General features: G+C 34.2%; 1 protein-coding gene across 2 annotated transcripts; it reads left to right on the plus strand.

The window, feature by feature from the left end:
* The first annotated feature begins 17172 nt into the window (after positions 1-17172).
* Positions 17173-120892, plus strand: in (inturned planar cell polarity protein). Of its 2 annotated transcripts, XM_076464893.1 has the most exons (21): positions 17173-17496; positions 26534-27072; positions 32376-32461; positions 43139-43207; positions 49466-49591; positions 52621-52733; positions 56298-56387; positions 59015-59092; positions 74273-74435; positions 75484-75537; positions 80311-80373; positions 80736-80957; positions 89122-89171; positions 98762-98863; positions 99997-100187; positions 103705-103797; positions 108210-108373; positions 108686-108789; positions 110445-110634; positions 112922-113070; positions 120040-120892. In XM_076464893.1, the coding sequence occupies exons 1-21, from the start codon at positions 17348-17350 to the stop codon at positions 120149-120151; spliced, it is 2907 nt and encodes a 968-aa protein (XP_076321008.1). In that variant the 5' UTR covers positions 17173-17347; the 3' UTR covers positions 120152-120892. The 2 variants fall into 2 exon arrangements, with proteins under 2 accessions (XP_076321008.1, XP_076321009.1); XM_076464894.1 differs by lacking the exon at positions 98762-98863 and having other exon boundaries at positions 17175-17496.
* Positions 120893-121896: the final 1004 nt, after the last annotated feature.

Below are 121896 nucleotides of genomic sequence, written 5' to 3' on the forward strand. Positions count from 1 at the left end.
TTACTACTATATAACTCTACCTGTGATTGGCCAATTCTCAAAATAATGGAGGCGTATTCTTCTTAATATTATATCCAGTAGTAGTAGAAGTATTTAATAAGTAGATTAAATAATATGAGTGTGTTAGGCTAATAATTCTTCTACAGCAGGTGTTTGTGACTTGTTGGCGGTAAATGCAAAAATCAACGAACAGCGATCACTTCACTTGTTTTCAAACTAATATGTATATATTCGGAACTAGTTAAACACATGTACAACAAATTATCTTCACTGCAGAGTTCAGTTAGCAAGCCAAACTATCCCATTACTATCGCCAAACTATCCTAGTATAGTACACCTACTTTATCGTCGAGCTACCACGGCGGTATCCCATACTTTTAAATCGTCTGCTTTTTTCTCTCTCTTTATATTTCCGAGAATAGTCTATCTATTTGTCAAAGTCCACTAGAACTAGTTCAATCACCTTAGAATTCTTCTTAAAGAAATACATTACTCATCTTATTTCTTTCAACACCGCTAATCTCACTATCACACATCAATCGTTAGGCCTATACTAATCGTTAGGCTTTCTACTCCTACGACGATTAACTTTTTTTGGGAGGGGCTAATTCATTCATGTAACTTTACTTCTGTTATGTTCCGTCTTTGTCTGTCCTTCTGCTGTTTCCGCTCGTTTCACACTATATATTTATCGTCTGCTCGTCTTGTAGAAACCTGTATATTCTAAATATCAATGAATTATAAACACGGCGTTCAAATTGTACCCAATTACATAACTAAGCTTGCCATAATGTTTATTTAAAACATTGCTCTTAATTCTCCTGCAATGAAAAGCTAAGCAATTATGAAATATTCCCTCACAAAATAAATAAATTAATAATCTTTCACTATATAGATTTTTATATCATGACAACCATCTGCTACCAACTCTTAGGCTATTCTTGCCAGACTGAATAATGGGATTTGATGGTTACTCCTAAAACGAACCCACAGCCTCGAAATGCAAAGTACTTTTCTTTTTCGATAGTAAGAAGTGAACGACAGATCTAAAGTCCAGTACGCTAACCATTGGGCCACGCTCGGTCTTATCTACATGAGTCGCTCGCACAAGTGTATACAATTAAAAAAAACTGAGATGATTATTTTCACGTGTGCACATTAAAAATTATAGTGTGCGTGTTAAAAATAACACACACACACACACACACACACACATATATATATATATCAAAATATACTGAATATAACAGAATATACATAAGAATAGGTCTAAGAATTCATGGTTTACGTTTCGTTTCCGAAAAGTCGCACTTACTACTTTTGGGCCGTGAATACTATTCGATTAGAGTGGTCTAAGCGTTGCCAATGGATGCCCTGTTGCTTTCTTTCTAGTTTGCCAATTAAAAATTAAGGAGGGTTAGCGCTTTGTGACAGTGGCGGCGCCAGGGGGGCTTGGGGACTTGAGCCCCCCAAAATGAGCCAAGCCCTCATCAGCCCCCCCAATATTGTTACCTGCATATTTTCATAAAATGTGGAAAACACAATCGTCATTGTTGCTTAATAATTAACATCAAAGAGACATAGATCTGTAGAACTCAACGTCTTCATTAAGACGGAAGTATGTGTCATGCGTTCCATAGCAACGTACTGAATGCACTGAAACTCATGCACTGTATTGCCGCTCCCTGTGTAATGCCATTCTATCTTGAGATAGAACATGATGAAAGATAGTTAGCCTGATAGTGACCTTAGTTTTCCTCAGAGTGTATTAACTTCACATGGGATAATTCGTTTCTGCTATGTAAACTATGTCTTTATGTTATAGTTCTTTTGATTTGTAACTTTACTCTTAATAGTATATTAAATGTTCAATCTAAGCTAATCTTGATTTTCTTTATTATTATGTATTACCTTGGGTGGAATTTAGGTGAGCTTCTTCTTTTACATATACGCATATTTTCATAAACAGATTATTTCTAATTTGTAATAATGAATTATTAATCAGAGTATGAGTTTCCAATGAAAACTGCATTGAAAACGCAGTTCAAAATAGCACACCTTTCTGAAATGTGCCTTGGTATTTACATTATTATAATTTACCATCTATACTTCACATTGATGGCATTTTGGGAAGCCCCTCCACAGTTTACCTCAGCCCCCCTCAGCCGCCCCAACGAAAATATCCTGGCGCCGCCACTGCTTTGTGAGAATATCCAAAACACTCTTTCAGATGTATCAATAATTACCTGTCGAGCTTTCGAAAGTTTGTTTCAGATATTCGTGTGAAGCTACATAAGGGTTATCTGCGCTAATCCTCCTTAATTTTGAACTTATAGACTAAAGTTAGTAAACCGAAGAAATATACATAGTTACCAGTCTACAGTGAAGATATTTTATCTCATCCCTTTTGTCACCGGATCAGTTTGACTGTCTGACTTCTAACTAACACAACAGCTTTAGGATTAAGTCAAAATATAATGCTAAACGTCTAGGCTTGTTCATGATTTAACTTTAAATGTGCGTAGGCGTGTTACACAAAGAGGAAAATGGAAAAGAAATCCGTGTGAGTACGTGGATGTGTACTTGTAAACGTGCACGTGTGTGTAATAAAAAGAAAAATGGAAAAAACGAGCACGTTCTCCCTGGATATAGAATTTATACGGCGCTCCATTTTCCTATCCACTTCAACTACTAATTTGCTTCTTTATTAACAAAAGCATGGGTGCAGTGAGTTTAATTCTAGTGGTTAATTAAAAACACGATGTTAAGCAAATAAAAAGAATATGGACGGGAAGATGAGTTAATGACAGCATATATTCAGAGATAGGGAAGTTTGGAAAAATGGCACACTGATCGATACGTATGACTGACAGACAAAGAGGTTTATTTAGAGTATAAACACCATAACATGTGTTATATTCAAAGCTTAATGTTATCAATAGTGGGTCTTGTCTCTAAACATTCTTTACAAGATTTCGAAACTCTGACACAGTAACGGTTGTTTGTAAGAAGAAAGAGGTCGATTTCCGCATAATGAGCGAACCTGCTTTAGGAACAACACTATTCAAAATTTACCTTGTTTTTACGTATTACCATTCGTTTTTACACGATGAAAACCAGTTTATGCTGAAATAATGAAGTGAAATGACTCATTAGAAAACGCCAGTACAGCTTACTCTGTGTACCAGATGTCTTCTGAACCGTACTTGTCATGTTTCTCGATGTTACGGACCTTCGTCTTCGACCTTATCAGCAACAGACGACGGTGACAAATGACAGAGACAGTAATATGTGTTCTATAATGTTGAAGCAGTCAAGATCGACCCCTGAACCTGCACTGCTTTGCCCTGCCCACTAGATGGTTCTTTTCTGTTGTCTCGCGAACACGCAGGTATTTTTGTTGTCTGTTGTTTTCTTTATGAACACGAACATTTTGAGAAGGAAAACTAATCGACTTCCGCCTTATTCTTGAGGTAAGATTATTTTGACTTTCACTTTCAGCTATGAGAGGAAATTGGTTATTATAGTGTTTGTGACAGATGACAGTCGTTTCTTTCAACTAAATTCTAAGATATATTTTTTGTTTCTCATTATATTTGTGATAATATTGGTTATAATAATGACAAATTCTGTATAACTTTTGTCACGTAACTTTTGTCTTTATACAAGCATTTTCATTGTAAAAAGGGAACATTTATTTTCGACAGTTTTTGAAAATGACAGGGTTGTCATAAGTTTCGTACATAAGTTTACAATCAGAGTAGTAAATGTTCAATGAGGCGCATATAATTATGGAGGTAATTATAGGGTTACGTGTAAATAGTATTCTTTCACACTACTGTATGTGATTTTTATATTTGTTATTAGGATTTTGTCAATATAGTTTACTTATATCAGAAACTTCTGTAAGAAGCTTTGACGTTTCTCAAAATAAAATAATTAATATAACTAAATTCTATAGTCATTTATATAATAGTTACAACAGGCTTAATTAAGTAAAGGTATATATACATATATAACTTAGCGTTGGGATTGACGCCTTAAACGACACACTAGGTAGCTTTTTTATTTCCTTGAGACTATCAGTCTGTATGTGTGTGGGTGTTACCTTCATAATGAACAATATTTCCAGATATTATGCACAGATTGCGCAAACAAATATTTTTTGTTTGTTTTGTGTTTAATTATTAAGACCAAACTAAACAATGACTGTCTGTACTGTGCCAACCGCGAGTACCCAAACCCGAATAAAAAGCTGGTTTTGACGCTTATGGTGGGCACAGTGCAGACAGCCCATTGAGTGGCTTTGCGCTTAATAGCAGACAAAGGAACAAATACCGATCAGTAAATGGGTGACGCTACCGGTCGATTATAAGTTGAGAATTTATTATCATGTAGTCCTAACTCGCATTTATAAGTAAGCATATTAAAGTTGGCCATTATACTTAACGGGTTTTCACTGATCAGTAGTTAGGTAGCACTACTAGTCTCTTTATCAGTTGACAATTTGTCATTTACGTTTTCCAATCTCGTACAAATTAGTAACCGTATTAAACCCAGCCATGCAACGTAGTGAGGTTTACGATTAGTAAGTAGATGACTAAACCATCCAAATGGCCATAACAGCTACTGTTACGGAGAGACACAGATCGTTTCTCAGGTGAGGCCTAATTACTTCTTAGGTTTGTCTGCATGCTCGACATATCAGGAAAGTATTAGGTGATGAAAGACATCAATGCATTCATAGTAATACCAATCAAGCGACAACAAGATATCATAGTAATTTTCCCAGGATTCTACTGGCTACTAGCCAAATGACAGCTTTTTTCTTTTCTTTTCCGGCTACCATCCAAGTAAGGTGTCTGCTGATCTTGACCTTAACTGATCAGTAACCACGTTGACAACTAACGTAGAACTTAAGTCTCAGTAATGACGGTGCAAACGTAAAATCAATATCCAAATACGTAAGAAACAAGCCTATTGTATTTTTTTTTTTTTTTTGCGATACAGCGGTAAGTCTACAGATTTACAACACTAAAATCAGGGGCTCGATTCCTCTCGGTGGACTCAGCAGATAGCCCGATATGGCTTTGCTATAAAAGCACATACACATAATGCGCAGACTTTCTGATTATTTCTAAGGACTGATTATTATTACTAATAACAACGATACTAAAGCATATGTATACACACACAGACACAAATATATAATATATATATATAGATATATATATTTAAGCATTACGCTTTCTAAATCTATGCAAGCTCTCTGGGAGAGATGTATTAGATTTAGCTAGTCTTTGCAAACAGGTAATATAAAAATGTAGCACCTTTATTTTAATTTGAAAGAAGTGTAAAAAAAAGTCTATTTAATCGTATGTAATCCTGCCCCGAGAGAGACAAATTAAAGTCACGGGGACAGAACGTATTAAAATGTTTTACGCATCTGTAGTGTTTGTAACCAGGAATGTTTTTCAGCGCATTTCAGCCCCCTGGTGGGTTAGCGGTATGTTTCCCGACTTATAACGCTAAGATAAGGGTTTGATTCCACACAATGGACAGAGCACACATGGTCCATTGTGTATCTTTGTGCTAAAACGAATAAAAAAGTATGTCCCATTTGTTTGACGATAGCAGATGAAAAGACGTAGATCAAAAGTTCTAGGTATTCAAATTAAACAACAGTTAGTTGTTATGTACTTCTCTCTCTTTTCATAATCTTCATCGTGACAAAAAACTATCTGTAATTTCACACTTGATATTAGCTTGATAACAAAAATTACATTTTAAATAAAAATCTTCAAATATTATTAGGCCCGGCATGGTCAGGTGAGTTAAGGCATTCGACTCGTAATCTTAGGATCGCGGGTTCGAATCCCGGTCGCACCAAACATGCTCGCCCTTTCAGCCGTGGGGGCGTTATAATGTGACGGTCAATCTCCTAATTCGTTGGTAAAAGAGTAGCCCAAGAGTTGGCGGTGGGTGGTGATGTCTAGCTGCCTTCCCTCTTGTCTTACACTGCTAAATTAGGGACGGCTAGCACAGATAGCCCTCGAGTAGCTTTGTGCGAAATTCCAAAAACAAACAAACAAATAATCAAAGGTTATTTATCTGTTAAAAACAGAGACCTAGGCATTTATATATTTCACATTTACTCATTTTACTTATGTTATTCTTAAAGGGTGTGTGTTTTTGTTATAGCAAAGCCACATCAAGCTATCTGCTGTGTCCACCGAGGATTATCTGAACCTCTGATTTTACTGTTTCGTGTTGTAAATCCGTAATCTTACCGCTGTCCCAGCGGGGAGAGATTATAGGGCTTATAATTATTTGAAGTGAAGCATAAAGCTACACAATGGGCTATCTGTGCTCTGCCCACCATGGATATTGAAACACGGTTTCTAGCGCTGTCTACATATATACCGCTGTGCCATTTGGGACAAAGTTTATAAAAAGAAAAGAAAACAATTTTGAAATGGTGAATTAGAATAAACCTTTAAGGTTAATGACCCTTGACATCAAAGGCAGTGACTTCAGAACATAGTCTCTATCTTGAAATTAGTTACCTCAGACTACATTATTCACATTGAAGCTCGCGATCTCAGAACAAAACACTGACATTTAATCTAGTGAGTGATTTCATAATATAATATTAGCATAAAGTTAGTGAATTTAAAGCGCATCTTAAAGTAAAGTTAAAATTAGTAATTTTGAATATCATAATATAATTTTAACATTGAAGTTAGAAGATCTGTAATGCAACCTTGACATGAAACTGAGGTAAGTTTATATAACAACATTGACATTAAGGTAGTAATCCCATACAGCATGCGTTTGATATTAATATTTGGTGAATTTAAGGTACAGCTGTGTCATAACTTTAAGGTTACAAATCTACAGAATACAGCTTTGTTGTAATGCTAGTAATTCCTGTGCACAGTATTTATAAGGTTAAAAGATTTAGGGCAAAGCTTCCACATTGAACCTATGCCCCTAGAATGCAGCTTTAATGCAACAATGTTCACTTTAAGACAAGCAGCCATAGAGTGCAATTTTGATATTACGTTTAGTGACTACAGAATGCAAAGTTAAGAATATTCATCCCAAATCACAGCTTAACTAGAGACTTGACAGTTAATCATATCTAATAATTAGTCCAAAGTGACATTTTGGTGATACATAATTATCACAGAGTAATATATACGGACAATTACGTATTTAAGTTGAATTAACTTCTTCACAACAAAGAAAATAAGTAGCGGTCAATCTAATGAGGTATTTAAACTAAAAGTTGGTTCTTTTTAACTAGTTTTTTTTTGCCCTAAATGAACAGGTTTCACGAGAAACAGGTTGTTATTGTGTCTTTTGTTTCAGTATAAGCGTGATTCTGTGTCTTCTTTACAACTTATTACTTATAATACAGACTATACTACATACGCACACGTATGTTTTCTGGTTCCCCGATAAAAAAAAAAGAAGTTAAGTCTACGGGCTTACACCACTAAAAGCCGGGGCTCGATTTCTCGGGTTGGACACAATGATTTGTTTTGTTTGTTTGTTTTGATTTTCGCGCAAAGCTACTCGAGGGCTATCTGCGCTAGCCGTCCCTAATTTAGCAGTGTAAGACTAGAAGGAAGGCAGCTAGTCATCAAAACCCACCGCCAACTCTTGGGCTACTCTTTTATTAACGAATAGTGGGATAGACCGTCACTTTATAATGCCTCCACGGCTAAAAGGGCGAGCTTGTTTGGCGCTACAGGGATGCGAACTCGCGACCCTCGGATTACGAGTCGCACGCCTTAACCCACCTGGCCATGCCGGGCCCTAGACACAATGGATAGACCATTATGGCTTTGCTCAAAAACAAACCAATATTTCTGAAGTAAAATTGAGAAAAGTTATTAAAAATTGAGTTTCAAATTCATATTTTTTCTTTAAGTGTGTATATTCTCATTAACAGGAATACAACATGATATAAACATGTTTAAGTTTCAACTACGATTTCATTTAAAATCTTTATTTATTTTTCTTGGTTGCTTAATTTTCTTGGAAAATCCAAAGAGGTCAGTTTATGAATATAAATATATAGCTATCAGCTATTCATTGTGGTTTATAATGCGTGACTAAATCGTTCTGCCAACAACGTTAGAATGAAATGATAAGATAGCGTATTCTTTAAGCCTGAATGAACCATCTTTCGCGAAGTACAGAGGATATTGATGCTATTCGAGATTAATGACGAATAAGTTGAAGAAATGCCGATAACTTTAGCAATTCGCAACCGGCTGAGAATTCGTGTTTGTAAAAGTATTATAAAAAAGAGTGAATGAAAAAAGAAGTAGAGAACTGACAGAGAAAACGTAGATAAAAGTAGAATGGATGAAAGGTAAATTAAGCGTAAAAAATATAAAAAAAACATGAAACAGAAAAAATATAAATTAGAGAGTTAAAAATCAAATGAAGTTATACATAAATTAGAGGAGTTAAAAATCAAATGAAGTTATATATAAATCACAGGAGTTAAAAATCAAATGAAGTTATATATAAATCACAGGAGTTAAAAATCAAATGAAGTTATATATAAATCACAGGAGTTAAAAATCAAATGAAGTTATATATAAATCAGAAGAGTTAAAAATCAAATGAAGTTACATATATATTAATAAGTCAGAAGTTTTTAACTTAATGTTTACTTTTTAAGCACTTTGAATTTGAGTAAAAAAGCATTAAACCTGTTTAATAAGTTCTGTATAAATATTTTAAATACCAGTCTCTGTTTAATTTTTTATACTGGTAAACTGTGTTTTATCAAAAACTGATATTCGATCTATTTTTAGAAAAATATATTTTATCTGTTAATGCTAGAAATAAACGATCTTATAACACCAGAATGGCGTTTTTGTTTAATTAGACATTCGGCGTTTCGCTTTTCAGGAGCATTCACTAGAAGATAAACCGAAACTGACAGAACAAATGTTCAAAAATTATCTAAGCTACCTCAACTTGAATTCATCACTGATCGAAGCTTGAATTAAAATATATCCATCGCAGATACCAGTAATAACATTTGCAATCACATCATTGTCGAAACACTAAGGGTGCTACGCGTGGGTTAGTGGTTAGTGTGCTGACTGTTAATCGAAACGTCTAAGGCTCAAGTTGCGTTATGCCATTGGAAAAGCTCCTCCCTTTCGGCTATAGGAGAATTATAATAATAAAAGGACCAATTCCGCTGCGTAGTCAAGAATATTGGTAGTAAGTACTGAAATACTAAATTAGGAATGGTTGTTTCTTAATCTTGGGGCAGCTAAACCTAACCAGTTAGTTGATAAGGTGCTGTCTAGGTTGAAAATACCAAAAAAACTGAGTTATAGATCAGAAACATTTTTTTTAAAACCTGTTAGTATATTAACTGGGCTCAAAACGAAAACCGATGAAACCAATGTTGACTTATTTGTCTCTCACGAGGCAGTAGTGGGACTGCAAAAAATAAAGTTTTCTGTTGGTCATCAAGTCTGAATATTTTTTCCTCATACACACACAATAAATAAAAAAACTTAATTATTGACGTCATTGACCACTGCTGTCCTTTGTATTATTCCGATTACGTGAAGATCATAGTTAGCGGGTTAACTGATTAGCTAAAATACTACCAAAAAAATCAAGAAAAACGGTAGTACGGTTGTTGGTCATGATCTCATCATGTGTCATTGTGGAATGTTGGCCTCAGGGTAACAAGGACAAAGTTATGGATTTTAGACAAGACAAAGATCATGTTGGGTTTAGTCTACGGCTCTTTTCATGCGCTTTGTTATATTTGATCGGTATAGATTGGAGAATATAGATAAAGACTTTTGAGTTTGGACATGGAGAACCGGCTGTTACATTTCTTAGACAAAGATGAATGATAATCCTACGACAGCGAGGTCATACTGCAGTTGATAAGGATTGACAGGAGGCATAGAAACACATGGTGGCTTCCTAACTGTATTATTTCTATGATGAAGTTACCTTCATGACAGAAACTCTGAAAATAATTATATAAGTGCCAGGAATATAAATTTTCTTTATTGAGCTAATAATTTTAGGTGGTTGTTCAATCAACAACACATTTAAACGTGCTATAAAAGTAGAAGCTACTTTGTAAAGTTATCATTTGAAAATAAATATAATTAAAGGTAAGTTGGTCTAACTGAAGGAAGACAAACTAGTTAATAAAAATTAGAAATCACATACGCTATTTATCATTGTCTTGTTTAAGAATTAATAGTGGTATTTAAGACAGTTACTTTGATTTACTAGTAACTTGTAAATTAATACTGCTAAAACAAGTTTTGGGGGCTCAATTTTAACAGGCGGTTATTATATCAGAAGTACCGTTTCTTTCTCGTTGAACTCAAAGAAGGTACATAAATGGACTATCTATGCTGTACTCGCCACAGGTACCAAAAACATTACAAACCTTCAAACTTACCGTTAAACTACTGAAGATATCAAAAATACTTCAAAGTAAATATGATTTTCATTACAACTTTTATCTTTGCCTGTGATTTTTTTAATCAAAAGTTGTGATTTATGTTTCAGTGCACACAAAATGTAATCTGCTAATAAAATAGATTATAAATATTTTATCACGATAAATAATATATTGTGTTGTGGGTTAAGTTACTTCAGACGTCGATATTTCAGTCCAACAATTACTTAACCATCACATTAATGACGAGTTTAACGTCGTATACCTCAATGAACAAGACAAAAAAAAAAGAAAATTATATTGTAATGCCTATGTGAGTAGATGTGCTGTTATTATCACTCGAATAATTTACCAAATCATAGTATTATAATTTAAAATCGATTTTATGTGTAGAAATTGTCAATCAAAATAACTATTACTTCCCATTCAAGTTACGAAAAAGAAGGGGCCCGGCATGGAAGGCGTTCGACTCGTAATCCGAGGGTCGCGGGTTCGAATGCCGGTCGCACCAAACATGCTCGCCCTCCCGGCCGTGGGGGCGTTATAATGTTACGCTCAATCCCACTATTCATTGGTAAAGAGTAGCCCAAGAGTTGGAGGTGGGTGGTAATGACTAGCTGCCTTCCTTCTAGTCTTACACTGCAAAACTATGGACAGCTAGCGCGGATAGCCTTCGTGTAGCTTTGTACGAAATTCAAAACAAATCAAATCAATTATGTAAAATGAAACACGTGCATGTGTATAAATATAGTGCTTACATTAACAATACCTTGCCAATTTAGGACTTTATTTGATGTGAACAAAAAATATAAAATAATTACAATAAACAATATTTTTTCTTAATAAAAGCTAAATGGTAACTGTCATCATTACAGTATTAACAGTATAGAATGTTATGACACATGATACGTCATTGTATGAAAACTTTTAAAATATGTGATGTAAATCATTTTGGGCTATATAATATGTGAACAACGGAGAATCGAACTCCTGATTTTAGCGTTGCAAGTCAATAGACTTACCGATATTCTACCGAGAGATGCTTTCCAATATAATACAAGTCGTGTTTGCTGTGGCTACGAAGCTTATATGTAAGGTAATTTGTCAAGACGAAGTCAGTTTTCACTATTCTGTTCGTTGTTTTATCGATTTCTTATTTTTGTCATGTAGGATCGTTCACAAGAGTTTGGCCAATTTTTATCTAACATTTCAGCAGTAAAAATTTGTGATTTAAAGTGCAATCTTTTTCGTTTGTTTGTTTGTTTGTTTTTGAATTTCGTGCAAAGCTACTCGAGAACTATCTGCGCTAGCCGTCCTTAATTTAGCAGTGTAAGACTACCAGGCAGCTAGTCATTACCACCCACCTCCAACTCTTAGGCTACTCTTTACCAATGAATAGTGGGATTGAGCGTAACATTATAACGCCCCCACGGCCGGGAGGGCGAGCATGTTTGGTGCGACCGGCATTCGAACCCGCGACCCTCGGATTACGAGTCGAGTACCTTAACCACCTGGTCATGCCGGACAATTTTACATGTTTGTTTGTTTTTAGAATTTCGCACAAAGCTACTCGAGGGCTATCTGTGCTAGCCGTCCCTAATTTAGCAGTGTAAGGCTAGAGGGAAGGCAGCTAGACATCACCACCCACCGTCAACTCTTGGGCTACTCTTTTACCAACGAATAGTGGAATTGACAGTCACATTATAACGCCCGCACGGCTGAAAGGGCGAGCATGATTATGATTGGCACGACGGGGACTAACAAACACAAACCAAATAATTATTTAAACCCATATACAGTGTGTCAAATACCACTGTCTTTAAAATTTATTAAAGCAGTACGGGTACAAGAATACGAGATTTACCACGTCAGTTGGAAGTACCGACTGCTCGGTCACTGATGAAAGGCAACAATAATTTTTGTGAAAAGATACGTTACTACGATCTGTTATGGCTTCTTGGGCATTCCACAAATTCTCTCATTTGATATTTCTCTGTAGCTGAAGGATCTAGGCTTAATTGGAAGTTCTTCCAGTGACGTTAGGCTAAAGGTGGAGAGGAAGTGACAGAATGAAAATGAAAGTTTCTTAAGACTTTTGATAAATTCCACTCCAACGGAAATAATTTTTTATCTTATTTGTTAAAGTCTCCTTAGCTTCCTATAATTAGACTAGATAATATTTCTACCCGCTAGTAGCACAGCGGTATATCTGTAGACTTACAGCACTACGAACCGAGTCTCGATACTCGTGGTGGGCAGCGCACAGACAACCCACTGTGCAGCCTTGTGCTTAACTATGAGCAATCAAGTATTTCTGGGACTAGCTTTCTCACATATTTCTTTCCTTCTCTTGCTGGTTCGACAACTTGTTTGATGACAAAAGGCATTTTTATTAATTTTTGTGCACGAAGCTGACATATTAAAATGTCTTCTTTTCGCACTTTTTTACAGTTTTAAACGTGTAATAATAAACCGTAAGATATAAAGAAAAAGTTGTAATCAAACGTCTAAACTTCTAAACGTCTAGATCGGTTCTAACGGCAAAAACTCTTAATTTCACTATCAATAACCTGCATCTTCCCTCATTTTTGTGCTAGTATGATTAACCAGTTTTTGTTTAATTAAAATACAATGTTTCAACCTGAAAACTAATATAGTTTGGGAAAAATAAAACAATGAAACAAAACGTTTAATTTTGCATATTTTAATTAGCTGCTGTAATTTTGAATAGGTTGGAGAATATTTACATTGTTACAAATATCTCAGTTCCTATTTAAAACTCAGTAGCTTTCTGTATTTTGTTTATATATATATATATATATTTATCTTTCAATATATGTTTACTAAGGCATTAAAAACGAAGTTATATAAAAATGTGAATGAAACTGACAGTAAATTTCGTTGTTATATTAGTGCGACTATGATATACCTTTTTGTTTCATAAAATAAATCTATATTTATTAATTCATAAAGCAAATAATGTAAGCGAAAACGGCCCGTTATAGCCAAGTGGTTAAGGCACTCGACTCCCCCGTCACACCAAACGTGCTCAGCCTTTCAGCCGTGGGGTCGTTATAATGTTCGGTCAATCCCACGATTTGATGGTAAAAGAGTAGCCCAAGAATTGGTGGTGGGTGGTGATGACTAGCTGCCTTCCCTCTAGTCTTACATTGCTAAATTAGGAACAGCTAGCGCAGATAGCTCTTGTAAAGCTTTCAGCGAAATTCAAAACAAATCAATGTGAACGAAAACAACTTTTTGTGAGAATTCCTGTTTTTTTTATTCATTTTTGATTCCATATTTCTTTAACTTTATTTTTCGACAATACTTACAACAGTTATTTATTCAAAAGAGCTGTGATATATTTCAACAGCAGTGGTTTACATTTGAAACGGTTATTTGTACAAATAATTGCGAAACTTTAAACCAAGTCTGCCTTTTTTAATTTGTTTATTTTTTGGCAGGAGTACAACCCAGATGCCAGTGTTGTTAGGCAAGTCGATAATTTTCGCAAACAAGCCGCTATGGCTGCAGGGAGTAGTTATCGATTTCTAAGAGATGATTTTGATTCCGTCTCTACGATTCTCCGGTGTAGGTGAGTCAAGTTTCATACATGTTTCCAACACAGGTGGGAAGTTAAATTTGATGGGCCTGGCATGACCAAGCGTGTTAAGGCGTGCGACTCGTAATCTGAGGGTCACAGGTTCGCATCCCCGTCGCGTCAAACGTACTCGCCCTTTCAGCCGTGGGGGCGTTATAATGTGACGGTCAATCCCACTATTCGTTGGTAAAAGAGTAGCCCAAGAGTTGGCGGTGGGTGGTGATGACTAGCTGCCTTTCCTCTAGTCTTACACTGCTAAATTAGGGACGGCTAGTACAGATAGCCCTCGAGTAGCTTTGTGCGAAATTCAAAAAACAAACAAACTAGATTTGATCCAAAAACTTCTGTAGAGGTGAATACTTTCATGTTGTACACACTATTCCTCACTGGAAGTAAGCTACGTTAAATTCACGATTTTTAAACTTCAAGGAAGTCAAGATTATTCTTTGATTTTATTATTTAAAATAAGTGAAGCAACATTTATTTCAGAATATACTCAAAAATATCCGAGTAAAGACAGATTTTACCCATTAACACGATGCTCTAATGAAATCCAGAGAATCCAGTTTTGATCCATGGTTGTATGTTTAGCTGAATGGAGTCACTCAAAGTTATCTATTTTACTTATTTATTGGCACTGTTCTCTGACGAAATTAAAATCCGCCATTTATTAACAGTTAGCATGGAGATGATAAAAGCTCACTTTTTATTTATGTGTGTTGTACGAAGCTGCACAATAGGGTATCTGTGCCATGTATGTCCTGTGGAGATCGAACCCAGAATTTTTAAACTTTTCAATGAAGACAGTTTGAGTCAAATTTCGTTTATGATGTTCATTTTAATTAGTAAAGCTAATTTCTTCCAGATTTTTTAATGGGATTTAGTGAAAACATATTTATTTCATGCTTTTTATAATAAAATTTAGTGTTAAGTTTCTTCCACAATTTCTCAGTTGGTTAATTGAAGACATGATTCATTCATGGTTCTTTATTTGAAACAGGTGCCATTTTTTTGTAGTTTTCCAATAAATGTAAGTGATATCAAGTGTCTTCCAGAATTGTCCAAAATATTTAACTCGAAACAGGTTTTGTTTCCAAATGTCCAATGTAGCTAAATGAATTTCCTTTAATCTCCAAATGGATTATATTTTTAAATTTGTGTTTAGATTTTCCAGTAATAAAAATAATTTTTTGATCTTATAATGGAAATAACTGTAACCAAGTTTCCGTGATGACGAGAAAATGTTTCAACCTTCTTCGGTCATCGTCATTGTGAACCTGGCGATGATGAAGAAGGTTGAAATGCTATTCGCTGCTCTACATAGAGCTTTCTCTACCTATATCTGCCATTTTCACATATATATGTAACCAAGTTCATCCACAACCACCATTTAAAGTTTCATCCAACTTTTGTCTGAAGTGGGTTGACGTTTTTGTATTTTGTTTATGTATAATTCCATTCACAGTACTTTCTTTGATTTTATTTACAGTTTTAATTTTTAATGAAAAATGTCATATTTTTCTTTCGTTTTTCATTAAAGGTGAGTTACATCTCATATTCACCTTTTTTTTACTTGTCTATTTGTTGCATTGCAGCTCATTTATGCCATGTTTTAACAAACTGTCTTTAATAGAGCTCATCAACACTGAACTATGTTTACAATTTATAATGAAGTTACGGGAAGGCAGATTTTTCTGACATAAGATATAAATCTGGAAATTACATCGGGATATCCCACGCAACTTGTTCAACAGACATTTTTATATAAAATATCAGATTAAAATTTATAATATTGTATCAGCCTGAAAATAAAATTATATGCTTCATGATATTTTCTAAGTAGACAGTTGCAAACAAGTACTACAACTTTAACAGTATCGGTATTATTCAATAGTAGCGAAGAACCTGAGACTGAAGATCATCCAGGAACAGTTGAAGCAACAGTAACTGTTTTCTTTGTGAAAAGTTGTTATTTCAGTTATTATTGTTCCATAACTATGATTCATGACGGTTTTAAGGGTTTATTAATATCTATCTACTATTATTACTATGTTTTCCTTCTTTAATGGTGTTAAGATATTAACGTATAAGCCGTTCCATTAAATTTATGAGCAATATGAGAAAATTATCGAGCTAATCCAAAGCTTCCACAACTCACGAAAAGCGTTTAGCAAATACATAAATTTATTCAATAACAAATTAATATTAACTCTAAATATATTTTAATAATCCTGGATGTTATAATTTAGAAAGTTACAGCAAAGTGTTATTTAGTATTTCTAATTGAAAATAATAATCTATTAAAAATTAATTATGTGTAAATATTTCGTACAAAATGCACACGATGTTATCGGAAAGGGTCTCTCATTAGACACAGAGCTCATGTAATCAAAGTTTATCTTAAGAGATATCTTTGATATCATTGGCAATTCAAGTATTAATTAAAACAAAATATCCAAAGAATATGAAATTGGTTAAAGCAATTATAGGAAAAGACATGTTTTGAATATGTCAGCAGTACATACTTTTAATGAGAAAATATTAACTTAATATTAAGATTAAATACATTAACGCGAAAGAAGGTAGAATTTAAGCACAACTGTAAACTATTTTCTCGGTTCAAATAATTAAAATTTACATCATTTTCTTTTATAGACCTTAAAGCGTCATTACGAGATTTGTGTTTAGAGTTTCGTCTTTTAACAGCAAAATTATTGATTTAGCAATAACTCTTGATGACTCATCAGTAAACATGCTGGCTCATAATGCTGAAATTCAGAGTGAAAACTCTGAAATGGGTATTGTGCAGATAACACATTGAGTGGTGTTTTATGAAAAACAAACATATTATCAAAATAGTTCTTTTTCAACAAAGAAGAAAAGGTATTTTCCATTATAAAGTGCAGGCTTCTTAGAAGTCAATTTTAAATGTTCTACTTGCAATATTTTCGTATTAAAGTTTCAATTTGAGAAAGTAATAAATGACATACGCAAACCTTTTTATTTAATATTGTGATAAAGTGTTTTGAAAAATACATACATTTTAACTTAAGTATTATTTAACTTTTATTTTTTGTTAAAATTCATAAATTTTCGTGTAGAGATGGCGCTCACGAACACGCAATAAACTGGATTTCGTGTTATGGTGGGAATAAGATTTTGTATACAATTTACATAAGACAGTTATAAAGCTTGTATACTCATATTTATATTATACCTACAATGTTTACTGTTTCGATTGAAAATTTGTAACGTGTTAGAATCTATGTGCAATGTCAGTGTTGGATAGTTATAAAATCGGGACACAGAAAGAGGAAAATGGAGAGTTCGAAGCAGAAGACGAAGACTCTGTCTCAGATATGTCAGATGAGACAGATGTCAGTGATTCCTCTTTCTCAAGTGATTTATCGAGTGATGATGAGTAAGTTTTCAAAATGGTCTGTTTATTATCAGTATTACTTTAAACGCGCAAGTATGAAATTATAAAGAACGGTTGGTTAATCTACTGTAAAATGTAATATATTATTAATATATATATAATTATAAATTATAATTGGTTTGCCTATCCAAATAATTTAAAGCCAGAAATATTTATTTCTACTCTAAATTTCTGCGTGCTACTGGTGAGTACTACTAGAACATTTATTTCGCGTTGTAGGGGTTTTACTAATTAGTCTGCCTTTGGCTATATTAATAAGAATAAACGTGTTTCTATGTGTATGTATACGTTTATTCTGTATTTAGATTTGGTTTATGAGTGTGAAGCCTGTTCATTCACAGTACACACCCACCCTCAAGAAACATAAAAATGAGATCCACCATTTATTTTTCATGGAATCCTCCATTGTTTACCTAAGCTTCTGTAAAGTATCAGCTTTCAATACTGATGGCAACTTACTCCATAACTTAATAATGCTGTAAGGAAAATTATCTTGTAGCTTAATCAGTATTTTCCAAGTGTTAAATATGTTCTCTCTTTTTTCCCCATCAAAATTTAGTATAAAATATAATACTCTAAATTTCATTAAGATCACTTGCCTCTTAGCTTTTTTTTCTGAAGAAAAAGTAAGTTATCTCAACCCACTCTTATAACTGTATTGTTATCATTTTAACATCCCATTTTTGAATCTGTTTTAATAGCTGAATAAATCAGTGTTCTTTCTTAGATTAGGAGACCAAGTTAAACATTATATTTTGATTACGGCTTAACTACCTACTTTTTTTTTTTTTGCTTTTAGTAAGAGATTCTTCCCTCTTTTGGTTTAGTAACTTTATTACTATTATGTCAAAATTCTCTTTTTTCAGTCACTTCATTCAGTAGATTCTCATCTATATTCAAGCATACAATCCAAAATTACAATAACCCAAATGTATTATTTTAGCATTGACTATCATAAAGGATCATTTAACAACTATTTGTAAATAACCAGTTGATCCAAGTCATCCTGGAGTGCCTAAACCTTCTCAGTAACACCAAAAATATTGAATAAGTTAATGTCATCAATAAATTTCACAAATTATTGCCATATTTTTATTAATAGAAATAAGAATAAAGCAAAGACTTAAGTGATGACTCCTATGTCACACCATTGACAATGATAACAAAAAGTTCAGTCTGATGAGACTCCATTAAGTAAACTGTAATTTTTTTTCTTACACAGCCCTCCTTCAGTTTAATTAACTAGTGATTTCCCAGCTCACACCAATGTAATTTTCTTTACAAATCTGCTTTGTGTTGCTTTTTGAAAATTTAAGTACACCTAGTAAGTAACACCTAAAAAACATTAGCACATTAATAAAGCAGGATCTCTCTCGAGCATATACATGTGTATCCTGTTCTATGATATCATATTTTAGCATAAAATTTAAGGATTTAAAAGGGTCTGTTTGTTCATTGTGACTATACTCTCCACTAAAGTAAACTTAAAAAACAATCGAAGATCAATCCTTATCATTTAAGTATTTATCAAGTCTTTCCTTCAATTTACTTCATCTATCACATTTGAAAGTGACATATTCGAAACACCAACCACTCTGTTATAAAAAGTGTCTTAACTGAAGGTTAGTCCTAACCTGCCAAAATTTGTACCAGTGTCCTATTGTTTCACTATTCTCACCATTTAGTACAAAGAAAGATAAAACACTGACACTATCAGTTCCTTTAACAACTTTGTTATACCTCAATAAGGTCCCATCTCGAGTATTTTTCCAAGATAAAATATTTCAGAATTCTCAACTATCCTCATATTACAACTTTTCCATTCTAGCTATCATCCCTTTAAACCCTTTACAACAGTTTAATGTTCTTCTTAAGGTAAGAAGCCTAGGACTGAGCATAATAATCTAAATGAGGCCTAAAAAATGACCTATACAGTGAAATTATTGCCTTGTTAAACTTGTGTAAATACAGTCTGAAATCATAATTGCCCTGCCACTAGTAATAGCACACTTCTTGGATAGTTTAAGATACTGATAAATGAAACTATTCAGTTTTTCTTTCATAATACTGTTAAGGTAGTTTTCATCACATTGATGCTTATAATTTAAATTATGGTAACCCACATGTATTACCTTGCATTTATTATAACTAAAAACCATTTATTTATTCACCTCACCAAATAATCCAAATCCCTTGGAAGACAGCAGCATCTTTCTCCCAGTCAGCAAAAACCAACCAGTTTATCAACTATTTCTTCATCTGTGTCTCTGATTTAAATAAAAATAAAACAGGTTCTAACCTTGAGCCCTGAAGTATACCATTTGTTACATTAATCTTGTTTGATCTAATTCCTTTTACAACAATACATGCTTTCTTTTATCCAACTTTTTTAATCCAGTATGCCAGCTTATCTTCTATTTTATAATTCTTTTTAACAAGGCTTTTAAGTGGCACCTTGTCAGATTTTCTCCATAAACCCAGATATGTGAAATCCATAGCTTTATTTTTATATAGACAGAAACATATTTAAAGGATGTCAGATGATTAGTAGGCAAGATTCTTCACTCGAGGATTCATGTTAACTCCAACAAATTTTAAACTTTGTTAACTGCATTTACAAAGTATCTTTTATCCAATTTTTAAATACTTTTCCTTTAACTGATACAAAATTAATAAACCTGTAATTTCCTGGATAATCTTTATCTCCTTCCTTGAAAGGAGGAGTACTGTCAGCCAACTTCCAGTCTTCTGGTGCTTACATACTTTTCAACGACTTGCCAAAAATCATAGTAAATGGCTCATATATCCAATCAAAATCTTTGGGGAAATAATATCTAGTGCTGAAGCCTTGCTGTTGTTTAAATTTACATTTTTTTTAACAGGCTTATAATTAAGGTGATTATTTTGTTCAGTTATGTTTCCATCTAGCTACTGTTTAAGATGAGTAATATTGATTGAAACTTCTTTAGTAAAAACAGAAGAAAAATAAATTCAGAAACATATGCTTATCTGTAGATCACAAAGAGCTATTACCTTGTGCCACTCATGTGAAGATTCATTTATGTGGCACAAGCCTCAAACAAAGTTCCTGCTTCTACACACACATTAACTTGAACTGTGCTGTCCTTTTATGTAATTATCATTACTGTAGCCCTCCATTACCAGAAAGATGACACATCTTACATGCTCTGTTATCCTCATGATTATTAGCACTGGAACAAGAGCTCATCTATCCTTAGATGAGTTTTTTTCCTTTGGAATTAATTGACTTTTTTTCCTAATTATTGACTTTATTAACTTATTCTTGACCTCCTGCTTCTGTTACTTTAGTTGAACCTGCATTATCTTCTCGTCTTTCAATAAGTTTTCCCAGTGATGTTTCCATGCCTAGGTTTGTTTTTCCAAATGAGTATTAGGTACTCCCAGTGTAGTTTTTAGCTGCTTTGATTATACAATTAAGTATATTATTATTTCTTTCTCTGGTTGTTTAAAGCTTGATCTTGGACTCTCGATGATGAGAAATCTACTTGAAATAAAATGTATCTCAGAATGGCTGGTATGGGTATTAACACTTTTATTGATAAGGAGAGAATAACTTTTCAACCTTCCTAAGTCATCTTCAGGTTAAGATGAAGATGACCTAGGAAGATCAAAACATTTTTCTCTTCTTATCAATAAAATTGTTAATATCCATATCAACCTCTCAGAGATACATAGATCTTAGCCTATCTTAATGCTTGAGCTTTCATAATTTCTCTCTTTTTCATCTTGGGGAACTTCTCTTTTATCCTTTTAACTCATTCTTAGTTTTTTTACTCTCTGTCTTCTAATTTTCATTTTTTATGTACTCAACTATCTGCTATCTTTTGGACTTCCAATGAACTTGACTTGTTTGTTTTGGGATATAATTTATTAAGAAGCATTACTCTCTGACATTTGTCTTCTCTAAAGGACCACTGTGTTGCATCTTATCTTTATTATAAAGATTTTAGAGATGTTTCTTATTCTCTGGAAATTTGAGCTGAAGTAGCTAATCATCAGTTATATCTACTCACTTTAGGTTTTTGCTTTTATTTGAACCAGTAGGCACCACGTGGGATCATTCCCTTTCCTACCTCTAGTTCTGTTGTTACTATCCATCATCCACCTCTTTAAGGGGTGATTGTCACAAGTCTTAAAGATGACTTGTTCTCCTTGACTCTAGTTTTATGTGAGCTCAGCTGTCTTACCTTCAACACCTGTGGATTCCATTTGCTACAGTTTGTTTGGTTACTCAAGAGCTTTTGTAGGGGTTTTTTGTTGTTTTTTACAGTACTGTCCCAAAGTGTTAGGACAAAGTCGAAAATTAGATTTCAGGCTACTTTCAAAGAACAATGTGAAACATCAAAATGTTATTCATATTTCATACAACAGAAACTTGGTGGAAGCAGACCTTTCCAGCAAACAGTTAATATTTTGTGTATCTCCGTTCTGCTTTAATAACTGTAGACAGTTTCTCAAGTATTGTTGCAACATATTTATTCAGTGTCCTTTGGGGTTTTATTCCAAATGTTGCTAATACACTCCCATAATGGTTCTTTGGAAGTAACTTATGATTTATCATGTTTTTGGTATATCAAATCCCAGATCTGCTTGGTTGGTTTGAGTTTGGGCTCTTTGAGGGCCATTGCATCATTTGAATGACTCCAGTAGCTTCTTTCTTTACCTGTCTTGGGAGTATTTCAAGTTTGCAATAAAATGTAAAACTGTTATGTAAACTCTCTGCTCTACTGATACTTCTTTATGCTTTTTGTGCTGTGGCAGGACAACAAAATATATAGTGTTAAATATTATTTTTATCAGAGTTTATTTGTAGAGTGCTTTAAAATTCATTTCTTCTTGCATATATCAGTACCATATACTAGCTTTTTTTTATATAGTTAAGACATTGCACAGGGTGTCACGACAGTTATTTCACACCCTAAATATGATAAGCATGTTCATTTTAGCAGAATCCTTATGGCGTGTCCTTGGTACAAGTATATGGAAATTCTAAAGAATGATAAGTATTCTCATTCTTTCTCATTCAGTTGTCAACAAGGATCAGTGAAGTATTACCATAGTGCTTAAATTTACATTTTGTAATGGCATGGAAGAATTATCTACATAAAATAGAAAGAATGATAAAAATATTCTCTTGTCTTAACACTTTTGCACATTACTGCACTCTCTCCATTTCATTTAATTAGAAATGTCATGGAACAATTTCTTAACCACACACTGTAATTTTACTCCATTTATCTTATTATTCTCATGAAGTAGGAGATTAGCAACCTGTCATGGATCTGTCCCACTTGATCAAATTTCTGGTTCATCCACAGTAGTCAAACATTTTATTCACAGCCCTTTCTTTCAGGTTGGCTGTAGCACTGTGTATTTCCAGTTGGGCTTAGTGGGCCTATTTTCATAGGTTGCATTCTGTTGGTCTACTGTTCCACCACTGTCTCAACATTTGGTCTTTTCTTGCCCCATCCAGTGTGGCAACTGTTATTGTAACCTTCCTTCTCTTTCTGGAGTCATTGGGTTAGATGGTTCAGCTCTCCAGTTCAGTCTTGACTCCCACTAAGTATTCATTTCACATGGGGATCTTACTCAGTTTTTATGTTGGGTGGACTTAGCCTTCTCTATGTGTTTGAGACATGGATATTTTGCTAAAAAGATTTTTGTTTCTACTCTGCACAAGAAGATTTCTCTTTTTTGGGTGGGGACTTTCTCCCATTCCTTTCAGACATACTCATATGTTTCCCCATCAGTGTAATGCACCTGGAAGTCCATTGCTTTCTTTCCAGCTTTTGTTGTCATGGTAGCACACCTGTGATGAGCACAGTGCAGGTGATACATTCTGTAGTTTTTTTTTGCTTGATGATGATTAAATCTACAAACAAAACCTGTCAATCAATGCTTCTGCTTTGGTGAGATGCAGTTCTGCATGCCTGATCCATTTCTGGAGCATGATTTCTATTGGAGCAGTTTCTGCATATTTACATGATCAAGATATTAGCTACTCAACAAACTTGACATCATCTTCTGTCTGGTTTTTATATCATGATCCATCAATACACCTCCTATATTGTTTCTTCTATTCACTGACAGTGAAGCACTCTCTCCTGGGACGTTTTTTCTTTTTTTTTTTGTCTTTCTCTTTGCAATGGACTTTCTCTTTTGGATCTATGATCATCATGTTCAGTTGCTGGTGTATCATGTCTTGGGAGCTTAGGCCTTGGTGGTAGATGAATATCTTGCTTAGACTGGTCTTTCCACTCTCTTCTGTTTTCAGTGGATTTTCTTTCACTATAAGAATCCTGTCATTGCTGCCTTTGTGACACTCCTCAGTGCTTAATCTTTTGGTCTCCAATCCCAGACTACATTTCTGGCAGTGGACATTCTGTGCCTAGAGTGGTTCAATCTCTATTTATGCACTGTTGACATATTTTTTCTTGCTTGCCTTATATACCTTGCATACTATATACTACAGAGGTAAGTTAATCTTTTTCCCTGGGTATTTTTTATTCCCCAAAAGTTATGCTGTTTAGGGGTTGGATTTTTCTCCATTCAACATCCCTTTCCTTTCTTACTTGTATGATAATTCCATTTCAGGTTGTCTTCTTTGTCCTGTATGGACTGTTTATTGTTATTTCATTTGTACTGTCTCTTTTTGGAGCAATCATCAACATTTTTTCATGTCATTGGATTCCTCTTTCTCTGTTAACTTATCTCATTTCACTTTGACCAGTTGGGTTGTACATCTTATCCAGCTAGTTTATTCTTTTGTGGACTATGACACTTTTAATATTTTTCATGACTCCTTTAGTCAAGTTTGTCATCTATTGATGTTTTTGGGCAGGATATGCAAGTTTGATTTTTTGGGTTTGCTTAGTTTGACTTGCTAAAATTATCTTGAAAGAATTTTTTTTTAATCAAAATAATAATACAACATTTCCCAGGATTAGAAGGAAGAACTTGAAGAAATCACATTAAAGTTACCATATTGTTATAAACAATTGAGTGTGTTTTAACAAAGTTTGAACATCTCAGTTTTTATCAACTTCTATTAGTGTTATGTAAGTGTTCTACTACATATCTAAGTAACCTTTTTCAAGATCAGATTGAAACAAAATGGCTCAAATATTAATGTTGAATAAGTTACTACACTTGTAAATAACTTTGGAAGTTAAAGATTCATAAAAATTTGATTACATTATAATAATACCTTGTAATAAACTAAACACTTAAATAAAGTAAATTGAATGGTGATATCTGCTATAAACTAGGGTTAGGAGATATTTATTAATTTTTATTATTAAAAAACAAAAAACTTCTACTTTTCAAAGTTTGTAACTCAGCATCATGGAACATAAACTGGAGAATGGTTTGTACATATGTAAATTAATATGAGAAAAGATTAAATATTTTACTGTGTTACAGCTGGATTTATTAATCTATTGTCACTTTAGTAAAGCTTGTGATACAGAACATTTTAAAAGCCACAAGATAGTAATTCCAAGATGGCCACAAATTATTGGATTATTGTATTGGTTGTGCAAACCAGTATTAATCAATCAGTGCTCCAGATATCCATTTGATATAAACAATATCTAACTTCTTGGAAAAACTGAACAATAAAACACATTACTTAAAACTTTTATGATTTTTGGTTTCAGTGACTTTTTATTTTTCATCCAGCCCCTGACATTTTGGGCTGTTAACTAATTAAAAACCACCCAAGGCAATTAGAACATAAACTGAACACAGTTCAGCAGTGAACTATGTGTAGTTGCTGTGCAACTCATTTTGAGAATTTTTTTTTTCCTCACAAAAATCTTGTGATTTGTAGTTAAGAAAACAAAGAAGCTATGAGTATCAGAAGCTTCGTCTGTTCTTCAATTTCTATTCCCTTTGCAGTATACAGTGTAGTTTTTGCTAAATTATGACTTTTCAGTACTGCTTCAGTGCTTGGAAGCACAAACAAAATTTGTAGGGTTTGATGTAAATGATCTTTTCATCAAATTCTTCAAACTGTTATAGAATTTATTAACCATTTTAAGATGATAATAATGTTCTGTGAGTTGTGTTTTTGTTTATTACAAATTCATGAATAGATAGATACACGTGTGAATATGTATGTATAAATAGCATGCATGTTCGGTACACAAAATGTTTTATTTTTAATGAATTTTTTGTAATAAGATGCATAATTACCCACGTACACATTTCACCAGGAGTGCTAAATAATAGTCCATTTAAATCTATTGATATAAATTTACCATTCAAAAATATTCAATCATAATTATGTAGATATGTATTCATATTTGTAAGGCATGGCAACAAAGAAAGAAAACGTTTTTTGCCACCGAAAGCTCTTTCATTGTCCTAGTAATTAATTTATGTCAATACATGTAGCTATTTTGTTTATAATATTAGTTTATTGAATGGCTTAATATTATTATCATCTTATTGACTTTGAAAAGTATAGTTTATAACTTTATATCTTTTGTATTTTACTTCGATGTACTTAACAATACTTATAAGTGTTCAACTTGGTATAAAGATTACTGTTTGATACAAAAATCATAAATTCATGTATTACTAATGTAGGCATTTTGTAATTTGTGTACCAATGCAACAAATTTAAGTGGAATTTTATTGCATCATGATGGAATGATATATTTGTTTAAATGTGAAAAAGGAAAATGTATATTTACTGTGCTAAAATGTAAGTACATGTTCATATCACATTTATATATATAAAAATGATCAGCATATTCAGTGACAAATGTTTAGTCCTATATTAAAATTAATTGGTGAAATTGATTTAAGTATAATGTAGAAATGTAGAATTTTTCCATAATGTGTAATATTTTCAACCACCTTAATGGTTTGTACTGCATACTTATACATGTAATGAGATTGCTTGAAGTTTGATAAGAAACATACAAATCTGTCCAGGTAATAAGGATTTATGTTTTTTTTTTTTTTGCAGTGCTTATAAACCAAATTGGGTTGATAAAGTGAAAGAAAATGGGGAATTATTTTACATCGAACCTGTTGTTAACCAGGTTACTGAAGAAGAGACTGTTCTGTGCAGTAAGTCCCAAAATGACATGCAAATTCAAAATGGGGATGAAGTGGAAGTTAAGACAAAAATACCTGAAGTTGCAAAAAATGTTCAGGGAAAAAAGTTTAAAAAGTGGGTTCTGAGGCAGAAAGGAGAAAAGAAAGAAAATGTCATTCAAGGAATTTCATGTAGTGTAAATGGAAATACAAAAGAATGTCACTCAAAAGTGAAGTTTCAGAGTTCTCCAGATGGAGAAATAAAAGAAGTATTTCTTGACATTGGTCCAAAATGCCACAACTATGGACGGCGTGCAACACTTTGTGAAGCATTGTTTGGTATTATTCCTGGAAGTTTCAATGCAGATACAGAATTGGGAGAAACATCAAACCAAAATGATCTCAGAGTTATGATTCAGGGATTTACACCAGATGGGGAAGCAGTCCGAAATGGAAACATCAAAATTGGTATTTATTTTTTTCATTTTCTTGATCCCAGTTTTCCTTGAACACAGGACATTCCAAGAGTAATTTAAAACATACATGTAGTTAGCTGTTTATATATTTTGAATGATATTGGGTTGAGGAATAATTTGTGAGCATTTTTTCAAGTTAAAAAAATATATTCATAAATGAAACGCTTTCACAAAATATTTCATGCCATTTGGTAGATAATTTTTTGCTCTAATAGATGGTTTGTTTGATTTTCATATGTCTTTAATTTTTGCTTTCATTTTCAGCTCATTAAATGGAATGTCAAGTGGACAAAATCGAGCATTTTTGACACCATCTGCTTTTTGCATTTAATATCTTGCAATTTCGTTTAAAACAATGCATATTATATACCTAGGTATTACATGAAATAAAGTATCATAATAAATGTTTTGGGTGTAATGTGTTCATGCATTGAAGTATTGTATAGTCTTGCATGTAATGCTTGAATGAAATTATTTAAAAACGCTCACAAATTATTCCTCAACCTAATATAAGCAATTATGGTATATTGATGTAATGAATAGTTGAGTTATTAAGGTATGAATAAACTTTTTGATAAATTTGAAGAGTTTTGTGTTTCAAATAAAAAAGCTTTCAGTAATGCAACCTAATGTGATTTTAGTTTATTCTAAAAAATTTTATGTGTATTTCTGTTTTGTTTGGTTATTTTACATAGAGCAAGAATTTAAATTTGTATAAACTGCAAGATCTTGTTGTATTTAGTACTTGTAAATTTTGGAGGTACTTGTTTGAGGTACTCTCTTACACTTTTTGGTTGAATCCCTACACAGTGAATTAACTGAGGAATAAAATGTTTATAATATTTAGGAACTACTGTATTGCAATCTACTTTAAGCTCCATCCTGGACAGTGATAACTCAGTTGATAGAAAGCTGGTTTGATCAAACAGAGTTTAAGGTTAAAGAAACTTATTTTTTCATGCTTTTCTACAGTATTCTTTTCTTGTATCCAGATGTTGTGGACATATATATATTGCTTTGCAAAGGTATTCACCCCTACAAATAATGTCATATTTTCATTAAATACAAATAATGCAAAGTTTTTTTTTTTTTTTTATGGACTTACTTGTATCCAAAACTCTAATGATCAAATTTAACATTTTAATGTACAGAGAAGGTTGAATGTCAACAATACCTCCAAAGAAAATATGTAAATTGAAATTTGATGTTGTGTAAATGTTCAACACCATAAGTCAGTACTTGGTTGAAGCATCTTTGTCATGAATTGCTGCTGTGAGCCTTTTTTTGTATGGGTCTCTTCAAATTTTGCACAGTAGGATGGTGTCATTTTTGCCCAATCTCCCTGGCATAATTGCTCCAATTATCAAAAGTTATTTGGTAATCAATGATGGGTACATACAAACTCCAAGTCTCACCATAAATTTTATGTTGGATTAAAGCAGGACTTTGACTTTATCACCCCAGGACATTCAGTTTCTTCTTTTGAAATCATTGCAGTGTGGCTTTGGCCTTTTGCTTCTGGTCATTATATTGCTGAAATGTAAATTTTGTACCCAATTTTAGATTCTTGGCTGACTCGAGCAGATATTCCTCTAGAAATTGCCTGTTCTTTCCAATGTCCATTTCCTTCTCAATTTTGATAAGCTTTTCAGTCCCTGCTGATGAAAACATTCTCATAACATGATGCTGCCACCACCATGCTTGACAGTTTGGATGGTATTGACTGGGTGATGTGCTGTGTTGGCTTGCACCAGACAAAAAGTTTTGAATGGAGACCAAAAAGCTCTATTTTTGTCTTGTCTGACCATGAAATTTTGTGCCACATGTCTGCATCCTTTGTTACAAACTCTACATATTTAAGATGATTCTTTGTCAGTAATGGCTTCTTTCTTGCCACTTTCCCATACAGACAAGCTTTATGTAGGGACCAGCATATTGTTGATGTATGAACACTGACTCTCATATCAGACATGGAACTTTGCAAATCTCTCAAAGTCAGTGTTGGCTTCACAGTGACATCCCTAACCAGTTTCATGTTTCCCCAGCTGCTTAGTTGGGAAGGATGACCTGACTGTGAGACATGAAACACATTACACTTCTAAATGATGGACTTCACTGTACTCAGTGGGATAATCAGTGACATGAAACACATTACACTTTTGAATGATGGACTTCACTGTACTCAGTGGGATAATCAGTGACATGAAACACATTACACTTTTTAATGATGGACTTCACTGTACTCAGTGGGATAATCAGTGACATGAAACACATTACACTTTTTAATGATGGACTTCACTGTACTCAGTGGGATAATCAGTGACATGAAACACATTACACTTTTTAATGATGGACTTCACTGTACTCAGTGAGATAATCAGTGACATGAAACACATTACACTTTTTAATGATGGACTTCACTGTACTCAGTGGGATAATCAGTGACATGAAACACATTACACTTTTAATGATGGACTTCACTGTACTCAGTGGGATAATCAGTGACATGAAACACATTACACTTTTTAATGATGGACTTCACTGTACTCAGTGGGATAATCAGTGACATGAAACACATTACACTTTTTAATGATGGACTTCACTGTACTCAGTGGGATAATCAGTGACTCTGAAATTGTTTGTAACATTCTTGTAATCTATGTTTCTCTACTACATTATATCTGACTTGTATGAAAAGCTCTTTGGTTATCATGGTTGGTTTGTGATACCACTGCGAGTTTTGGCATGAACATGACTTTAACTTTGAAGTTACATTAAACAACTTTGACTACACACAAACAGAAACTATTACACTAATTTTGTGACCTTCCAAGCTAATCCTTTGCACCTGAACTGATTTAGGGTTGCTATAGCAAAGGGGTTAAATATTTATACAGTTGAGAATATTTTAATTTTATCTGCAAATTTAACCAACTTACATAATACCAGTGTTTTTTAGCTTTCTCAGTTTGGAGTATATTGTGTAAAGTTCATTTGAAAATTTCATTACTGCAAGGTCAGAAGGCAACAAAATATGGAAATTTTGCAGGGTGGGAGATTCTTATGCGAGGCATTGTGTGTAGGTATTATTCATAGCCCTCTTTAACCAGACAGCATTTGATTATAACTTTGTAGTTATAGCTTACTCAAGTAAACTTCTACAATCAAAAATTCAAAATTATAATAAAAGTAAGGTGATAAATATGTTGTTTAGAAATACTTATACTTTAAATAAAAATGAGTAATTTGTTTTAAATGAATTTCAGTAATTTGCTAATTATCATATATATATGTGTGTGTGTGTGTGTATAATATAACCAAAGTATTGGAAGAAAATTTTAAATATATTTGCCATTTTGTATGCAAACTGAACAACTGTGTTAAACATGTTATCTGACATTGACTGTGAAACAGAAAACAAACTTTGAGAATGATTTAGGTAAGTATACTTTGGAAATAGAAAATTGACCATAGTTTTCCAAACATATACTCCCACTCTTATCTTTACAAGAAGAATTAACTTTGTCTTGTCACTATAAGTAATATACACATAGACTTCTAGAGTACTGTGGTAAAAGTAACCATTTGATGACAAGAATGTTAGTGTGTCTGTATAATCTCTAGTTGTATTTTAACCATCATGCTTATTATCTTAGCAATCAAAACTGGCAAATAAACATTGTCAAAATGTTAGAATATCTGTAAAATTATTAAAATTACAGTTAATTTTGTTGCTTTCTACATAGAGAAGTTACGCCACCTATTGAAGGACAGTGATTCAAATTTAGAGTTTTAAATTTTTTTATAAAACATTACTTGTAGTTTTGAATATCGTACATAGTGTAGTGATAACTAGTTTTGTGTTTCCAAATATTTCTATGTGTGCATCTAAATGAATTTTAAAAATCACAATAATTAGTTTATTGATTATTTTATTTCAACAATCATTTTTAAAGGTATTTAAAACAAATGAAAATGAGAGATATTTTTCACTTATGCCTCACAAATGTAGAAAATTAATAAGTAATACCATCAAAATCCAACATTTTTCTTAAGAATGCATTATTTTTCGCAGTGTGTCGGAAAAGATGATCTGGACTGGATGTAAATAAACATTTAGATTTATTATCACATATTATATGTTCCTTAACTGCTTAAAGTTAATTAGTATATGTAATGTTTTTCTTATTGGTAATCATTTAATTGTATCATATAAATTATTTACCTTAAGCATAAGTCTTACAAACACAAAAATGAAATGTTTAGCATGACTATTTTGAAAATTAAATGTCATTATAGTTTTTGCTAATGCCTTTAATTTTGAAATTTTTAGTTTGTACATATTCTTGTAGAAAAAATATGAATCATAAAAAAGGATATAAAACGTAATCTAAATAAAAAAAATAATTATCACGTTATTTTTTACCATTTCCTCGAGTTTTCTTTCTATACATTTCTCATTAATTCTATCTAAAGAAGAGAAATTACCAGTATAATCTTGATTCAAAACATGAGAATATAAATTTTTATATTTAAGAACCTAAACATTTTCTTTTTGTAATCTGTTTATTTTCAAATTGACTATTTCTAAAATTGTAATTACTACTGAAGCAAAGGGATGAATTATATAAATTTTAAAATAATAATTTAAATAGAATTATAGTATGCTCAATAAAAAAACAGTTTCTAAAATTATTGTGAAGAAAATAATTGGAATTAGTTATTGAACATTTTATATCTTATAAAAAGTTAATGTAGTTGTATCAACTTTCCTATGTAAGATCTTTTAGTGTGTTGATCTCCTTAGAACTGTTGAAGATTGAAATAGTAGAATGGAAAGAGTGTAGGGAAGGACTAATACTAGTAATTTTGGTTGGGCTTAGTATAGTAATACTTTAACATCTTGATATTTATTTCTAAATATCATATTGATGTCCTGTATTATACTATTTTTTCCTCCTCTTCCAAACATATGAGGATGGAAAAGTTGAGGTTAAACTGGATAGGTGAGTAACTCCAACTTAGTTTGGGTCTTAATTCTACCAATACCCCAGTGAACTAGGATACATTACATTATGATCCATCTTATGATTTGTTCCACAGTCCTTTATTGTGGGTGTGATTTATTTATTTTTTTGGTTTTTTAAAACATTTTTTTCATTTTTATTTTTCAAAAAAATATCTATATGTATATGTGTGCATATATATGCATGTATGTGTTTATGTTTTTAATTATTTATACTAAAGCATATAGCTCAGTTATCATACTCAAAATTGACTAATACTCTATTTCAGGAGATTGGCTTAAAAGTATTGATGAAAAAGAAGTGACACATGAAAATTTGAATGAAGTACTTGATGCCATCAAAAGACCCAGTAAGGTATGTATTGACTGAATAAACACAGTGAAAACCATTGATGGATGCAAACTACTTTTGTTTCTAGTTAAACTTATGTATTAATAGTAGTTAGAGTTTTGTTTTTCAAAAATATTTATTGATCTAAACTGTTATCTGCTTTTCATAGTGAATTACTTTTGTTTTGAAGACTTTTTTCTAAATTAAAAATCATAATTTTAAATAGTTATAAAGTCCTACAGTGAATATCAATCCAAATAATGGTTATTTCAACATTAGACTACAAATTAGAATTTAAAATATTCTAATAAAAGGTTAATGCATTGAATCTGAGAAAATCAGTTTGCTCTCAGTCATCAGACATTTTATTCCTTCGTGGATTGAGAATTATCCAACTCTAATTGGATAATATTTTCACTTCTGCTCTACTTTGAAGAATGCACTTATATTGTCTTAAAGCTGCTGAATCAGTAGAAATGTTTTGATCAAATTCAGTGACATATGCTTTATGAGTATATGAGTCAGTTTCTTACACTTAACCTTCCTTGTGGCCATGTCTGACTATTACCTAGCAGCTGAGAAAGGTATTAAACCTCAACAGTAATGCAGTACATTTCACTTGTGATGGTAATGGAAATTTTTGTTTGAAACAGTTGGTAGTGTTGAAAGAGTAGTGAATCGATATAAACAAACTTTTTTTTGAACTAATTTATGTAATCAATTTAATTATTTATTTATTTAAAATAAAGTCAACTATAGGCTTAACTACTGAAAAAGTAGCATAACTACACACTTCAGTATAGAATGGTTACCTACCAACCACCGTTGGGAAAAAAAATCAGTAAAAGTTAGAGGTGCCAGAATGAGTAAGGAAGAAAACTGTTTTTTACTATGTTTAACTTGTAATAAGATGGTCTTTGTTACCCATTCAAGATGCTTCTAAACTTTATTAGTGTCAAAATAGTTTCCAAATCAACATATTAAAAAAATTTATATGTAGAGAAAATCTGATTATTAATATTAAAATGTTTTTATGTTGTCAGAAAGTGAAACTTTTAGAAACATTTTTCCATATGTTGTCCTCACAAATATGTAATATAATTTCTGTGCATGTATGTGTAACTGATTTTCCTGTTTCATTACTACATCTGATAAATTAAAGATCAAAACATCAATCATGAGGTACTGTGGTCAGTAAATATTATAGTTTCTGAAGTGATAATCCTCAGGCATTGAATTGTGAAGTTCAAATTGAAACATCACGTGGCAGAAATTATTATCAAGTACATCTTACACTTTCATTATTTTTTTTATTCTAGTCTCTACTTTTGGTGTTGCTGCTGAATTTATTTTATTTTACTTTTTTTTGGCCATATTTTGAAATAAACATTATTTCATTCTTCTCTAGCATTGTTTTCATAGCAGATGTTTAACTGTTTTTTCCAGAATAAACTTAAGTGATCATGAACACACACATCTTGGATTCACATATTATAAGGCCTAAAGATGCAATTGTTTGCTGTATGCTGTTTTGATAAATTCATTAGAATTTACTTATTACTTATAAAGCATATTTCAGAAACTTTTGTTCATTTAAAGTGTTTATACCAGTGAAATCTTCAGAGCATTAGTATGTTTTGCTCATTGTTAGTTGTACTTAGATTGTAAGTTAATATCTGTGTAGTGCCATTATGTCTGGAATTTCACTTCATTATCGAAGTGTTAGTACTGTAATGGATGGACTCAAACTGAAATAAAATATGGAGACATAATTTGTCAAGTAGACAGTTGCTAATATAAGGGATCATCTGTTACCATTGTGTGTTTAATCCAGGGATAAAAATAGTAAACATTTCAGTTTTGTTTCATATTTTATTACTGGGTATCAAAATATAAACTTAAAAGTGCAATTTTATTTATAAGTAAAAATGAAATAATTTTATAAACTGTGTGGATAATTATGTTTAAAACTACCTCAAGAGTTGTTATTTAAAAAGAAGTAAAAAATCAATTAGAAAAAAAAGCATTTTTATAAAAATATTAAATACAAATTTTAAGCATTTTCTAACATATAATATTGGTGTGCCTACATTGCTTACTGCATTTAAGTAGCCAGAACTTTCTGGCGGTGTTAAAAATGGTGAAAGAAATTATCTCTAGTAGCTTACTAGTAAGCTTTTAGGAGTTTAACACTAAACTGTATGGTCAAATCCCTGTAATTTGCTATGCCTATTGTGCTGAGTCATGGGTGCTTTGTACACTTTTAATTGGGGCAAGTATGGTTATGGCATTTGACTCATAATATGTAGGTCACAAGTTCGAATCCCGTCACCGAACATCTTCATTTTCTTCAGAATTGAGGTATATTATTCATACAGTCAATACCACAATTCCATGGTAAAATAATAGCTCAAGAGCTAGTGCTGGTTGTCGTTGACTAGTTACCTGCTATCCTTTTAGCCTGTCACTGCTGAGTTAAGTATAGCTAGCTCAGATAGTTCTTGAATAGCTTTACGTACAATTCAAAAGAAACAGACACCCGGCTTTATCACCTAACGTGCATCGAAGACGCACGTGCATTCTGTGCAAAGCTAACGGAAAAGCTCGTACCACACAGATACATTTCTGGTTCAGTCTTTTGAGGTTTACAGTACGCATATCTAGGTTGTTAAAGGTGTCATATGCTTTTACGATTCTTCAAAGAAGCAACCTTACTTCTACAGTTACACACACAAATACATAAAAGTAGATATTGTGATAATATTTAGCTGTATGTGATCATTTAAAGAAGGGACCGCCACTATTCATTATGGTGATTGGATCAACAAGTGTTGGTTTCTCTGACATTATTTTTCTGTCGCTTTTTTTTTTTTAGTTGTTAACGTTCTCATTTTTCTGGATAATAGAATCCATTGGTAATACGTTTTATAGGTGATGTTAAAGCACACTCATTTCGCAAGGGTCCGGCACGGCCACGCGTGTTAAGGCGTTCGACTCGTAATCCGAGGATCGCGGGTTCGAATACCGGTTGCACCAAACATGCTCGCCCTCCCAGCCGTGGGGGCGTTATAATGTGACGGTCAATCCCATCATTCTTTGGTAAAAAAGTAGCCCAAGAGTTGGCGGTGGGTGGTGATGACTAGCTGTGTTCCCTCTAGTCTTACACTGCTAAATTAGGGACGGCAAGTGCAGGTTGCCCTCGAGTAGCTTTGTGCGAAATTTCCAAACAAACAAACAAACTTACACTGCTAAATTAGGGACGGCTAGTGCAGGTTGCCCTCGAGTAGATTTGCGCGAAATTAAAACAACAAACAAACATTTCGCAAGTGAAAGCAGAAGTGGTTATACTTACTTTTCCAGCTTATGAGTGCTAGGTGCCATACACGAAGGTTAGTGAATGGCACTAAAATAATACTCATTTTTTGTTTGCACTGAAAATACGCGCGCATCTTACTAAGTAAATGCGCATGCGCGAGTTTTCAATGGATATAAACAGAAGGCGAATGTAAATGAAAATATTTTCATAGTTTTTAAAATGGTTCAACGTTCGGTCGTGGTAGTTTTCATGCCCTTCGCTTGAATTTTCCTTATTCCATGGCCTGGCGGGTAGGGTATTCAACTCTCATTATTTGCGGGTTTGAATCCCCTTCACACAAAACATGCTGGCCTTTTCAGTGGTGGAGGCGTTATACAGTATGCAGTTCCACTGTTCGTTAATGAAAAGTAGTTTAACAGTTGGCGGTGGGTGGTGTTGACTAGCTATCTTCCATCTAATTTATCATTGTTAAATTAGGGACAGCTAGCACAAATAGCCCTCGCGTAATGGCTTTGCGAAAATTACAAAACAAAAATCCTTATTTTATCAATTTCACACGCATCATTTAAGTAAATTTTCTTGCAGGCACTTTTTGTTAGATCAATAATTTGTGGTATGTTTGAAAAACAAAATATACATACGACCAAAGCAGTGTATCCCTAACTTTATTTAACATATTTACTCGTAAACTATAAAGTAACAGTATTTTATAAGTGTACAAACTATGATACAAGTTATGAGCATTCAGTGATTGGCAGTGTTACGAGTTGAAACAAAGAAACTCAAAAACGGAAAAGGAAACCTGTAGTTAAGAAAAACAAAACATCTAAAAAGTGTTTATAGCAATCTATAAAACGATGAAAGCAAACTTATCCGATTATACAGAAACGTCTAAATGCGTGTTCACAAAGTGATAAGACTGTGGTTTTAAACGAACTGTGTATATATATTTTAGACCTAAATAAGTCAAGAAATCCCATAGAAATATTATTTAATGTAATGTAATTTGTTTAAGAACTTACTTGTTGGTTAAGTGTTGTACGTGTGAAATACTTTTGGAAACGAAACCACTCGTCACGTGATGACAACGTCAACTGTGCTATTGCATATCATACTGGCCTGGCATGGCCAAGCGCGTAAGGCGTGCGACTCGATTCGCAATCTGAGATTGCGGGTTCGAATCCTATTATTCGTTCCTAAAAGAATAGCCCAAGAGTTGACGGTGAGTGGTAATGATTAACTGCTTTCTCTTTTCTGTCCGGCATGGTCAGGTGGTTAAGGCACTCGACTCGCAATCCTAGGGTCGCGGGTTCGAATCCCCGTCACACCAAACATGCTCGCCCTTTCAATCGTGGGGGCGTTATAATGTGACGCTAATTCCTACTATTCGTTGGTAAAGGAGTAGCCCAAGATTTGGCGGTGGGTGGTGATGACTAGCTGCCTTCCCTCTAGTCTTACACTGCAAAATTAGGGACGGCTAGCACAGATAGCCCTCGAGTAGCTTTGTGCGAAATTCCAAAAACAACAACAGCGTATCATACTCGTTGCATTAAAAAGTTTGACTGAGCATAAAAACTTGTAAGGTAATTCTGAGTTTAAAAGCTAATATGCAGTACTGACACCTGAGAAAGGCCTTTTTTAACAATACAAGATTTGTAACGTTTGATCGAGAAATTTGCAAGAAGGGTTTGAGACAAATACAAGAATTCTACTTTTGTAGATACTGTATAGCTTTAGGCTGTAAAAATATTTTTGATTCGCCTATATTTGATTTTTCATTCGCATTCTAAAAGGAGGTTGTTATCTTAGTGGTAAGATTATCGAACCTTTTCATTCAACACGTTCAAGTTCTTAACTGTTTTCCCTTATTGGCGTTACATGGTATATGCTTTCAACATATGGAACTCAGATTTAAATAAACGATGGGTTCAGAATATTCTCGACGATAATGTGTGCGACAATATATTTGATAGATTACTGTAAATATTTATTGCTTTATTGTTCTAGTAAGAGTTTTTTTGTTATGCCTATTATGCAGAGTCGTGAGTGTGTGTTTCGTACACTTCTAATTAGGACAGGTGTGTGACTTGATACCTTGTTTCTGGTATCCAACAAAGATGCAAGCAGACTTCAGGAAAAACTGTTATTGAAATGTTCAACTTAATTGATGCTTATTTATCTCATATTATGTAAATAACCACTGATTGCAATAGTTTGCAGTAGCAAATTAGATTAAATATATTTGCTTACAAATTGTGCTGTACACAAGTAGTACATACACCACTGGCCAAAATCTTAAGGCCAATGAATGAAAAAAATATGCATTTCGCGTTGTTAGACTCATCCACTGATTTGAATAGAACTTCGAAAGCTGAAAATAATAAAAGGTTAAATAAAAAAAACCTTTTTTAGCATTTAAGAGGGAAAATGTGAACACCATGAAATACTAGCTGGTCAAAAGTTTAAGACCACACTGAAACGAAGCGTTGATCGGTAAACACGTAACGAAATTTAGTCATTTGTGTTCAAGCATTAGCGTTGTCAACATCTCCTGTGTTACATTGGGTAAAAACATAGCAAAGGCTAAAAAGATGACAGAGTTTGAACGTGGCAGAATTGTCGAGCTGCAAAAGCAAGGTCTCTCTCAACGTGCCATCGTTGGTAAGATTGGGCGCAGTAAAACTGCTGTTGCAAATTTCTTAAAAGACCCTGTTGGATACGGAACGAGAATTTCAAGTGGTCGGCCCAAGTAAATTTCGCCGGCGTTGAGCAGTAGGATTCGACATATTGTCCGACACCAGTCGATCGTCAAACCAGATTAAGGTCCTTACGGACGCAGAATGCAGCTCAAGAACAATAAGACGGCATCTACGAGAGAAAGGCTTTAAAACTGTAAACGTCTTCAAAGGCCACTCCTCCTTCCACACCACTAAACAGCTCGGTTAAACTTTGCTGAGAAGCACCAAACATGGGACGAAGAAAAGGGGAAAAAGGTTTTGTTTTCTGATGAGAAAAAAATTGATCTGGATGGTCCAGATGGCTTCCAACGTTACTGGCCCGATAAGGATTTTCCACCGGAGACATTTTCTACACGACACAATGGAGGAAGTTCCATGGAACAATGGAGCTTCAGGTTATACAGGAGCTTTAAACATCAGCTGGCTACATTGGCATGTTGGAGAGAGCATTCTTATTGACTGAAAGCCCTCGCTTATGTGGAAATGACTGGATCTTCCAGCAGGGCAATGCTTGCAGGACAAAGGACTTTTTCATGGCGAATAACGTGATTTTTTTTATCATCCAGCGTGTTCGCCCGAACTGAACCCCATTGAAAATGTTTGGGGGTGGATGGCAAGGGAAGTCTATAGAAATGGACGTCAATTCCAAACAGTGCATAATCTTCGTGAAGCCATTTTCACCACTTAGAATAACATTTCAGCCAGTCTTCTGCAAACGATTATATCGACCACGCCAAAGCAAATGTTTGCAGTCATTCGCAATGACGTCCATGCAACTCACTACTGAGACCTCTTGTTGGGCATTTCCTACCCTGTTTAGGACTTCTCATTGGTATGGTTTTAAACTTTTGACCTGCTAGTATTTAGGCTAATTTCATAGTGTTCACATTTTCCCTATTAAATGCTAAAAATGTTTTTTATTTTTATTTCCCCTTTTCTTATCTTCATCTTCCGAAGCTTTACTCAAATAAGTGGTTGAGACTAACAACGCAAAATGCATATCTTTTCTTTTGTTCATTGGCCTTAAGATTTTGGCCAGCAGTGTACATTTGCAATGTAAACTGCACTCCTTCATAGTGTTACGTGTTATAAACGTAGCTCCATCTGTTGGGCATGTATTCAGTATCAGTATAATTTATTTTTCGTGGTGCTTATATAAATCGAAGCACTAAAGAATCACTTAAAATCTGCTTCAGTTAAATGATTCAAATTCTCCAACTCAATATGCCTGAGTGGCACAGCGGCATGTTTACGGACTTACAACGCTAGAAAGCGGGTTCCGTACCCGAAGTGGGCAGATCAGAAATAGCCCATTGTGTAGCTTTGTGATTAATTACAAACTAACTAACTTAATGTAATATTGTTGAAGTATAGCTTTATGATATATTTCCTCATTTAACTGTTAAGTTAACGTGTGTTATTTAACACAATAATGGTCGTGGCACGGATCAGTGGTTAGCATGCGCATCTGCGAATCTGGTGGTTCCTGATTAACACGTGGCCACAAAAAAAAAAAAAAAAAAAACATTCCGAGCGTTTGTGGCTGTTGGTGAAGATCAGACCTCACTATCTGATCAGACAGTTGCACCCTGAGAGTTGTTGCTGTGTGCTGTTGTGTAGCTGCTTTCCCTCTACTCTATCAGTTCAAAATTGGGAACCGTCAATGCAGAAAGCCCTAGAGTAAGTTTTCGCGAATATCCGATAACACCCAACTAACTCTGTCTTACGTTATCCAGTGTCTTAAAGTTTATACTTTAAAATAGATTCAAATGTAATGTACCTCCTCAACGCCGTTCACGTCAATTCTTTATTTATTATGTAAAGTAGTTGTTGTTTTGAATTAAGTACAAAGCTGCACAATGGCTATCTGTGCTCTGCCCACCACGGGTATCGAAACCCGAATTTTAGCGTTGTAAGTCCGCAAACATACCGCTGAGCCACTGGGGGACATTATTTAAAGTTAATGGCTGGTTTTTCAAGGACCACTTCGGTCCGGCACGGCCAGGTGATTAGGACGTTTGATTCATTATCTGAAGGTCGCGGTTTCGAATCCCCGCCACACCAAAAGTGCTCACCCTTTCAGCCGTGGGGGTGTTATACTGTGACTGTCAATCTTATTATTCGTTGGTAAAAGAGCAGATTGTCCTATTGTAGCTTTGCGCAAAATTCAAAAACAAACTACGATCATTTCTTCCAAACATTGTCATTCAAGTTGTTTAGTCATATTTTCAGGATTAGTGACGGGGAACAGGTTAATCCTGTGATAGAGCTTCTGATTTCAAAGCTAGCAAACTCGAATTATTCTCTACAACTTAAATTATGGGTGGGTTATAAGACTAACAGCCAATCACTTACTGAATGGCGAGTGGTGTTGACGGGCTCCCTTGCCTGTGGTCAGTGGTAAAAAAATTGTGGACTTCAACAGAGAGCCTTAGTAACTATGTCGTAAATAGAACATACAAATACTGACTAAACTGACTGGGTTCTGTATGTATTGTGAGCTTCCATGCAGTTGTCTAGGTTTACTCTATGACTAGTAATGTGCGGAGTAATTGTTTTAATGTTGCTATAAATGGAGATTCCAATTACCGATCCCATTTTATCTTTTCTAAAAGAATATTTGTTATCATTGTTTGACATTTTTTGCTGCAGCGCCTTTTCAGTCGAAAAGACTGAATTATAACTTTTCCCAAACTTTTGTATCATTTCTTGGACGTTTAGCAAATACCTTTCATTACGAGGTAAGTTTTTTTGTAAGTTCTATTTCACAAACTTTAATTCACTAAAAACGTTATAAGGCCATTTAGCGACTTCACAATGTCTATAGAAAGCAGGAATGAGACCTCTGTATTCTGTCGCATCTAGAAAAATAAAGATTAAGTGAGATTTTGCATTTGATGTCCTGGAGAAATGGAGCTAAGAATTCTTTGTGTGCTATCCATATAACTCAGAAGTGTGCGGAATAGACAACTAAGCCTTTCCATGATAATAGAGTTTGTTTTTTTTTCTCGTTAGTTGAAAGTTCTCTCCAAAACAAGTGAAAAAAAATTAGTAAGAAGTTCCTTTTCTTAAAAACCCCACTTAATTATTGATTTAGTTTTATGCTAGCAGATAGCTTTAACTTTTATATTTCTGTTTTATAAAATCGAGCCTCTGAATCGCAGACTCTCGTATTTACTGCCTATTGTCGCAAAACGAGCACCGCTATTTGGAACCTGAGGTTCGCTATAAATCACATCCCACTTCATTCAGACAATAGTTGTTTAAGAACTTGCGATGAGCACTATTGACTAGCTGACTTCCTCTGATCTAACAGGTTAAATTAAGGACGTTTGTTCGCGAAATTCTGGAACAAAGTCCGTTACAGTGTTACAGCAGACGTCTCCTTTATTTATCTCTTGCTAGTATATATCCCTAAAAATAATCGAATTCGTATTTAAGTGACTAAATATTTTTATTCAGCCTGTAATAAAGCTGCAAAGTAATTTACCTTTCTTGTGCCAAATAAATAAATCAGTGACAACATTTATGAATGAATGAGAAACTTTCGATAACATTTACTCATCATTTTGCAGAATTTGAAAATATTCTTATGGAAATTCCAACTTTATTTTAAAAGAATTTTTTAAGTGATTTTGTCAGATAAAAATTAAATAACGCTAGTGTAGATAGTCCTTGAACTGTTGTACACAAAATTCAACAAATAGATAAATAATACCTCGTACAATAAAAGTAGTTATACGTGACGTGAAATTTTCGTTTTTAAATGAGTCTTCATGTCTGAAAATCTTTGTCGATATTTGTGATAATTTATTGAAAGGATTTTATTCCCTATAGCTGTGTGTGTGTTGTTGTTTTTTTAAAGCAAAACCTCACCGGGCTATCTGCTGAATCCACCGAGGGGAACAGCATTCGAAGAATTCCAATATCTGTTGCCCCTATTTGACTTTAGTGATTGCTCCGAATATGTTCTTATCAAATTACCATTTTTCTGATAACGGCTTTGATGTTCAATTCCAGTTGTTCTGATGCGGCTTTATTGTTAAATAACCGTTTTCAGTTTAACAAATAGTGTGGTAATGTGTATGTGTGTTTGTCTGTGGTTTAACCTTGAATAGTAATGCTACAAACAACATTAACTGAATATCACTTTAACTTTGTGTTAAATATCACATTATTGTTGTTTTAACGATTAGTGAATAGTGTTAGAAATCTGAGGAGTAAAAACAAGCATTTGTTAACCTGCTGATGATTCGACGTCCATCCAGTTAAATTGTGTATCTTCAAATATTTCATGTTGTGAAATTAAATGACAAATGGAATCCATGTGAGATATTTTTAATTAGTCCATTGTCTTCCGTTAAATGCCCGTATCATGTATAATTTGTATGCATGTATAGAAATTAAGCTTAAAAAAACAACAACAAAAAATACCACCCTAGAAATTTGACGATGGATGCCTTGTAACTTGAAAATTGACACTAATGCTTCGAAACTAAATCCAAGCATTTGTGTTTTCAATGATGTGATATAGTTTAACTCATGTAGCAATAACAGATTATATGATTTTCTTATATTTTATATATTTGAGTAATTTTAATTCATTACCAGGAAGTAAAAAAACATTTTTTTTCTTTATTTATGAAGGTTAAGCTTTCAGTTCAACGTTTCGCTGGACATTCTAGCCCCCAAACGGTAAAAACTGATCATCACGGGGTAAGTTACATTTTTCCCTTCTTCTTTTAAATGTTACTTTTATTAATCTTAACCCTAATGATAAGATTTACCGAAACTTTGTTATGAACATTTCTGAATTGTTGCATGGAGACCAAACATGTTGATGTGTGAAGCAAATTTTGTTGAAATGTATGTGCTGATAAAATCACAACAAACAACCAGCATGGTCTGGTGATGGTTTCGTTCAACTCGCAGTTCGCGGGTCTGGGGTTCGATTCCTGTCACCGAACATGCACGCCAGTAGTTGGTGGTGGGTAGTCAACTAACTGTCGATCGCTTCAAAGTTAGGGACAATTATCCTTGAGTGGCACAAAATTTAACAAACAAAATCATAAAAAGTACATGTTACGACATCATGTATATATGTTCCAGCAACTTCAACGGTACATGTGTGCCAACTAAACATTATATTTAATAACTTTGCCTGGAAAACAATTACCTAAGCTATTTTATAAACAGAAAAGCAGCCATGAATGTCGCAAAACATCTGTTGTTTTTTTAACAAATCAATCAACCATGAAGGAAAGTAAATTGAGAAAGAATGTGGAATTAGATATTTTGTGTGTATAGATGATCAGAGTATATATATGCTTTGTCGAATAAAGTTTCGTAACGACATTACTCAATTAATTACATAAACAACAATCTTATAAAAACTGACAATAATTCTATCAAATAAATATACAATGCAAGCCCCTAGTACCACAGTGATATGCCTACGATACCCGTAGTGATCAGAGAAGAGATAACCCATTGTGTAGTTTTGTGCAGCTTAATTTTTTTCTTATATTTTATTTCAAACCTTGGGGTTTTCGGTGAACAGTTACATTGCAAAAAAAAAAAAAAACTTGTTTGAAATTTTAAAAATAACCGATTTAAAGACGAACGTGTAATCAGATAATTTTTTTTTTTTCTGATGCTTATTTGTTAATAAATTATACCATTCACGAAAATAGTATCCTGCGCTGATATCACGGGCATCGGCGGGCGCTTAAATAGTGATACTATAAATTGAAATTATATGACACACTTAAACAGTTTGTGACCACATTTTCTAGCAGCATGTGAAACTTTAAAAGTGTAATACAACACACAATGAAGGCACGTTGTTCTTTATTCTTTAAATAAAACATTATCATTCCTGATTCCTGAAAATGAATTAGCGGTCGAACAGACATACAATAAGAATAAAGAAAAACGTGCCTTCATTGTGTGTTGCATTTTATTTACAAGAATACTTATTTTGTGTTTTAAGTTGAGATTTTAATACTTTTGGGATAGAAAATTATGTTGAGAGGAATCGGGTTAGGACACTCGATTCGCAATCTGAGATTGCGGGTTCGAATCCTATTATTCGTTCCTAAAAGAATAGCCCAAGAGTTGACGGTGAGTGGTAATGATTAACTGCTTTCCCTTTCTGTCCGGCATGGTCAGGTGGTTAAGGCACTCGACTCGCAATCCGAGGGTCGCGGGTTCGAATCCCCGTCACACCAAACATGCTCGCCCTTTCAATCGTGGGGGCGTTATAATGTGACGCTAATTCCTACTATTCGTTGGTAAAGGAGTAGCCCAAGAGTTGGCGGTGGGTGGTGATGACGAGCTGTTTTTCCTCTAGTCGTACACTACTAAATTAAGGACGGCTAGCGCAGATAGCCCTCGTGTAGCTTTGTGCGAAATTCAAAAACAAGCAAACAAACAAATGACCAGCAAAAACATTTGGTCAATTTCTTTCAAGAAAATTTATTCGCAATGACACATTAGGATCAGTGATTCTAACAAAATGTAAAGACTGTCACAGTTATTCCATAGTAGAAAGTAATTGACAACTTTCTAGAATATTCAAAAGCTACCTCTCGTGTAGTTAAACACGTGTTTAAAAATGATTATTCCTCTGATTATTCAGATGTTAAAATTGTTAACAAAGAAAACAACACAAATAGTAGCAAAATTAATGTTTTATTTATGGAAAAAACAACAACAACCTAGCATAAATAAAAATGCAACTTGTTAGAGATTTAATTATCTAGATATTCAAAATTAAAAAAAGACAACATAATTCAATAGAAAACCACGTTGTTGCTTTATGACACTATATCATTATTGATACCCTAACACGTGACGGTTTTGAACTGTTCTACGTTTCAATTCAAAAGTAGACTTCGGGAAACATTGGTTGAGAGAAAGGGTTTTAAACATTATATTTTTTGTGTGAACAAAAAATATTTATATTGATAATAGTTTCATATAATTTATTCAAAATTATTACCACAATTAGTACCAAGACGGAATGAGGATTAGTCATTGTCTGCTTCAGTTAATAAAGATTGTTCTATAATTATTTTGCAAATTAGTGTATTTTTGTCTAGTCAAGGCAAAGAAAAATTTTAATCAACTTAATGTTAACAATAATCCAATTATAACTGAATGCAAAGTCCATTTTTCCGTGCTTCGAACCAACACCACTTGCTTTTAAAACATACTACACTTTGTCTCACACACATCTGTAAATTCCATGTTTTGTCCAGTGTTATCCCTATTAGTAAAAGCAATATTGGAAAGTTGTTTATAGCCTGAGAAAGAAAACGGAAAAGACTTTTTTTTTTTCAGAAGTAGAGGGAAGTCGGTTCGTGAAAGAATCTATTACTAATAGGAGGAATAAGCCAGTGAGAGGGTCATCTTCTCGCACCTCTAGCTGGAAGTTAATTTGTATACGTGAAAACAGATTCACAGTGCGTAAAAGAAGACGTTACAATAGTGTGGCTTACTAAACTACCGAATTCAAAATTTCATTGTCAAATTTATAATGTTTCCAATTAGCAGTAACCATAAAAATTGTGCCTCAAGCATGTATATCTATAATCAGACCTGCCAAGTGACATTTAAACTTAAGTACATAAACCACGATTGTAGTTCATAATAGTGGTCGCAAGAAATCCATAAAATCCTAAGAAACGTTTGAGCAAAAAGTACCGTAAACAGTAAAGATTCAGTTGACAGTTAATGCTTTACGTAGGGCCCGGCATGGCCAAGCGTGTTAAGGCGTGCGACTCGTAATCTGAGGGTCGCGGGTTCGCATCCCCGTCGCGCCAAACATGCTCGCCCTTTCAGCCGTGGGGGCGTTATAATGTGACGGTCAATCCCACTATTCGTTGGTAAAAGAGTAGCCCAAGAGTTGGCGGTGGGTGGTGATGACTAACTGCCTTCCCTCTAGTCTTACACTGCTAAATTAGGGACGGCTAGCACAGATAGCCCTCGAGTAGCTTTGTGCGAAATTCAAACAAACAAACAAAGCTTTACGTAAATAAGAATGCATAAAATAGCACGCATGTTAAACTTACAAGGAAAATAACTTTTGCTCAAAACGACCCGTTTGTAATTATTCTCTTGCCAGCCTACAACAAACACAGCTTGTTATATCGCACTCGGACCTTTTGCAGAATACTAACTAAGGTACTGCGAAGGTCGTAAGGGTATTGAAAAGTCGTGATGACGAGAAAACCCACTTGTAGAGAATATTATAAATTTAAAAAACAGCTGGAATGGGCCTTACTTGTGAAATGAATATAATCCAACATCTAAGCACGCCCTCTACATTCCCACACTCAATTACACAACCGCCTTCAAACATGTGGTCAACTACCGGTCAGTAACCCTTTCTTTCTTTGTGAACCTGACGATGACCGAAGAAGGTCGAAACGTTGTTCGCTCCTCTATATAAAAAATTTTCTCAACCCAAACCAGCCGTTTTAAAATTTATAATATTGAAAAGTCGATTAGTCTCTTCTACATTTTACATAAGATAAAAATATCACATTTGTGGCATAAATGTTGTTATCATTACCCCTTATAATTAACTTTCTTGCAAGTTCCGATGTTCTTTAAAAAAAGGTTAAGTAAAGAGTGAAAAGGGAATTACGAACAAATAATAGGTGACTGCAACATGTAGATACTCAGTGCTTTGTACACTATACAATCGGTGTCTTTAGACAACCGACCACTGTATTATGTATGAAGTGAAGGAGGAGAAAAGAAATCATATATAAAGTTTGTTACACTCGTTCGTAAAATAATTACTTTGAAAAACATGAAGATTTATATAAAAGATTCCCCCGCTGGTAGAGCGGTAAGTTTACGTATTTAAAACACTAAAATCAGGGATTCTATTCCCCTCAGTGAACTCAGCAGGTAGCCCGATGTGGCTTTGCTATAAGATAACGCACACTTATCTAAAGCAATGTTTTAGGCGTATATGTTTTATTTTAAAGGGCTTCTTTGGTATTGGTAAAATTGTATACACCCATAGTGGAGGTTATCTTAATTTAGGCACATATCACCCCCCATTGCTAAACATTTAGAGAACTTAGTTACCAACAAACTATAAATGCTCACTATATTTTCAAACAAATCTTTGTGGTAGTCCCCAGCTCAACATTTTACAACTCCAGCTAATGCGATCAAATATCCCATAGCTACAGTAAGTTATCATGAACCATATCGTCTAGTTACTAGCAACATTTATTATCATTACAATGTATAAAGTTAGCTACTATATCAAGTAATCTTTTACCATAGCTGAGCAGGAAAAAAACAAACCACAAACAAGATGAGTAAAAAATTGGGAATTTAAAAACCTGCAAGTAATGACCGTGAAAATACGTAAAGCTGGGGATAGAGACATTATTTACTCCAACTACAAATATCTGTTTTGGCTTCATGCTGTTTATCTTTGGTGGATCCAAAATATTGAGCTACAATCCTTGCTTACAGTTTTTTAAATTATCATTTTTTAATGTATGTTTTAAGTATGTTGCCAGATCTCTCTACAACATTTAAACTTGAGCATATATTTGTAGCCAGGCCTTCGCAATTTAGTCTTTAATTTACATAATTTTGGAAATAATTTTCCAAACAGCTAAAATAAACGTGTAAAATAAACGTGGAGAGTTCACAGTCTTTATTTTGCAAATATGAACTGCACTACTACCACGTGCTAATACGTATTTGAACGCATGATCAATTGTCCTCAACACTAGAATAAGACCTATTAAATTACAGGAAGGCATACTATGCCTAGTAGTAGTATATATACAATCATGACTTCTAAGACTGAAGTACCACATTACAGGCACGTGTAAATAAAATGAGTAACACTGTTGCAAAACTCCGTGTTTCAGTAGGAGCTGTATGCGTGACAGAAGGTATGTGAAACTGACGTTATTGATGGAATTGATCAAGATATGAAACTAAAACTCTCCAAAAACAGTATCAAGTATCTCAGGGTGTATCACCTATGAGCTAGAGGACAGATGAGTACAGATATTGCCAGCAGCTTTGCTGTAAATAAAGGATAACTTGAAATTGTCTAGGTGGACGTTTAGTTGAAAAATCACCGAAATCACCGTTGAGAAGAGAAAACCAAACCAAAAGGTTGAAATGGGCATCTACCTACAAACAATGGAAGAAGCAAAACTGAATACTTGCGTTTTGTTTTGTTTTTTCTGATGAATCCATGTTCCAGTTGTTTGGCAACATTCAACGATGGTTTGTTTGATGGCGTGGGCAGAAGATAACAGTGTCATAGTCAATGTAAAGCATGTTGAGGGATCGGTACAAACGTCTGAATAGCTCGAAGTCTATGATGATGTGATTCACACAAAAACTAATGACGTCATAAATCTAGACAAATACAGCAGATTCTTATCCATCAGACCATTCAAAGACTTCATTTGGACTGCACAAGAGTCCGATCACGAACATTGTTGATGAACGAATGGGAAATGATACTGGACATTTAAACAGTATTTCATAAGAATACAGTGATAAGCTTCGTGGTAATAAGAAAACGCAGTGTAATTCTCTGTGTAAAACAAAGGTCTCGTATACAAAATACGAGTGCATTGTACAACTAATCTACTTTTATCTTGTATTTTCTGTGATAATTAATACTTTGTACCAGTAATAAGCTGTCATACAGTTGGTATTTCTCGTTGACTCTGACTCGGTGTGTATCGCTATGTTTGCATAATTATTTTCGTTACTGTATTTGTATACTCAGGCCTAACAAATATCATTTAGACCTGGGTGTGTATATATATATAGGCCTGTCAAGCACAGTTTAAACGCGAGTGCCTATCTGTAGCCAAACTTGCAATCATAGTTTAGACTTAAGCATTAAATAACGTTCTCGTTTTCTGTTATAATTAGTTGTTGTTTTTTTTTCATTTTTATTTTCCTCAGCCTCCCCAGAGTCTTCTAGTTAAGCAAGTTAGTGGGGACAAATCAACCATAGAGGAGATAGGGTCTCTCTATCAAAACATGCCTTATGTCTTGTTGTATCTTTCTACTGCCAATACAGAAGAACAAGTGAGTATGATGATCGAGCTAATGTTTTCCGTGTAAATTGTGTTATTAGTATTACTTCGCCTCCAGTTAGACCTAGTCGGGGATCTTGCGTGTGATATATTTCATAGCATGAGCTTTGTGCCAAACATATTATAATAACTGCACATTCTGCTTGTCAAGGTTACGTAAGTACATTAACCTATGCCAGTATTGAAACTGTAGAGACGTAATTTATTTAAACCCATATGCATGAGAGCAGAGTGGTTAGTTGTGTAGAATGAAAAAAAAAGATATTTATCCTCAGTTGTTTTTGTTTGTTTTTAATTAAGCATAACTGGGAATAATTAACTTGCTTTACATTTTTAAGGGTGTAATTATCCATGTTTTATACCCACTGATTCATAAGTAGCAACACAAATGAATGTGCTTAGAGTACCGTCTGTGATGTTTAACTGTTCTTCTATGTGGAGAGTTATTAGAGTCGCCTTTTTTTTTTTTTCAGGAAATTATACGGTAAAAAATAGTAAATTATACTAATAGTAACGACTTACTAATATTATATAGTTCAAATATATGAACGCATACTCAATCACGTGTTATTTCAAACAGATTAGTGTCCCATTAGGTCAGTGGTACCTTTACAGACTTACAATGCAAAAATTTGGGGCTCGAGTCCCTTCGATAGAGGGAGTGCAAATAACATTGGATACCTTTGTGCTAAAACAACAACAAGCAAACACAGTTTAAACTAACGCACCACTTGATTCCTTCTAAGATTTAACTGGGAATTTGTAATAATGGTTCAATAATGATCAGCCGTTGTTTCGTAATATTGACTGATGTTTCAGTGGTAAACCTGAAGGTTTATAATACTGCGATTCAAGGTTTGTTATCCATAATAGATACAGGTAAAGAGTTGTCATACTAGCTGTTGCTAATAAGGCACTTTTTAAAGAGGTAAACCTGCAACAATGTGGAAGGGAACCCTCGAGTTAACATTCCATTTTTTACTTTAATTCACTGAGAGCTCTGTATTACGGATCTGGCGAGCCAGGTTCGACTATCTATGATACCAAAAAATATATCCCAGTATTTATCCGTATTTTAACTATGGGTGCGTGATATAAGTGGCAGTCTTTTAGCGTGGATGGTGGGTGGTAGGATACTGCTGACTGGCTGCCTTATCATTGGTTAGTAGTTCAAAATTAAGGACAGTGGTAGATAGCCTTACCAGCTTTTTTATAAATGTAAAAATCCCTTTTCTTATTGTCGTTAGTTTCCGTGTTGAAAATGTAATACACTTTTTAGTAATGTCAGTTTGTACAATAAAACTTATCCACGTATTTTTTTTAGAATGTTAGTCATTTTTAAGCCACTTAGGATTTATTGATTGTCATACTTAATAACTTGTTAAGATCTAAATAAGTGAAAATTTAGTGGCTTTATAACTTCTGAAGAAAATCATAATTTTAAAGTATCTTATATATAATTATTCCATATTTGGTACTTACTTATTAACGGAGGGGCATTAATTTCTTAATTATTTTAATGCTTTCTTATTAAGTTGGCGCAATAGCCAGGTGGTTAAGGTATTTGACTCGTAATCCGAGGGTTGTGGGTTTGGATCCCTGTCACACCAAACGTGCTCGCCCTTGCAGCCGTGATGGCATTATATGTGACAGTCAATCCCACTATTCGTTTGTAAAAGAGTAGTCCAAGAGTTGGCGGTGGGTGGTGATGCCTTCCCTCTAGTCTTACACTGCTAAGTTAGGGATGGCTAACGCAGATAGCTTTGGTGCAGCTTTGCACGAAATTCAAAACAAACCAAAACCATATACAAAGATGATGATGATGAAAAGAAAAAAATCATAAATTAATCTAAATATACTGTATATATTTGCTATTATATTAATATGTTTTAAATTTCTCATACGTTCAAGTGATTTTAATGGCCCCTCAATAATACGTAAATACCCCATATTTTTATTTAAAATGAAATATCTATCCGTAAGTGCAACAGAGTCGCTGTTCAGAGCCACCTGTTGCTGTGAAACAAAACTTAAATGAAATAATTTCTAAAAAATAAAATAAATATAAATTATTTTGAAAGTCTTGTAGAAGTAGGCCCCAACTTGATTTATAAAGAAATATATATTAGGCACTCTAATCAACATCAAGATAATTAAAACTGAACGTAAGGTTTCCCTTTTAGTCCTAAAATTGGAGTCAGTTGTACAGAAATTAGTGCTAGTGGGTGTTTTGGTCATCACAGTTCTGGAAAGTGATAAAAATACTAAATTTGCTTTTCAACTGTAATTTTGCGTTAAGAGTTTTCTAAGGATACGACTTTTGTACTCATTAGCTCACATCTTGCAAAGAAATCTTCATTTGACGAGTGAAAAACCATTTTTTTCCAAAGTAATCATTTTTGTAACTTATTTTCAATAATAAACTCCAGTATTAGGAGAATGGCCGAAAGTAGTCTTTACCATAATCTCGTTTACGAGCACAAGACGTGGTGTTTACGTGAAATGCAAACGTTTTAGATGTAGCCAATATGAGGCTCCGTTAAAGTTAAAGCGGTCAGAATAAAAGGTGGTGTTCTAACAGCGCAAATCAAGCTCAAAATATAGTGTTACCAAGAAAAATTAACTTTGGGTTTTGAAGAGTTTTAGTGAAAAAATTGGCGTTCTGGGAGTTCCATTCTGTTTGGGTTTTTTCACGAATCAAGAGATCACATTCTAAGCATATTCAAAACTGTATGTGAGAAATTGGCCTAGCGAGATTTCTTTGTATGATCGACTCGCTGTTTTCACGTTAAGTGTGTATGAAATCAATATTTAGCAAATATGTCATTTACATTAACAGTATGTGGCTCCCCTCAGGTAGCTCGTAATGTATTGGTGGAAATAAACTGTCTGTAAGGTATTCAAATCACCCAGTTTTTAAACTTTTCAGATAAGCTAGCTGTTCATTTCAAATAATTCCATTGTTTGCTGTTTATCTATATTTATTTGTTTGTGTGTATTTCTTTTTTCTTTCCTTCAAAGAATGACGTGTTATACCAGTACCCTGGCAACGAGAATTCTTTGTTATCTTTGAAAGGCATGTTCATTACTCTGAATCGTGTTGTTGCTGACGTAACATTATCTCCACCAATCAGGTAACTGTAGATAGAAATATTTAAAATTAATGAGAAACCAATATTTTTAAACTTAATATATCCATATCTGAGCAGTAATTTTGCATTGTAATTTAGTTTATAAGTTTGAATCTGTTGTTTTTATAAATTTTTATAAAGTGTCCATCTGCTATATGATGATACAACCACCTTCTTTTCTAAATCTCTCTGTTCACTTGGATGTTTATAAAGTATCATGTGCAGCTATGTGGGACTTCTGTCGTTTGTGGAATATGCAAATCATCGGACCAGCATAAAATTCCCTTACAGACTTCATAAGCCCCTCTCAATATTTACAGAGGTTCCAATACCGATCAAGCCCTTCCATTTTCCACAAATACCTCTACAGCTACCCCAAAAGTGTTCATACCCGAAAAAAACAGAAACGTCAGAACACCCACCTCTGGTAGCATGTGTATCATGCTTGGTTCCACTAGCTTGTAACTGGGGTTATAAATTCAGTTTTAAAGAAGGCATCCCAATATCCGGGAAGGATTCAAATGCGATTCTAAATTCAGTTTCAAAACCCTGAAATTCCACTGTTAGACCCACATCACGTCTGAGTAACCATGGGAATTCTTTTTAGTCCCATTGATACCTTCCTAGGTTGTGGGGACTACACCATAGACATAGGCACACACCGAATTAGTTTACCAAGTTTGGTCTTTCTGACTTCAAAACTGCGAAAGGTGAATTCGCGGAGAAACAATCCCACGAAGTGAATTATTTTTGGATAAAGTCAAATCACGTCATGTAAACATAAGAACTGAATAGAATACAAAAATCACAAATTGACAGTTACACCTTGCGTCATATAAACATACAAATGGTGATAGAATATGGTGATCCAGAAGTGACAAACGAAGCCAAAGTGTCTCATGAAAAATATAAAAATGTAGGCCAAGTATGAAAATGCTGAAGTAATGAAGTCATAATGTGTCACTCGAACATTAGGGTTAAAAGTGACGGGCAAAATATGTCTCGTCAACATAAAATGTTCGTCAGATAGGCAACATTCGTTGCATCGATGTTGTAATTCATTTCTGTTTTTGTTATTTCTGTCGCATTGTTAATTTATACCAATTTTGACGGAAAGCCCTGGATAGTTCGTTGATTTCTATGCAATTGTGTTACCTCTTATACAAGGTTTTCGGAAAGTCACTGTGCAGTTTTGTCTGTTAATAAATATATAAGTGCACAGTGACTTTCCGAACACCCTGTACATAGTATCAGAAAATGTATTACATGAACAGTATATTACTATTCAAATGTATCGTAGTTACCATTTTGATGACAGTACAAAATTGTTAACGTTTAACGATTGTTATGACAAAGTTCAGCTGTTAACAAATATTTGTTGTAAATGGAATCTTCCTTCTGTTATGTTTATATATGTTCTTTTGTTTTTTTGACAGACAAAACAGGCTTCATTCAACATAAGAAAAGTTCTATGAACACGTTAGAACATAAAATTTAGTTATGTTCGTCATGTTATTTTCCTTGAAAATTTGCAGGTGGAAAAAGTTGCTAGACTCTGACTTATTCAATTCAAATATGTTTACGTAGAAATAAACCGAGAAAAAACAAAAAACGCAGAACATTTCGTTTATTCGGTAACATTTCCAATGTTTTAGAACCACGGTTTACGTAGAAATAAACCGAGAGAAAACGAAACAAAAACGCAGAACATTTCGTTTATTCGGTAACATTTCCAATGTTTTAGAACCACGGTTTACGTAGAAATAAACCGAGAAAAACGAAACAAAAACGCAGAACATTTCGTTTATTCGGTAATATTTCCAATGTTTTAGAACCACGAATCCGTCATTTGTTAAACAGTATGAATGTTCTTTTTTCTTTGCCTTTGTTCATCGATAAAATAGGGTTGTTGACTTCAATTTAAAAGTTGTTAAGAATTCGTTGTATTCCTAATTAATATGCAAATTAAACTCGCCATCAGACTATATATATATACACACGTGCTGTTATATAAAGAAGGTCTTTAAAAAACCTTTAAGACGGAGAGGTTCATAACTTATGAGCATTCTGTATCATTTAAAGATTGTCAACCATGTAATGTTTAATTACAAAACCGAATGTGTTTGTTATATTTAGAATACAGTTAGTGTTACCTCAGTCTTGACTATTGTGGTATATGAATGTTCAGATAGTTTAATTCTACGTGAGGTCTGTAGAGGGCTCAGTCTTAATAGAAATTTTCACGTAATTATAAGCCAAAATATATACAAGTTTAATAAAATTACTGGTCATATAAAATATATTTGACCTCTTACGCTATCTAGACTTTCTTTAAAAATGTATTAGTAATTTATTATCTCGAACACTTAACAATGTTACCATTTTGAAGCCTCCAGCTGTCGTCGTCAGATTGGTATTAAGAATTGCAACTGCTGTTTATAACCTAAAAGAGAATTGAAGGTTATTTATGGCGCTGTTATTAACGTATTTTTATATATGTATAAGTGAGTTTAATAAACTTGTTTACGAGTTTAATCTCTACCAGAATCTGTACGAATTCATTTCACATGCGCCATGCTTAATTGGCTCTCATGTTTGTGATTTGAATATATCTGCTGATTATCTCTGAAAGAATTTCATCAAAAAACATTTACTTTCTTCTTATTAATTAAAAAAACTCAGGTTATAAGAAATTTCCTATCCAGTGGCACAGTGAACTTATGACGCTAAAAACAGATTTTTCAGTATCCATGTTTGGCAAGGCACCGGTGATCCATTGTGGGGTTTTATGCTTAACTACAAACAAACAAACAATTTAAGAAGTGAACAATGTATTTTTAATAAGTTGCTGATGTATACACATAATTGATTTCAAATAAGGTTAGAGCGCTCGATTCGCAGTTTGAGGGTCGCGGGCACAAACCCCCGTCACATGCTTGCCTGTTAAGCTGCAGAGGCGTTATAATGTGATGGTCAATTGCATCATTCATTGGTAAAATAGTAGCCAAGGAGTTGATGGTTCTCTCTAGTCTATTATTGCTAAATTAGTAATGGCTGGCGTAGATAATCCTCGAGTAATTTTGCGCAGAATTCAAAACAAACCAATATATTTTTTGTAAAAATATTCCCACCAACTACATAGCTATGTAGGTGTTCTTTAGCCATTGATATGAAGCTAGTTTTAAAGGTCACATTAATATGATCGCTTGAAGATCATTTAGGAAATCCGGACTTTAGTGAGTTTGACCTAAGTCAAGCGTTGAGATATAAAAGCTCGTGAGACTGGTCTCACCTGGATCTAAGATACTGCAGATTGATTTTGGTCAGTTGTATCAAATGTCTTGAAATGCGTGCGTTATGAGACACGAATGCACGTGCATATTTATACGTAAAACCTATATACATACCTATTCATGCGTCAAATATATATACAAACACAAATGTCAGATGTGCATTCATACATACGTATATACGCGTAAACCTACACAAGTAAAAAGTCGCACTTTGCTATGTACAATTAAAAACCTAATTATTGATCTTTATACATGTATTACTTCTGTCTTGTAGTTCTTCTATCGTGGTAAAGGACTCCTTGGTCCACGTTGGCTACGCTCACGAAGGAAGTGACCTCATGGTTCTTGCTCTGCCTGGATCTTGGTGAGTTTTAAAACTTTGACTTGTACTGTGTGCTATTTTTCTTGTATATTGTAAAATGTTATATGAAGGTTTTCAAGTGGAACCTGAATTAATAATTTTCTTTCTAATATCTCTTTGTTGAAGTTAGTAAGCTGAGCTGTAGATTTGAAGGTTCGAGCCCGATGAAGATGTTTTACTTATTCAAGAGTGAGGACGTTATAAACACGCAATTCATTTCTTTATATTAGGTTATCGGTGGTCATATAGGTGGCGAGTAGTACCACATGATTGCATTCCATCTGATCAGGAGTTTTAAACCAGGAATGATTATGCTTAAGCTTTGAACTCTGACCTAACCGTTTGGCTCACATATCGCATGAGATGCTTTTATGGTTAAAGATGCCAAACTTTTTGTTTCTGTAAAAAATTTTTTTGCTGTAAAGTTTCATTGCTTATTTGTTCAGTTTGGTACTTAAATCCGTCTAATATAAAGTTTCTGTGAGGCGCTATACTGATTTTTGGAAATTTTTAACGCTTTCTAAAATGAAAAACCGGACACTGCTGTCACTTCTCGCAGTTCATGAACGAAGATGAATGAGGTTTTAACTTAATACAATCTACAGACAACAGTCTTAGTTAATAATCTTTCTTTATACTAGAAACATTGCCACCAGTGTATTCTACAAAATGTCTTCCAGAAGGTCGACAATAAACTTCCATAATTACAACGCAGAAATACGTGGTTTGATATCCCCGTGGTGATCAAGTCGCAGATAGCCTGTCGGGTAGTTTTGCACTATAACAAACAGACAAACAAAATAACGGTTTACTTTCAGCTTTTAGCATTAGCGTTAAAAATGTTTCAATTTATTAAATGCCAGCTAGTGTAGCCGCCCCCTGAACGGCAGTTATGTAATTTGTGATTAATGAAAGTTGCTTCCCTCGTGTAATTGTAGGAAACGCAAACACACCCATCAACTCTGTAAAACACAAAATATGAAATCGCAAATTTGTCTCTTATCCCCTGGACCCAATGAACTTCCATACCAAAGTTGGTGGAGATTCATCCATGGAAGGTGAGGTAGTGGTAAATAATGCAAAAACGCCTATAAAAACCGCAAAACGTAAAATGCAAAACTGAAATTTATGTACTCTTGACCTAATGAACCTCCATACCAGTTTTGGTGAAGTCCAACCACACCCTCCGAAGTAGTTACATGGAAAGACAACAGACAGTACTGTTATATTTATATAGCTTTATAGAGCTTGACTCTTTGGGTTGTGGGACTTAAACCTGGCTTCAAAAATTATCGCTTTTTTAGTTGTTGTGGCTTTATATGGTACGATCGATCCCACTATTCAGCGAGGAAGAGTAGTCCAAGAGCTGACAGTGGGTGCTGCGGTCCGTGTGTTCGGTAACACAAAATTAGGGACAGTGATAGTATCATTGAGTTCAGGTTTTCTGCCTCTTCCTTTCCATTTCGGCACGGCATGGCCAGGTGGTTAAGGTACTCGACTCGTAATCCGAGGATCGCAGGTTCGAATCGCCGTCACACCAAACATACTCGCCTTTCCAGCCGTGGGGCATTATAAAGTGACGGTCAATCCCATTATTCATTGGTAAAAAGTAGTTCAAGAGTTGGCGGTGGTTGGTGATGACTAGCTGCCTTCCCTCTAGTCTTTGCTAAATTAGGGACGGCTAGCGCAGATAGCCCTTGTGTAGTTTTGTGCATAATTCAAAACAAACCCAACCAATATTTTTCTGTTTCAAAATTCAGCTCTTTCGGTCTCGCAATCAAAGGTGTACTTGTGATTGAGGAGCATTTCAAGTCTGCAGCAATTTGTCAGAGAGTCCAACCAGTATCACATAAAGTTTTCATGTAAACTCTCTGCTATACTGACAGTTCTCTACGCTTTTTGGGCCGTGACATGACAATAAAAATTAATATATAGTGTTAAAAACTGTTTTTGTCAGTATAATAATTTTATAGCAAATATTGTGTTTCATTCATCACAATGCCTCAAGTTAAACAAAAACGCGGTATATATATACATTTCCGATACTTGATCAAGTGAAGTGGCTAGTATATTTTTTCATAGCAAAGCCACATCGGGCTATCTGCTGAGCCCACCGAGGGGAATCGAACCCCTGATTTTAGCGTTGTAAATCCGTAGACATATCGTTGTACTAGCGGGGGCCCGATGGCTGGTGTAAACTGCATCTAAACTATTGTTAAAGCCACTATGAATTTTGGTTTTTACCTTATTGTTGTACGTATTGTAACATAATTTTAACGAAAATAAATTCCTAGATTTGTTTTAGAAATGTTATCAAATGTTGTCTCTAGCTTATTTTAAGATCGAAATAATTAGTGAGAACCATTTTTAAAAAAAACATAAAAAAACAGATAGATTTCTGTTCGTAAAAGTTTCACTATCCAGTATTTTTCATCTAAATCAAACGTTATTCTGTTAAAATAAAACCATTGTTAGTGTTACACTTTCTTTAAAGCCTATACACCCCGATTAGAAGCTGACATATTTTCAAACATCTTTATTGATGTTCTGTTGGTGAGTGCTTGCTCTAACAGTATCACTACGCGCAATTTATTGCTCGTTTTCATTTTAAAAAATCGTTCCATTTACAGTGTTAGTGTACCAGAGACTCAGCATCTCACAACACAAGTGGAAAGACTTGTTAAACTCCAGTACCAGACGCTTGGAAGGTACGTGAAGCTTTAATCTGTATTACTTGTTTTTTGTTTTTACTTATAATTTCTCATAACTGTAAGAAGCAAGATTAGTTTGAGCCCGGTATGGCCCATTGGTTAAGACGATCGATTCATAATCTGAGGGTCGCGGGTTCAAATCCCAATCACACCAAACATGCTCGCCCTCTAAGCTGTGGGAGCGTTTTAATATTACGATAAATCCCACTATTCGTTGGTAAAAGAGTAGCTCAATAGTTGGCGGTAGGTGGTGATGACTAGCTGCCTTCCATCTGGTCTTGCACTGCTAAATTAGGCTAGCGCAGATAGCCCTCGAGTAGCTTTGCACGAAATTCAAAAACAAACAAACAATAAAGATTAGTTCAATGTGAGCAGAAATTTGGGTTTGTAGACAATTTAGGTTTAGAACCGTTTGGGGGGGGACTTTGTGGTTTATTTACTAGTATTAACCTGCTCTCTAAGTAGCTAAGAAACTGCGATAACTGTTGTTATCACTGTGGTAGTGTTTTAGCCTTGGATTTTCCAGTAAATTTAGATCAGAGTTTAAGTCCAAGTGAGACTTCACTTCCATTCTCCTAGATAATTCGGTTTTGTTTTTCACTTTTTTCAACTTTTTATTTTTAAACGTTCATGTTGATATTTAACCGTAGAAAACTTTGCATGAAAGTGCCTCGTTCAAAAGGTTGTGGCCTGAGTATCATTGTGTAGCTATTTTTAGTAATTTATAATATTTAGTCATCAATTCAAAACTCTGAACCTAATTATTCATGGGAATTGTAAATTAGTACGTTTCGATATATATACACATGGTATCAGAAATAGTTATGGAAACCTATAAACTGTAAGTAATAGTAATGAAATGGTCAATTTATCATTGTTACACAAAAATATTTAAAAATACGACAAAGTTGTACGATGAATTGGGATTTTGTATTTGTTTTAACAACACCATGCTATGCTGTTCTATGTGCTTATCAGTGTATTGTGGTATCACAAGGATAATCACATGTCATATTCATTCCATCTCCTTCAAAACAAGAGGATCATGGATCTAATACGAGAAGCACAGCTTTGGTGATTTGTGCAGGTGAAGTGAGTTAGAAAACACAGTGTGAAGTTGGAATGAAAATAAAGCTTCATTGTTGGACAGAAACCGCCTGACCACGTATAACCGTAGGCTTACAGCGGGGTAGTGACGCTGAAATGTAAAATAGGCAATGGAGTTAAACTCAATTAGAATGGACAATAGAAATCAGAAATGTTAGTGTTTGACCACACGAAAAGGAAGATGAAATATATCTTACTACCAGTGGGGGTTAAACACCATACGATTAATAGTTATTGAAAGGACAGAATAAACCATTACAGGATCTCCCGACAGCATAAACATTACAGAATCTCATGACAGAATAGACCATTATAGGACTTCCCGACAGAATAAAGAACTACAAGACTTCACAGCATAATAATCTTCTACAGGACCTCCTGAGAGAATAAACCACAATAGGACTTCGTGACACAATATGCCACACAGGTCTTCACAGCGATTCAGACTCCCTCAGACCAAGAAACGAATTTTCCTGAAAGTTGAAATGAATTTCTCTCGAAATTACCAAAACCAGATCTTGGAGCTGAATTTTAACATATTATCTAAACCGAATGTAGCATATCCCAGATTAAATTTTTAGAAAGACTTTTGTAATGTTATTTCAAATGTATGGTGTCACTCTACAATTCAGCCAAGTTTTTTTTATGTCTTACCATCTCGTTTACCTTATAAGCCTATACAACCTCAATAGCGTGCCATGGTTGCAAGAGTTCCATAGGCCTCGTGTTCTTTTAATATTTGATCACATTTGCTGTGTGCCGTAGATACTCACCTGATGGAAGATAAATGTATGTCCAATAGATCTTTTTCCTGGAGAAAAAAGAAACAGATATGAACCTCCTTGTACCCGTCAGCAGTCACTGTATTAAAAATTTTGCATAGATCTCGAACATTATTAGTTAAGAGGAGGTTCCCGCTTGTATTGGTTCCCTGGTAAATTTCATTGTATATTGTATTCTGCCATTGAACAGATTATTATTGATTTTTCTTAAGCGACTTTTTGAGTTATTTGTAAACAGACCCCCCCCTCCAACTGATCCCTTTGTGTGAAGTCCGATGCATATTTCAGACTCTTGATTTGACCGTTTCTTCCAAGCTAGTGGCTTTTAAACAGTTATACATCCATCGAGGTTATTTAAAACTCGTGTATATTACTAATCTGGTTCTGGTTGTAATGTTCACGTATGTATGTATGTACTTACGTCGGATAATTGTCAAGATTTTCCCGAAGTGCTGTGTATTATATGAATAAAACATCGAGCAGAATTTAGCATAATTGTTTGAGAGTTTGGGCTCTCTATTTCGATACTGTTATAATCAACAGTGCTAGGTTTACGAGCCATCATCAGAATACTTGTTCTGGGAACTTTCATGTATCAACGTACTGTTGTTGGAAATAGTATAAAAGACTAATTTGATTGTTATTATGTACGACATTGTCTCATTAGTTACGTAACAACTAATCACAGTCTAAACAATCAGCACTTGAATATATGCTTATTCGAATGTAATTAACTTCATGCAATAGGGGTACTCCTATAACATTTTTAAACCAAATGTGTGCATTTTTTGCAATACTCTATATATACGTACTGCCCAAAAGTATGTGAATGCATAGAGTGAATTCACTTTATGTGAATAGAGAGTTAGTTATAAATCTCTACATTAGCATATTAGGCCATTTAAAAATTACCCATGTTAAATATACTGCAAAGGACATCAGATACTATATTATGTAAAAAACTTTGACTGTCCATTTCTTGTTGTGAGTTTTTAGGGTATTAAATTTCAGAAAATCAGCTCATTTTTCTTATATCTTTCATGAACTTGATATGTGTGTGGCAAACGACCATTAAACTAGTATGTTTATTGTTCTTTTTCTTTCCAGAATTTAACTCTAAACTATACTCAAGAACTGGTTGTACATAACTCTTCATAATTTTGAACTGAAAGTTAAAATAGAAGGTTGCTGTTAAACAGCACCCACTGTCAACTCTTGAACTGTTCTTCCCTGATTAAATAGTAAAACATGGCTGTTATTCTTACGACGCCCCACAACCCCAAAATGTGGAGCACATTTTTGCATCAGTGATTTGTATACTTTGAACCGATGGATTCACAGTCTGTAATCGCTTACTGCAAACTCACTCCCGGCCACTGTTGGTCTCTGCTTGACGAGGTGGTTAGAACACTCAACTTGCAATGAGCCGGTCGCGGGTTCGAATTCCGCCCCACCCAATATGCTCGCTCTTTAAACCATGTGAGCGTTATAATGTGTCCATCAGTCCCACTTTTTGTTGGTAAAAGAGTAGCTTGAGAGTTGGCAATAGGTGATGATAACTTCCCTCTAGCCTTTCAGTGAACTACTAAATTAGGGACAAGTAGCGCAGATAGACTTGGTGTAGTTTTGCGCGAAATTTTAAACAAACCAAACTGTTTGCATGTGGGATTTCATTTCTCGTTCTCAACTGTATGTCTTCAAAATTAAAAATCCTCCTGTAGGACAGCGGTAAGTCTACAGACTTAAAACGCTGAGGCCTGGGGTTTGATTTCTCCCGATGAATATAGCAGATAGGCCAACGTGGCTTTGCTCTATAAAACAAATAAAATTACAGTTTTAAAAAATGCTCATACAATTTAAGTTTTTGTGTTAAATATATCAAAATATTGTGTAATGGTAAATCATCTTTAATGTCTTCGAAAGTTTATTTTTGACTGAAACGCATTTTTACCATCGAGAAAATGTTGATGGTTCTTTCACACATATAATTCAGACATTACTATTGTCGGTGCATTTACTTGGTAAAAACAAAAAGAGAATGGCATTAGATTTAACAAAACCTTCACGTTTTCGAAACACATGTGGGTGTCCACTGTTAAATGCTTTAGCCTTAAAATGTAATTTCAACTAACAAACATTTTGGTACAGACAGCACCCACATTATCAAGCGCGTCAGCCCGTGTTTTGATTTCAGTACTGCACGTTCGCTACAAGCAGGATTATTCACTGAAACCCATAACTTCGATAGAACTTTTATTACTTTCCGCAGTAAAGCCACTTCTTGTCGTTGAGACATACAGGAGACGGGAGATAATGTGGAACAAGCCACGCCACTATTACGGGTTACGTTTTCAGAATGGGGGATGCGATAGCGTAAATATTGAATGGTGACCTGAACTTGAGCCCCCTCAAGTGCCGTTTTGCACAGGCAGCAGAGGAAATGTAGCTACCACGTGCCTTGAAATAGCGTTCTCTTGTAGTTTCATCTCCAATTGTAGCAGCAGTTGCAAGTGTTGCTAGAGTGAAACGTAAGATAGAATATCAAATTTCTGAAGATACTTAGTTTTCTGGCGCGTGCAGAATAATGTGTCGGTTTTACACCTCTACAGATGAAGTATAAATAGTCGTATAAATAAAATATTAGTACAGAAAGGTTTAAGATTGCATAAATCAGGCCATATATTTGTGTGAAATTTTATTAGTATGTATAAATATGTATATAAGCATTTTTACTGTGGTATTAGTACTAGTTTATGTTGTTTTTTCATTTGTTTTTTATAGGGATGTGTATCTCATCTTGTAGTCGATATGATGCGTATCTAGATACAGAAGTTTTACCAACGTTTTGTTACAAAGTTTAACAGTCTTGTCTTAAAGTTATAATACATATTACAAACATTGTCTTATTGAAGTACTTCACGCTTTACTGTGTGTTTTTACATTGTCAGGTTTGATGAACTAAATGACAGCTGGGAGAAAAATGAAATTTTAAAAAATCATTGTTTTGTTATTGTTCATTTGTTGTTTTACTTTGCAGGAAATGTTTTGATAAAAGACAACATATAGTACTCCATGCTACCTTCCATTATTGGATCATTAATTTCTAGCGAAAATATTTTATTAGAAATTCTGATTTTTTCTGTACAAAAAAACTTGTAACGTGTACTTAAAGTCTACCATATTTCATGAAAATACATAAATCGTATCGTATCAAACAGTGTGCCCACCGCTAGTACAGCGGTAAGTCGACCGATTTACAACGCTACAATTAGGGTTCGATTCCCTTCGGTGGGCTCATCAGATAGCTCGATGTGGCTTTGATACAAGAAAAAACAAACACACATCAAACAATGTATCGATACACTCGTATCACGGCTTCATGATATGATACTTTTATCGCTGTATTACGACACCTTTAGTTTTTTATTACCGAAAGTGTTATATGGTTGAAACCCTCTCAAACAGAAATAAAATATTTATAGTTCATATTTATAGCATTTTTTTTCTAATAAGTACCGTGAAAGATGCGTGTTAGATACAACTAAAATTTCACACCAAAAATATAAAACTTATTATAACGTCTTTTTAAAACAATATGCATTCCCTAAGGTATGGACATGCAGTTCTTGAAATTGTCGTAAAACACTTGGAAATATAGTCAAACTAATTTTAGTATGTAATAAACGCGCACAGAATATTTAAAACATTATCGAATGGTTTTATAACTGATTATGATACAATCAAAAGTTGGTTCAGAGAATCCAAATTATGAATAGAATTTTTTAATTAACAGTGGAACTTCGAATGTAATTACGTAGTATTTAGACAACCATATAATGTAAAACAACAAAGTATTAAACAGTAACTGTATAATATATGATCGTAATATTTAAAAGATAATCAAAAGTTTGAAATTGTGCCATGTATTTTTAAACAGTAAATCGCATGATACAGAATACGATAATTGAAAAAATAGAGTTGTAAACTATTATTGGTTTGTTTCAGAATTTCGCGTGGAGCAACATGGATCTCTATATAGCCGTTCAGAATTGTGAACTGAGAGTTTGTTTTGAATTTCTCACAAAGCTACTCGAGGGCTATCTGCGTTAGCCGTCCCTAATTTCGCAGTGTAAGACTAGAGGGAAGGCAGCTAGTCATCACCACCAACTGTCAACTTTTGGTCTACTCTCTTACCAAACGAATAGATGGATTGACCGCACTTTATAACATCCCTACGGTTGAAAGGGCGAGAATGTTTGGTGTGACAGGCGTTCGAATCCGCGACCCTCGGATTACTACGAGTCGAGTGCCTTAACCATTTGGCCATGCCATGCCGTGAGCTGAGAAACTAGTCAGTAGCTCCACTCCCAACTCTTGGGTCAGTCTTGTTTGACTAAATAATGAGATTTGATTTTCATTATTATAGCGCATCAACAGCCTCGAAGTGTTTTTATTTGTTGTTTGGTTTTTTTGTGGGTTTTTTTGCGACATGAGACGCAAACCATAAATTCATAGATTCACAGCCCGTATATGATGATCACAAGCTCATACAAAGCTTACCTGATGACTGGCTTTAATACCGAAAGATTCTAGCTCGTGCGAATCAGAGGAACTAAAAGTTTAGGGTTATCGTAATCGAATATTCAAAGATGAAGCTACACAAAAAAACAATAATGATAATATCTGGTCGAGTTAGAACAGGGGTGAAAAAACAAACATTTTGGTTAAGATATCGAAACGCTGATGTGAATAAGGTAGTTCTCGTCACAGTTTATTCCAAGAATATTTATAGTTATTAATACAAATCTTAAAAATCCCTACAACTGAACAACATTTATCGATTTCACAACATTAATCACACACACACTACTACATCCAGAAGAGAAGTAGGTAGTGAGGAAAAATGAATGTATTTATAGTTTATTTATTTAAAAATAACAAATAAGCTGCTCTAATTATTATTAAAAATGTATAAAATTATGTAAGAGAATAAAAAGAACAATAATGTTATGAAATTCACACTTATAGTCTATAGCAGTGGTTGCCAAACTGGTTCGCTAACCCAAAATATTTCAGGGGTTCTCTGAAAACCAGTTCCGTAATAGCAGAAGCAAAAGCGTTTGCGCGCGGCTATCACACTGAGTAGATTATATAAATCTTAGACTCCTCTTAAGAAATGGAAAGCTGAGATGGTATGTTTTGCTGTTTTTTTAAAATTGAAAAAGAACAATTTTATGCTTAACCAAAGTAGTGCGAGCTACGAAAGTGTAAATACTTGGAATAATGTTGCTGTTTTCATAATGTAATGACCCCCAGTGGTACGCCACTAAGAACCGGGTTTCGATACTCAATGTGGGCAGAGCACAGATAGCCCATTGTATTGCTTTGAGCTTAATTCTAAATTAACAAAAAAACATTAGTGTAATATAATTAATTATGCAATGATAAATAACAATGTAATATTAAATAGTGTGTAATAGAACTGCCATAAGAAAAATAAATTTATTTTTCCAAGATCACTGTTTCTATAATTTATACTCGGATAAGGGAGACAAATTACTGAAAAAAATATTTTTAGAAGGGGGTTTGAGGAATCGTAAAGTTTGAGAACCACTAATCTGTAGTTTAAAGAAGTAATAGACATAAACAATGGTTTGTTGCTACATTTAGATAAGGCCCAATGCGCATGCGTAAACAGACATTGAATTTCGGATATATATTTACTGACGAGTACCTCAACGATAAAGTTGTGTTTTTAGAGTTTCGACATTTTCAGAGGTCACTACATTAAATCCTTCCGTTTTCCCGTCGAAGTTGTTCGAACATCCGGGCATCACAACCTCGTGTCCCAGCGTTTGATTATTATTGAACGCCTAATTCGTCACTCACAGTAACTACCATAGAGCATACCAGATGCACTTTCACAGGTTTTCCGTAAATGTTTTGTTGTAAGAATAAATAAAACCAAAATTAAGGGTAACAAACATTTTTTCTTGCTTTTAAATTCATATGGCATGCGCATGTTTTACTGATGCTGGGACAGTAGAAATTGCAACGTTAAGCGTCACATATGTAACTTCTTCTTGGTTTCTGCCGATTGACAGATAACACACTAATGTATTGTAGTGTGAGTAGTTAAAATAGGTGACCTCTACAGGCGATATTCGGCCCCCTTTCGGGAAAATAAGTACATATTACAATCATGGCACAGAGAGTACCTTTAAACGACCTTCACTTGTTTTAGTTTATTAAAAGAAAAAATTATTTTTATTTTCTTTCCAGAATTTTTCATAATAGGATAGAGCTTTTCGTTCAAGCACTTGTTTCCTAGTACATCATGAACAAGTACAGAATTCCGCTTTGATCTAAAGTTTTAGTTATTGTTAACGGACTTGTTTACTAAACCTCTTACACAGCAGTGAACGACCACTTGTGTAGAAAGCCATTGAGAGCATTCCATTTTAAACATCGTTACGATTATTCTAGTGGAACCAGTGTTATCAAGATCACACACTTTCTTATAGCCTGTTCTCTCATCCTAAGAATTTAAAATGTTACTTTATTCCACAGTCTCTCCGTCACATTGACGTTTATATTGTCATATTAAACTAGTCTCTCCAGCGCAATCAGGTTTTTATTCTTACTTTGTTCTACAGTCTGTCTAATACACCAACCTTGTTTGTTATTTTACTAAACAGTCTCTCCACCACATCGACGTTTATGTTGTCACATTATACTGGTCTCTCCAGCACAATCAGGTTTTTATTCTTGCTTTGTTCGACAGTCTCTCCATCACACCAACTAGTATACTGTTACTCTATTCCACACTCTCTCTACCACACCAACTATTATACTGTTACTTTATTCCACAGTCTCTCCACCACACCAACTATTATACTGTTACTTTATTCCACAGTCTCTCCACCACACCAACTATTATACTGTTACTTTATTCCACAGTCTCTTTATCACACCAACTATTATACTGTTATTTTATTCCACAGTCTCTCCACCACACCAACTATTATACTCAAAGTTTACTTTATTCCACAGTCTCTCCACCACACCAACTATTATACTCAAAGTTTACTTTATTCCACAGTCTCTCCACCACACCAATTATTATACTGTTACTTTATTCCACAGTCTCTTTATCACACCAACTATTATACTGTTACTTTTTCCACAGTTCCACAGTCTCTCTCACCACACCAACTATTATACTGTTACTTTATTCCACAGTCTCTCTACCACACCAACTATTATACTGTTACTTTATTCCACAGTCTCTCCACCACACCAACTATTATACTGTTACTTTACTCTCTCCACCACACCAGTCTTATGCTTTATCACACCAACTATTATACTGTTACTTTATTCCACAGTCTCTCCACCACACCAACTATTATACTCTTACTTTATTCCACAGTCTCTCTACCACACCAACTGTTATACTGTTACTTTATTCTACAGTCTCTCTACCACACCAACTATTATACTGTTACATTATTCCACAGTCTCTCTACCACACCAACTATTATACTGTTACTTTATTCCAGTCTCTCTCACCACACCAACTATTATACTGTTACTTTATTCCACAGTCTCTCCACCACACCAACTATTATACTGTTACTTTATTCCACAGTCTCCCCACCACACCAACTATTATACTGTTACTTTATTCCACAGTCTCTCTTTATTCCACCACACCAACTGTTATACTGTTACTTTATTCCACAGTCTCTCTTTATCACACCAACTATTATACTGTTACTTTATTCCACAGTCTCTCCACCACACCAACTATTATACTGTTACTTTATTCCACAGTCTCTCTACCACACCAACTATTATTATACTGTTACTTTATTCCACAGTCTCTCCACCACACCAACTATTATACTGTTACTTTATTCCACAGTCTCTTTATCACACCAACTATTATACTGTTACTTTATTCCACAGTCTCTCCACCACACCAACTATTATACTCTTACTTTATTCCACAGTCTCTCTACCACACCAACTGTTATACTGTTACTTTATTCTACAGTCTCTCTACCACACCAACTATTATACTGTTACATTATTCCACAGTCTCTCTACCACACCAACTATTATACTGTTACTTTATTCCACAGTCTCTCCACCACACCAACTATTATACTGTTACTTTATTCCAGTCTCTCCACCACACCAACTATTATACTGTTACTTTATTCCACAGTCTCTCCACCACACCAACTATTATACTGTTACTTTATTCCACAGTCTCCCCACCACACCAACTATTATACTGTTACTTTATTCCACAGTCTCTCCACCACACCAACTGTTATACTGTTACTTTATTCCACAGTCTCTTTATCACACCAACTATTATACTGTTACTTTATTCCACAGTCTCTCCACCACACCAACTATTATACTCTTACTTTATTCCACAGTCTCTCTACCACACCAACTATTATACTGTTACTTTATTCCACAGTCTCTCCACCACACCAACTATTATACTGTTACTTTATTCCACAGTCTCTTTATCACACCAACTATTATACTGTTACTTTATTCCACAGTCTCTCCACCACACCAACTATTATACTCTTACTTTATTCCACAGTCTCTCTACCACACCAACTATTATACTGTTACTTTATTCCACAGTCTCTCCACCACACCAACTATTATACTGTTACTTTATTCCACAGTCTCTTTATCACACCAACTATTATACTGTTACTTTATTCCACAGTCTCTTTATCACACCAACTATTATACTGTTACTTTATTTTACAGTCTCTCCACCACACCAACTATTATACTGTTACTTTATTCCACAGTCTCTCCACCACACCAACTATTATACTGTTACTTTATTTCACAGTCTCTCCACCACACCAACTATTATACTGTTACTTTATTTTACAGTCTCTCCACCACACCAACTATTATACTGTTACTTTATTCCACAGTCTCTCCACCACACCAACTATTATACTCTTACTTTATTCCACAGTCTCTCCACCACACCAACTATTGTACTGTTACTTTATTCCACAGTCTCTCCACCACACCAACTATTATTCTGTTACTTTATTCCACAGTCTCTCCACCACACCAATTATTATACTGTTACTTTATACCACAGTCTCTCCACCACACCAACTATTATACTGTTATTTTATTCCACAGTCTCTCCACCACACCAACTATTATACTGTTACTTTATTCCACAGTCTCTCCACCACACCAACTATTATACTGTTACTTTATTCCACAGTCTCTCCACCACACCAACTATTATACTGTTACTTTATTCCACAGTCTCTCCACCACACCAACTATTATGCTGTTACTTTTATTCTGCAGTCTCTCCACCACACCAACTATTATACTGTTACTTTATTTCACAGTCTCTCCACCACACCAACTATTATACTGTTACTTTATTCTACAGTCTCTCCACCACACCAACTATTATACTGTTACTTTATTCCACAGTCTCTCCACCACACCAACTATTATACTCTTACTTTATTCCACAGTCTCTCCACCACACCAACTATTGTACTGTTACTTTATTCCACAGTCTCTCCACCACACCAACTATTATTCTGTTACTTTATTCCACAGTCTCTCCACCACACCAACTATTATACTGTTACTTTATTCCACAGTCTCTCCACCACACCAACTATTATACTGTTATTTTATTCCACAGTCTCTCCACCACACCAACTATTATACTGTTACTTTATTCCACAGTCTCTCCACCACACCAACTATTATACTGTTACTTTATTCCACAGTCTCTCCACCACACCAACTATTATACTGTTACTTTATTCCACAGTCTCTCTACCACACCAACTATTATACTGTTACTTTATTCCACAGTCTCTTTATCACACCAACTATTATACTGTTACTTTATTCCACAGTCTCTCCACCACACCAACTATTATACTGTTACTTTATTCCACAGTCTCTCTACCACGGCCCGGCATGGCCAAGCGTGTTAAGGCGTGCGACTTGTAATCTGAGGGTCACGGGTTCGCATCACGGTCGTGCCAAATATGCTCACCCTTTCAGGCGTAGGGGCATTATAATGTGACGGTCAATTCCACTATTCGTTGGTAAAAGTTTAGCCCAAGAGTTGGCGGTGGGTGGTGATGACTAGCTTCCTTCCCTCTAGTCTTACACTGCTAAAATAGGGACAGCTAGCACAGATAGCCCTTGCTTAGCTTTGTGCAAAATTCAAAACAAACAAACTCTCCACAACACCAACTATTATACTGTTACTTTATTCCACAGTCTCTCCAGCACACCATCGTTTACATTAACAGTTTATTGCACAATCTTTCTCGCACACACCAACAAACATATTACAGTAAAACCTGTCTAAGCCGGAAACTGCATAGGGCGGAAATCTGTATAAGCTTTAAATGTATAGTATTTTAGCTTTGAATGCAGAACTAACAATTATTTGTTTATCAGCTTGCACCAAAATAGAACCAAGCACAGCACAATGGTTGGCATTCCGGAATGTGAATCCCAGGTTCCATGTTTCCGGTTTCTCACTTTGAGACCGTAGTTGCATTACGAGAGTAACTGTCAAGTTTCATTATGAGTTGGTGGTGTATGGAGTGGACTAGCTGTCTTTCATCTAGCCCATTACTTCACAGTAAGGAATGGTTGGCACAGATAGCCCTCGAGAACCTTTGCGCGAAATTAAACGAACAATACCGATGGTCTAGTGTTAAGTATGAGAGCTTAATATGCTAAAAATAGGGTTTCTATACCCTCGATGGATAGAGGACAGATATATAGCTCTACACGAAAAAACAAAACAGACAATAATAACAATAAACATGTATTCAAACAAGTGTAATTAAATCATATCTTAAAATCCTAAAATTGAAAAAAAATTAATTGTAGAATTTCTGAAGTATACTCTTAAATATCTTAACATTGGTAATAAGTTATTATCATATAACCTTAAATATACGGCCTTCAAAAGCGATATTAGAATATTTGAGGTTTCAATTCTCAAATGGATGTATCACATAAGTAAAAATGTTTTATAATGTGGTTGCAGATATTTATAATTTAAATTTGTAATTGATCTTGGCTTCTCAAAACAAAAGTTTAGAGTAATGTTATAATAAAATTTCATTACAAAGACACAGCAAAAGCTTATCTTTATTGTTTGAAACTGCATGTTGTATGAAGCGATCACATAATGACCATGTACCCCTCATTATAGGGAATTATTTCACTATTTGGCAGATCAGTTGTAGCATACGGATTAGCGTGCCGGACTCTGAATCTGATATTTTATGGTGTCCCATTTATTCAAAATTGTGGCATTCCACACTTTGGGGCTGGGACTGTGTTACAAAAGTGACTGTTAAATCTCACTTTTTGATTGAATATATATCTTTGCAGGGGTGCTCTTGACTAGCTGTCTCCCCTATTTTGTTTCAGTTTTTAACAAGGGGCTTCTGACACAGCTAGTCCTTGTGTAGCTTTTTACCAGTATCCGACTTTAACAAACAACACTCTCTTGCAATCCCAAGCTGTTTCTATTTTCGCCTGCTGCTGTTTAGAGTTTATGTGTCAAAGACAAATTATGAAAGTTTGTTCCATAACAAGTGGTGAATTTTAACAGACAAATACAAGATAGTCAATATATCAATCTTCATGGCGTTGTTTCAGTTTCGTAGTTGTGTCTGTTTCATAAAAGCAGAATCAGTTCTGTCCAATTGTAAAATAGGTTTCAACCGAAAATAAATGTCGCATCTAATCGTAGTTTGCTATTGACCACCTTTTTGTTTTTTCATTTGTTAAGAGTGTGGATTGTTTGGTTTTAATTTATGGTCCTTCAGTCACCATAAAAACCTAAACACTTTAGGTATTTTTTTTAGCACATATGACCTACCATCACAATTAACTATTGTTATTGTTCGGCAACTAATCGGTTTTTTGGGTTTTTTTTACTTCATCTTTTCTTAACTAAACTTGACCTTTTTCTGAGGAAAATGAATTAAAAATAAGTAAAAGACATTGTTTTTGTAATAATAGAAAAGAAAAGAGTGGAAAGCAATCAAAATTACTGAATTCTTTTGTGAGAACTCAATCTAATATTTTAAATTTTGTATGAAATCCCATTTTCAAGTAAGCTTGTAGAGCTATTTTAAGATTATTTGAAAGTTTTGAAGGCGAAATCACAACCAGTTTCATAATCCAAATGTCCTAACCAAGACGATCATGGCTGTATAACTTGACTGGTTTCTATACATTTTTCTTCTGATATTTCCAGAACTGTGTAACTGCCAAGATGTTTTTTCGAACAAATAAAAACTTAGTGTATATTTAATGTATTTTAATACATTATAATTTGAACTGTGTTGTCTTTTTTTAATATTTTGTCTTTCTTATTAATCGGAAATTTTATGTAAAGTAAGACTATCCACCTATTCACCAATTTCTTTCTTATTATATAGACAGTGGTTAAAAGCAAGATGAGCCAAGAAGAATAAAATATGTTTTTAGCGAGTGTTTAATGTAGATAATCAGACTATTGAATATATGTTTTACTCATTTTCTGCCTACAAATAGAGGTCGTGTTTGTACCGTTTGCTGATGTTATTATTTTCTACTATTCAGAAATTCACAGAAAGGAAAATTTAATTAAATTATCAATCATTATTATTAATAGTGTCTTCTGAGCTTCTGTCTAAACATGTTATCAATGACTTAAGGACCGGTATGGTCAGATAGTTAGAGAGCACAATTTGTAATCTAATGGTCGCAGGTTCCGAATCCTATTATAACGCTCTTACGGCTGAAAAAGTGACCACGTTTGGTGTGATGGGTATTTGAACCCTTGATTCTCAGATTATGTGTCTAGCACCTTAAACACCTGGCCATGCCGGACCAAGAGATACGTAGGTATATAATCCGAGGGTTGCGGGTATGAATCCCTGTTGCACCAAACGTGCCCGCCCTTTCAACCGTGGGAGAGTTATAATATTAAGGTCAATCCCGCCATTCGTTAGTAAATGAATAATAGCCCAAAAGTTGGCAGTGGGCGGTGATGACTAGCTACCTTCCCTCTAGTCTTACACTAATAAATTAGCGATGGCTAGCATAGATAGCCCTTATGTAGCTTTGCGTGAATTTCAAAAACAAACAAACAAATAAATGACTTTATTTTAAGAAACAAATTAAAGATGTATTTTGATTGTTTAATTAAAGTTCTGTGTGTTATTTTTAGGGCTTTTGGGAAGTCCGATAACAAGTCTTCTCTGGACCACTTTTTTCATCTACTGTTTCATCAGTTCTTATCTCGTACAAGCGGTAACCTTTTCCACCCTATCGCGCCTTTCATCCAGTGTCTTCCAGGAGTTCATAAACTGGTCACGTCACCCGAGCTTCAGGTAAAAATGCTCTAGTGTAAAAGAATAAAACTACATCAACCACATGAATCATTATATTGTTTAACAGTTGGCAAAGTCAGCAAAATATAAACGTTTAGAGCACTTAACCTATACAATATTAGTTAATTGACAATTTGCAAGTCACTCCAAATACTGTTGTGTTGTAACTGTTTGAGAAAGTTATAGTTTCATGCAGTGTTACCTCCCACTAACTAACTTTTATATTTATATGTCAGTGATAGTAATTACATCTTTGAGTTTGAAAGTTGTATGTTTTGTAATGCATGAAATCATTAGTTACTGGACTTAAGATGCTGTTCAGATCTGAAACCAAGCACATTGAAGAAATTTGTACGTTTACCCATGAACATTGTATACTTTATTTATAGATTTGTTTAACATTTAAGGCAAAGAGTTTCGATAGTTCCTGAATCCACGTTGGTTTCAAAAGTATAAAAATGAAGTTAACTAGAGATGTGTTCTTTTACCATATTATTCTTGATGTTTCCATAGCAACTCAAAATCAAAGGTGAAAAAAAATAACTATTCGGATCTGTCCCTTGTCTCTTGCAAGTCTCTACACAATGGACAAGTTAAGAGTAAATCAAAACAAAAACCAAAAGAAACGTGGTTAACTTTATAACAATTTTTAGGCCTGTTTGGCTGCTTTCTGTGTTTACATCTTAGCATTTGAGGGTATTGCACAGTTATTGCAAATTAATAAATTAATAATTTGTTCATGTGTAACATTAAGTAAAAACCAAAGCAAAACAGGATTTTATCAGTGTAAAAAGATTGAAGTGAGATTTAAGATTAGTTTGTTTCACAAAATTCTTTTGGGGGGAGGTTTTTGATTAAAATAAACATGATAAAATGAAATAATTGATTATTCCATTGCCTACAAACCTTTAAAACATTAAAATTTGTATATTTATCAGCATTAAAATTAAAACATTAAGAGTGCACTCATTTCCTGATTGTCTCAACAATTTCTCATTGTATGTGATTCTTGAAACTTACAATAATGAAACTTCTTGTTTTCTGACAGACCCAGATTGATTCAGTACTAAGTGAATTCGAATCGGGCGTTTTTGATGGAATGGTAAGTATGCAGTTGGTAATTTAAGCTGCTACAATAAAACATTTTCATATTATTTAATAATTTTATCTATATACAAAGCAGAATTTGGAGGCTAAGAAGGACAGCATGTTGCATATACAATAGAAAGATATGTTAAATACTTCTGATGGGTAAAGTGAAAAGTATTCATCTACGGAAACAGTAAATAAGTTAAAATACAAATACCTTCCTGTGGTTTAATGAGCAAATAAAATAGAAATAATATAAATTCACGTATTCACCATGTACAGAAACCATAGATAGCAACCAGTTGAATGATAATGTGCTTTAATAAGCAACATAATATTAAAGGATACACCTCAGAGACCCAGCATGACCTAATGGTTAAAGTGCTCTACTCACAATCTGAGGGTTGTGGGTTCAAATTACAGTCCCACCAAATGTGCTAGCCCTTTTAGTCATGGAGACATTATAATATTATGGTCAATCTCACTATTCATTGGATAGCATCATGGTTGTTGAGGAGTTCATCCCCAGCAAGTCATTTTGGCCTTAAATTCCTGTAGACAGACGGCCTTTGGGGTGCCCCCCCCCCCCCCCCAGGTTTGGCATTGTAGTGCAATTCCTCATAGGGATCCATGGACACTGAATCTTTCTTTAATTACTGATACCCCCAATCCAAGTAAAAAAAATACATCAAATAATTGGAAAACAACAATGCATAGATGATTCTGTTGCATGGTCACCATCACAGTCAGATTCCCCACCTCTATTACTCATTCTGCATTCATTATCTGATAAAGTATTAGAGAAGATGTCTCCCTATTTCTTTCAAAGGGATTAGAGGGGCTTGCTGGCTCCCACAAGTCAGTAAGGAAGTTGCAGTCTGGAGACATTTTGGTGGAAACATTTACACCATGACACACCAAATTCCTGAATTCGAAGGCTTTTGGGGTTGTACCCATCAAGGTTAATCCTGATGATACTTTGAATTCCTCAAGAGGAGTTATTGTTAAAAGAATATTCCTGAGTGAGAGATCCTCAAAGGTTTCTTCAGCCAAGGCATTTCTGCTGTCTGCCATATCTCCAGTCATAAGAACAGAATAATGCCACCAACAATTGTTCTCATCATGACACTTACACAACCATGTCCACCTGTCAGTATGAAGGCAGGTTACTTGAACTGTAAGGTACGACCATATATTCCTAGCTCAGCATGACTAGGTGGTTAAGGCACTTGACTCGTAATCATAGTCACATCAAATATGCTCAGTCTTTCAACCATGGGAGTGTTCTAATGTGACAGTCAATCTCACTATTCATTAGTAAAAGAGTAGCCCAAGAGTTTGGCAGTAGGTTGTGATAACTAGCTGCCTTTCTTCTAGTATTACACTGCTAACTTAGGGACGGCTATTGCAAATAGCCATCGACTAGCTTTGTGCGAAATTCAAAATAAACCAAACCATCCATATATTCCCAACCCCCTCTGATGTTTCCTCTGTCAGTGGTTTGGTCATTCAAAGATATCTTGCCATGGTTTTCTGGTATGTGCTCATTCTGGTGGCAAAACCCATGACACCTATCAGTGTGAACTGGAACCTCACTGTGTTAAATGTAGTGGTTCCCACCCCTCTTACTTACATTCTTACCCTATGTGGATGGAAAAGAAAGTAGTCCAACATTTAAGAACTGTATAAAATATCCTCTATCCTTAGGCTCGAAAGTTACTGTCCCCCATTCCATCTCAAACATATACTGCTTCACTATGTTGTGCTGCTACAGTAGGAATGCAGATAGATCTTTCTATCTATGTGATAGAACTATCACATAGTTTTCCAACTATGTGAAGAGTCTTCTGCTTTCCATGGTTAAAAGATTTGAGTTAACGTCTACTCCTATCTTTGTTCCCACCATACCTTGCAGTGCTCCCCAGATCCACTTCCTTTGGATCCAGTTTCTAGCATTTGCTCGGGTCCATCTTTTACTTTTTTGGGTTTGAGATGCAGAACAATTATTCTTTCACACCCTCAACCACTGGAATCTACATCCATTGACAAAGACCTGCCAACTCAGCCAAGGACATTATCCATGGAGGTTGTTAGACCTCATTCTACTAAAGATAAACAATGTGGTTGAAAAGAGAAGGTCTATTTGCTTAGTTCTCCTCCACATAAGTAAAAATGGGCATTTTGATAAAGTAAAACTATCTAGTTTTCCATTCTAATTTTGATGACATTAAGGTGCTGATTTATTCTTAATATCCTCTGTGTCTTTCCTTACAGGAAATGTTTTATAAACCTGCCCGATACAGTCATCTTTCATCAGCTTTCTTTGTAATGGAATGACAGCTTGTGTGATGGACGAGTGCACGGAGAAGTAGCACTGCTTATTGCCCAGCACAAGCCTGCTTTGTTTTTGCCACTCGATATGCCCTTGTAAGGTGTAGCCATCCTTGTTTTCTTGAGTCATACCATCACTGTTTATTCTTTCTACCTGTCTCCTGGAGAGACCTATAATCAATCAAACCATGATGTTTTCATTGAACAGTTGTCATATCCCTTTTTTGATCCTGGGGAACTTCAATGGACATAATCCACTCTATGTTGATGTTGATGGGAGGGATCATTCTGTATAGCATATTCTAGTTCTCATACTATGACAAGCTCTCTCTGTAAGGTTAATGCTTGTCTTGTTTGATTCCTCAAATCAAATAACCTCCTTTCACCCACCCAGTGTGGGTTCTTATGACAGTAATGCACTGTGGATGACCTGATTTGACTTTAAACATCGATCAAGGAAGTCTTACTCAAGCTACATCTCACTTCTTTATTCTTTGGCCTGAGAAGGCTTATGATACTACATGAAGGTATGGTATTTTTTTAGATCTTTACTTCCATGGGTTGCATGACCATTTACCCACTTTTATATAGAACATTTAAAAGGACCAATGATTCCAAGTCCATGTGGGCTCAACACTTTCCCTTCTTTTCCACAGGACTTTGGAGTTCTTCAGGGCTGTATCTTGATTATCACACTTTTCAGGATGAATATTAATAGTATCACTGCACAACTTCCTCTTATAATTGCAAACTGACTCTATGCAATTACTTCCACATCTTGTGTCAGTCATCAAGCATGAGGTTTATTGAGAAGCAGCTTTAGACTGCCCTTAGTCATTTTTGGATCACAGCAAACTGTTTTACCTTTTCTTTCCCTAAAATTATTTGCATGCACTTTTGCTGCCAACAGGGTATTCACGCCAATCTCAAGCTCCATCTCAGTGATGTTGATCCCTGAGACAAAGTACTTGGGGCTTATCTTTGACCATAAGCTAATCTTCATTCCACACATCAAGTAGCTAGATGTCAAATGTACAAGGGTAATGAACATTCTCCATGTCCTCTCTTCTTTTGTGCAGATTGCTTTTCTGTGATGAAGATTTATAATAGCTTCATTTGATCCAAGGTATACTATGGATCTCAGGTCTATGGTCCTGCCAGGACCTTGGCCTTGAAGCTGATGGACCCATTTAGTGATCTGGGGCTTCAGCTCTGCATGGGGCTTTCTGTACTTCTCCAGTCTAGAGTTTGTACACTGATCTCACAAACCTCCTCTCTACCTCCAACAATTACAACTTTCTTTACTCTATGCTTCAAAACTTTGATCCTTACCACAGCATCCCACCTGGAGTTGTGTCTTCCTTCCTCAGTGGCGTATGCTTTTTCAGAATAAATGGTCTGCTATTGTTGCTTTTGGCCTTCATGTACAGATGCAGCTGGGTAAAATGGGTCTTCCTTGGATGATATTGCTGTCAGTCCATCCCACTATTTCTTAATTACCACCATTATGTGTAACCTTTCTTTGAGTTATATGAAGAAGGCAGATACTCTTGATTGATTGGAAGTACTGTTTTATATTTGTGACATACATTCTTCCATTATTATTTATACAAGTGGTTCAAAATCAGATTACTCTGTGGGATCTGCCATGGTTTGTTGTGATTTGGTTGTTGCACAAAGGATCTGCTTTACAGTTTCTCTGTTGACTGCCAAATTGTATGCCATTTCTCTTGCCCTGGATCATATAGGATTTATGCAGTACACCAATTGTTTATACTGCCTCACTTAGCTCCTACTAGCCATGGAATCACTTAATGTCAGTTCTCATCATGTACTTGAAGATGTTCAAAGTACTTTACATTGACTTTTTTTTTTGTTTGTTTACTGGTTGTTTTACATCAAAAACCAACCAACCATAATTAGAACAAAAACTACAAAGTAATATTCATGTATGTTCCAATGCATAGATTTCTTTTTTGTAGTTAACAGAGAGTGGAACTGCTATTAAGTGAATATCACTTGAAACCTAGTTATTGAAATAAAACACCATTATAACTGAATATGGATATGCAGGACCACAGCTGTTATTTATTGAAGAGTTTCTTATGATTTTTAAGCCTCAGTAATTGTCTGTGAGCTATTAAATTTTTCTTCTGTGAAGTTTTGATTATTTTCATGAACAAAAATTCACATAAATTATCATTTTTATAGATTCTTTGTTATTTAAATTTTGCGTAAAGATGTATGTTTGTAGAGAAATTTTATATAGAGATAAAAAACACTGTAAAAATGGCTATAATAGTTGCTGGAAAAATCTCACATTTAATTAAGAATTTGCTTAATGACTTGTTCAGGAATGTAGGCCTAGGGAAATGTATGTTTAGGCTAACTGTATAGATGTCAACATGTCTAAACCTTAACTTAATTACCTGTGTCTGATTATTAATCCCTATAGTCTGAAGCCTTATATGACAGCCAACGACTGTACAGCATCCTGGGATCCTGCTTATTCTATAAGGTAACTTCTTAAGATGTTTATTGTACAAAATCCAAAACCTTGCCTGACTCTAGTCAATTTTTATAGCAAACAGTACTTTAGGTTGTTATCTATACATGGTGTACTATACATGTATCCATTGTGTCACTTATTGCTTATAGTTCTTATATTATGCAGTTATTGAACTGTATATCTACTCTGTTTCTGATACTTCACTTTCTTATTGTGTGTGCTTTTCAAAGACTCAAATCACAATTGCACTCTTAGGTTATCAATCATATGAGTTCATCTTTTTCTTTTACATTTCTCGGTTGTAGGGTAATGATTATCAATACGTGACATAGCTATTATTAACTAGAAAGGAATTTTCTGCATTTTTATAGGGTTATTTGCTATGCAACCATCTTCCCAAAGAGGACCTGATGGATATTTACCTGTTTGTTCTACATTATCAGCTGCTAAGTCTTATAGCTCAAGAACCTGTAGCCCAACTAGTGGTGTGGCGTGAAGTCTTCCCCACTAGGAGGTTCCGCAATCAGCAGGAAACAGAAACAGAAGAATTCCAGGAGCCAGATGGTCGATGGTTTCTCCTAGTGGTTGCTCTTGTAAGTGTGCCAAATAAAAGAACATTGTAATAATTAATTTGTTTAGAGCTTAGAAACCAGAAAAAGCATTACCCATTGTAAATATATGAATGTTTATAATGTACTCTTTTACTGTCATGGGTACGTGTATGGAACACACTGTATAACGTGTTATAGCTTTGAAAAGTGAAATAATAACCACATGTAAGATTAGAGTTTATAAGTATATATATATATATATGTAGAGAGAGAGATAATACACCACTAGGAAGGAAGAATATTCCTTTTGAAACTTCCCAGAGTTTACCAGTTTCATGATTCATAGAAGTAATGAAATATTAAAATGTGGAATTTTTACTTTCATATTGAATATTTAAAAATAAACCTGGCACTGGAAGAATTATTTATCTATAAACATCAAAATGAAAGAGCTAAGGTAGGTAAAGAACGACTTTATACAAAATAAACATATTTTACATATAAACATATATATATATGATTGTGTACATTATATCAGAATGATTTTGAATACAAAAATCATCAAGTCATGTGACAACCACTGAAGATATAAAGTTATAGTGGAATGCAGTTTATCAGAAGTACATTTTGACATTAATAATTTGTTAGGTGTTTCATAGGTAGAGCAATGTCACAGAAAATTCATAACTTTTAAGAAGAGTATGTGACAGCCACCTTTGTTAAATACTTATATACTCATAACATGAATATGTATTCAGATGGGGGAATTGGAACTTCCAAAACTTAAATATTTGTACTAAATATAACAAATAAAAAATAGAATATGGATCAATTACAGTACCAGGACCACACAAAAGGAAGCCAGCAACAAGTCATATTTCAGTCGTGATAAGGAAAGTGTGACAGGAGAGATTGGATTAATGTGAATGGTAGTGGCAGTATGCAAATCTAGAATATAGCCTGTCAAAAAATACGGAGCAAGTATTACCACCCCTACCACATAAGATGCTGTAACCTCACATATTATATCTAACTCAAATAAATAAATTTTTCAAAATCAAGCTTCAAACAGAGAGGCAAAAAAATGCAGTGAAGACAGATGAACATTGGTAAATTCTTTTATGAACAAGTCAAAATTAAGATCATTCATGAAATGTATTTGTGGTGTATTCTTAGAATAGTTATTAGTAAAAACCAGTTAGATTGACAACTTCTAATATATATAAAAGCCATTGCAGTTTGTTAACACTACATTTCTAGGAATGGCTTTCATTTCATGTTGCTTAGCAACAAATATATAACTTAACATTGTTGTTAGTTTATGTATCAAATGAAATATATAGACAACAAAACTGGAAAAATATTTGTTGACTATTTTTTTAGAATCTCAGTTGATTAAAGAGATTTGGTTTTCATTAAAAATGTTAGTGAAATAACAGAAAATAGTTTAATTCTGAAATTATTAAACTTTAGAACTGAATCAGTATTTTTACTTTCAGGATAAACTTTATGCACTTGGCTCTGAGCTAGGTGATCTTACACTAAGTCTTTATTTTAGGCTTATTACACCAACACTCACTCCTCTTGTAAGGTATGATGGCATTAGTGTCACTAAAAGAGTAATGGGTAGAGAGTAACCAAACTTTATCTGGATAAATGCATTTTGGCTTTTGTGTCTCCTCCTATTTGAGAAATTGAGCCTGACGTGACACACGCTGGCTTTTGTATAGGTTAGATAATTAAGAAGGATCTCCATCTGAAAAAGTAGTATCACAGGTGTGTATAAGTTGCTTTTATGAAATATATGTTCAACCATTACGTATTTCAAACAGCTTAAAAATGAAATGGGTATTCACTATTCCATGTAAAGACCCACTTATAAAGTTGCCTTACATATGTGATGTAACTGGACTGTTAAAATCGGGAAACCAGCATCCTCATACACTAGATAAATTATATAGACTGTTGAAAGGAGGAGTGGTGTACTTTGTAAACTGAGAGCTTTACTACAGAGCCTCTTGCAATGGAAACTACTTTCCACAGCTATTGTGAATAGGGCATGATCATCAGGTGGAGTAGGGTCAGATGTTGTGATGCTTTATAATGATGTGTTGAGGCTCGCAGGTGGTTTCTATATAATGTACTTAACCTCGATTTGAATATACTTATCTAACATAATTTTTTGAACGTTTGAGCTACGTTTAACATTACTTTTCTGCAGCTCAATAATAGGAAAATAACCAATCAGGTTCAAGAGCATAATGAGGCTTAACGTCCAGATATTCCTGTACCGTCTTCACAGAATTATGCTGTTATTAAAGAACCTGTTTTAGCATATCTTGAATTTTAAAACTGTTGAATAGTTAAAATTACATAATTATTTACATTCTGTATAGTGTTATTTCAGTGGATGCACATGTAGGACAGCACAGTTTATAGTGAAATGTTTCTATATTACAATATAACAATGTTACAGTACCAGTAGTTTATTGTGAATATAACCTACTATAGTAATATACATTCTATCTCATACACATCTTCTAAACTTAAGTGTTTTTACTAGACAGCACGTAAGATTGAAATAAAGTCTTTTATAGTAATAGCCACTCTACAGGTTATCATCTGGACAAGACCCCATTAGTTGCCTGTGTATACAGTTTAAGATCTATAACACACCAACTGCATGACTGAACTTCACAGGTTTTCTTTCTTTTTCACATGATGAACAGTTCTACTCTGTTGTTTCCAGTGGATAATGATCCACAGTCATTTGGACCAGAAACAACTCAACTGGACATTTTTCTTTTTGTTATTTTTTTGTAGTGATTCGTGCTCTCTTGAATTTCATACACCAGTTTGACTTGGATTATGATGTGATAATGGGCAATGGATGTAGGAAGGTTAAAAACTGGAGTTTAGTAAAGGCCTGCTTTATGTAATTGCTCATAGACTGATTATAAAAATAAGTAGAAAAAGTTCTTACTATGGAAAGATGTTGCTGAGGTCACAAATAGCAATGGTAAATTAGCTAATTTGTGTGAAATGTAGAGTAGCAAATTTCATAAATGATATTAACTAGCCTATCCTAATTAACTGTTAAATAAAATAACACTGGTTTTCAGCTGTCAGTATTAATTATGCCTCATTATCAAGCCAGTTGACACAGTGAAGCTAAGTGCTGAGTAACACATAGAGATAGAAAGTAATTACAAATATAGAAGACAAGTCTAGTCATTACTGTGTCATCAACTTAATTCATGAAGCCTTGTTCATTCATACCTTTAAAAAGAAAAAGGGAAAAACTGAAGATTCTGTTACACCAGGTTGCTCTTGAAATTCACATTCATTTACATCTTTAAAAAAAACTAATACTTTTGAATGTGTGTTAGGTCTTGAAGTTCATATCAATTTACATTCTTAACAGAGCAGATACTTTGTAGTAGCTTTGTATGCAGTTAGGCCATGAAATTTTCATTTATTTATATTGTTAAGAAAGTGAGAGCTCTGTATAAACTCAAGTGAAAAGGTGTTTAAAAAAACCTGCCTGTAGACTGTATGTATACTGTTTACAATAGGTGCAGATAAAAGATTGTGTAAGGTTATTGAAAACATTGGTCACAAGTGCTCATTTTTTTATATATATACATGTTAATTCATTTTGAAAGTATTAAATTATATAAATCCTCACTTCCAACACTTTCTTGGCAACTTTTTAAAATGGAATATAGTAGAATACAGTGAATACAAAATAAAAGTAAAAATGCATCACATGTCGAAAACATTTCTAGTTTTTATGGCATGATGTGGTTTAATGGTTAAGATGCTTCACTCCCAATCTGAAGGGTACAAGTTTGAATCCCCATGATCAAACATGCTCGCCCTTTCAGCCGTGGGATGTTATAATGTTACTGTTAATCCCACTATTCATTGGTAAAAGAATATCCCAAGATTTGACACTGGGTGGTGTTAACTAGCTAGCTTCCGTCTAGTCTATCACTGCTAAATTGGAGATGACTAGCATAGATAGCCCTCATGAAGATTTATGTTAAATAAATTTCAAACAAATCATACCAATCTAAAGTTTTAGATGCCAGATAAGGTCTCAGAGCACTGGGATGTGCATCAGAAGATGCTAGATTCAAGCTGCAACCTGCTGCTAAGTGCACCCTGCATTTTCAGCTTTAGAGCATTAAAACTGCTACAGACAGTTGCGCAATTCAGTTATGAAATGCCACATAGGTTGCAGGCTCAGAAGTCTGGTTGTTGAGGTATGTGATCGTTTGTTAAGTTTGTGTGTCACATAGTATACTGTAAAGTTTTACAGTATGTGCATATTTACTGACTTAAAATTTGCAGCATGATCACAATTGATATTTTTTACTGTATAAGTCACTACAGCTACAGTCTTTTGTTGATTGTTTATATTGAGAACTCAAAACAGGAACTTTTGGATACCCTGTTGTCCTTTTCTAGTTTTGTACAGCTAACACACATTTATGTATTTTTAAGATATCCAAAGTTTCTTATATGTAAGTGTAACAATAAACAAATCAATGAAAGTAAACTGACATGAAATAATGTAATTAGGATGTATCCATTCTCTACTTCAAAAACTGATAATACTTAAACCCAAAAATATTATGAATAATCTACAGTTTAGTATATTTTCATAAATACCAAAATAGCTTGTATTATTAAAATAAGTAGAAAGCATGGTCACCAACTCTATTTAAATTAGACTTTTAAACAGCACTCATAATATAAACATATAATTCCAGGTTGTTTTTTTTTATGAGGTTTATGACACACTTATGTGTTCTTTGTTTTTACGGTATAATCTAATTAAAGAGCATCTTCAAGAATATATAGAAAATTTTTATAATTTATAGTATTGAATAGGCTGGCAGGTTGTGAATTTGTGGTTCCAAATTTTCAATTTCAGCTGAACATGTGTTAAAAATTACATTCAGTTCTGTTTATTGGTTCTGAAAGCTGGGCAAACTTCTGATTATGATAAAGGCTGGCTAAGCAGTCTTTACAAAATAATGGAAGGTTATACTTGAACCCAGCTAGGAGTCTGTGACCAGCAGCTGTTTGGCCCATGTGCACAGAGAGGACCACCCAGGTTGAAAATTCCAATTCATTGGCTTAACTGTTTCTGACCAAAGTGTTCTGAGAGTTCTATTGCAAATAAGAGACACCTTCAGTAACTAGAAGTTAGAAACAGGAAATGAAACATATTAAACTTGGAAATGGTCGTGTTAGGCATATCTAGATATAGATAACTTATTTTTGGTTAAATTAAGAGGGATATGCTGTCATTTTGAGAATATTTTATTACCCATTATCCTCAGTGTGCAGTTGTTTTCTTGTAGTGTTTAAACCAGTACAGAAAATTACTTATTTAGTACATTAAATATAAAGAGAGGTTGATTTGGTTGCATTAAAACAATTTTAAAACACCACTAAGACATTACAGTCCATGTTGCCTTATTCTGTTGTACTCTGTCTGATGATTGCACTTCATGACAACATCCATACCGATAAGTTTCAATTACAAAAGACTCTGTCATAAGGCTTTCTTATTTAAAATACATCCCTCCTTTCTGCTGCTTCACATACTACATCTAGTGTAGGAGGAAGACTATGTCCCAGCTCCTGTTTCAAAAGTTTGATTGTACAGAAATCCATAGATGCTTTGTCCAGCAACTTCAACGAATATCATGGAAGGAACATCTGTACACATGGTTTACATTGCATTCTATTGCCTGAGACATGTGAACAGCTTTTGGCACTGTCCCTTTTGTTCATGGATTCTCACCTGTTACACTATGTCGCACTTTACTTACCAATGGTAAGGTACAAATTTGTTTCTTTCTTGATGGACTACTGCCCCACTTTGATCTATATTCCTTTTCTCCCTAGTGCAGTTAAATACAAGGGATCTACCTGATTTCAACATGTGATCTAAGAATAGAGTTGTAGCTAGGGTAGGATGGGAGGGGCAGTTGCCCAGGGCACAGCAGCCAGAAGGGTGGCATAGTCCAAACACTAAGCCTGATATTCAGTAATTTATGCAGAACTATATGGACCAACAGAAAATAGAGGGCAAATAGAAAAACTTTCCACTGAATTTATCATCTGAATTAAGCAAAGTAACTTGCTCTATTAAGTATATTATGGTACTTAAATTTCTGCCTTCACTCCTTATGCTTCAACAACATCATCACATTCTCAAGCAGTAAATATATCATAATTATTTTTATATTTTCCAGTGTCTTGTTGTTTACAATCTTATTTAGCTGATTGCTTCTTTTATAGTATCTACACGTTTTTAGGGAAAGGAAAAATAGGGCTTGAGAAATTGCATATCCTGTGTTCCAGGGCATTCTAAAATTTTGCTGGTTACCAAACAATACATGAAACGTGCTTGACGTGGTAATCAGGTTTTACTGTATCTTTCATTGCTATAAAGTAAAAACTGAGATTTATTGCAGTAAAAGTGGAACATTAATTTGTTTGATAATTCATTTATGTTTTAGTAGTTATATTTAAAATATATATGTTAACCATCCTGTGTTATGAAAACACTTGATTTTGATGGAATAGCAACCATGAAAAACAGATTTGTTCTGTAGGGATGTGTGCTGTGAAAAAGGCAGGCAGGCATAAAGTTGGTACACTATATGTAATCTCCACAAAAAGACCAACATGCATGGGCCATGAAGAAAAGTAGAAGAGGAGTGCAGTTCAAATACTGTTGCATACCTTTCCCAAAAATGATAAATTTTTGGTGGCATTACCTGTGAAATGCTAATAATGTAAAATGTAGTTCTCATACGTTCCATTCCACTTGAACTTTTATATTGGCTGAGGTTGTCACATGATTTGCTGAATTTTATATACAAAATAATCTCTAAGTTCATTATTTCAGTAGTGCACTAATGGAAAATCATGTTCACTAAGCACAGCTAGGGTTAGTTTCTTGTAAAGAAAGATATATTAACATCCTCAAGATGTAACAGTACCTGCTGGAAGAAGTACATAATATCTAGAGAATTGGCCATAATCTTCTCTAGTGTATTGCTTTGTGTGAACACCAATTCCTGCAGAGTAACAGATGTTGCTATACTAGGCTAGTTTAGAGTAAAAAGAAAAAAAATCTACAAGGTGGACATCATGTGTTTATGAAATGATTCAGGCTAGTGATTGTGTATAGACAAGATTATCATCTTTGGATGCTAATAATTTTTTGTCTAGACTGTCTCATGTTTGGTATGCCTAAGCAAACAAAGAATGTAAATTTTAACCCTTATTTTATGTTGGCAAAGCTTGAACACCTCTTCAGGAGAAATGATGAATATCTAGTTCAAAAGTTAAGACCTCCAGTAGCTTTACAATAAGTATCAGGGTTTATAGCATCAAAGTTCAGAGGTCATTTTCCATACCAGACACAATGAAGATAGCCCATTGTATAATCATCAAAGATCTTGATTGTATGAGATGTTATTGTTCAGTTTAAAAATTAATCTATAACAGATACTGTGTACACATAAAAGTGTGTGGGTGCAGGTTGACCTAGTGGTAGATTTCAGGATTTCAGAAATGATGAACCAGTTTCAATTCCTTGCAATACCATAAAATATCCCCCCCCCCCAATTTAAGCCATGGGTGTGTTATTAGAATGACAGTCAATCCCTTAACATGGGTGGTAGGGTACTGCTTACTAGTTGCCTTTTCATCTTGGTAATAGTTTTAAAAAATTGATGCAAATGAAGATAAAAGAACTTTGTTCATGTGGAACCATTTTCTCATGCATATAATATAATTGAATTCTGAGCATAAATCTTGTTATTGCTTAGTGTACTTAGGATACACATTTATCTTACAGATATAAACGTGGTAAAGCAGTACAGTGCGTCTCTTTATATTACACAACCAATGTTACCTTGGGTAGTTTAGAACAATTTTCATTTATTGTGTACTTGAAACTGAGGAAGTGACTTTTTGTTGTACAGCTACAAGTTTTTAAGTCACAAGTGTGTATGAACAAATTTCTTTAAAAAAATCATAAAAGTATATTTATATTTACATGGTACTGAACTTGTGCCTTAGATATTTAGCAACAAAATATTGTCTGGTTATCTGAATTTATGAAATCAGATAATGTTTCAGTGTCTGAGCTATATTTGTTTTTCTGTTACAGCGACATAGCTTACTGGGTGTTCTTCTAGAAGCTGGAGGTTGTGCAGTCAGGTGTGTATGACACAATAACAATACACTGAACATTCTTCTAAAAGATAAAGGTTGTTCAGAAATGTGACTTGTGACACAATATATTGTTTCCTAGAAACTGAAGTTTGTTCAGTCAAGTCAGTATGACACAGTATGTTGTATCTTCAGACAGGTAAGATATGACACAATACATTGGGTGTTCCATAAATTGTAGGTTTTTCTGTCATGTAAGTTGTGGCATAATATGTTGAAGAGATTATGTAGAAGAAACAGGTAGTTAAGCAAAGTAATTATCTCCACAGTTTATTGGGTGCAGAGCCCCATTGTGTTTGAAATATACTTGTAAATCATGTGAAGTCAATGGATTTTTGAAATGTGTAAAGCAAGTAGATAAATTATAATTCTTAGAAATACTAGATAAAGTGATAGTTGTTTTTTGAATGATAAACCATAACACACCAAGCTATGTTGCAACACCTTGATTCATAGAATAGGAGTTACACAACCAATAGTCTTAACAATGCTTTTGTTAAAATTGGAATGTGTCAGTACTGTTTCTTTTGTTTTTTGTTGTTGTTATTTTGGAAGGGGAGATCAAAATTTTCCCGTGCCTCTTGTGATTAAGGCAAACGTAAAGGTGTCCAAGTGATCTGGTATATTTTGTAGTTATGGGAGATGTGAATGTGTCCAAATAATCCAGTATGTCTCATGAAGTCTAAAAAGGATGCATTCTCAAAAATTAATGGCTGGAAAAATACTGGCCAGTTTATTTTTACAGTAGTTCTTGTAAGGTGGAGAGCAGTGATACCTGCATTGTAGAGATGAAAAGTGTTGTTCAACAAGGAAAAACTAGGTCCAGTGCACTAGCAAAGAGCCTGAAATGATTGTCAGAATCTCATCCTTGTAACATACAGCATTCAAATACAATTAATGATGATTTGTGGATCAAGAAGTCCACCAGAAATGCTTTTATTTGTTGAATGTTAAACTTGAGAGTTGATGCAGGTAGGAAACATTTTTTCTTATAAACCTATCAACATTATTACTTGTCTTGAAAAGTTGTTTTGGAAGATTTAAACTTTGCTATTTTTCCTGTATATTTGGTAACCCTGAACTCTTCTCTCACAATTTTGAGTCTAACACTGCTTTAAATATTAGCCCTCTCTCCAAACTTGTCATACTCAGTGCCTGTGCTCTAAAAATAAATGTTTGCCTTGACTTCCAACATCAGCTTTGTTCCATGTGTTACTCTGAAGAGCTACTGTTATAGAAAAATTAATAAACTTGAGGTGTTTTTGAACAGTAATAAAAGTTTATTTGTGTGTTCTGTACAACTCCATATACATTTACTTCTTTCCTAAGCTAAAAGTTTCAGCAATTTAAAAGCATCATATTTTTTACCTATATGTTGTAACAAACTTCACAGTGTTTTTAATTTCTTATAATGTTTCATATTGTTGTTTTTTAATGCATGAAGTTTATTATACACAGTCTTTTTATAAATGCAGCACAGTAAAAGTCACAAACAGATGAACCAAATCATTAATTACTGTGGTTGAAGCCAAGCATGAATTGTGGTTCTGTGGCTTCTTCTTGTAAACTGTGAATTATAAATCCAAGTGCATTCAGCAACAGCTAATATCAGTTGTGATAAACTATCTAACACAACATTTTACTTTTAAACATGTTTGACAGTCTTCCCCTTTTTCTTCTTATTTTTCCTCCAATGTTTCATAAATGTTGTATAAATACTAATTTATCCTTTGACAGTTTGATCTTATTTTTGACACCAAGTATCTTAAGTGATTGAATATCGATTCTTCATATTGAGACTAATCATAGTTAAAGTAATCTTCATGTCATTCCCTTAGTGACTCAGCACTATGTCTGAGAGTTTATATTTCTATAAATCAGGTATCAATAATTGTGATGGGCAAAATACAAATAGCCCATTGTGTAGTGTCATGCTTTACAAAAAAAACCAAAAAACTATTGTGTTATTTTGGTTATTAAATTTATTAGAATCTAAGGCTTAGCATCGTAGAAGAATACATGTACTGAATGCACAATGCATGTGGAACTTTAAATATTGTCTGCAAGCTTTTCATTAATGTTTTGTTTTTTGTTCAGAAAACTAAAAATGTTTGTTTTCCTAAAATGTCAATTTTTTTTGTTCATTCATACTAAAAGTTCGTGTTTTACTGCATTTCTCACCTTTCATACTTTCTGCTGCTATACATCATCTTTTATTATGAAGCTTTTTTGTTCAGTTGTGTATTTTTCTCAGAAAATTAACATGTAAAGGTTTGGACCAGTTGTGTTGAAGGTTAAAAGTATGTTGTTTGTCGTGTATGTTTTTCTTACATTGTTGTTTCAAAATTTACAGTTTGAGACACAGAAACTGCAGTAGCTCCTCGTTTATTTGATAAACTGTTTACGTGCCATAGTTGGCTCGAAAGTGTGTTTAATTTTTATCACCATCTTATTTCTAGTTATTATTCTGTTTCTTAACCACCAGATTCTCAGTTGAGATCATTTGTGACAGGATGGTTTGTCAAATATCTGTCACCCCCTCTCTCCCAATTGGGTTAGCAGTAAGATTATGGACTTGTGATGCTAAAATCCAAGGTTTGATTACCTGCAGGGTCCAAAGTGCACATAGCCCATTATGTAATTTTCTACTAAAACAACAATAACAATTTGTTGAATAGCAATGTGATTATTGAAGTAAAATAATAAGATTTATTTTTCTTAAGAGTTCCACCTCTGTTGAAAGACCAATAAATTGTCACAGGGGAGAAAACAGTTAACCGAAACTTATTGATTCATTTTTGGAAGTTTCTGTTTAAGAGATCAAGTATGTTCCCTTCAGTGTGATTTCCTGTATGTGATGAGGGGATCTCCCAGAGAAAATTCTGTTCTTTTAGTTTACCTCCTCTGGGATCTAAACATCCACCCACATGTTTGCTGTGTGTGATGACCAGTGAAGGGGAGGAGAAGATCCTGGTGGTGGAGGGATCCAACCCTAACACACCATTTTGGCTTTGAAATCCTGTAGACAGGCAGCCTTTGGATGCCCCCCAAGGGTCAATCAAGTACCAGTGTTGGACATTCTCAACAGGTGTTGTGGACATTGTGCCCAATGCTGGAGTTTGGGTATATAGTACTCATGGCATTGTAGTGCATCCCCTCAGAGGGCTGTAGTAGGTAGGGTCAGTGGGTACCAAAATATCCTTTCTTTATTATGGATTCCCAAAACAAAATAAAAATAAAAGAGTGAAAAAACAGACCACTGGTAAACAACCACGTCTTGAAGATTCTTAATAGCAATTTTCAACACCTGTACCTCATTTTCTGATATTACATTCTGTATTGGACAAATCTTTAGGGCAGATGTCTCCCTTTTCATTCAGAAGGGACTAGAGGGGTTTGCTGGCTATCTTAAGTCAGTAAAAAATTGTCGCTCTCATAACATATTAGTGAGAACATTCACATCTAAACACAGTGAACTTCTCTTGCATTTAAAAGCCATTGGGGATATACCCATTGAGGTTACTCTCCATGCTATTTTGAATTCATTATGAGGAGTTACTGTTGAGAAGGATTTGAAGAACATCCCCAAGTCAGAGATTCTCTTTGGTTTTTCCACCCAAGGTGTTTCTGCAGTGAGGTGCATCTCCACTCACAAAGATGGAATTATGATGCTGACAAATGTCTTAATTTTGACATTATATAACCACATCCACCTGCCACCATCAAGGCAGGTTACCTTAATTGTGAGGTATGGCCATATATTTTGAACCCTCTTAGATGTTTCCAATGTCAGCAGTTTGGTCACTCAAAGACATCATGTTGTGGTTCCTTGATGTGTGCTTGATGAGTTGGGAAGGACCACAATGCCTATGAGTGTGAAATAGACCCTCATTATGTTAATTGTATTGGCTCTCACCCATCTTACTTACATTCATGCCTTAGGTGGGTGGAAGAAAAAGAGGTACAGCATTTAAAAATGGTTCAAAACAGTTTTTACCCCAAAAGTTACTGTCCATCACTCCATCTCAAACTATGTGTAAAGTATTTTGCCTTCCATGGTTAAGAAAGTTGATGAATCAATGTCAACACCCACTTCTGTCCCTACCATTTTTTCTAGCAGATCCCTGCATCCATTTCCTTTGGTTCCAGGTTTGAGCATTTCTTTGGGACCATCTTTCCTGGCCCCCAGATGTAGAACGATCATTTGTTCATGCTGTCAGTCACTGAAATCTCCTTCCAACAACAGAGACCTGCCCAATTGACCCAGGGCAGAATCTGTGGTGGTTGATAGGCCTTCTTCAAATAAAGAAAAAAGACGTGGTGGGAAACAGAAGGGCTCTTCATACAGTTAGCTTATATGTAAGTAAAAATGGTCATTTTGATATAGTGGAACTGTCAAGGTTTACATTATAATCTGGATGTCATCAAAGCACTGAATGAGAGAGACTGGTCTTGGTCGATGCCACTCTACCTGTGTGTTCTGGTGGAAGTTGGACCAAGCCAACTGATCCTTTTTCACTGCTCTCTCAGAACTTGATCCTGCTATCATCTGTAAGCCATTGATAGATGACTGCATGGCAACAGTGACTGACTGTATTATTCAAGCAGCTGCTCAGTGTATTCCTAAAACCACCATACATTTTCCATTCTATCCTCATCTATGGTGGAATTATGTCTCCCACATTGGATGGAAGACTCAAAAACAGGCCTGGGATACCTTTTGTAGGTATCCCACACTTTTGAACCTCATTGCTTTTCAGCAGGCCCATGCACATGCTCAGCAAATAAGACATTAAATTCTGAATAAATCTTGGATTAAATTCATAACCAGCATCTCTTCTACCAGCAGTTCCAAAGTCATATGGGACAAGGTTTGGACAGTCAGTAGGCAATATAATTCTGTCCCCCTTTTGATCTTGCTCTATGATGGCCAGGAAGTTGCTGATGCCCAGAGTATCACCAATAGTCTTGGCAAATGCTTTTGCTAGATACCTATCACTTCTGCTTCATCCTCCACCTTCTCAGCCATCAAGACTTGGACAGAGCGATTGAATCTTTCCTTATGGGCTGGTCGTCTCTACAACTGTAATCGCCTCTTTACATCGGTGGAGCTCAAGCTGGCTCTTCATCAGTCTGGCTGTGCATCAGCCAGATGCACAGTATATGATATATACTACTAGATGCTGTGCCATCTATTTCTTGCTTCTTTAGCTAATCTTCTGGTTATTTTTGACTGGATCTTGCAGGAGAATGTTTTTCCTGGTGCAGGGTGCAAGGCTATTGTTCTGCCTTTCTCTAAGCCTGGGAAGGATCCTAAAGTTCCTTCAAACTACCATCCAATTGCTTTGACGAGATGTCTCCATAAGACCTAAGTTAGAGAGGATGGTTAATGCTTGTCTTGTTTGGTTCCTTGAATCAAACAACCTCCTCTTGCCCACCCACTGTGGGTTTCGATGACAGCACTCTAGTACGGACCACCTAATTTGACTTAAAACATCAATCAGAAAAACCTTTCTAAAGCGACAACATCTTGTGTCAGTATTCTTTGACCATGAGAAGGCTTATGATACTACTTAGAAGTATGGCATTTTATGAGATTCCATTTGTAGAGGTTGCATGGCCATTTACCTATTTTTATTTTAAAATTTTTAATGAGCAGGGGATTCCATGTCCATGTTGGTTTGACACTTTTCCATTCTTTCCTAAAGGAACTTGGAGTCCCTCAGGGCTGTGTCTTGAGTGTCACACTATTCAGTATAAACATTAATGCCATCACTGGATAACTCATTACTGTTGCTTTAACTTTTTTCTCTCTAAAATTGTTTACATGCACTTTTGCTGTCAATGGGGTATTCACCCTGATTGTGAACTCTGTGTCGGTGAAGTTGTACTTCCCCTGGTCCCTAAGGCAAAATTCTTGGAGCTTATCTTTGACCATAAGCTGAACCTTATTCCACACATCAACCAGCCACAAGTCAAGAGTATAGGGGCATTGAACATCCTTCGTGTCCTCTCTTCCACACCTTGTGGAGTGGATCAGTGTTCTGTGCTAAAGATATATCATGCTCTCATTTGAGCAGAACTGGACTATGGGTCTCTGGTCTATGACTTTGCCAAAACTTCTGCCTTGAAGATGCTGGACCCCATTCATCATCAGGGGCTTTGGCTCTGCATGGGGGATTTCTACACTTCCCCAGTCCAGAGTTTGTACACTGAGTCTAATGAAACTCCTTCACACCTCCATTGTTTGCAACTGTCTTTACTATATGCTTCAAAACTTTGATTCTTACAACAGCATCCCATCTGTGGTTGTGTTTTCCTCAGTCGACCATGCTTTTTCAGAACAGATGATCTGCCATTGTTCCTTTTCACCCTTGTATCCATGTGAGTTGGGTTTGTCCTTGGATGACATTGCTGTATCCACTGGTCAGCCCATCCCACCATGGCTTATTACCATCCCCAAGTTTGACCTTACTTTGAGTCATATGAGAAAAGTGAGTACTCCTGATTGGAAGTACCATCTTTTATTTGCTGAGCATCTTTTGAATCATCCTTCCATTCATATTTATATGAATGGATTGAAATCAGGTGACTCTGTGGGCTCTGCCATGGTTTGTTCACTGCTGTACTGTACGCCATTTTTCTTGCCCTTGATCACATAGAAGCTAAGCAGTACTCGAATTGTACTATTTATACCGACTTGCTTAGCTCTCTACTGGCCCTGGAATCACTTCATGTTAGTTCTTACCCTGTTCTCGCCGATATTCAAAATTGACTGGCCCATTTATCTTGACCATCTACTTCTATCCAGTTATTCTGGATATCAGGCTACATTGGAATTCACAGGAACAAGCTCACTGGCACTACTCTCTGCTATCACTGCTGTGTCTGTTCCATACATGGACTGTGGTTCTGTGTTCAAGGCTTGGCTCCAAGCCAGTTGGCAGTCAACTTAAGTGAGCAACGTGATAACAAGCTTTTACAGATAAAATTTTCTATTGAACTTTAGCCGTCTTGTTTCCATAAGGATCCAAAGGAGGAAGTTGACCTAACAAGATTATATATTGGTCACTGTTTGTTAATTCAAATCACAATAGCCCACGTTTTACTGTTGTGCGGTCATAATGACTCTGAAAGAAGTCATCATTTCAGACATTTTATTCACATATTTACTATTGACGCTGGACAGTGTTATCGGCTATGGTGGCACTGTCTACCTACAAATATTTATAGTTTTTTAAAGACCACTGGCCTTTTTAATGCTATTTAAGTTTTCAGTTCAAAACTTGAACTTTCATTTGTTTTAACATAATTCAGTTTTCACATTTTAATTATACTACTAAATTTTTTAACAGTTGTTTCTCACTGATAGTCAAATTGATTTGTGCCATAAAACACCAACCAACTAATCAGGTATGTGTTTAACACATTACACACCACTCTCCTTTGTTTCAGTGAACCAAATTGTGCCTCGTGTGTGTTACCTTTGTTCATTACATATGGCATACAATCCATCCTTCTAAAATTGTCCTCTGATGACTCGTCTGTGTGTACAAGAGCTTATAATGCTAGGAAACAGGCTTTGATACATAGTCATGGCACAGATAGCTAATTGTGTATCTTTAGGATTACCAATAAACAAATCTGAAATCAATTTTCCAATTTACCTGTTAATTTACTATAGTTGTGATTAAATGACGTGTTTGTGAAAATTATAATTGTCTTGTTTTACCTAATTCTGCTTTCTTTTTTCTATCATGCAATATTTTTTCTTACGATAAGTTTACTGTAGCAAATGCAAAGGAACTTGGCAGGGGTTTAGTTTATAGAGAGAGAGAAGTCTGAAGAATTCTCTCCCCAACAGGGGTGGTCCGGAACATCGTGGTTCCTCTTCGTTCCCTCACATGAAAGATTATTTAACTCTGCATGGGAGTTTGCCTTTATTTTGTTTTAACTTATTTAAAGTGAAGAAGTGAGGTGGGAAGTATGAAAGTGACACGTAAGAAGGGAGAGCTGGACATAAGGTTAAGTAAGTAAGGTCAGAGCCCGTGGTCAGAATAACCTGACGGCTGGTGATTACAAAACATTGACTTAAATGGCTCCTTTCAGGACTAGGCAAGAATGTTGACTTGGCTGGGATCTAGAGATCCAGTGCCAGAGATTTTGGTGTGGAGGGAAATGAAGAGTACCCCTAAAAAACCCATTTTCATGGCCTGGGCACTGAGAAATCTACCCAGACCATGCCTGGAAGTGGCTGGGAAGAAAAACATGGTTATTAATGCATATTGGAATGGAAAAGAAAATTATTGGATTACGGCACTAGCATACATGTGTCTGGTTGGCTGGTAACTAGGAAAACTGCTAGCTGCAGTCTTGTAGAACAGGTAGGAACTTCAGGTTGAACTTTCATTCACATCTGATACCCAGAAGTGATGGGGGGAAAATGTGAGAGTGAATGTGAGTCGACTGGCTGTTCTTTGGTGAATTGTTCTTCATCGGTATGGGATGCTTTATTTCTTGTAATTTTTGTTTGTGTGTTTTGAATGATTATAGACTGATTCTCTGTTTGAACTGATGAGTCAGTAATTGTCATGCGAATGATCTGAGTCTGGCTGGTGGTTGTATTCTGTGAAACTGGAACTGAAGCTGGCAGGAACTATCACTTGTCTTCCTTGGATTGTTAAGTCTTGACATGTTAGCAGTGGAAGTTGTCGTCGTCAAAGTTGAGTTGCCTGAATCTGCTTTTGTGTTTTTTTCTGGCTGATTCTAGACTCAGCAGTATTTCTGTAGTTGACTCTTGATTGCCTGTGTTGTCTGGGCAATTTGTTTGACCACAAGATGAAGGGTCGGCGATGCGGGCATTCGGCTCTGAAGTGAAATATGTGATAGTAACACCCGTTACATAAAATACAGTCAGTACTGTACTTCGATGTTGTCGCTATCTTCATGAAGTTATGTAGGTAGGTTGGTGTGTCTGGAGAAAATTTGATGTATGGCATGTATCTTGGCCTGGATTTTACATTTGATGGCTTATTTGATCTCTTCTGGTTGGATGGTTGGGTCTACTCCCCTAAAGAATACAGAGAAAAGACTGACAGGACTTTTAGTTGGGGAACAACTTACTTTAATTTCAGTGTTCCATGGTTGACATAAATAAATTTGATCAGCGGGCGTAGCGGGCTGGATGAGAATTCTGCCTTGGCGAAATATTTTGGGTCCTGGAAGGGTCAATGGTTGCCCCTGGCTTGGCTTGGGCAATGAATGTGGTGACTTGTAGTGGCATAAGATGCAACGGTATATCATCGAAGGTTACCAGCGAGTCCTGAGGTATAACTGGCGTTGTTGATCCTTGCATCTTGAACAGCATGATAGCAGAGATGTCAGCTTGCTCAGTGACTGGCGTGGAACACCTCTCTCGACTGTAGCAAGAAAACATCTATCAAATATGATGGTTATGACCTGTTTTATTTTATTTTGTTTAACCTTTATGTTACTGTGGGTCCTAAGCTTAAGAAAGTATAAACTTTCATTATGTTCAGCACAACTTTCTTTATTACTCTGGATTTGTTGCACTGTAGGGCTGAAGGACACCCATCACCAGATCCATTCTATGTGAACCAAGCTCGTAACACCGTGTTACAAGTGGAATCCCTTGGTGTCACAGTTGAAGCTGACCGATGGTAAGAGTTACATATTGATATCACTGCATTTTCACATTAGTTCTCCTGTCTGTTTTAAATTACTAAATCGCAATACCATTACTGAATGTCTTTGGGATATTCTAAATAAGTTGGTTAAATCTTTCTTATGAGCATTACTATAGTTAACTTTGAATTTTTTATAATACATACACATTGCACTTTGAAACAAATACGGTGTTTATTTTGTGTTTTTACATTAGTATCGTCTAGAGATACTAATGTATCATATGTGTTGTGTTTATTGTAATACCTTTTAACATGAAATGGATAGATGGATATATCATGCAGTAGATGGTTCAACTCAGAATTACCAGATTAGTTCTAATAAAGAGTATATCCAATTCTCAGGTGCTTATTTGATCTTTGGAACTAGATTTGTCCTACTTGAGTCCTGGTTCTTTCATTTTAGGAATGCCCTAAATGTTTACAACAGAAAACAAGTAATTGATTTTTCTCTCAGAAGCCCCGTCACTTTTATTGTAACGTGTAATTTATAAGTACGTAAATACAACATATCATACATGTATATCAGTTTGTTAAAAAAATTGTTAAAATGCAGTATGTAAGTAGATATAATACACCAAATGTTTTTCTGCATCATTGATAAGAAATGGTATACTGCTAACCAAAAGTGATGTTATAGGTAAAAATTGCATGTTATTTCAATTTGATAATTGGTTATAGTAAAGTTTGTGCAGTAGTAACATTGTTTAAAATTTTTTCCATTTCATTTTAGTCCCAGTAAAAGTTGATTATTCTGTGAAAAAACAGTTTGTAACCTTTTAAGTTTTGGTAATGTGAGTAAGACAGTAAAGTTATGGAAATGAAATGAATAAATAAATTCCCTTTATAAGAAAATGCTGGAGGAGATGAAAAACTGTGTGTGTGTGTGTGTGTGTGTTTGAAGGAAAGTTTCATATTCAAACATAACTGAAGATTTTATTGTCATTAGTCTTAGCTGAATTGAATTGTTACTGTAGATTTTGATAAGGCTTAGATATTTACAATAAATTTCATTTTAGATTATTATCATTACTAATTGTACATCATATATTTTTGTTAACTTTGTTCTTAAAACAGTATTCATCTGTTTTTTTGGGTTTTTTTCACAGTGTAGAATCACCTGCAGTTCCACCTTTGGCATCACCAGATAATTTTCTGTCCAAGGCTAAGAACCCCAAAAAGAACCAATCAAAAGAACAGAATTCAGCAAATTTTAAAGCATCACCAATCAAAAGCCTCTACCAGAAATCTCTGAGTCAGTCTAATCTTTACTTTTCTGGAACAATTCCTCAAGGACAGGGTATGCATCTACTGATAACTTGATGATTAAAAAATATTTATTTCCTTAACTTCTAACTGTGTGTTAACATCCATATGTTCACAAATGTGTCTCTTTCTTTCATTTAAATTACCATTTTTATTTGTATGTAACTCACAGTATTACACTATTAAGTATGAAAAACGCATTTTGAATCTCAATTTGCATAATGAATGTTAAGTAAGTTGCCCTCCTGATTAATAAAAACATTGGGCTGAACATTTCATAACTTGGACAGTTTCTTTTGTATCACTACACTGGTAACCAAATAACTTTTATTCATCAGGACAGTGCCTTTTGTATCACTACACTGGTAACCAAATAACTTTTATTCATCAGGACAATGCCTTTTGTATCACTACACTGGTAACCAAATACCTTTTTTTTATCAGAACAGTGTCTTTTGTATCATTACTCTGGTAACCAAATACCTTTTATTCACCAGGACAATGTCTTTTGTATCACTACACTGGTAACCAAATACCTTTTATTCATCAGGACAATGTCTTTTGTGTCACTACACTGGTAATTTCAGATATGGAATACTACTGCTGTTGGCTTTCTAACTACATTTCTATTCAGAATTTCCACTTCTGTGATTCTAACTCTATGTGTATTTGCAGTTTCTGTTGCTGTTGATAGTATAAGTGCATTGTGAATGACTCTCTTCTTTTCTGGATGTTTTCCTTGGACATCCTCTCTTTGTTCAGAGACTAATGGTTTTGGTTTTGTTTTCTTCGAATTAAACTCTTCAAAACACTACTTATTCTTTTTAACAACATACTACTATTGTTTTATATTATCAAGTAAATCATTGTTTTGGGTTAGTTTTTCCTCCGTTTAATTTCATTTTCCAGCAATTTCAGGTGTGACGAAACTTCCAAAATTTATGGATGGTGTAGTTATTCAATGTAATTACATCAGTTGAAACAGGAACATAAGTGATTGTTATTATATGCGAAAAGTAAATGTCTCACTATGAAAATGTGGATCAGGTGCGCTCAGTCTATTCTTAACGGTACTCAGTAGTTAATGTGTAATTATATGGTGATGTTACTGTCTCTTACGTACAGCTACATAGGACAGGCTTAATATGTGAGCTCATTGTTAAATGCCTAGTACATCTTTGCAAGTCTTATGTTATTCTATAGTTACCATGGTAGCAGACTACCTTGGTCATGAAAACTTCTATTTCAAGTTTTGGAAACAATTCATCTGTATCTCGTATTCATCATTTTTTACATAGGGATTTTGAATTTTGTCATACATTTTCTGAATTCGAACATATTCATGACTCGCATCACCAAGAAACTAAAACAAAAACAGAAAAAAAGCAAAGTTTTAATCAATAGGCAATTATTTATTAGTTCAGGTTCTATCACAACAACAACAACAAAAAAAAGATCAAGTGGAAAAAATTCGAATTTGAAGTAGTTCAAACAAATCTGAAAACTTGATATTGCTCACACAAATAGAATGTTGCTTATGAAGATGGCCCGGCATGGCCAGGTGGATAAAGCACTCAACTCATAATCTGAGGGTCACAGGTTCGAATCCCCATCACACCAAACATGCTTGCCCTTTTAGACATGGGAACGTTATAATGTGACGGTAAATCGCACTATTCTTTGGTAAAATAGTAGCCAAAGAGTTGGTGGTGGGTAGTGATGACTACTTGCCTTCCCTCTTGTCTTACACTGCTAAATTAGGAACGGGTGGTGCAGATAGCCCTCGTGTAGCTTTGCACAAAATTCAAAACAAACAAACAAACTTATGGAGATGGAGTTTAATGCATCTGTAAAATAGGTGCTTAATTTGAAGAACCCAGAAAGAACATTCATCATATCTGAAAAAAGACGAGAAACTCAAGTAACCATCCAGTGTTTCTTACTTCTCGGACAGTGTTATATTAAGCGAATTTCTTGCCTTTGTTTTGTTAAGTCAAGAATTTACATACTTAATACTTAATCTCACTTTTATCGTGAATTCATCTTTTAAACGTTCTAGACCTCTCCTACCCCAAGTGACATAGCAGTATGTTTGTTTGTTTTTGAACTTGCACAAAGCTACATGAGGGCTATCCATGCTAATCATCTGTAGATATCCCTCGTGGAGTTTTGCACAAAATTCCGAACAAACAAATCAAACCAGACACCAACGTTTATTTTAATGTGGTACATTATATTAATATGCTTACATACAAGACATAGAGGAAATGTACCTTTTACTTTTATTAAACCGTTTTTGGTTTTGTTTTGCAAAAATTTTATTATCGTTAGTTTAAAATGAAGATCTCCAATATACGCTGCTTAAGAATGTTTTGTGAAATTCATTTGATGAGCAATAACTTATCTCTTAAATATCTGGCCCAGCATGGCTAGGTGGTTAAGGCATTCGACTCGTAATCCGAGGGTTGCGGGTTCGAATCCCCGTCACACCAAACATGCTCGCCCTTTTAGCTGTGAGAGCATTATAATGTGACGGTCAATCCCACCATTCATTTGTAAAATAGTAGCCAAAGAGTTGGCAGTGAGTGGTGATGGCTAGTTGCCTTCCCTCTAGTCTTACACTGCTAAATTAGGAACGGCTAGTGCAGATAGCCCTCGTATAGCTTTGCACAAAATTAACAAAGAACAAACAAACAAGGAGATCACACAAGCCGTTCCAGTTTCATGCCAAAAAGACTTTATTCCATGAAGCACATGGAAATAGAATGGTGCTATAAGGCTAAGTAATATACAGTGGTAACTTTTAATGAATATTTTTATGTCAGTATTATTAACGTTTTATTTCAACAAAGAATATATATATATATATATAGTTCCTTGATATCTCAGCAGGAAACTTGGGTACTTTATAATGTTAAAAATTTGAGATTCGATACTTGCGGCGAGTACAACAGAGATAACTTATTGTGCTGCTTTGTTTTTGAAAGTTAAAAAATAGTGCCTACTTAGAAGCAGAAGTTGTACGTTAAAAGATACGTTAAACGGAGAGGAAGATGCGGACATTTCCACACCAAGATATTGCAGTGGGTTAGCGTTATAAGTTTACGGACAGTCTATTTGTAGCCTTGTGCTAAAATAAGTAAACTAATCTTCTACACACACAAACAAGTTGTAAAAATGTGACACAATAAATAACATTTTCATATAAATTTCAACATTAAAATATTCAGTGATTGTCTTCATGCATAGATAAATTATTTTTGTACCAGTGCAGTTTTAAGTTATATAATCTTATGGAACGTTTGGACTTCTAATATATTCTTTAGAAGTTCCTGATAAGAAATAAAAGTCATTTAATAACTAGACAGTTGAGGATCTACCGAGACGTTAGTCCTAGGAAGTGTTTTGTCTTGATGTTTGGATGAAACATTTGGAAGTTTCTTGTTTTGTTTGTTTGTCAGAAAGGAAGTAAGTAAGACAAAAGTACAAGTATGCCTTTACCAGATCCTTTCAGTCAAGTTATCAATCAGCCAATTCTGTTTCGTACGTAGGGCCTGGAGAAAAGAAACAACTGGAAATGACGTCAATACTTAAAAAGAAACTTAATCCGGATGGAGAGAGGCAACAACTCATTCCGTCTTCAAGTAAGTAACAACAGCAGAAGGAAAAAGAATCATTCTAGTGGTCTGTGAATTCAAACTTGTCAGGGGTATGAATTTCCTCCAACTACTATATGGTCCTCCGATAGGACAACAATAAGTTTATGGACTTACCATATTAAACTCCGGGATTCAATTAACTGCAGTAGACATAGCAGATAGCCCATTATGGCTTTGCTCTGAAACAAACAAACTGTCATGTATTTATCTTGAATATTAAACTCCATTAAACTCAGTGTATTTATTGTTCTTTCAACATAAATTACAAATTCATGCTTATCTTAGGTCAAACTAAAGAATTACATCCACTTTCTTTGCAACACATTCAAGGATCCCATAAAAAGAATTTTCATATCTAACCCAACATTCAGTATTAAGACTAAGTCATCGCACCTTGTGGTTTAGAATGCCAAAACTAGAGAGAATGTTGTATGTTATATATTACTCTTTTTTTCTTTTAAGCTAAATTTTTGTTCAATAGTTCAAGCCCCACAGTGGCACAGCAGTATGTCTACGTACTCACACTGCTAGAAACCAGATTTCAATATCTGTGGTGGGCAGAGCACAGATAACCCATTGTGTAACTTTGTGCTTATTTACAAACAAACATTTGTTCAAAATATTTTTTTTTGAGTGAATAATTACATATTTACTGCTCAATATTTCTCCTTTGAAATCTGAAAGAGCCATTCGCTTAAATAATTAAAAAACAAATTCAATGTCAAAGCAAATCGGATGAAGAAAACAACATTCTTAGCTCATTAGTTGTAATAATCACAATTTATTGAGGTAAATCATTAGCCTAACATTTTGCAATGAAAATCCTTGTGTGTGTTTGTATATGTGTTTAATCATTTGCGTACGGGTAGTTGTAAATAGTAGAGAAACGGGGACAACTGCGACTCAGTGATTATCAGGCAGGTTGTGAATTTGATACATTTTTGTTTGCGTCCCGTTGCTGAAAAAAAAAAAATTGCGCTCTTCAGTATGGGCTCGTTTTAGTTTTATACTGATAACCACTGGATCTTACTGTTCGGTCTGAAAAGAACAGCCTAAGACTTGGCATTAGGTGGTGATTAAATGCCTTCCTTGTTTGTCATTACTAAAATTAAGGACTCCTAATGCAAATACTATTCTTGTAGCTTTGCGTAAAATAAAAAAAAAAAATACAACACCAAATAGCGCTTTAAAAGTTTGATGTCTCAAATGTCAAAATACCGGAAAACCAAAACAGTTCTAGTTGTATTACGAACAGCCTGATGAGTACTGGTATTAGGCAAAAGATGTCATTACGACGGTAGTGAATATAACATGTATATGTTGTTCACTTATTATAACATATCCTTGTTTACTTTGGAGGAAGAGGTCCAAGCGAACCTGACCCTCCCTGGTTTATAATAACCAAACCCTGACGAGAAAAAGAAGAAAAAAATAGTTCCATATTCTTCATAATTTACCAACAGCGGCCCAAAATCATATGTGGTAAAAAATAAAAATTCCATCCTGCCTTTTGTCTCGCAAAATTCACTGCCAAGTAAACTTTTCATTTAATGCTTTATTCCAACTGTCTTGAAAGTCAACACACAGATTTCTCCTTACATCTATCTGCATTATTTATCATGACAGTGTAATATATACAAATATAATAGTACTGTCTTTTGTATGTCCATATAACTACTTTGCTGGGTGTGTATGGATCTTCAGGAAAATTGGTATAGAGGTTTATTAGGTCCCTCCCCAGTGATACAGGGGTAAGTCTGTGTATACCCATGGTGGGCAGAGTACAGATAGCTCATTGTGTAGCTTTGTACTTAATTTAAAAAGCAAACAAACATTAGGTCTATATTTGTGTTGTATGATTTTTGTGGGTGTTCTTTACCACTACTTAGCCTCTCGTGGATAGATATTTACTAAAATTGGTAAGGAGGTTCATTAGGTTCATGTAAAAGACATACAAACTTGCAGTTTTGTGTTTTGCATGATTGTGTTTGCATGTTTTACAATTATACATAAGTGAAGCAACTTTTCATGTCTTAAAGTAACCTTTCATTAATCATTAATTTACAAGCTAGTTAAGAAATATGATTATTACAACATTCATTTTTAGACTAAAGGAAAATTTAAATGTATTGTGTCAGTGACTGACTTTAGCTGTATAACTGTTCAAGTTTTTTGTGTTATTTATTGTAACGTGACTTGTATTTCCAGTATAAACCTTCTAGTGTTACTAAATTATATATTATTTTGACTGGGCAATATTTAAGTTTCAGTACTTTTGCAAAATGTCCCCCTCTGGTATGGTGCTAAGTCTACAAATTTGCACTGCTAAAATCAAGGGTTTGATTCCCCTCAGTGGGCTCAGCAGATAGCCCAATGTGGCTTTGCTATAAGAAAACACACACTTTTGCAAAAGAAATTTCTAAAAAGCTCAATTCCGTAGCTCCACCTATCTCAAATCTAGTTGGTTTCAGTTATGTGATAATCATCACTTCTCCAGTAGAGGGTTTACATTTTTAAAATTAATTATTTTTTTATAAATTCATCATTTTTTAGGTATAAATTATTGCAATTTACAGCTAAAATTTTAATACTTTCCTTTGGGAAGTATTCTTTATCGTGGCATTATCTTTTAAAGGGTTTTGTAAATAAATGTGTTTTTTGTAATAATCCAGTTAATCTTGAGTGTAGATGTTGCTAGTGTTCAATACAAATTATTGTTTAAAGATTCGTATTGTGCGAATATGTTGTCGTGTTTATTTTGCCCTGTTTGTCCATCCCAATCCTGTGGATGGGATATCATAGTTATATTGGATGGATTTTGACCAAGCTTGTACCACAGGCACCTCATACAAAAGACTAGTTAGACCTGATTAAGTATTGAAGGTCATGAGTCAAAGGTCACTGGTTCGTATCAAATGTTTCCTAACGTGATATTTTAATGGGGGATGAATAGATTTTCAAACATATTGTTGGTGTGAACGTGATATACTGTCACAATGAGAAAAACCATAACACGTTGATCAAAGTGTAGATTGAACTGGACCTTCTCTGAACTTAGGCTCCGAGATTAAACAGTTAATTACGTCATCACACTCAAAGTGTGGGTGTAGATGTTTCATGAAACAGTTTCCACTTGTTAATTCCTGAATATTTATTTAGGTTAAAATTGAGTGTTTCAGTCTGGTTAGTAAAACCTTGTAATAAATGTTTTGTTTTTTTATTGATGCCAGTTATTAAAAATAAAGTTATTGTTATCAGATAGCTCATGGAAATGGAGCTTAAATAACATTATATTAAATGATGTATATATACAAACATCTTATACTAACCATAGTTTAGCTTCTGTTAAAAGAGTGTATAGGTAAGATGTATTTGATCATATGTAGTAAAACCAAATTGGACATCTGTATTCACATACTTTAAGCAACTCTCTATATATAATAGTATAATAATTGTGTAGTCACCTATCTTATTGGTTACTGATTGTAACAGTAGATCTTCTCAGAGTTCATGTATTATCATGATATCTATTTTACGTGAGTTTCTTACTTTAGTTTATCTTTTTAAGCTTCTGTTGCCTATAGAATTTTCTTTGCTTCTTGTTCCCCTGATAGAAAAGTTTGGTGCAGATGGTATAAAGCAGTGGTTCTCAACCTTTTTTATGACCCGCACACCTAAAAAAATTTAATATGTTCTCGCACCCCTCACAGTAATTATTTATTTAAGAATAAAGGTGAAGGTGGCCAAAACAAATGTTATCTTGCACCCCCTGGAACCACTGGTATAAAGTGCCTGTCTGTCTTCTGATTTTAATTCCAGGGAGATGCAAAGTTTTTTTGGGGTTAAAAAGTCAAGTGTAACCATTTAAAATATAAAAACAATTGGCTCTGTGCAAAAATAAAGAATTACCACAAAACATAAGACATCCTGTATTTACAACAAAAATATAGAAAGCTGTTGTTTAGCATGATCAGAAATTCTAATGGCACCTATTTTGTTAATTTTCTTTAAAAACAAAATTAGATAGAGAGATTGAAGACTGGAAAGCAAAATGTATAAAACTTAAAAAATGGAGTTTTACAGAAAATAACTGCAGGACATTTCAAGAAAAACTCATTTTACAATGAACTCTGAAAAATCAACAATAATGTAATATTAAGTTACAGCTGCATGTTCTCCAATAATCTGACTGGATGTGTAAGACCAAGTTGTCTTGAAATATTTATTGTCCACTAAAACAATGATTTGAAGTTTGAATATTTTTGTTCAGTTGATTATGTTTCTATAGAATTGTGGTCAAAAACTAGTTAGTTAGATTATTACACCATAGTTTTATACTAGTAATGATCAGTGTATTTTAGTTCCTTGTTTCTTTTCAATTCACAATCTTCTCGCAGTTCCTTTTGATACAGAATCTGATGCAGACACCACAAACTCTCCAGGTGGAGCAAGTGACGATACTCCTGTCCTTGGACGACAGGCTGAGAGAGATCACAATGGACAAATGTCAACAAGCTCAGATGGGGACTCCAGGGCAAGCAGTGAAGGAGGGTTTTATAGAGTGTGTTGAATAACATACGTTTTGCAAAATTGTTTATTTAAAAAATACTTGTAGAGAAATAATATTGGTGGTATGCAAGAGCTACTAGTATCTTTTAGCATGAGAAATGTTATTTATTTGAATTATTATAAAGCACAAAAAAAAGACTGAAACAAATGCAATTCTGGCTTCTGATACTTTTCTTGCATAAAATTTGACAACGTTAGCCATTATATTCACAAAGAAGAATTGTAATCCCTTTCAGTAATTGATACATGCATTGAATATAATTGTATTTTTATTAATCCGTATTTTTCCACTTTTCTTCTAAAGGGTTTTAAGTGTCAGAGAATGTTCGCCAGCAATTTTGACCTCAGCAGTCTTCGACGTAGCCTCGAAGAAGCAGAGGAAGAAGATACAGAGTTTGTGAAACCAAAGTAATTTTATTCTGTTTTTTTTTTGGGTACATATCTAATATGTAAAATAATAATTGAAACTTTTATAATATATTAAAATAAGTATAATAAAAGAACACAACACTGTGTGTGTAAAGCAGTTATTGGAAAACCACAGTAGATAAAATAAACTAATACAAGTGTTTGCTTTCCTTTATCCAATAAAAGCAGTTTCCAATTGACTGAAATCTTCTTGAAGGTTTGACTCATTCTCTTGAAAACAACACTTGGGATGTTTCACAAAGCCACTTCATGTAACTTCTTTAAAAAATAGTTCTTATATTCACTTCACTTTTGAAATGCAAGGCTTGATACTAATGTTGCAGACAGTTTGCTCTGTAGGGCAAGTAATGCCAGTTTTTCATACACTTTACATATCCTCGTATTTTTGTTGAATAGCAATTTCATGATAATATAAAGTGTGAAAATAGTATTTATCTGTTGTTTTACATTAGGGACTTTCATAAAGCTTCCTTAATTAGGTATCAAAAAGCAAACACCAAAATCTTTTGAGTAATATTCATTAATTTGGTAACCTAAATCATTTTCAGTTTGTAACTAATAAAGAAAGGTCTACTTTTGTAAGGTACTGCAGTTATAGGATTTTGCATATTTGTGTGTAATTTAAAAAGAAACATTTGCTGTAAGCACGTAGTTAAATACCAACCCAGGCAGCAAACTTTAGAAGAATGCTTTTCATGTAAAAGCTGATAATTTATAACACCAGATGGTGCTCAGAATGATGCAGTAATGGATTTACAGAAATAAATTTAAGGCACCAGGATTGTTTAGTTTATTTTGTAATTCTTTAACTAGCAGTATGTAAAAACATAAATAACTATCTTGTAATAGTAAACAAGCAAAAACTAGAGTAAAGAACATTAAATTTCCCACTTCTCTTTCTAGACTTGTTTAGATGAGATGTTATGGACAGTTATTAGAATTGAATCTTGGGCTGTTTTCTTTGTTTTTATACACACAACAAAAAATACAATAAATTAAATACACTTCCATTTTTCAAGCTCTTATTAAAGGGTAGTCCATAAGAGTGTTTTTATAATTTACATTGTCATATGTTTTGATACTCTGACCGACTAGGTTTATACATCACTTCAAATCAAATTGGAAAACAATGTAAAAAATTAATATATTTTTAACACTATTTGTCATCTCTCCCCACCACTTCCCTAAAAAATAAATGTTAATAACAATTTAGCAAATAAGACTTTGTTTATATAGTGTTGTCAATCGAGTGAAATTAATTAAGCCACGAAAAATTCTGACCCACAAAATATTGCTTTAATATAGCTACAGCATTTTGCTTATAAAAGTATTTTTTCTCACAATGTTCAAATAAACTTTGCAGGTGTAAAGAATTTAGGAAGTTTATTATTGATTAATTAATCATTATTGGTAACAGAAAGCTGACTCATCTAATGAAGTCACTAAAAACTTGTCCTGTGTTCATCATATTTAATTTATGTTTAGCTACTATCAAATTGCGAAGTGACTGATGTGTGTGTACTGCTTTGTGGTTATGATGCTGACTTAGCTTTATGAATTTCCAACTTTATTGTATCTATTGGCAATTGATTCTACTTTTTCATTGCACTTTTGTAACTCTGTTCTACTTCCAGACTAGTACGGGGCCTGGAAAACACCTTGTTCCACTTTGTTCACGTTGACGAGTCTGAAGGAGTTCTGATAGCTCCTACTCGACATGCTACAAAATGGTTTCATGGTCAAGCTCATGCTGAACTTGTGAACAATTTTCATAAGTGCTGTTTAAACATCAGAAGGGTGTTTCAGCATTCTTTAAGATGCAAGGTATTGACATTGTATGTAGAAACTCATGATAGTTTCATTAGATACATCATCACTTTATATGACTAATAATATTAACTTTTCTTCATAAGATACAATGCCCACACATTGACCTGCACTTTATATGATCATACCAGTATTAACCTTTCTGATAAGTTATTATGCTGGTTTTTGAGAGGTACTCTATGTCACTGTATAAATATTAACATTTCTTAAGGTTATGATGCCATTTGTTGATTCTTCTAGGTCACTTAGATTCTCCACAGCAACATCTACCCCTCATAAGCACCTCAATCATAATTCTTTATTTATGAATTTTAATTTCTGAAGTAAAAACTCTATCAAAGATTAAAAATGATATCAATATGTAGTCAGTTTCTTTGTTTCGATGTTAATTCTTACAAGGTAATTAAAATAAATTTGTTCTAAATGACAAAGATTTGTTCTAAGCTTAATTAGCATTTAAAAATGACTTATGTTTGTTCATCCTTCCCTTTATTGTATGTCCCATTTTATTTTAATTAAGAAAAAACGTTTTCATTGTTGGAGTTTATTTGATTATCAAAGTCTTTTACAACCATCTGAGGACTTTCCGTATTCCCAGTAGAAAAATAAATTAACCAAATATAGATATGAATGTACTCAACCTGATGTAGACCCCTCTTCAACTTGCATTTCTTTTATTCTTAATTGTAAATGAAGTTTCTATAAATAATGTGAAGTAACCTTAAGTGACTGATCAGTTGCATGTATATCATAGATTATTAAATTATTAATTAGCTGATTGAGGATTAGTTTTTAGGTTTCTTTTTGTTCATCAAGCAAGTTAATAAACAATGTTCATTTACCACTTAAACCACTTTGTTTCTTTCTTTCTTAATTATGTAAGTCAGGATTTATTTTAGATGTTCATATTATAGGGATGTATATCAGATCAGAAATTAGATGGAACATAAAGATAAAAATAAGAGATTTATTCTTTGTATTGTGTGATTTTTTCACAGTTTTAAAAAGAAATTTCATAAAATTAGCAAAGTGTTTTGATTTTAAAAAAATAAATTTTCACACAAATATTTACACAGTTTTTATATAATATGTGTTTTTTTTTCTAAAATTTTGTTGTCTTGTTTGGTTCAGATTTATTTCTATTATATATAAAAATATTTGTTTCACAAGTTAATCTTTACTAAATTAATTTTCTTTAACCCTGAATTTTTGCTATACCCTGACTAAAGTCCCTAAAACATGGTGATAAATTTCACTCAATCAGGTGTAGTAGTACTAATTTTGTACTTTTGATTGATGTTTTGTTCACATTTGGATCTAATAAAGAAAAGTCTAAAACTAGAAGAAAAAGTGAAACTTATTTTAATGCAAATTCTAAATTAATTATCAGAATTGACCTATTTTGGTAAGAATTATTTGCTATGTTTTGTGTCATCTTGAATAAATATGTGTATTTTTTCAGCACAAACATAATAAGGAAGTACTAGAATAAGAACAGCATTAGAAGAAGGATATATAGGGAACAATGGATGTTTTTGTATTAAAGAGAAAGCTTTCCAATTTTCTTTGTATTCTGGTTTTAGACATTCTATTTACCAATTTTCTTTGATATTCTGGTGGTTTTAGACATTCTATTTATCCTGTGTCCCTCTGGTTTTATACTTTCAGTGGATATCCCAAAATTCTTTTTGTGTCCCTTGACATCTACATTGGTTTTAGACATTCTATTTACCCTGTGTCCCTTGATACTTTCAGTGGATATCCCATCTGGTTTTAGACATTCTATTTACCCTGTGTCCCTTGATACTTTCAGTGGATATCCCATCTGGTTTTAATACTTTCAGTGGATAAAAATCACTTTGTACTTGTCACTTTGCAAGTAATAGAAGGCTTAAAATCATTTTTGATGTTTCCATACTGTTCTATGTTCATTTTTTATGTTTTAAAATGGGAAAATGCATTAAAAAACATGACCAACTTTTACCCATGAAATGGAAATATTGGTCAAATGATGGGTAAAGAATGTTGAATAATTTTCCGTTGAAAAACATGATTGACATTTCATTTCATCTTCTCAAAATGGAAGCTCTAATCCCCATAGCCCTTGTTCTGCAATAAATGTTCTGGATGTTATACACTCGTGATAAATTTATCACCAGTTAGAGCTAAACTAAGTAACAGTTTTAGGGTTTATAAACTACTATGAGATACAATTTTACATATTATATTGTTTTATTAAATATATATATTTTATAATCATTTGTGCAATGTATGATCCAACCAGGAAATGGCCAAACAAAAAGAGACTTGCAAGTTTGGAATAGATAAGTCACTGACTGCCATTAAAGAGCATGGAGTTCTGTTTCATTATAGACCACCAGCCAGTGATAATTCAAAGAAAGTTCAACCCACTCTAGCTTATTGGGTTGTGGGGTAAGCATTATAACATATTCAGTTCCTTTTTCTTGTAAGGTTAATTGAGAATTTTTAGAATAAAAAATAATATATCTTGGTCATTCCCACAGTGAGGTAAGTTTTATCAAATATTTCCTTTTGTGGGAATTTAATCTAAGTTCCTGTTTAATACAATCTACCAGCTAGTGATAGCTTGAATTAGTAAAAATTAACATACTATGTATCAATAAACAATTGTATTTAGTGAAATATGTAGACATAAAGTAAATTTAAGCAATAACTACAATTTTATTATATAACCCTTTTGTTACTAATTTGTTTTTGTACTGTTCATTACCGGTCAATTTCAATATTTAGTAATATTAACCCTTTCAGCACTGAATAAAAAGTTGTAATGTTTGGCATGGCACTGAATATATATGTTTGATACTTCAACTAATTACAGTATCAGTACTAAAAGCATGATATCTCGGCAATAACTCAACAAAAGTCCCTGAAATATTCAGTGATTGTACCCAATACTATATATGTTAAATTCAATACATAAGAATAACAGGAATAAAGGAAGACACTCTGATACACAATGAAGAAGTGCCATGCAAAGCACAATAATTTATTATAAATTGTATACAATTTGTGCAGCAGCCGGTCGATAGTCTTTGTGGTTATGATATATCTCATGGCATGGTAAAAAGTACATGGGGAGGTTGCACTGTTTGCAGAAATAATTAGTCTGCTTTCTTTTCCATCCAGCTGTGTATCTATCTAACAGTACAATCAGGTTTGTGCTTTTTGTCCTCATATTGTCCAATACTATGTCTTTCCACCAAGTGCTGACCTTTGTCAGTACTTGGTCTTCCTTTTCGTTTGGCTTTGCTGACATATCCCTCCAGCAAATTTTGAATAATCTGATTTCTGAACAGTCTTGGAGATACCGGGTTTTTGCCATTGCTCTTGCAGTCTGAGCAATATATTATATATCTGTTTACAAGAACTAGCCTTGGTCAGTCAGTTTATGCAATAAGTTATATGACCCTAACTACACCATGTGCTTACCTAAAGCAGGGTCAGATTCCAGGCCACGAATGTCTTTATTATCACTCTAGTCTGTTACAAGAAAGCTTTTGTTATCATCTGGCTCAAACTCTTTGTCCCTCTCATCATCATTACATATAATGTTGATCACTTCTTTAGTGGTATAAGCTTTTCCTTTCGGCATTGTAATAACATTGCAAGTATCAACAGAATATGCAAGGAAGGCATCTTCTAAAACAATGAACAGTACTGATTTACACAGGCTAGAAAACAAAGAAATCACGTGACCTCCAGTTTAAATTTCAGCTGAGAATCCCAAGTAAACAATGAATACACGTGGTTCTAGCCTCAAGTGGGTCTACAGGCAGGTGTGATTATGATAAATAGCCATATGTTGTTTACATCTTGTCGACGAAGATCGCCTGCAACGCTGAGCCTTCAAGTCGACTGCGGTCATCAACCATGCCAAAAGGGTTAAGTAATTTTGTGTTTCTATATGTTAAGGCTCTAACTGTGCTAGCCATCCCTAATTTAGTAGTAAAAGACTAGAGGGAAGGAATCCACTCCCAAATCTTAAGAAACTCTTTTACCAACAAATAGTTGGATTGACCATCCCATTATAATGATCTAACAGCTGAAAGGGCAAGTATGTTTGGTGGGACTGGGATTCACATATGCAACCCTCAGTTTGTGATTCAAATGCCTTAACCACCTGGCAATGCTGTGCCATGTGGATATGATTACCATATGCTGTACTAGGGAAGGCCGTTCACGCATCAAAAATATGGAAATCTCATACAACCTTTAGCAAAGTTTGTAAGTATTTTGTACATAAAAAATGACATTATTATAATTACATCATTTAAATAAAAAGGTTATTAATCTAAAATAATTATTTGTGCTCAAACTGTTGAAATAGATCAAGTGTAAGATGATTTTCATTTTAAAAATACTTTTCTCCATATTATAGTTTTCATGTTTCATTTGCATAACCTCTAGAACCTCATCAATGAATATCAAAAGATTTTTCTACTGTAAATGTTTATACTTCATTTTCTCCACTTCATCACCAACTGTAGCTATGATCATCAATATACAATGTACACATCACCAACTGTAGCTATTATCATCAATATACAATGTACACATCACCAACTGTAGCTATTATCATCAATATACAATGTACACATCACCAACTGTAGCTATTATCATCAATATACAATGTACACATCACCAACTGTAGCTATTATCATCAATATACAATGTACACATCACCAACTGTAGCTATTATCATCAATATACAATGTACACACCACCAACTGTAGCTATTATCATCAATATACAATGTACACATCACCAACTGTAGCTATTATCATCAATATACAATGTACACATCACCAACTGTAGCTATTATCATCAATATACAATGTACACATCACCAACTGTAGCTATTATCATCAATATACAATGTACACATCACCAACTGTAGCTATTATCATCAATATACAATGCACACATCACCAACTGTAGCTATTATCAATATACAATGTACACATCACCAACTGTATTATCATCTATTATCATCATTATATACACATGTACACATCACCAACTGTAGCTATTATCATCAATATACAATGTACACATCACCAACTGTAGCTATTATTATCAATATACAATGCACACATCACCAACTGTAGCTATTATTATCAATATACATTGTACACATCACCAACTGTAGCTATTATCATCAATATACAATGCACACATCACCAACTGTAGCTATTATCATCAATATACAATGTACACATCACCAACTGTAGCTATTATCATCAATATACAATGTACACATCACCAACTGTAGCTATTATTATCAATATACAATGTACACATCACCAACTGTAGCTATTATCATCAATATACAATGTACACATCACCAACTGTAGCTATTATTATCAATATACAATGTACACATCACCAACTGTAGCTATTATCATCAATATACAATGCACACATCACCAACTGTAGCTATTATCATCAATATACAATGCACACATCACCAACTGTAGCTATTATCATCAATATACAATGCGCATCACCAACTGTAGCTATCACCAATACTGTCACCAACTGTAGCTATCATCAATATACAATGTACACATCACCAACTGTAGCTATTATCATCAATATACAATGCGCACATCACCAACTGTGGCTAGCTATTATCATCAATATACAATGCGCACATCACCAACTGGCTATTATCATCAATATACAATGTACACATCACCAACTCTAGCTATTATCATCAATATACAATGTACACATCACCAACTGTAGCTATTATCATCAATATACAATGTACACATCACCAACTGTAGCTATTATCATCAATATACAATGCATCACTCCAGCTATTATCATCAGTGTGCGTCTAGCTATTATCATCAATGTACACATCATCACCAACTGTAGCTGTTATCATCAATATACAATGCACATATCACCAACTGTAGCTATTATTATCAATATAATCAATGTACATATCACCAACTCCAGCTATTATCATCAATGTACATATCACCAACTCCAGCTATTATCATCAATGTACAATGTACATATCACCAACTCTAGCTATTATCATCAGTGTACAATGCAATGAAATAATTAAAACAACGTAGTCAAACAAAGTACAAACTTTTTAAGTTTTTGTGGAATATCTTTAAAGATATTGTTCTGGTTATATTAATATTTTCAGACGTTTTTCCTATTCACATACATTTAATTTTTAACGTTTTATTTTCCTTGCTTGTCCTTTACCACTTATTGTTCATCTTGACAAAAGTCTGGTGCCCTTATGGCATATAATGGTGTCTCTGCCAAACAGGTGCAAATCTTTGGTAAAATGTTTGTTGACTGTGCAATATTCTAAGCCTTTAATTTATGCATTTAAAAACATAATTAACTAAAATAAGAAAGACCCCATTACAATTTAATTCTATTTCTAAATAACAATTTAAGTAAGAAACCACCATGAGTGCTACAATTGATCAAGCAGCCAACAATACTACAGTACCCTATAATGACAACTGCGTGCCAATTTCAGAATAACTCTTAGATTATAGTGTAAAATGAGCTCTTTGTAAGGAATATACATACACTGCTGGCCAAAACCTTAAGGCCAATGAACATAAAAAAATATATGCATTTTTCATTGTTAGACTCAACCACTTACTTGAGTAGAGCTTTGAAAGATGAAAATAAGAAAAGAGAAAATAAAATTAATAAAAACATTTTTAGCATTTAATAGGGAAAATGTGAACACTATGAAATTAGCCTCAATACTAGCTGGTCAAAAGTTTAAGACCATACTAAAATGATACGTTAATCGGTAAACGCATAACAAAATTTAGTCATTTGTGTTCAAGCATTAGCGTAGTCAATATCGCCCACTGACATTTCCTGTGTTACATTGGGTAAAAACATGGCAAAGGCTAAAACGTTGACAAAGTTTGAATGTGGCCAATTTGTCAAGCTGCAAAAGCAAGGTTTCTCTTAATGTGCCATCATTAGTCAGATTGGGCATAGTAAAACTGCTGTTACAAATTTCTTAAAAAACCCTGAGGGATACAGACTGAGAATTTCAAGTGATCGGCCCGAGAAACTTTTTGCCGCATTGAGGAGGAGAATTCAACAGGTTGTCCAGTAAGACACCAGCTAATCGTCAAACCAGATTAAAGCCCTTATGGACACAGAATGCAGCTCAAGAACAATAAGACAGCATCTACAATAGAAAGGCTTTAAAAACCGTAAACATCTTCAAAGGCCACGCCTTCTTCCACACCACAAAACAGCTCAGTTAAACTTTGCTGAGAAGCACCAAACATGAGACATAGAAAAGTGGAAGAAGGTTTTGCTCTCTGATGTGAAAAAATTTAACCTGGATGGTCCAGATGGCTTCCAAGGTTACTGGCACGATAAGGATATCCCATTGGAGACATTTTTTACACGACACAGTGGAGGAGGTTCCATCATATTCTGGGGTGCTTTTTCCTTCTATGGAACAATGGAGCTTCAGGTTATACAGGGACATTAAACAGCAGCTGGCTACATTGGCATGTTGGAGTGAGCATCCTTATTGACTGAAGGCCCTCGCTTGTATGGAAATGACTGGATCTTTCAGCAGGACAACACTGTAATCCACAATGCCTGCAGGACAAAGGACTTTTTCATGGCAAGTAATGTGATTCTTTTGGACCATCCAGTGTGTTAGCCCAAACTGAACCCCATTGAAAATGTTTGGGGGTGGATGGCAAGGGAAGTCTATAGAAATGGACGTCAATTCCAAACAGTGCATAATCTTCGTGAAACCATCTTCACCACTTGGAATAACATTCCAGCCAGCCTTCTGCAAACGCTTATATCGAACATGCCAAAGCGAATGTTTGCAGTTATTCGCAATGACGGCCGTGCAACTCACTACTGAGACCTCTTGTTGGGCATTTCCTACCCTGTTTAGGACCTCTTTTCTGTATAGTCTTAAACTTTTTGACCAGCTAATATTTAGGCTAATTTCATAGTGTTCACATTTTCCCTTAAATGCTAAAAAAGGTTTTTATTTTTATTTTCCTTTTTCTTATTTTCATCTTTCGAAGCTTTACTCAAATATCTGTTTAAGTCTAACAACACAAAATGCATAGTTTTTCTTTATGTTCATTGGCCTTAAGATTTGGGCCAGCTGTGTATGTATGTAACATCCACATATAGGCTAAAAAGGTCAAACAGATCTGTTAAAGGTAAGCATGGCACCTTTCGGTGATTGGAAAAATTTATTACTGACTACATTGATTCAGAGAACAATCTTGTATATATACGAGTAAAATGTTTCTGTAAGCACCTTCTATATGTTCTTATTCTCTATTGCCATTGCATTATTAAAGATGTAGGGTGTCAAAGTAGAGACTTTTCTTAGCTTGTTGATCATGTGAAATGTGAAGTAGTTTTTTAACTGTTTCTTTTTAAATAAAAGACTTAAACTTAGATGATATAAAACTTTAACATGCTTTATAACATTAATCTCATTGATAATAAATGTATTTAATTAAAATTTGAATGTAACACAGTGACTTGTGCAGAAAAGGGTTTAAAGGGGTACCCAGAGCAAAAGGGTTAACATACATACTGTCATTATATATTTCAAACGGACTTGATAGAGTCTAATGACTGTTTAATATCCTAGATACTAATATTTCCTTATAATAACTTATGAATGAAAGTAGGTAAGAAAGTAATACTGTCAACCACACCATATCTACTACATCCAATGCTTATGAGGCTTTTCAGCTAATGTGAGTTTTCTTGATAGTGATAAAGATTTTATTTATATCGTCAATTACTTTAATGACTGTTGTCATATGAGCTAGAATAGGTTTGTTAACTGTAGTTTTTTTAAGCATTAAAACATTACATATACATCAGAGTTAAGTTTATGATTTTTATTAAAATTAAACTAATTACATATGTTAATATACAAACTAGCTTATTATTACTTATTTATGAAATTTACCTGAATTAACTTTACCTAATAAGCTAATTTCTCAGGTTTTAATAAACTACCATCATATATACTGCTTGTAGTTTTTTCAGTTTTATGAATATTATAACTCTTTTATTTACTTATTATTTTTGAGACTATTCAACTCACTGAAATGAAATATGTAACTTGCAATTTTCTAGCCAGGTTTATAATTATTTCAGTGATACACGTTTGCATTTTGTAACACTGATTATTACTGAAGTAGTAATGGAATATGCTGCTAAAAGAACAATAATTTCATTCAAGTTTCTAATTGTTCAAAATAATAATGATAATTGTGATAGTTTTTCTTGGAACTAATTTGTGTGAAAATAGCTGAGAAAAAAGATCACTTTGTTTTTTTTTTTTTTTCACAGGCGACTTTTCTACTCTCCTGAACCTAGGGAAGTCTACGTTTGTTTTCATGATTCAGCACCACAAGATGCAGTGGAGTTGGCCTTCAGGCTTACATTTGGAATTTCCTCATAACCAATAATCATTGCCTCTCAAATTTGACTTTTTATTATAAAAATAACTAAAGACTTTTGACCTTGTATAAGCAGTACTTTGTGCAGTTTGATTCATTCCATCCATTTTGATATATTCTGTATTGATTTTATTATGTACAGTTGGAATATCATTGACTGTACCAAAATGATCACAGTGTGTGTAATCTGCTAAGTCTGCTGTCCACTTACACTACAGACTAGTGATGTTATATTTTTATACAGCAGTTTTAATGGTGCATGGTTAGGCAAGACAATTAAATTACATTGTATATAAACAGTTTACTCAGCTTTGACCAGAAGCAAACACTACTTTGCTCATAACTCAGTGACCACAGGTTATAAATAACTGCTGATTTATCATTTCATTAAAAATACTAAATGATATGATAAATCAGCAGTCAAACCTACTAAATGATATGATAAATCAGCAGTCATTTATAACCTGTGGTCACTGAGTTCTGAGCAAAGTAGTGTTTGCTTCTGATCAAAACAAGTCCCTTCTAAAAATATCTTATAGAAAAATACTGAATAATTATAAAAATTGGTAAATGTTTACGGATAAATACATCATTCATAATCTCATGCAATAACTGTATTATCAGTCGTTTGTGTAAGTTTATATTCTGTAACTATTTATTGAGTTTCGCTAGTTTTTGTTTTGTTTTGAAATGCAGATGGGTAGAAATTGAACAGGAATAAAGCTAAAGATTTTGTAAATAAATTTTTTTTCAATTGTTCATAATTCAGTTATTACATTTTTTGCACAAATTAGCATTGACATAAAGTCCTTGACATACATGTGTTTAATCTTATAAAAGATTCGTTAACTATAAAAGAAAATTTCTATTTAGTTTCTCAGAAAAATAATACTTTTTTAAGTTATAAGTTCAACGTTATAAGAGATGACTCTTTTAAACAGTACCTTTGTTTATGTTGTGACTCTTTTATTCAGTAGAATGTTTTGTTACTTGTATATGGAATAAATTATCAGGAACACATGCCTAACGATTTGGCTTTCATCCACAAAGTAACTCAAGAACTACATATAAATTTTATAAGATCATTTTGATGTAAAGTCCAACAGTTCAGACAGTTTTAAGTTCTCTATTTTAAAACAGTGCTGTTCTTAAACAGTTTGAAGAAAATGTAACCAACGTTCTAATCCACAGAGTTAAAATAGCTAGCTAATTCAATAACATCAGGTGTTTCTTTTACAGAAAAACAAACAAACCAGAAATAAAGTTTTCATTTAGGTTTTAAATGAAATCAACAATATCATTCATCCTGTGTCAAATGTTCCATGGAGTCATATGACCCTTGCCCAACTGCTACCAGCAAATTAATGTGAGAATAATCTTTTGGCTACAGAAAAAAAGAAATTCAAAACATATTATAACATTGTATAGTTAGTTATTCATGTCCTCACTGTGAGAGATTATACTGGTTCAGTTTTTAGAGAACTCAAAAAAACATAAAGGAATATTTGAAAAGAAAGATTCATTTTATCTATCCAAAAGCACACATAAAACGATAATATTCCAATTCACATCAACCAGTTTACAACCACTGGTTCAGTTGATCTTGAGAGGGCACTTAGAATAAGAGAAACTCTATTCACCAAGACTTTAAAACCCGAGTTTAATTTAAACCAAGTCTAAATATCGTTAAGACTAAAAATGCAAGAACAAATTAATTGATTCGTAAAGCTAAAATAAAATAATAAAA

The sequence above is a fragment of the Tachypleus tridentatus genome, chromosome 10, assembly GCF_004210375.1.
Source record: "Tachypleus tridentatus isolate NWPU-2018 chromosome 10, ASM421037v1, whole genome shotgun sequence".
NCBI lineage: Eukaryota > Metazoa > Arthropoda > Merostomata > Xiphosura > Limulidae > Tachypleus > Tachypleus tridentatus.

Coding starts and splice junctions, on each gene's coding strand:
- in (XM_076464893.1), top strand. CDS start 17,348: ATGTCAGTGTTGGATAGTTATAAAATCGGGACACAGAAAGAGGAAAAT. Junction 27,073..32,375: donor AAATGGAAACATCAAAATTG/GTATTTATTTTT, acceptor ACTCTATTTCAG/GAGATTGGCTTAAAAGTATT. Junction 108,790..110,444: donor ACAGAGTTTGTGAAACCAAA/GTAATTTTATTC, acceptor TTCTACTTCCAG/ACTAGTACGGGGCCTGGAAA.